Here is a 105,588-nt window from a genome sequence, read left to right as displayed (position 1 = left end):
GAGCCCGCCCCCGGCCGGGAGTGTGAGCTCGCCCCGCAGCACCACTGGGCTGCATCCCCGGTGAGCGGCCCGAATCCCCCGGAGCCGTTGCCGGTCTCTGAAGCTGGGGCGGCTCTGGGAGGTCCTGGCTCTCCCAGGTGGCTGTTCCAACCGAGAGGTTGGAAATATTTCTGTGAAGCTGTACTGGACCGTGCAGAACTCATTTCCCAGCTGACAAATTCCAACAGAAGCTATGACATTGGGGGAAAAAAAAAAAAAGAAAAACAACGACTAAACAAAAAACAGGAGAGGGAAAGGGGGCCTGTTCTGTAAAGGGTACCATGTTCCAGATGTGTATTCCCTATTCCTCCAGCTGCACCAACCCCTCGCCACCCTTACCTTGCTGTGCTCCTCAGGGCTTGCAGGGTCTTGCTGCCCTCCAAAGCTGGGAGCTGGGTACCTGGAGGCCGTGGGGCTGCCCAGGTCCAGCACAGGTGAGCAGTCCCGTGGGGCAGAGCAGGGTGGCCCTTGGTGCAGGCCAGCCAGGAGAAGATATCTTGGTCCTTGTGCACAACATCTGGCCATTGAGCAGCTCTGCCTCTGTGCCTAGAGTGCACTGAACTCTCTCCTCAGGAATCCTCCAAAGCTCCCTTTCCTGCTGCTGCTTTTCTCTCAAACAACTTGTGCTACTTAAAACAGGAACTACACCTCATTGAGAGGTAAATGGAAGAGGTTCTGCAGCCTGGGAGCCTGAAAGAGCCACTTTCACCTGAGGGCCAGCATAACAGAGCAGCCAGTTAGCACCACTAATGAAGTGAAGAATTTAGCGGTAAACAAGGGACCCGGAGCAAAAGACGCAGCTGGATGGAGCAGGCCCTCTCCTGCTACTTGGGCTCAGGAAATGATGGCAAAGCGCTGATCACTGCTTGTACCAAGAAGCAGCTGCAAAATGGACTTCTCATTCCTTGAGAAATTCTAACAGTATAAAATCTGCTTTTACCAAAACTAGTTTAGAAACACTGAATCATCTCATTTTGAGAATTTAGAAAATAGTGTTGTGTCCTAGGAAACAAGTGTAATATGGAACTGATCTGCTGAAAGATTTATTCAGGCATCCTGATTTGCACCCAGATGTTACATCCATGGGCACAAGTGTCTGGTTGGGAACCAAACTGTGCCTCCTCATTTTCCATGGCAAGATCATAGGAAAGCCTCAGAACCTCTCTATTTGCAGAGCAGCAATAGGTGTGTTTGACTTTGGCAGTGCTATGATCCTTCTGTTCCACAATGGGGCATGGAATAGGAATATCACAGACAGGCAGGTAAGGTGAGGTCTTGGGAAACTCCTTGTTCCAAAGTTGGAGAGCTTTCCAAAGGCAACAGCAGTAACTCTGCAGCAAAAACTCTACAGTCAGGGTTACAGTTATCTGCAGGTCAGCAATTATCACATGGCACCAGGTAAATGTCCCATCAAAGTACCCCAGGGATATGTATCCTGGAGCATCCCACACTGATTATCGGGTTTCACTGCAGCCCTGACACACTGAACAGTAGCTGCTGAGCCTGCCACAGTTCACAGCTCTTGATCCAAGCAGTTCAGCATGCCTTGGCTGCTAAATCTGACCACATGCATGGTCTGGACAGTTCCTGAACTTGGCTCAGGGAAGGTTTTTGCTGGCTCCCTTCTCTCTTCTGTGGCTGACATCCACATTCATGACAACAGCGCCTGAATGGGAAATCACGAGTAAATTTAAACTGAAATACAATTGACCAGCAAATACAATTTCTGGCAAACCATTTTTTATTTAAAAAGTATAAGAAACCATGGAGAAGGAGGAAAAAACCTAAACCAAATGAAAAATGCCAACTCTAGTCTAGGCCACTAAATTGCTTAATACATGATATAAGACCTCTTAGAAAGCAGCTGCCCAAGAAGGGCTGCTCTTCCAACAGACCTCTTCCAGACTGCACATGAACTTTTCTGAGTGAAGCCTGTGCAGCTATTTCCCTTCATAATTATGTAGCCCACTGCTTCTTAAATCTCTGCCTTGTCTCTAATGTCATAGCCATTTATTGCTGCCTTTCCCACAGGGGCTAACATTTTCTTATTGAATAATGAGACGCTTTGCACCACACACCATTCTGGCTGTCCCAAGACCTCTCCTGCCCTGTGAAAAGCCCAGCCCAATTAACCGTGCCTATATCTGGCTCCATTGTTCATCCCAGCAGCCTGCAGGACCAGGCTCTCTGCCCTCATCTGCAGCTCGGCATCGCACTCTGCTCCATGTCCACCTGCGGTGTGTGCTCAGTGGTGACAGGGCAGGTGGCAGGTGACATGTCCCCGTGCTGCTGGCAGCGGTGTTCTCCCACCTGTCCCATCCTCCCTGCCCACACTGGGCACACTCTACCCTGGCCACCTGGTGCTGGAATGTGCCTTTCCCTACATGCTGCCCTGGGGAAACAGGCAGGCACGGGATAATAGAATATATTAGCCCTGAGTCCATTCAGGCCCTGGCTCTTTATGAACAAAGCCTGCTAACTGAGCTGATTTTTGCCAAATGACTGGCTTTCGTGCACGAGCAGCAAAGTGGAGCCCCCAGAGACTCTCATGCAACAAGCGCTATTGCCCAGGGCTCATTGTTTTACGCCTGCACTTGAGGGCATGGAGGAGTCATGGCCTTGCCTGCCCTGGCATTTCTTCTCCAGTTTCCCACCACTGCATTAGCCCCATCTCTGCCCCAGCAGAAGCAGCAGTGATGGAGGAGATAAGACAAACTCAGGGACAGGGACACGAATCCCGGCAGTCCCTATCCCAGGGCTCACACTGTCCCTTGGTGCCCATGCACCCTCTCTGGGGTCAGATGGGATGCACCAGCAGAGGCAGCCCACCTACAACGTCCCTGCATGGAGAGTCCACCATGCCACTCCTGCAGCAGGACAGCTCCTGGACACCCCCAGGCAATATTTGTTTTAGGTTCGACCCCTGACCCCCCCAGCCCACCGAGAGCTGATAGCCCCCGGCAGGGTCAGTCCCCGAGGAAGATGTTGGATGTGCCATGTTTGTTTTCTAGTTTTCTCAGCAGATTGTTCCAAGACTCCAGTAACACTGATGCAGCCAGGAACACTCTCTCGCCCCATGATAAGGGAATCTGCACAGGGAGGTTTTGCAGCTGTGGGGACCCAGTCTGATGCCTCAGCCCAGTGCCCCTGGGGCTGCAGGAGACACCTTCACCAAAAGCTGGCCAGCAGCAGGGCCAGGATCAAGGTACACAACAATTCCAGTCAATGTCTTCTGTTTGTGTGAAATTAGCACCAATAAATGCAGTAACTATACATGACCAACAACAGATTTACTAGTTAACATATAAAGGACTACAAGAGCTAATGCCTTCAGCACTGGTGAAACTCTTGACCGTCTGCCCCTAGTCCCAGGAGGGAACTGATGGCAAATGTTTACAGAGGCTTATAAATATTTATCCTGTAATAACTTGCTGCATTACAGCACATTCTTCTCCACAAGGCTCAGCTTTGCCCTGGACCAGGTGCAGGCTGCTGAGAGGGTCTGTGGTACATATAAAGTTTACCTGAATAACATACAGCAAGTGCTGGTGTTCAATAAAACAGCAGCAGCCAAGCTGCATGCGTGAAAGACACCACAAGTCATTCCTTACCCAACAAAAGAAAAATGTGGCTGGGGACACAGGTGTGCAGGCACATTGGTGTGGGTGCAAACCCCTCCGGGTTGTCAGAGTAACCTGGGGAAGTGGTGCAAGTCACTTGGGAGGTATAAATCACACTGCTGGGCTGACCTGACAGAAGTCTCAGCCCAAGAATGGCCCTGTGCTGCCTGAGAACATGGGGACCCTCGGCTGCTTTTGTGAAGACCCCAAAGGAGGGGAACAAGAGACTAGCCCACCATGAGGAAACATCTCATGCTTCTTGCTCTTCAGCAATCCTATCTGCCCTCTTCCCTCTAAAAAGTTTTGAGCCATCTGTCCACTTATTTATTTATGCTTATGATGCTAAATGATTTGCAAGAGCATAAGATACCTGTGGTTTGGAAACCATGTGATAGTCTCCAAGCTGGACCAGAGATGGAGTTCAGAACTACTTTCTAACAGGAGTAAATAAGCAGATTGGAAAGGCTCCATTGTGTATATTCTGGGTTGCTATTTTCTTAACCCTGTCTCATTAAGATGGATGGAGTTTCTGCTTATTAGTAATTTGGCAAGTTCCTCTTTGTGTACACTCTGCACTTCTCACTAATGATGCTGTGCTTCAGTGATTAACAAAAGAGACTTCCAGCATAGTCAGTGAAAACACAGCCATGCACTTGTGGCACTGGGATGGAAACCCAACATTCTGGAGATGCCCTCTGTGGAAGACTGCAGGGAACCCAGCAAAGGAGAAGCTGCTGGCCATGAAACCTTTCATGTCACTCAAATAATTTTGACCTGAGGACATTGCTTCTTTGATTTACATATATAATTGCAGAGCTGACAGACCCTGCAAAAAAGTGACTCAGAGCCTTCCTCTGCTGTTCTTAAGACGCATCTGCTGGAGATGAAGCTGGCACTGCTACTACCAGTAGATTTACAGCTGGCCATTAAAGTATGTTTACAAGTCTTTAGTACAGTGTACACATCTGGTAAATCATTGATTGAACAAATAGCTCCTCCTGCCATGCTCTCTCTCTCAGCTTTTCCTACTACTCTGGTACCCAGCCCAGAGCCTGCGTCCAGTGGTGGTGGCAAGCCAACAGCAGGTGTACATGTGGTACCCAAGCAGGCAGACACACGTGCCTGCACCTGCAATGCAGCACTGACATCTAGAAGCTGTTGGACACACACCTACAGAAGAAGCCCCATGCAGATCCTCAGCATGAAGCTCAGCTGATCTGACCTTACCTACATGCAGTGAAAGATATTCTTGCTAGCATTCTTGCTAGCATGTATTCAAATCCCCTAGTGCTCTTGGTCACGTTGCTCTTGAACCTGGCCAGACCAATCACCTGCACAGGGCAGAGTCCCAGGTGGGTACACAATGAGCAAGAGAGGCAGCTGTTCCCTCCTGGGACACTCATGAGAGAAGAGAAGGAAATCGGGGGCCTTTGCCAACCTGCCAGCTGCCCTCCAGTGGGTCAGCACCAATGGGGGAAAGCCAGGGCTGGCAGGGCTTGGGTTTGCTGCACAGGTACAATGAAAGAAAAGCAGAATGGAAACAGGGCACAGGTTCAAGTACACGAAAAACTACATCCCTTTTCCCTGGCACCAGGAAGCATTGAACACAGCCCACACAACAGACTGCACTGGAGCCTTCCCAGCAGCAGGAAAAAATGCTGGCTTTGGTGTACTACTGAGCATGGCAGTGGCTGGGGCTGAGGAGCAGCAGGAGCTGCAGGCCCCCGCCATGGCTTATTGTGCCATGCACAATAAGCATCTGGGCAGCTGTGCAGTCATCTGTGGCCAGACCTTGCTCTTTGGCCACAGAGCTGGGCAAAGGCCAAAGGGTAAAGGGCAAACCATAGGAGCAGAAACAAAGCTAGATCAGCTCATTCATGCAAACCTTTTCAGGAGCTTTTGGTGGCAGGATGAGCAGCCATAGGGGTGCAGGACTTGCTGCCTGGACACACAGGCTGCCAGGTCCTATGCAGTCACTTGGCAGTGGTTGAAAAGGTACAGGATCCTGGAGGCTTAATTAGAAAGGACCCACACGGATTGTCAAAGTCCATCTCCTGCCCCTTCTCACATGCATGAGAATTTCACCCTGTGCCTGAGAGCGTTGTCCAAACACTTGAACTCTGACAGGTTTGGAGCTGTGACCACTGCTCTCGGGAGCCTGTTCAGTGCCTGACCAACTTCTGGGGGAAGAACTTGCCCCACTTCTCATTGTCACCCCCTCACCACCAGATACAGCATCCACCTGTGCTCAAATTCTACTGTAGTATCCTCAAAGTTAAGGTCTCATTTAAGTGCTTTTATGAATAAAAACTTGTTAAAAGAAATGCCTGCAAGGCAGGGCAAGTCCTGCTCTCCCTCCTCTTTTTAACAGTGAGAAAGCGAGGTGGCTTTGCCCCAAGACAGCTTTGCCTTGGGATGGAAAGAGAGGAGCCTGGGCACTCTGCTTCCATCCCCACATCCAGCTGCCAGAGCTGGCTTCTGAGGTAGTCTTTGAGATGTTGAGTTAAGGCTGATTCCCTGGGGCACAACATGCTGCCTCTCAGTTTCAGGGTTTTAATGGACTGGCAGGGTGTCTGGGAAGGAGGAGAGGGAAACAGAATTTTCCTTTCCCCAATAATAATTTTATGAAATATTTTAAAAGGGATTTAAAGAAGACTCTCTTTCCTCCCTTCCCCCTTTCTCAACTGTACTGTGCATTTTAAACTGCTTGTGGAAGGGAATTCATTAGTGCAGGCAGCAGAGCCCAAAGCTCTACAGCAGCCCGTCTTCTGCACAATGGAGATCCAATGCTTTCTCCCCTGCCTGGGAAACACATGCCCAAAATCCAAGTACATTTAGTTTTTCTAACCTAATTCATTTTGTAGATTGATGGAGAAAATCCATAGCAAATATTTATGACTTTGCAATAAATAACCCTCACAGAAGTTACAAAAGAGTTCTGGCGAGTCTCAAGGTAACTTTCAGCGAATTCCAGGGGTCAGGGCAGACTGGGATACTGAGCCCATAGTGCTTGAGCCTTTAGCTCATCTGTTTTGAATTATTGGTATTACTCAGTGTAACATTGCTCTCAATGGAGTAGCTGTGCTGTGATTCCATGCCATATTTTATTTCTGTGGCAAGAGAGAAGCTGCAATAACTATTAGTTGTACTCTGTTGTAGCCTGCAAAAAAACCAGGCCCCAGCGGGGCAGGGTTGGTCCTGCTGGTGCTTGCAGGCTGCGAAGGAGCCTGAGCCTGAGTGCCTGGGACAGGACTGGGGGCAGACGTGGTGCTTTTTCCTGCCAGGAAACGTGGACTGCTGAGGTGCTCGTAGGCATCTGGCGCTGCTCCAAAGGTGGTAGTGTCCCAACATTCTGCTGAAGGCAGCTATCAATGCTTCAGGCCCCTGGGGCCAGCGAGGGGTGGTGGGTGCTGCTGGGGCACCACACTCCCCGTCCTGAGAGCCACACTCCCATCCTGAGAGCCACACTCCCATCCTGAGAGCCACACTACTATCCCGAGAGCCACACTCCTCGTCCTGAGAGCCACACCCCTATCCTGAGAGCCACTATCCTGTCCTGAGAGCCACACTCCCGTCCTGAGAGCCACACTCCTATCCAGGGAGCCACACTCCCATCCCGAGAGCCACACTCCCATCCTGAGAGCCACAATCCCTGTCCTGAGAGCCACACTCCTATCCTGGGAGCCACACTCCAATCCTGAGAGCCACACTCCTATCCCAGGAGCCACACTCCCGTCCTGAGAGCCACGCTCCCGTCCTGAAAGCCACTATCCTGTCCTGAGAGCCACACTCCTATCCTGGGAGCCACACTCCAATCCTGAGAGCCACACTCCCGTCCTGAGAGCCACACTCCCGTCCTGAGAGCCACACTCCTTTCCTGAGAGCCACACTCTTGTCCTGGGAGCCACACTCCCGTCCTGAGAGCCACACTCCCGTCCTGAGAGCCACTATCCTGTCCTGAGAGCCACACTCCTATCCCGGGAGCCACACTCCCGTCCCGAGAGCCACACTCCTCGTCCTGAGAGCCACACTCCAATCCTGAGAGCCACACTCCAATCCTGAGAGCCACACTCTTGTCCTGGGAGCCACACTCCTGTCCTGAGAGCCACACTCCCAACCTGAGAGCCACACTTCTGTCCTGGGAGCCACACTTCTGTCCTAGAAGCCACACTCCCATCCTGAGAGCCACAATCCCCATCCTGAGAGTCACACTCTTATCCTGGGAGCCACACTCCCATCCTGAGAGCCACACTTCTGTCCTAGAAGCCACGCTCCTGTCCTGAGAGCCACACTCCTGTCCTGAGGACCACACTCCTGTCCTAGGAGCCATGACTGGGGCGAGAACGGATCCAGCTCATCCCCACTCTATCTTCGTTAGCTCTTAATCACCACAGCGGAAGGAAAAGCAGCTACAGCATCACGCTGCTCGCCCGGGCATGGGCTTCTTTCAGGGCTTTCAGAAAACAGGGTCAGACGTGTCTTCTGACCTATGACCTGTCGCTTCCCTCCTCGCCATAATTATCTAATACAGCGCTCTCCCTGCCAAGTACAATGAAACAATTTGTCACTTCAATTGTCTGTCAGTCAACACTGGGGCCTTTTCAACAGACCAACACATGTTTTTTGAGAGCTTGTCAGCAAGGGCTGTCTGGCCAGGCACATAACCATGGAAAATGGAACCTTTGTTAATTCTGGTTCTTAGAAAAGTAAATCCATTCACTTGTTTTTTTCAGGCCTTCAGTTTGGAATTTGCACAAGAAGCTGAATTGCTCCTGATCCCTAAATGATTGGTCAGAGGATTTGCATGAGGAAGCAGAAATTAATTATTCTTTTCTTTTCTTTTTATTTTCTGTAATTGTGTGTTTAGAAATGAGATTACATTCTACAGCAGCACGAGGGGCTGAGGGGGGAATTGCTTTGCATTTGTTTAGCTCCTTAGAGTTAAGATCACCTAATCGTTTCAAGCATTTCCTAAGATTCCCTCTCTCTTTTTCTGCTTTAATGACCAAACAAAGATTGTGCTACTTCCCGGGGAACTTTTCTGGCAGCTGAGCTTGGCAGTTGGGAGTGAGGGGCTTATCCCTCTGCCGAAATAGTCTTAGAATCACACAATCACTAAGGTTGGAAAAGACCTCTAGATCACTGAGTGCAACCATTAACTAACTCAATGCTGCCAAGGTCTCCTTCCTGCTTTTGGCTTGCAGGGCACAAAAGGCATTGCAGAGCTCACAGGCTTGAGTCTTGGTGGCTCCTTGTGCTGGAGGAAGGGTGCCAGGATTCCAGCCAGCCCAGGAAGGAACTGCTGGCTACCCAATTCACATGTCCAGTCAGCACAAGCTGGGGTGCCTGGGGAGCCCCATGCCAGGCAGGGTGCTGGGACATCCCAGAGGGGCCACCTGAGCTGTCAGGACATGGATCTGCTAGTTCCAGGCCCTGCAGTCATGCTCCTGTTCAGACAATAAAACAGATAACCTTGTTGATAGCACAAAAAAAAGAGAAAAAAAACCTGCATTTTTTGGTGCTACTTAGAGCTTCTTTCTGTATTTTTGGGTTTTTAAACATTTTTCTTTTGAAAGCAGCACCCTTTGAAATTCTCAGTTTGTCTGTTGATACACAGATGAAATTCTATTCCTGAATATTTAATGCAAGATAGATATCTCTATTTTCATGTATTCATCATTTTCTTTGTCATGTGGAAGCTTGTGTTCTGAAATACTTTATTTGAGAGCATTACAGAAATGCTGGATGGCCCATACTCAATTTCAAATGCCCTAAATAAAAACTTCTTCAGATCTGGCTTTCCAGAATACCCGTCCCTGCCTAATTCAAACCATACAGGGACGTCTGACTTAGACTCTTTCAAGCCCATAAAATGACACAAATTGGCTTTGCGAGTATATCTCCCACCTTTAGCTATGTCTATAAATTTGATTTGTCCTCTTGCATCTCTACTGCATTAGGTGGCCTGAAAGACTCTGTTTCAAAGTGTCTGTCTGCTCTGAGAGCCACAAGCGTCCATGCTTGGTCAGGCTGGAAAACACTGTGCCCATGAACAGCGAGGGGTCAGTGGCTGCTCAACACCTCGGATTTGCCCATGGCTCTCAGGAAGAGCAGAGTGGCACTGTGTGGCCCCATGGCACCGTCGGCACGAGCACCACAAGCACGAGCACCCCAAGCACGAGCCCCTCCTGAAGGTCGGGTCCCGGAGGATGAGCTCCAGAGGCACAGCCCCAGGACACGGCGCTCGGGGTGAGGCCGTCCCTGCGCTCTCTGCTGCCAGGTTTGCCTTGGCCCGAGGGACCGCTGCTCTCGCTGCCTCGGCAGCCCAGAGCCCTCGGGCAAAGGTTAACGGGCCGCCACCGGACCCCGCGTGCGGCAGCACAGCCAGCTGCGACAAAGCTGCGGGAGCGTCGCTCTGCGCGCAGCGGCTCCGGTTCCTACGAAAAACCATGGAACTGAGGCCCGAGCTGGGAGCGGCGGGCCCGGGACAGGGCCGGGCCCCGGGACAGCCGGCGACTGTGGGCCCGGGCGGTACCAAGTACGCCGGGGGGCCGCCGGGACAGGCGGTGTTGCCGCGGGCCCGGGCGGTACCAAGTACGGCTGGGAGGGAACGGGGGGGGTGTGTCACGTGAGCTGGCCGCGCTTGAAATCAGCCGTACGCCCAATCGGATATGGGTGCTTTTGCACATGCGCGCTCCTGCCGTTCTGCGGGCTCCGAGGCTACACCTGCGCAGTGCCGCGCCTTGTGGCGCCTGGCGGCACTTCCGCCCTCACCCGAGCCCGGCGTCGCCTCGGTGGTTTTGCGACAGCCGTAAGTGCGCGGGGCGGCCGGCGGAGCGGCGGGACCGGACGGGACCGGACGGGACCGGGGCGGCGGCGCAATGAGGCCGCAGCAGGCGCCTGTGTCGGGCAAGGTGTTCATCCAGCGCGACTACAGCGGTGGGACGCGCTGCCAGTTCCAGAGCAAGTTCCCGGCCGAGCTGGAGAACCGGGTGAGGCGGGGCGGACGGGGGCTGGCCCGGGGCTCGCGGCGAGCGCGGCGCACGGAGCCTGCACGCCGGGCGGGACCAGGCCGGGCCTTACGGGCCTGCGCCCAGGTGGCGTTCGCAGGTGCCCTGCCTCGGTCGGAGCTGGTCCCGCGGGTTCCCCGAGGGCCGGGGTAGCATCTCCTGCAGGAATCTGACCGAACCGCTCAGGCGCAGGAGCGGACGTGGTTCCTTCCTCGTGTCCCGGTCCCGGACTCTGGTCAGTCCTGGGGAAGGTGGCTGGTTTGCAGTAGAGCAGAATGTACTCGTTGTGTTTGTGCGAATAGAGTCGGGTCTGTTCTCTCAGGTGATAGCATTGTCCTCTCCCTTGAAATCCTACCCGTCCTGCCCACTCAGAAGCCTCACAAACGCTGTTTCAAGTACTTACGTTTTGGTCAGTGCTATCAGATGTGGGCTCTTAAGCTGACAGTCAAACAAACACGCCTTCCTACCCCATTTTCTTTCGCTCGCTCGGCTTTTCTCTCTTCCTTGTTCCTTTGTTGTGGGTACGTTTGGTCAGCACTGCAGCAGCACCGAGGCACTGAGGGTGTGGAGTGTCCCTCCACGCTCGCCTGTTCATTTTAACCCATCACATCCCTGGGTGTGAATTCCGGTTGTTTCACAGCTGAATTGCACATTAGCTTAGGAGTGTTGCTCTGAATGGTTTTGTGTCCACGTTGTGTTTGACTCGGACTCAGCCTGAGCACAGGAAGGTGTCTGACAAAGAGCTGCAGGTGTGTAACTCTGCGTGCTCCAGGCTGCGGCTCTGAGTGCAGTGCAGATGATCCCTGAGTGGAGGTGGATGTACAAGGCTACTGGTGAGTTCTGCAGTGTGCACCTGACAGCCCCACTTGCTTTTCTTGCAGATTGACAGGCAGCAGTTTGAGGAGACAGTCCGGACACTGAACAACCTCTATGCAGAAGCTGAAAAACTTGGGGGCCAATCTTACCTGGAAGGCTGTCTCGCCTGCCTGACTGCCTACACCATCTTCCTGTGCATGGAGACACACTATGAAAAGGTAAATGCTTGTTTCCCTTTCATCCTGCAGGCAAGAACTTGGGTCCTGGTGGGTTTCCTGTGACTTGCAATGTTCTGGTGCAGATGCTGTATGGATGTAACTCAGGCGTGCTGGTACTGGTCACTTTGGGTCCCATGGGGGGCACCCTGAATCCAGGCAAGTGCCTGCACTGTCGAGCCATCAGAGCAGTTGTGTGTCAGTTCTCACCTTGCCGTAGCTGTGATACTGTTTGAAAGGAAACAGTTGTGACTTCTGTGCTGTTTCATTGCCAGGTTCTAAAGAAAATTGCTAAGTTCATTCAGGAACAGAATGAGAAGATCTATGCTCCTCAGGGCCTTCTGCTGACAGACCCCATTGAAAGAGGATTAAGAGTTGTATCCTTCTCTGGTTTCTGACATTGTCTCCTGCCTTGTGCTCCTCGTTTGTCTCAGTGAGGCACCTCTGCTCATGCTCGATCTGTGATACAGAATGGGTGATTAATCTTGTTGCTTTTTGTTGTGTCCTGGTCCCTAGTCAGGTTTTAGTATGTTAAGGTTTGGTGCGTGCAAAGCCCATAAAGATGTGGAACCCAACCTTTGTGCCTGCCTGGAAAGAGCGCTCAGGATCCTGCCTCTATTCCAGTAATGTCCAGAAATGCTGTTTTTCTGACTGGGGAAAGAAGTGACCATGTTGGTAGGACAGAAATGGATGTGATAACATCAATTTACTTAATGTGCAACCCTCAGCTGAGGTTTTGGTGAAGATCTTGACATACAACATCACTGCAAGCCTGGCACTTGCTCTTGCTTCCAGTATGGCTTATTTCAACCCTTTTTCTTCAGCCGTTGAGCCACACTGAAGACATTTTGTGTGGTTATTGCCTGAAGTTGTAAAGACCTCTCATAGCAAATGGGGAAGTATAATGAGTAACACAGCTTTCTTTGAAAATCTTGAAACCACAGTAACTTGAAACCCAATGCCAATTGAATGTATGATGAGGCTAATTCGTTGAAGTTGGGTTTTCTGTGTCCTTGTCCATGTAGCTCAGAGCTGTCACCTACATGACTTCTTTTTTCTCAGTGTGTTTTTCCATTGTGTATACACCTTCTGGAAAGAAAAAAAAAACAACCAACATTCAATTTGAGTAAAAGCATTTTCAGTTTGGTAGGTGACTTATTAGCAGTATTAACTTTTTTTGCTCGGCGCACAGCCTTCCCCATGAGTTCCTGCGCAGGCCCTGGGCTGGGAGCCCGTGCTCTTACCTGATGAGGCATCTCACATAGGCTGTTCCTTTTGCTTTGGAGCTCTGGGACCTGCCTTTAAACAGCTCAGATATCAAAGTCCCATCATCTTAATGTTTTTCTGCCTTTTTCCGGGTATGTTTTCATAGTCTCTTTATAGTGTATTTCCTTAACAGCTTTTCTGTGCAGATTGAAATTACCATTTATGAAGACAGAGGTTTGACCAGTGGAAGATAAAACTGTGGAGTTTTAGGTACATGTTACCTGTATCTCAGATCAATCTCAACATCTTTTTGTGCTCAGAGGATTGGGTGCTGTCATGCTGGGAGTTTATCCCACCCTTGTAGTTATCAAAGACTGTTCACATAAAGCCTGTGTGGACCAGCTCTTCTTAGAAGTAAAAATATCAGTACTGGGTTGAAGAAATTGGAGTCTTGATTGTGTAAATATGCTAACTTGTACTGTATTATGTCCAAAATTCTTCTCGGGTCAGTAAAAAATGGACTCTGTCCCTGAGTGTACTTTAGCATACAGAGCCTTTTTGCTGCAGTTTTTTAGCTGGCTGCTGTTCTGGTTACCATGCTGATGTCTTTACTTGTGATGCTTTGCGGTAGGAGGGCCCAGCAGCCTTGAAAAGCTCTGCTGAGAGCTCTCAGTTCTCTTGGTGCTGTGGGGCGAGTCACAAATATCCAGTGCAGACCACGAAAATTGCTTTCTGTGACTTTGCTTTTGGACAGCTGGCATTGGCACTGGTTCCCTTGTGCTGGGTGCTCTGCAGGTATTGGGATGGGAGTGTTACATTCAGATTGTTAGCAGTATATACAGAAAAGAATGGGAAACATTTATGCCTGTTTTGCAAAAAGAAACAAATAGTAAAGGTCTTTATTTTTTGTTTGGACAAATGAAATGAGTTCTGGATTCTGCTCACCACAACACATGGTAACTCTTGCCACATTCTTGCTGCACCTGTAGAAAGGTTTGTGTAGGGTAGCTTTTGGTTTGAGTTAGGAGTTTCTAACCCTATGAAACTTCTTTTCTAGATGACAGCTCATCGGTGGACTTGCTGTACCAAGGTTCCCCTACCTCCTACTTTAGAGCATCATTCCTTTCTCTGCTGCCAGATCCACAGTGCCATCTACTACAAGGACTAACTTCCTCAAACTGCTCCCCAGGGGGTGACCTAGCTGGTCAGCATCCACTTTGCAGTAGATTTGGAAGCAACAGGATCACTTTTTAGTTTTTTGTTTTTTTTTTTTTTTTCTCAAGAAAAGGCAGAGTGGTAAAGCTGTGTTCTCTTCTGAAAGAAATGGGCTCTCAGCCCAACAGAGGTTTAGTTTTAGTCCTGTAAGTACAGTGCTGTTCATCCCTGGTTCTTAAACCCTTCTATGTATCAGTTGGGCTTTGGAAAGCTCCAGCTCAAAATTAGGAATTTCCCTCCAGTTCAGTGTAGGAGTGCAGAGATACACAGTGCCTCTTCCCAGTGAGGAGTGACTCAAGGCAACGTCTCTTGTGCTGATCCTTGTGGAAAACCAAAAGGCAGAGTGCTCCTTGAGTTAAGGTCTTGGTTATCCCTGGGGGGAGGGGGTTGTAGCCAGACTTTAGCCCTGGTGGTTTTTCTGCCCCTGTGTCTGTGGTGGTGTTGGCCCCATCAGTGCTCACCAAGAGGGGCCTGGTCAGTGATGAAACAGCAAGCACAGTAAAGTGGATGCTGAGCCAATAAAAATAATGATTCCCACCCTTCTCTGATTAATATGTGAAGTGTAAAACTGTTTCTTGATGGATTCCTTATATATAGTTTATAGGAAAACATTGATTTGATGAACTGTAAGATACTGTGTAAGATGGATTTCTTAATTCTGTCTCTGGCACACATTGAGGAGTTGAGCTGTGCATTCCTTAGCGTCCCCGTGCATTGCTCAGCAGTACCTGCACAGTCCAAGCTGAATCCTTTCTCTCACATCCTTTTCCTGTGTCAAAGCCCAGGTGTCTTGGTGTAGGGCCGAGTGTCAGTGTCCAGTTGTGGAAGGAACTCAGGAGTTCAGAAGAGACACTTAGCAGGAGTGGTGGGGCTGGGTTGGTTGTTGGTGGTGCTGCAGGTGCTAATACTGGATATGGAACTCCAGGCTCATTCCTCAGCCACTGGGGAGTTGAGATTTGATGAATATTTTCATTGTATAAATTTGTTTTTTCTAAACTGTAACAGTGTTTGCCTTTCACAGCTGTTGCAATATTGGCAGAAGTACTGATGGATCAGTAAACCTTTTCTTAAACTGTGTCCAGGTGTGTTCAGTGGCGAGGGGCACAGTGTGGCGGAGCGCGGGGCTGGGAGCGGCCAGAGCTGCAGCGCTGCGGGGATGGGCCGTGTCCGGGCCCGGGGCTCCGCCCGCAACCGGGGCAGTGGCCGCTGGGGCCGTGTCCGGGCCCGGGGCTCCGCCCGCAACCGGGGCAGTGGCCGCCAGGGCCGTGTCCGGGCCCGGGGCTCCACCCGCAGGCGGGCCGGTAGCCGCCGGGGCCCGGGCTTTGGGGCCGGGGCTGCCAAACCCCCTGAGGCCTGATTGGCTGGAACAGTTGTAGCTGATCTCTGATCGGCTGGAATGGCTGCAGCTGAGCGCTAATTGGCTGGAACAGCTGAAACGTCTCTCCGGCTATTCATTGGCCCAGAAGTTGCAGCTTGACGCTGCTCTCTGATTGGTGGAAGCCCCTCCAGCCTGATCTAAAGCCTGACTTCCAAAAAAGCTGCATCCGCTTCCTGATTGGTCGAAAAAGCTCGAAGCCAGGAGACGCATCGTGATTGGTCGAAAAAGCTCCGCTTCCGCCTCGTGGTTGGCCGCAGAAGCAGCACATTCAATCTGCATCTTGATTGGCCAAAGAAGATTGCTGTTTCAATCCGCCTCCCGATTGGCCGGAGGCGCGGCGGCCGCAGCGTGATTCCCCATGCGTGGGCCCGGGCGGCGCGCATGCGCCGTGGGCGGACCGGCGGAGCGATGGCGGGAGCGATGGCGGCAGCGGCCGGCGGCGACTCGGACGGCGACAGTGAGGAGCTGGTGCTGACCCCGGCACAGCTGATCCACAGCCTGGAGCAGGTCCCCGGGCTAGCGCGACGGGCTCGGGCCGGGGGAAAGCGGGGGTTGCCGGGCGCGCTGGAGCAGATGCCGAGCGGCGGGGCCGTGGCCGTGTTTGCTCCTCTCGCTGCGGGAGTGCAGCTGAGGTTTTGCTCGCTTTCACTGACAGCGTGCCTTCTTTCAGGCCTGGCTGAATGAGAAGTTTGCTCCAGAACTGCTGGAGAGTAAACCTGAAATCATCGAGTGCGTGGTGGAGCAGCTGGACCATATGGTGGGTTCTGGGGCTCGGGTGGTGCGGGCAGGCCCTGGTTGCCTGGCTTGGCACGAACATGCCTGACTCTCTTTGAGAGTGCCGGGCTTCCCTGGCTCCGAGGCAGATCTTCTCCGAGTTTCTTCTTTGAGCTTGCCTTGCAAAGGGCTAAAGTACGAGGAGGCAGCATGTTTTGGGTTATCAAAAGCAGCCATAGTCTGGTTTTGTGGGTTCTATATACAAAACGTGGCTTCCTCTCTTTTGTCTTGTTTGACGTTTCAACTATATAATTTCTCGTTGCTTTTTCTTGTAGGAAGCAAACCTGAAACGGGTGAAGAGAGGAGACCTGAAGGTCAGTGTTCATCACATGGAGATCGAGAGGATACGTTACGTGCTCAGCAGCTACCTGCGGTGTCGACTGGTGAAGGTAATGCTTATTGCGCAGCCCAGAGGGTAAAAAAGGTAATTTCAAGAGGGTTTTTTGCCTACACGGGGCTTCCTGCCTCAGCACAGCATTTAATTAAAGCATGTTCTCTCTCTGTTCTCTGAAATGCAACTCATATTAATTTCTTGGGCACACTTTCGTATTGTAATGAAGGAGGTCACAGCAGTGTTGATCACAATATTGTGAGTGCTGCTTGGTTCATCTAAGCCTGGGGTGGCACAGCTGAATGCTGTCCCATTCTGCCCGAGTCCTGCTGTGTGCACACATGGTTGTATAGCTTGGTGATCCCATGTGATGTCCCAGTTACCTCAGGAGCAGGGATTTGGGCAGGCCTGCTGCTGCTCCTACAGTGGAGAGCGGGGCTTTAAACACTGAACTCGTGGGAGAGATCTGTATCATTCTTTTGGATTGTGTTTCAATATTAGATAGAGAAGTTTTTTCCCCACATCCTGGAGAAGGAGAAGTCTCGAGCTGAAGGGGAGCCTTCCATTTTATCACCAGAGGAGTTTGCTTTTGCTAAAGAGTGAGTAGGTTTTCAATGTATCTTCCTCCCCTTTTATAGATTATAGAAACTTACTTTTGTGTTTTGATGACGTTCTTGAGACTGTGAGCCTTGGATAGGTTTGAAGTAAGAATCAGTGTGTCTTACCAGGAGATTTCTTTGTGGGCAAGAAAGGAACTGAAAATAACTCTGGTAACTTTGAGTCAGTTACCAGGGTCTGTCAGGGGCCTGTCTTTGGCTGTGCCCATGGGATGAGGAGCTGTCATTCTTGTTTTGAGTCAATACTCTCCCTGCAGATTTGTATTTGATTAACCAACTCAATACTTCAATGGTTTGTTTCAGGTATATGGCAAACACAGAGGCTTACCTGAAAAATGTGGCCCTAAAGCACATGCCACCTAACCTGCAGAAAGTGTCTCTCCTAAAGTCAGGTGAGTCTCTCCAGACTCCAGGGTAATCTGGAAATTGTAGAACCAGGCAGGAGTGTGGGGGAAGCTCCAGGGAGCCCCAAATGTGAGGGCTAGTCCTCTGCTTGCTGCTCAGTTGAAGCAAAGGTGATGTTGTAACATGGTTCCATGCTTCTGCCAGGGGATTGTGCTGGCCCCTGCTGTCAAGTCCTGTCTTGCACTGAGGCTGAGCACACACATCTGGTTAGAAGAGTCTGGTGTTCCCTTTGCTGGCTATAAGTTTGTTACATGTCAGACCCCTCAGTGTTCTGCAGAGGAACATAAGTGGGGGCTGAGCATGTGCTCTCAATCTGTTGTCTGCAGTTCCAAAGCCCAACCTGGACTCCTTTGTGTTTCTGAGGGTGCTGGAGCGGCAGGAGAACATACTAGTGGAGCCAGAGACTGATGAGCAGAGGTAGGTGGGCATTTCTGCACATGGCACAGGTGTCAGTCAGTGTCACTGATGGGCGTGTGCTGCAGCTCACGTTCCCCCTGTCTCTGCAGGGAATATGCCATCAACCTGGAGGAGGGCTCGCAGCACCTGATCCGCTACAGGACCGTGGCCCCTCTGGTGGCCTCAGGAGCCGTGCAGCTCATCTAGGGGAGAGGTAAGTGTGTGGTGGGAGGAGCAGCTACCACGCCATCTCCCTGCCCACCCCACAGTGGGCTGGCAGGAGCTCCCAGTGGGGCTGACTGGGCCAGATCCCCTCTGGGGCTGGGTCCCCTCCTAGGGCCAGGGCCCCACTGCCATGGCAGGCAGAGCACAGTGGCACTGCAGGTGAGCACCACAGTGTTGTACTGCAGAGGCATTCATTACCCCCACAGCTCATCCAGTTCCTGATTGCTTGTGACATGGCCAGCATACAGCCATAGAGTCCTTCCTCTGGCATTCCTGTGTGAGAGCAGGCTGTGTCACAGGGCAGTGTCGGGAAAGCTTCAGTGTGTAGCTTCTGGGATGCTTTGTTTAAGAGCAGTGGCCGGTGGCATCACTAAAATGGAACAACTGTGGTCTTGGCTCAGGAAAAAGTAGTTTCTGCTGTGTGTCATCTGAATACCCTCCATGCAGAGGGTGATGGGTTCTGGTGCAGCTTCAGGTTGCATTTTTGAGAATAGACACTGTCAGACTCCCTTCTGCAGAAGCCACTGCTAAGGGAAGTGGGACACGCAGTTCATTTTTGCTGGTCACGCAAAGCAAAAGCTCCTCTGGCTGTGCTGCCCCATGCAGGCCTCTTCTAGTTGGAGGAGAAGCCAGGATGTTGTGTGGTACCTCAGCTCAGGACCTGTCAAGTGTGTGGGCAGGCAGGGGATTGTGTTCATCAGGGCAGGGTTTCTCTTCCCTGCATGAGGGGTGTCTGGGGAGCACCTTCTCTACGAGGCTGGGGGTGACAAAGGGCATCTTGTAGTGTGAGTGGCTTTGCATGTGGGCTTTGTAGTCTTCCTAATTAATCCATTTAGGTAAGGAAGATTCTTTCAAGTATAGACATTAAGAGAGGGCTGGGTTTAATCCTTAGGAATCAGTAGCATGTTCCTCTGGACAGCCCTCCAGGAAGGGCTTGTGAACTGTGCCCTGCCCATATTTACAGCCAGACAAATTCACAGAGGTGACTGAAGCTTCCAGACAAAATCCTTGTTAATCTGCTGTTGTGGAAGCGTGCTCCACAGGATCTGCTTGAGGAGTGTGTAGGTGGCACGTCTGCATGCTTTCTCCTTGGCCCTATTCAGTTTGACTGAATGCTTGTCCAGACAGCTTGTCCCTGCCACACGGCTGCATGTCACATGGCTGCAGCAGTGTGAGCGTGAGGGGCATCTGTCCTCTTCTAGTGGCTGAACTTTAACTGACCTGATGGTCTCCAGAGTGCCTTGGGAGTAGCTCATCTCTGGAGCAGCTGGCACTTGGCTGTGTCTTCACAGGTGAGGCAGGAGTGGAGATGGCTGACATCAGTCAGGCTCCAAGTGAGAGTCAGTTGTGGCACACCTGAGAATGCTGCCTGCTTTTTTTTGTCCTTCCATGACTAAATAGGGACATCTGTGTAACTGCTAACACTGCACCTCTGTTCTGTCTGTGCTGGGGGAAGAAGTGTCCACAACTTTATTGAGAAAATGATGGTTTTGGCTTGTCCTTTTAGACAAAGGAGAGACACAGCAGTGCATCCACCTTAATCTGTGCTGCTGGGAGAGAATGGGTAGAGTAGGGGCAGCTTTTCCAGTGTCTATGGGTTCTGCTGGTAAACTTGATGTTAAATATATTCCTTGTTCTCTGCTTTCCCCTAGGTGGAAGTAGCTTGGGTTTACTTAGTGAGTAGCTCTGAACGCAGAGTAGGTGCATGATGGAAGAGGTCACAGGGAGGACATTGATGGTGAGCTGCAATTTCCCTGCCTGAGCCAGAGCTGCAGTCCTGGGGGTAGGAGAAACGTGGGACAACTGGTTTTGTTGCTAGGAAGACTTATGTTTATGTTGGCTACCCCAGGTCGCTGAATTTGGGGGCTTTGCACTGTCAGCCCGAGACGATGTGTTGAAAGCATGTTTTTGCATCGTATTTTTGCCAGCTGGGCACTGGGTTCAAGCTCACTTTGGCCATCCTTTGAGAGATGTCTTGCATTGTACTGCAGACATTCAGACATGGTGGTGATGGAGAACCATGTAGAAATATTGATAGGTCAGTCAGCTGTGTCATGAGCTGATGAAAATCTGTGCTGTCAGCAGGAACAATCAGGGCTGCTTAACATAAGTGGCTAGACAGCTCTGGGGCGATTAGCAAGGAGTACAAGGCAGGGGTGATCTGATTTAGGTGACAGTCTTTACTGTCAAGGAGTCACATGTGACCTGAACAGTGAGGGTGATTTTGATTATAGATGTTAGGGACACCACAGTGTCTCTTGCGTGCCTAGGTGTGAGCAAATTTCCTTCTCAGTGTGCACATCTAGGGTAAGAAGCTTCTCAGTTGGCAGAGAATGAGCCAGGGCTCTGGGGTTTTCTCTGCTTAGACACCCTGGAAATAACTGTCTTTGGAGAAGCATCTGAAAAGGGGTACATAAAACCAATTCAAACCTCCCCCATTAAAGACTAGGTAAGAGGAGCATGCCCCTTTTTCTCCCGGTGCTGATAGTTGCCCAGCTGCTGGTTGTCCAAGAGCACTCATGTCTTTCTGGCACCAGGACCCATTTCTGTGCTGTTCCCCCTGCCTGGCACAGCAGAAGATCACGCTGTGCCGGGTCTGGTCCCAGCGGCTGTCCTGGCGGTCTCCGGGCCGCGGCGCCGCCGGCTCCCCGGGCCCGGTGCGAGGGCGGCCCCGCGAGGGGGCGGGGCGGGGCAGCGGCGCCCCATTGGCTGCCCGGAGCGCGGCGCCGGCGCTGATTGGCTGGGCCGCGCTGTCTCGGCCGCGGGCGCTCCGCCGCTCCATTGCCCGGAGCCGCCGCGGCGGGAGCGGAGCGGAGCGGGGGCGATGAGCTGCGGCGAGTGAGCGGGGCCGGGCGCGGGTGGGGCGGGGGGCTCGCCGGGCTGGGGCCGCGCCGCCTGACCCCCGCTCTCCATCTCTAGGCTTTTCCAGGTGTGCAGCGGGCGCGCTGTCACCCCTCCCGCTATGCCCGTGGACCTGGCCGTGCGGCTCTGCCTGAGCCATTCGCCCCCCATCCGCAAGCTGCTGAACTCCTACGAGGAGTTAAGGGGCAACCGAGGCCGCAAACCCCTCCGATCCTGTCTCAACCAAAAGCTGAGCGCAGAACATGAGCCTGAGCGGCGAGACAAGGGCTCCAAGGGCCAGAAGAAGAAGCAGGTCGTGTTTGCTGATATGAAGGGGCTCTCACTGACAGCTGTTCGCTTCTTCTCAAAGTTTGAGGAGGACCTCTGTGATTTGCAGCATGCCCTGTCAGACCTTGCCTGTTTCCAACCTAAAAAAAGCCCCCTGTGGGAAGCATGCAGGTACGTACTGGACTTCCCACAGCCGTCAACAGACTATGTGGCTTTCCGCAACAGCCTGCACAGCAACTTTGTCTGCCTGGAGAGTTGTCTGATCCAGGGCCGTGCTCTGTCAGGGACAGTGAAGGTTAGAAACATTGAGTACGAGAAGAAAGTGATGGTCCGCATCACCTTTGATGGGTGGAAGAGCTTCCGGGACATCTCTTGCCAGTACATGCACAGCACATACGGCTCAGCTGACACGGACATCTTCTCTTTTGAGCTTACCCTGCCCAAGCCATCCATTTCCCATAGGGGCGCAGAGTTCTGCATCTCCTTCCAGTGTGGACAAAAGACCCACTGGGACAACAACCATGGGAAGAACTACAAGATCTGCCACTTGGGCATGATCCACCCTGTTTCCTGTGCTGTGAAGAGTACCAGCAGGGCCTGGGAGCATCTTGGCACCTCTGGGGCTGCTGCTCTAGTCCTTTCTCACCTGCAGACCTGGCGTCATTCAGACCAGGCTCCTTATTGGTAGGAAGGCAGTGTGGGAGACATTTAGGTGCCCTCCCTGTCCCAACTGGTACAAGGGTCCTTGGGGAGGGGGTCAGCTGCAGAAGATGCTGTTCATGGTTTTGTTAGCTCGCTCATGGCCTGCTGCTCTGTGAGCAGCTGCCAGTCCCTGCAGAAGCTTCTTCACTTCTTACTGCTGCTGCAGAGGCTGGAAGCTGCTGCTTGAAGTAACTCCTGCGTGTAGGTTTTCAGGGCAACACGAGAGTAGGGGAGTGACAGGGGAAGGGCTGTGGGCTGGGACTGGCGGCCAGGTCTGAGCCAGCCCGGGAGCTGCGATGGCCGGTGCTGTCAAGTGCCTTGTGTGGGGGAGCTGCTGGGGCAGGGGCACGATCCTGGCGCTGCCGGGGCTCTCCAGCTGCGGTCCCGAGAAGGGCTCACCGCGGGGTTACTGGGACCGGCGGGGTGCCTCCGGTGGTTGGTGCTGTAACGAGGAGTTAATAAAGTGACGGCGCTTCGCGACTCCGGCCTCCTCATCCGCCTCCCAGGGTGGGGCCGGGCCGGGCCGGGCGCTCCTGCAGGCGCCCTCTGGCGGCGGCGGAGGGGCGGGCGGAGCGAGCGGCGCGGCCCCGCGGGCGGCGCGCTGACGTCACGCACGCGGCGCGGGGGCGCGCACGGCGCGTGGCGGGGCGGAGCGGGGCCCGGCGGCGGCGGCGGCGGCGGCGGCAGCAGGTGAGTGACCGCCCGCACCCGCGGGGCTCCGCGCCCCCTCCCGCCCCGCTCGGGCCCGGCACGGCCGGCCCGCTCGGGCCCGGCGCCGCCGCCCTGCGCGGCGAGGCCGGGACGCCCAGAAAGGATGCGGCCCCCTCGCACGCCGTTATCCCCGGGACCGCGGCCTCCCCATGGCGGTGCGGCCGCGGCGCAGTGTCCCCCGTGCCGCCCCCGCGCACACCGAGGACGAAAGTCGTCCGGAGAGCCGGGCCTCTGCCCTGCCGTGATCCGCCGCGCTCCCGGGGAACAGAGCTGAGAGCGACCCTCGCCGCCGCCCCCGGTCTCGCCGCGGCCGCCCCGGCCTCGGGCGGGCCGTTAGCCGGTCTGCAGAGCGGGCGGGCGCTGGCAATCGCTGCAGCCCCCAAAGAGCGCTGCGGGCTGCGGTCTCTGTGCCTGCCGGGCCCGCCCGGCCGTGCCTCGGCCCCGGGGCGGGGCCGCGGCGGGCCCGGTCTGGCGGCTGCCAGCGCCGAGCCGCCGGGAGCCCGCGGGCAGGACTGCGGCACGCGTGGGCTCTGCCGTGGCCGAGCTCCTCACGGAGCGGCTGCCGACCAGTTCACCAGCACGAGTCCTGCTTCGGATGGGTGGCAGCTGTGGCATAATGGGCAGCTGCCTCTCCCAGTACCTTGGTCTGTGTAAATGCCTTTGAAGTACTAACACTATTCTTAACATTACTGGTATAGCAGTGTTTAACCAGCAGCTGGAGCATAGTGTACAGGGGAGCAAGAGGATCTTTACAGACTCTGCTTTGCCCTGTGTGCTTGTCAGGTACCTGTTAAATCCCATCCTTAGGTTGAAACTCTGTAGTCTTCCCCAAGCAGACTAATTCTTTATCATAAGCCACCCTTGGTCCTGTGGGTATGTGACCTTTGACTGGTCCCTGTGCCCCAGCAAGTTCTTCATTGACTAATCATCAGCAGTAATTCTCCCCTTAGGCTAACTTCCTGTCCTGAGCTGTTTGTAAAATCTACCCTTTGTCACTGGGGATGAGACCTACAGGAGCAGAGGAAGTGATGCCTACCCAGGAATCTGGGTACCTGGCTTCCTCAGTTCTCTTAGATGCCCCTGAAATGAGAGACATGATAAGGTCTTTGTCATGAGGAAGGGTTTTCTGTCACTCCTTTCCTGTATTTGAGACATGATTGCAGCATCCTGTGCTGTAGGTGTGGATCTGGATGAGTCTGCTCCATTTGAGGTGTGCATGGTATGAAAATGCAGGATGAATGGCAGCAGGAGGTGATTCTCAAGTCTGTGACACTGACAGGCAGTAGCTGGAGTATCTGTCTCAGTCATGCTGTCTCGGGAACTGCTCTGAATGGTGTGACCTCAGCTCAAGTACTGCCTTCCAGGTTTCAGAGCCCACTGTCTCTGGCCTCCAGCCACGCTCTCTGTGTTGACATCGCTCCGATCTGCTGACTTCAGTTGCTCTCCTCCACTGCTGCTGGTGGCATGTGAGTGCCACATCTGCCAAGAAGCCAACTTGCTGTTTGAAAGCTTTCCAGGAGCACAAGCTTCATTTGTGTCTGTAATGACCCTTCAGTGTGAGTGGATGCCAGGAGCCTCCAGAACTGAGCTTGTTCCAGGCGTCATGCGAGGACCCGTGCTGGTGCGCATGCCCTCGTGGGGAGAACAATAATAGCTCCACATACGGTAGGCTCCCGTGAGTGCCAACTCCCTCGATCTCCTCCAATGCAGGCTCAGGGATGGACTCCACCTTGTCCCTCTGAAGAGACTCTGCATGCTCTCAGCAGCCAGGAGGGGATTCTGCTGCCAGATTCTCCACAAGCTGCCCCGCAGCAGGACTTGCTCAGTGGCAGCCTGGGAGGGGATCCGTTCCTGCAGTCGTGTTGCTGCTGCGCCCACCACCTTCCTATGGACAAACCAGTGTGTGTGCACCGTCTGCTCTGAGCTCTTTGGCCTGCATCATCTGAATTCAGCTGAGCTCCTGGCAGGCTGTTGGCTTGTCTTCCCAAGTGCTCTCTCTGGTCCTGTTGCATTCCCTGTCTCAGAGCCCCGACAGGATGTGAACTTTGGAATGGGGTCTCTGAACACGCTGCAGACTCAGTGCATGTGTGAGACTGTTGCTGAGTAACAGGAGGACTGGTTCATTGCTGAGAGCAGCCCTTCTGTCTGGCTGCAGGGCAACAGCCTTGCCTGGGCCCTTCACCATGTTCCTCCTGCTCCCCTTTGACAGCCTAGTAGTTAATCTCTTGGGGATTTCCATAACTGTCCTCTTCACTCTGCTTCTGGTTTTCATCATCGTGCCAGCAATTTTTGGAGTCTCATTTGGCATCCGCAAGGTTTACATGAAAACTTTACTAAAGATTTTTCAGGTAAGTCATGTTTTCAGAATGTTCTCTGTGTTAGCAGAGGTTTGTCCAGGCATAGAAGAGAGGTTTTTGCCTCAGATGGGGATTTTGGGTGACTAGAGAGGAAGATAGGGCTTTGGATGTCGTGCTGCTGCCAGTTGACTTCTTTGGCTCATCTCAGCCAAATGCCATTTATGAGACCTCTGTTTGTGGGCTGTTTTTCCCCTGTAATTAATCTAGTAAATCTTCACATAAAGCAATAGTCCAGCAAGGCTCCGCAGTCGGCAGGAGCGCAGCAGGATCCGAGGGGTAGCTTGGGGGGTTCGTGTCCCAGGCAAGGCAGGTGCTGCTGCAGCGGTGTCAGGTGTGATGGGGAGGGACCAGGCTGCAGCCAGCAGGCTGCTCCTCTCCAGAGCACATTTGGACAAAGCAAGAGCAGAGGAGGCAAGGCAGGACTTTCGTGCTGCAAGCTCTGAGTGCTCTGTGGCCAGAGCCCAGAGCTCTCAACATGCTTCTGTCCTGGACTGTCACCTACTGAGCCATGTCTGGACCTGCCACCTTGGAGGACAACCAGCAGCCCTTGCCGACCCTCTTGGCACAGAGAGGCCAAGTGGAATTTTCCAGCTTGTTGTCATGCTGTTCCCTTGCCTGCCTTTGGTGGACTAATTTTGTGGGCTGTCTCTGAGCCAACACCTCTTGAAGCAAGTTCCTGACCAGACCAGAATTTTTTATCTACTAGGAGTGGTTGGTAAAGCCTATACCACCCTACCCTGGCAGCCCAGGTGAAAGGCAGAGTGTTTGCTAGTGTCTTTAATATGAAGTTCATGCTGCTGAAGTTCATGCTAAAGGATGTATGGTATAGCTGCTGCTGCTGGAACAGGGCTGGTTGTCCCCTGAGTATCCCTGTACTGGCTGGCTTGGGAAGACAAGCTTAAGAGTGTTAAGCTCTCTAAACTCTTGAGTCCTCCCAGAAGCCTCTGAGGTATAAATGGGAAGACCCTGGGCTTTGTGAGGGGCTTCATTAACACAGATATCAGAAGACCTGAGTACAAATTTACTGACTGAAGTGGGCAGAAAAAGAGTTTTAAATTGAACTTTTTACAATGTTTTTTTTCTCCCCTCTTTCTTCACTTTGGGGACATTTACTCTTAACACCTGTATTGGTGTTTGAAACTATTTTTCTGAAAAGACAGGGAAGTCTATTCCAGCTTTTATTAAAGGATCTTAGTGGTAGGATAAAGGAGCACTCATACACAGCTGGTCACTGATTTGGTGGAAAATTCACTCATTAAGTTTGGCCATTCAGAATTGTATTTTGGAGGGCTATTATTTACTCAAAATACTTTCCCAGCACTCAAGGCCAATGGTGGGAATGCAGAGGGGCAGCACGTGGGAGTGTGGCAGAGTCTGGAAGCTTGTGAGACACAGCCCAAGCTGCAGGGCCTGGCTGGCAGCAGCACATGTGTTGGTGGGGAGGGAGGGCACCTGCCTGGTGCTCTCAGGTGGGAGGCTGGGTTTGCTGCTGCCACAGTCAGGATGGAGATGTGCTGGGCTTGCAAGCGCTGCCTTCTCCATAGGCTGCTTTGCTCCTGCGAGGTCAGAACTCCTCTCCTGACTTCTGGGATGGCAGCATCTAGGCAATCTTCTGCAATGCTGGAGTTCTGGCTGCTGACAGAGGCAGCTGCAAGGTGAGCAGGATACTCTGTATGCAGTTACCATTCTCTCATTGCTGCCTCCTGATCTGCTGCTGGTATGGACTGAGATTGGGATGCCAGAGTTGGCAGCAACTTCCCCTCTTCACAGATAAGCATGTTGTACATGAGTCCTCCTCCTTCAGAAGCTTGTCCTTCCAGACCTATATGAATTACAGGCTGTGAAGGTTATTTGGAGGGCAGGCAGGAAAACTGCACAGAAATACAGCCTGCAGTTTGTACTGGTGCCCTTGAAAATTAGCTGATAGAACAAGTAGTCCTGGCACAGGATTTGGCAACCAGCTGTCTGAGGGTGCTTGCTGCTGCTGTTTTGGGCAGATTGCTGAGCTGAGAAGCAGCAGCAGCCATAAGCTGAATCAGGGGGGAAAGGATCCCATCCCATCATCAGGCTGATGTGTCAGCAGCAGCCTGAAAACACAGTCTCTGCTTTGAATTTGGAAGAAACAAGGGCTGAAAAGTAGCACTAGTCCTGTGACCAGCTTCCTACACTGTGGTGCATACACCCCAGGAGGTTGCACAGCTCAGCCAGAAGTGTTGCAGTGGCAACCACGTGCAAGATGCAGCAGAGCTGAGAGGTCACAGAAACTGCAGAAAACCTTGCTGTCCTATCTCACCACTGAGCACTCTTCTTCCCTCTGGCACTCCCTGTTTCCCAAGCCAGTCTCTTCTTCCACCTCAGTTCAGTTGGGTTCATCACTCACTCTTTCAGTTCTGTATGGAAACCTATTTTAGCCCCATCTTCTCCCTTGCATTATGGTCCTTCCTGGAAGTCAGCTCTAAAATGGGCAGTAGTGTGGAGCTGTAGGCCTTGCCAATCTTGGTTGTCCTGTCTTGCAGTGGGCAACACTGAGAATAGAGCGTGGTGCCAAGGAGAAGAACCATCCGTTGTACAAGCCCTATGTCAATGGTGAGATCCTGCCCTGTGTGGATATATGGAGTTCAAAATTATTTTGGGGAGGTGGGGTAAATGTGATGTCTCAGAGCTGGTTAGGTTTGCTGGGAAGTCTTTTACATGGAGGAGGGAGTTCTAGAGAGCTCTGTTTCATGAGGGAGTGCAGGAAAGCACCCTGGGAGTGCTTAATTTCCAGATGGTGGGGAGGTTTATGCCTGTCTGGACTGGAGAAAGGAAGAGGACCCTGAGGAGGGCGGGTGAGGAAGGGCCTTGGCTTTTGTCTGTCTTTGAGTGGGCAAGTCACAGTTTGCTCAGAGCTGCCTACGGTGTGGTGCAGGTATCATTGCAAAGGATCCAACATCACTGGAGGAGGAGATCAAGGAGATCCGCCGGAGTGGCAGTGGCAAGGCCCTGGACGCCCCTGAGTTTGAGCTCTCAGATATCTTCTACTTCTGCCGCAAAGGCATCGAGACCATCATGGATGATGAAGTGACCAAGAGATTCTCAGCTGAAGAGCTGGAGTCCTGGAACCTGCTCAGCAGGACCAACTACAACTTCCAGTATATCAGCCTGCGCCTCACTGTGCTCTGGGGACTTGGTGTGCTCATCCGCTACTGCTTCCTGCTGCCTCTCAGGTGAGTCCTGGTGCTGGGACCTGCCTGCCAAGAAGGCGCTGGCCTGGCTTTGCTAGCATGTAGTTTCCCTCTTTCTGCAGGATAGCCCTGGCATTTACTGGCATCAGTTTGTTGGTGACTGGTACCACAGTGGTGGGATATTTGCCAAATGGAAGGTGAGTTCATCTTTGAGGGAGAAGCAGATGGGGAGCACTCCATGCAGTTTGAGACTTTATAATCCTGAAATTTCCCTACAAAGCTTTCTGTTCTACCACCTGCAGACACAGCAGGTGGTTCTGGCAGCTGTGATCTCTCACCCTGTAATTTTCAACAAAGGGCCTAGTGTGAACACTAAGCTGGTGGCAGAGGGCTCAGTCCTGGCCTCTGAAAGGAATAATAACAGAAAAGAGGAAAGGCCAAAATTTTATTTTCATGAGTTAAGAGTCAGTGGTCATAAGCTGACAGCAAAGCTCAGTACATGCTGTGTTTCTGTAGGAGAGATGTGAAGGCTTGGCTGGATTTCACAGCCTGGGGCAGCTGGGCTGAGTGGCACTCTTACAGGGGATATTGTAGGGCTGGGGAGTGATGGTCTCTGTCCTGGGCTGCAGGTGTAAGGACTTCCTGAGCAAGCATGTCCACCTGATGTGTTACCGGATCTGTGTGCGTGCCCTCACAGCCATCATCACCTACCACGACCGGTAAGGCCTCTGCTCCAGGCTGTCCCTGCCCAGGAGGGCTCCGTGCCGGGCGTTACGTAGGTCTCATGCTTCCTTCCTCTTTCTTCACCTCTGCCTTTGTTTTGCATCTAGAGAGAACAGACCCCGAAATGGAGGCATCTGTGTGGCAAATCACACCTCCCCCATTGATGTGATCATCCTGGCCAGTGATGGCTACTATGCCATGGTAAGGGACCAGCTCTGCCTGCCCAGGCCTGGCTGCCTGCATGGAGGGAGCAACAAACTTGTTCTGGGGCAGGAAGTAGGCAGCAAGAGTTCTTTGAGCATGTACAACTACTTAACCGTGCATGACTGGGGCACTGTCGGACTCTGTTGACTGTGGCATGCAAGCTCAGCCTGGAACTCAAAGCACCAGGGGTCTGTGGGCACAGCTTTGCAAGAAGAGCTTTAGGCTTTGCTGTTGCTGGAAGAGCAAAGCGCTTCCCCAGCTGGACCTCCTGCCATGGGGAAAGCACTTGGGGTTTGCTGTATCTGTCTTTCAAATCAGAGCCTGTGACTTTTCCTCTTAGCCTTTCCAGAGTAGGGGCAGGAAGATGAACCTCAGTTTGGCTGTGAAACTGGCCGCAGTCTTGACTTTCATGTGTGCCCAGGTCTTGTAACTTGTGTCTTCTTCCCCTGTTCAGGTGGGTCAGATCCATGGAGGGCTCATGGGTGTGATACAAAGAGCCATGGTGAAAGCTTGTCCCCATGTCTGGTTCGAACGTTCTGAGGTCAAAGATCGTCACCTCGTTGCCAGAAGGTGTGACAGTCGCTGGCTGCAGGGGTGGGTCTGAAGGCTGGGGGAGGTAGAGGGCTGTTCACCTCCCTTGGATGAGGACACTGCATAGCCTCATAAGTGCTGGGAGATTGTGCTCCTGTTGCTGGCATCCTGATAGTCCCTGATGACTGCAGGGTATGGATTTTATGCTGTGTGGATTGCTGCTGAGGGTGTCTATCCCTTCTGCTAATTTTTGACACTCTTCTGTTTAGGCTCACAGAACATGTCCAGGACAAAAGCAAACTGCCCATTCTTATTTTTCCAGAAGGTGAGTGCAACAAGGCTGGAGAAGCACCAGGTGGAGAAGGCACCTTGAGATAGCACATTATCTCTGTTCCTTTCCTTCTTACATAGGCAAGGGCTTGAGACCCTCCACTGAGACAAAAGGAACATTGTGTCTTTAGAGCTGAGTGAGCCCAGAATGCAGGAGTCACACATGATGTCCCAGTGACCCATTCTGTGCACACAGAGAGCAGGGCTTGGACGGAAGTTAGGGGACAGTTGCTGGGTTCCTGTTGCCCTGCCCTTAGGCCTGTAGCTTAGACTTCTGAACTGACTTGCAGAGAAAAATTAAGATTGTGCTTGCCTCTTACAGGAACATGCATCAACAACACATCTGTGATGATGTTCAAAAAGGGGAGCTTTGAAATTGGAGCTACAGTTTACCCTGTAGCCATCAAGGTATGACAAGGCAACGTTCTTGGGGTACAAGTGTGTCTGCCCCTCTCTCTGTCTTGGCAGCCCAGTCCAGCCTGGTCTGAGGGCACAGGGAAGCTGAGGTCACTCCATGTAGTGCTCTGGGAGAGCTGACCTTTAGCTCAGTTTGGGGTGGAAGTTGGAGCCTCAGAGAGGGTGCAGCCCCTGCCTGACTTCCATGAACTCTTCTGCCTTTGTAGTATGACCCACAGTTTGGAGATGCCTTTTGGAACAGCAGCAAATACGGCATGGTGACCTACCTCCTCAGGATGATGACCAGCTGGGCTATCGTCTGCAGTGTCTGGTACTTGCCCCCAATGACCAGGCAGGTAAGGTGAACCCAGCCTATCTGATGGCTTTCCTTTTGGCCCTTTGCTCCTGCTGAACAGGCTTATTTTGCCACAGCCTGAAGAGGACGCAGTGCAGTTTGCCAATCGAGTGAAGTCAGCCATTGCCAGGCAGGGAGGCCTTGTGGATCTGCTCTGGTGAGTCCAAGCAGGCTTTTCTCTTCCTGGTGCCAGAATTCCTTGTTCTGGGTCCTGGGATGTGCTCATAGGCTGTAGAGCTCCATTTGTTTCTTGCTTAGGGTAGATCAGGCCTCTGGAGGAATGTCCTTCTGTAGTAGGGACCAAAGTCTTGGTTTCTTTTGTATGCTGGTCATCAGAGCTTCATTCTGTGATTGTAGCTTGCATTGGGATGCCCTGGGTTTGACTTGTTTCTACTCAGCAAGGTGTGTTCAGCTTGGGAGCTTCCTTTCCTAGGCACTGAGGTCTCAGAGCCCAGGAGGCAGGCAGGCAGGCAGTCTCCTGTAGCCGTACTAGAGTAGCTCATGTTTCTGGCAGAGTTGGTATTTTGAGCACAGTGCAGAGCCATGGGGGCAATCCTGGCAGAACCAGGTAAGAAAGTGATGCCCTCTGGGAACAGGTGGTCTTCAGTGTGCCCTGGCAGCATGTGGTATCGGGGCAGCTGTCAGCACTCACTGGAATTCTGACTTACCCTGAACAGTCCCAGACAAAGATGGTGCCTGCCTGCAGCTTCTCTGATATGACTCTCTCCCCAGGGATGGAGGACTGAAAAGGGAGAAGGTGAAAGATGCGTTCAAGGAGGAGCAACAGAAACTCTACAGCAAAATGATTGTAGGCAGCCATGAAGACCGGAGCCGCTCCTGAGTCTGCTGCCTCCAGCACTGCCACCGGGGTTGGCCAAAGCCCCTGCCTCCAGCACCAACCAGGGCTTGTCTGGAGCAACTCTGAATCTTTGGACTTGGCTACTCCAGAGCTGCTTGGACTCGCTTTTTCATCCTCTGGCTGTTGTTTTGCGGAGTCACTGTTGCTGCCTGGAGTCCTTAGGCCTTTGGCAGCTCATGGCAAAGATGCCTTCTTGTTACTGTTACAGTGAAGCCCCTTGCAGGGGCAGTATTAAATCAAACTCTTATGGTGTCATGTGCTTCCATCTGGTGTGTCCAGCCCCAGGGAAGGACTGGTGTGATGTGCATATGTGTCAGTCACAAGTGTCCCACAACACAAAAGCTGGTGAGCTGTGCTGAAATGGGCTGCCTTGACAACCAAGGGAATCCTCATGAGCTTGTTCCCCTCATATGTGAGGCATAAACCCCTTAGGAGCAGAATGTGCTCTCAGGCCATTTTCAGATCCACTTCCAGGAAAAATCTTTTTTTTTGCTACCTTCCTGTCAGCTTGACCCATACTGTTGCTTCTACAGTGTCTGAGTAACAAGCCTCTTCACTGTTCCTGTTGTAGTAAGCATCATAGTCCTTGGAAATCTCCCTCTGTCCCCTGGGGCTGCGGGGTGCCAGGTGTCACTGGAGTGGTAGATGGGGCTCCTGAGTAAACTGTACATGTGCTATAGTGGGAGCCTAGAGTGTGTAGGAGAGCCCAAGACTTCATGGCTAGGGCAGCAAACCCCTTTTCAAATGTCTTCTGAGGGAAACAGTGGCATCTGACCTTGTCATGCACACACAGGGATAGTATCAACTTGTTGCAAGAAAACTGGTCTTTTGCTGGAGGTGGTGCCCCTTTCTGCTCTGCAAGTAAATGATTCGGTAAAATAACTTGCATTTGGGCATTTTTCCCATGTACTTTCCCATTTTCCTTACATTCCTACAAACTTGAGCACTTACACTGTGTTCGCTGCTCTTAAAAGCAAGAGCTGTTTCACTGCTACCTGCTGAAGCCTGCTTGCATTTTCTAGTGCTCTGGAGAAGGCAGTTACCTAAGTGCCTCCTTTGTACCTTGAGTGTTGTTGGGAAGGGTATCTGCTATGCCAGGTGAGGACAGCTGTAAGTAGCCTTAAATCTGAATTTTCCTGCACTTTTTTATTTACCTGATGGAACTTTGCTGCTCTGGCTGCAAGCTCAGGGGCCATTTGGATGAAGACCCCTGCACCACTCTGTGGTCTGGGGAGCCCTGGAGGGAGCCACAGTGAGTCACTGTTGCCGAGGCAGTGCCGTGCTCGCTGCGTGCTGTGGATGGCCCTTCCCCGTGTGCCAAGCTGCAGCTGGGGACACACCTGCTAGGGACATGGACATTGCTGCCTGCTGATCCCTGCTCTCCAGGCTCTCCTTCATTTTTCCCCTGTTCAGCAGCCGCTCCTGAGCCCTATGAAGGGCTGTATCCCCAGAGCTCTCCTCTCTGGGGGTGGGACAGACATTTCCTTTGGGTACTGCTGAAGGCCACAAGCCTCCTCTACCCCCTTGCTGTGTCCTCAGGAACTTGGATCCAGCTGCAGGTGCCCACAGGTCTCCTGCCTACAGTTGGGTTCCCTGTCCCTGATGCCATGGTGATCTGCAGAACCTTCCTCAGCTTTGCAGGATGTCCAGCCACCCTGCTCTGCTTGGGCACCATCCCCAGCAAGCATTCAGGATGGTCCACACAGCAAGGAGCTGGCTGGACAGGTTAGGAGGCACACATCCATCTTTCCTTGGCTCTCCCACCCCATGCCCCCAGTCAATATGTCTCTTTCCGATGAGAAAGTTAATAAATTTAGCTCTAGATTAAAAGTATCGATCATTTCATTCGTAAGCGATAAATAACCAGGGGGGAGCACTGGGCGGCCCATGGGGTAGGGGCTGCTAGCTCCAGCTGCAGCAGCCGTGCACCCCACTGGGGCCAGGAGCCCTCATATGCATTCTGCCCGGATGCTGGCATTGATTTGCTATTAGTCTCCACGCACCACCCAGTAGCACATCATTCCCAGAGCTGCTATTAATGGCCTTTTGATAAATAATCACTTGTAAGTCAATAAATTTTTATTAAACAGTGTGGCGCTTTGATTTATGAAAATCTGACGGGGTTTGTCTGGGAGAAAAGCGATGCAGAATTGAAGCGGAGCTGCCATCCATCTGCCTGCCAGGCTGGCCTGCCTGTGCTGCACCCCCGGTGCGGCTGCCTCCCAGCTCTGCCCGCACAGCCTGAGGCTGCCTGGCACCAGGCACAGGGTGGGCAGAGCTGCTGCTAACTGCTCCTATCGAGACCCCAGCGCTGATGGGGCACCACTCTGCTGCAGCACCAAGTGGTCAGTGGGAAAGTGGGAGCCATGGTGGGCAGCACATGGAGGAGAGGGGGTCAGTCCTGCCTACTGGGCTGGGGCCCTGCATAGATCAGCACTGTTTGGGGTCCTGTCTCAATGTGGGGATGCACAGGGCAGCCAGGCTGCAGCAGCCATTTGTCACTCTCCCTGCCTACAGCAGGCCCTTTGCCACCTGCTTTATTTGTCTCCCAGCCTTGACATGGCATCAGACAGGTGTTAAACTACTTAATCACTTTAAAATTGTTTTAATTTTCTGTTTTGTATTGATCGCCACAGCACCAATTAATCAGCTCACTGGACCAGGCAGTTAGTACATTAAAAATTGTCAGCCAAGCTGGGCAGCTTAGAAAATGTTAAAAAAATATCCCACCAGCAGCTCCTCACTTCTCCCACCATGTGGAACCTGCTCCTGCTGAGCGCTGGCTCTGTCCAGACAGTGATGTGTCTCTTCCGGCCCTGCCACCAGCCCCATGCACCACGCTCCCTTGGACCCTGCCATCCCCCATCCTTGCAAAGGGTCCATTGCTCTGTCCGGGCCCAGCATCTGCCCCATGGCGGCAGTGGAGGGACTGCAAGGCTGAAGGGGGAGCATTACAAGCCCCATGCTCACTGCAGAGGCTGGACAGGGTGCTATGCAGGGACAGGAGTCCCCTAAGCTCTGGAAAAGTGGCACTGAGCAGTCAGGTCTCCTTGCAAAGTGCCCATAGTCCAGTCAGAGATTGAAGAGGGCTTTAAGCCAAGCATGGGCCTTGGCAGGGTGTACAGTGATGATCTGCAGCCCCCCAAGCCTGGTGCTCAGGGCCACTGAAAGGTCCCAGTCGTTCAGGACCTTCAGCTGTCCCAAGCAGGGACTCAGCCACCAGCCCGTTGCAGGTTGCCTGCAGCCGCAGGGAGCGGCATCCCTTCACCAGCCCCATTCCCTATCCCTCCCGTGCCTGTGCCATGCTGCTAATCAGTGCCTGATGGGCCGGCAGCACCTTATCTGCTATCGATTTCCTTCCAAGACACAGCCCACGTGTTTGCTCACACCTGGCTGGCACTTAGCTGGCTCTTGGCTGAACAACTGCCAAGCTTGTCCAGACTCCAGTGCTGTTGCCTGTGCCAGCTGGAGCTCCTTTGGCATCCTAAACAGGTAAGGAGAGCTGGCCCTGAGCAGCACCCGCAGCTGGCATGCCACTGGTGAGCCACGGGGAGTCAGAACAGGGAGTGTGCAGACCCATGTGCACACACACGTCTGTGTGTGCAACCCCCATTGCACAGCGGTGCAGCACAGAGCAGGGGGGGACCCAACAGGTTGGCAGGCAAACACGCTGGGGCTATTGATGCCACATCAATCCTGCAGCCCCGACAGGTGAATGGGCTCTCACTCACATTGTTAAGATAAATGATATTTATTTGCTGCTAAGAGCTTCCAATAAGAGGCCCCAGTGAGTGACTTTTGAACCAGCAGCTCTTGCTGCTGGTACACACCCAAGCCAGAGAAAACCTTGGTAAAATCTCCAGGGCTCCCCTGCTTCTGTGGGCACATCCTGTCCCACATGCAGCACCACAGTATGGCCCCTTCCCCTGCCTGGCATGCAGACCCTACCCATACATCCTATACCCAGCCCCTCTCTAGCCCAGCCTCACAAGGCCACCCTGGACCACATGCCCACAAAACAAGTGCTGGGACTTGACTGGGACCTTTATTTCATCAATGCCAATAACATGGCTGCACCTGACACTACCCCATGTGCTGCTCCCAGCGCTGTGAGCCACGCTACCCATCCAGCTGACAGCCACCCATCCCAACAGCCGGGCACCTGCTGGGGAGGGGAGTCACCCCCGGCAGGATGCGGTGGCTGGGCCAGTCGCCCCCGGCGCAGAGGGCCCGGCCGTGCTGCTGCTCAGCCGCTGTGCGTGCCCAAGCCCAGCATTGAGAAGGCTGCACGGTGCTTCCTCAGCAGCAGCCGGATCTTCTCATCATCCGAGTCTGGGTCCAGGGGCTTGTTGTACTCGTCGTCCTCGGTCTCAGAGGCCGCCCGCTCTCCGCCAGAGCCCCCCGCCCGCTGCGAGGATGAGGAGGGCTCCAGGGCACTCTTCTTCCTCCATTTGGTCCGTCGGTTCTGGAACCAGACCTGTTGCCCCATGGGCCCAGCTCAGTTAGCAGCCAACATGCTGTGCACCCCGTGCCACACAGGAACCACTACTCACCTTCACTTGGGACTCAGTCATGCCAAGAGAATAGGCCAGCCGTGCCCTTTCCGGACCCGCCAGGTACTTGGTCTGTTCAAACGTCTTCTCCAGAGCAAAGATCTGGTGTCCTGTGAAGGTTGGGCGTGTGTGCTTCTTCTTGTGGATGCTGTCAGCCAAGTGAGAAGGGGCTACAGGAGAGGAAGACAGAAGTGGGTGAGCCCTTGGCAGCCCACGACTCTGGACATCTCTCCCTTTGTCCACACTCACCAGCCCTCAGTAACCAAAGAGTCCCTCCACACCTGCTCCTCTCCAAATTAAAACTGTATTCCTGCTTCAGGGCTTCAGCCCCATCCCAGGAGGGCTGAGCTGCCCACTGTGGAGGTCCCACAGAGCAAGAGCCAGGGCAGGCACCTCCTGATCAAGGACAGTGCTAAGTGGTTGTGCTGAGAGGGTAAGGGTTGCTATTAACACTGCTTGACCCCAGAGCCATGCAGCACTGGGAACACTGTACTCCCATGTCCCACACCTTGCAGGATGCATGACAGAAGACAGGCATAGCTGGTCATTGGCTCCTAGCTGTGTCAGGAGCAGATGGCCAAACTGCCTAACCCATTTGCTCCAAAATCATCACCTGCAAAGAGGTGAAGGGAACCAGAGCTGCAGGTTCTAAGCAGCTGCGCACAGCCTCCTGGGGCTTCCCATGGGACAGCGGATGCACCCATCCCACCTACCCTCTGGGACAGCAGCAACATGCTCTGGAATTCCCAGGACAGCTCACCACCAGGAAGGCAGTGCTGCCAGCCTGGGGCTCCGAGGCTGGCTGTCCTGCCTGTCTCTGCCATGAACTAACCAGGCACTGACCCTCAGTGAGGCTGTTTGAGAGACAGGGAGATCTTGTGAATCAGAGGGCTCTGCCTGTCCTCGCCAGCTGTGGCTGCCTGGGGGCAAAGAATTGGTATTTGTAATTAGAGCTGCCCCTGACCTTGAGCCAAAAAGTTCTGTGACCGTTTTAGGTCCAGCAGCTCCGGCACTGGGGTCCTTCCCACTGTCCTGGGCGAGCCTGCTAGCCAACCAGCTGGGCCTCGTGCAGGGCAATGGAAAAGACAGCCTGCCCCATGCCCTTGCCCTAGTGCCGATGGCTCAGGACTCAGCAAGGTGCCTGTCACCTGCGGCACCCAACCACCCAGCCAACACCCGGCCGCTCCGAGCCCACGGTACTTACGGCCGCCGCACTGCCGGCCGCCCCGCCACTCCGGGGCCGCCTCCGCCCAGCAGCTCCGTCCCCGCGGCAGGTACTCGCCACCAGCCTTGGGGAGGGCGCCCACCTGGGGCCCGTAATAGACGCCCGGGGAGCTCAGTCCGTTAAATCCGCCCGCGTGCGGGTAGCCAGGGAGGAGACTGCTGTTCGGCGTCGCCGCGGGCCGGCCAAGGATGTCCGAGATGCCGTGGGGGGTGCCAGCAGCCAGCTGGGCACCCAGTCCGGGGGGTCCCAGCTTGTAGAAGGAGCTCTGCACTGAATACTGGCAAACCGGTGCCTTGGCCTCGGGGAAGGGGCCCAGCGAGGGGCCGTTGAGCAGAAAGGTGCCTGGCAGGTTGGCATCCATGGCTCTAGCACCGAGGCGGCCCTCAGAGCCCGGAACCCCGGAGGTGCGATGGCTGGCCCATTACCGCCGGCCTGGGGGCTACAGAGCCCCAGAGTGCGCCCTGGCCCGTGGGCGCCTGGCTGGCAGCGAGATCCCAGCGGGGCCGGGGCGCGGGCAGCCCGGGAAGCGCCCGGTGACCTCGCGGCGCCTCCGGCCCCGGACCCTCAACTTGGGCTAGGGCAGCGCCAACACTTCTCTGATAAAGACGGGGATATTAGAATAACGCGCGCCCATTGGCCGGGCGGCTGCGGGCGGCGCGCCTATTGGTCAGGCCTCGGCGGCCGCGGCCGCCAGTGGCTGCGCCTCAGCGGCAGCGCGCGATTGGTCCGGCCTAGACAAATTGCGCTTTGAACACCGGCGGCGGCGGCGGCGGCGGCGGCGGCGGCGGCAGGGACGGACACGGGAATGGGTCGGGATGGAATGGGACGGAACACGGCACGGGAATGGGTCGGGATGGAATGGGACGGGACGGAACACGGCACGGGAATGGGTCGGGATGGAATGGGACGGGACGGGACGGGACGGAACACGGCACGGGAATGGGTCGGGATGGAATGGGACGGGACGGGACGGGACGGAACACAGCACGACACGGGAATGGGTCGGGATGGGATGGCATGGGAAGGGACGGGTAGGGATGGACGGGATCCAGGGTCGGAGCCCGGGGACTGCGCCGGTCGGGCCGCTGCCCTCGGCTGGGCCTCTCGGGACTCAGGAGCGCCGCTGCCCCCAGGACAGCCCCCGCAGCGGTGGGGCAGCAGCGGCACGGACGCTTCCCCTGTGGCCCACCCCGGGAGAGGCCGCCGCAGCCCCTCGGGGGTGCGCACGCTCCCGCTGCCTTTAGCTGCTCCGGGAATGGCAGAGCACACGGCCGCCCCCGCCCTCCCGGCAAGAGACTCGGCCCCGGTGCCTCCGTCTTCCACACCTTTGGAAAAGCAGAGACGAGATACTGTTTGTGTTGATTTATTTATTAATTCATAGTCTGATAGCTGGTGTACAGGGAAATGATCTATACATCAGGGCCTAAGACAGGGAGATCCAAAAGGCTTGTTTTCATAACAATTAAAAAAAGAAAATAAAAGTAATTTTTAAAACTTCTAAAAAGCTTCTAGTGTGCAGACTGCAGCATTCTCTAGGCTCAATGTTGGGTGCAGCCTCCCCCTACCAGCCCTACAAGCAATCTGAGCGCGAAGCAATGTCACTGCAGGTGCCTGGCACGGTTGCAGCACAGCACATTCCCTACGGCATACACAAGGCCAAAGCACTGGACCCACACACAACTCTAGGGTGATGCTACGGAGTCAGCTGTTGCAGTGGGTCTAGGGAGGTTATTGTACGCAGCAAGGGTGATGGATGGAGAGTCTGTGCCTCTATGGCTCAACTTTGGGGTGGGGAGGGGACTGCTTTGCTCTCCAAGGCTAAGCTGGGTCAGTTGCTTCGCTGCAGCGAGGCTTCTTCTTAGCTGCAGGGCAGCCAGGGGCTCTCCCAGCAGATGTGCAGCCACTGAAAGGTAGGGCTGCCCTGCCAAGGCCACCATCAGCCTGAAGCCACCAGCCTGAAGCTGGAGGGGCCCCTGTTCTCCAACTGGCCACAGAGAACAAACTCAGACTCTGCAAAGCAGGTCCATGGCCACTTCCAGGAGAAAGAGCAGGGGTGTCCCCACATCACTGCTACAAAGGCCAGGTCCCCACATCAGACAGGGTCAGGGAACTGGGACAAGTGCCACTACCTTCCCCCTATGCTCCTGGGGTCAAGTATCGCAATAGGTTAAATGTCCTGCACAACTCTGAGCTGCCTGGGCAGCTCTGCCCAGCATGGCTCTCCTGCCAGAGCAGCCAGGCTGAGGCTGCCCCAGCCCCCAGGGCTCAGGCTGTTGCCATAGCAGATTCCATGTGGAGAAAATGCAGCCACTGGGGCAGCAGCTCCCATGTCTCTGGGTTTGGTCCCGGGAGAGTCAGTATCCAGGGCTATTAACCCCTCTTGCAGGGAGGCCAGGGTCCCTGCAAAGCCCTTGCCTGGGGTGCGTATTGCACAGCTGCTGGCTATTGCTAGCTCCTGGCTCATCTCCTGAGCAGATATTGTGCTGAGTAGAGCTAGGCACAACCCCATGTGTGGCACAAGCACCTCCTGCCCTCTCTCACATCCTCCCTGGGCCCCAAGCACCTCAACACAGGTCTACAGCTTCAACCCAGCTGGAGCCAACACAAACTGGGGCTGGACCATGGGACTGCACTTCTAGACCCTCCCTCTTCAGGCCAGGAAGGGGCCAGGCTCAGGCAGAGGGGCACAGGACAGGGCCAGGCTGCTGGCCTCTCACTCCTATAGCCTTCCTGCTCCATTCAGCAGAGCTGCTCACATATTCCAAAGGCTTTGCCCATCCTGCAGCCTGAAGAGGTATATGAGAGCAGAGCTGTCAGTGCTTTGTACATACTGCTAGAGTGTCCCTAGGGGTTTGCATAGTATTTATTGGTTCATATACACAAGGCTGATTGCTGTACAGTTTACACTTTCAACATAAGCAATGAGCTCAGTGCTCAGCCCAGAGCTCTGCCCTGACAGGAGACTTTGCACGTGCTGGGGAGAGGAAGGACAGCCTTGCGCCAGTCCCTCTGCCCTGCAGCTGTGCTCCCTGCAGCCTCCCCTTGCACCCTCTGGCCACTGCTGTCCTCCCCAAAACCTAACACTCACAGGGAGGGATGAGAAGCAAGTCCAGCAGAGACAGCACAGGCATTTGCAGGGCGGGGGGGGGCAAGCACCTCTCCTTCCATGGTGAGCAGTGCCATGCTGTCCCAGCTTTCCTCTTGCAGCTGGAGCACAGATGTGGGGACGCATCTACACACACAATCACATGGAGGTGGAATCTCTTTCCCTCTCATTTTCTTTTACTCCAGCTCTTGCCTCCCAAAGGAGCTGAGAGCATGCCCCTGGTGTGTGGTGCTGTCTCTGGGCTCCTGGCAGCAGTGGGGCAAGGATGGAGGCCCCTCATCTGTTTTAAGTACTGTAGCTCATGCGTCTTGCAGTCAGTCAGTCATGCGGATAGGACGGTAAGTATATCTCATACAGAAATCATGCCATTAGCCTATAGGAACATGTACAGCCAGCCCTGCTCCCCTCCACTCTCTGCTCTCCTCTCTTCTCAGGTATGTGTCAGAACGTGTGTGAAGTTCAGTGGTTTGGTGTTGAGGTGTGATCCTGGAGAGACACAGAGAGACACAGAAATGGGGTTACCAGGCATTCATGGTGGCACATCCAGGATAAATGGTGAGGGCAGCCAGGTACATGGGAAGTCCCTTCTGTACACTGTGCTTGTCCTACATGCACCCATGCTGCCAGGCAACCATAAGACAAGTTTTGGGGGGTGTCGGACAGTGACAGAGCACCACTAAGTGGCAGGCCTGGAACTAGAAGCAATGACATGGATGGTACTGGTGGTGCTGCTCCATCTGCACAGAGCAGCAAGCAATGGCTGAGCTGCACCAACTGCAGCATGGCACTGGAAAGGAGCAGGGAGGGCTGCTCTAGGATCTGAGATGGAGGCCAGCCTTGAGCCCCTCACCTCAGCTAGGATGACTGACTGCACCCCACTCTCCCAGCAGTGAGGAAGACCTTCCCCAGTGCACACCCAGGATCACTTCCACACAATGGAAAACTGCAAAAGCAAAGCAACAGGAACTGTGCCCCAGAGAAAGGCAGAGTCAGGGACAGTCTGGGAAGTGGGGCAGGCAGAGTGGGACAGAGTCTGCATGAAAATGTGCCTGCAAGCATAAGCCTCTTGATTTTCATACACCCCCAGAAAGCTCACTAACAGAGTGGAGAGAGAAGGGAGAGGGAAGACAGAGTGAGTTACGCACATATAACAGAGGCCAGAGGTCCAACTGCCCCTGTTTGGCAGCCTCCTGCCAGGAGGCAGTGCCAGGCAGCTGGGGAGCACTCATGCAACACCTTCCCCCAGTGCTTCCCTGTCAGCCCAGCAGTGAGTGTGCAGAGAAAAATGATGCATCTAGGCTCAAGTGTGCTGTGCCAAGCACCCTGCTTTCAACGTGGCCTAGTCCCACCCTACAGGGAAGGCAGGGGGATCAGGGAATGCACAAGACTTAAGGGGCCATTCTGGCCTCAGTGAGGATCAATGAAGATCCTAGGTCAAAGGCAGGTGCCCTGTTATCAGCCCCTACAAGTGCCATGTTCCTGCACCTGCCACTCCTGCATCCCTACTGCCCAGACATTCCCCAGCAGCACCCTGCCAAGGCCTGCCCCCATCCTGGCTTCAGCAGACCTCAATGCTTTCCTCTACATGGCTGGAAGAGGCAGCAGCTGTATCTCCCACAACAGTGCTGTGAGCAGAGGCAGTAGGCCACAACCCCACAGAACTGGGACATCCTTCACCCGACCCACAGCTCTACCAGTGCTCAAGCTGCACATCTTGGGAAGGGGGACACCAAAGCACCAGCTCCAAGGGCTGGTCTCATCTGCCACAACACTGCACAGTTAGTGCTCATGCATGAAGGGGGTAGTTCTGCTCAGGCCCCATGCAAATGCAATCTAGTCCCTAGAGTGACTTGGACAAAGACCATCCCTCTGTCTGTAGCCCAGCATAACCTGGAGTAACAACTCTGTGACCCTGTCACTGGGGACCGTCACCCCGAGCACCCATGTGCTGTCACTGTGGCAGCAGCCCTTGGCACTGTGGCTGCAGTGGGGTGCTGTGCACACAGCTGGCTGGAGCATCATTGCAGACGAGGGCTCCCTATGTCCACAGTTCCCAGGAGCAGGTTATCAGCAGGGGAACACTTCTGCCCACCTTCAGGCTTTTGCTGTAGCACAGCAAACCCTCTCTGCAGGCCAAGAGCTGGGCACTGCCCCACCACACTTTCCCCAGGAGAATGCATGACTAGCAGCTCAGTGCAGGCAGCAGCATGGAGAGCCAGGACAGAAGGAAGAGCAAAGGTAGGGTTACCTCAAAAGAGGCCATTTGAGGGGTCACTGCTTCCCCCTTTTCAGGCTGGCTCGTTTCACTATCTGAGCCCCCATCCTGCCCCCAGAGACCTCTGGTTTTGGGACACGCACTCGCACCTCCTCCTGAGGAAGCCGAAGGGGCAGGAAGCAGGATATCACCCAGGAGAACAGACAGACATAGAGAAAAGGACAGGAAAGGGAAAGGCAGAGTCAGTTGGCAGGCAGAAAACACCAAGCAAGAAGACTGGTGCAGTCGGCAAGATTTGCCTTACAAGTCTTAGAGAGGAAACAGGAAAGGAGTGCAGGGCAGAAGAAAGGACAGAGGGTTACATTGACCCAAATCCTGAGAGCACTGCCAAAGTACTGAAAGTCCTGGGTGCTGGCCCAGGGCTGCCTGCAAGGCAGGGCTATGAGCCACAATGTACCTTGGTGCCCAGACCATCCCGGTGCAAGATGGAGTATTTCATGAAGTGGTCATCCTCTGCCTCCAGGTCTTGGGGCTCCTGTAGTGAGCCCTCCAGAATCAGCTCCTCCTGCTCCTGCCTGTCACCCATGTCACCAGGGCCCAGCTGACGCACCACCTTCCGGATGATCTGTGGAGACCCACACAGCTGGGTGTCACAGCGAGCTCCAGGGCACCATGACTCCCTCCTCACCCAGTCTGGTCCTAAACTGCACGTGGTGTGCAGTCTCTGTCCCATGAGCTGGAGAAGTGCCGTGACTGTAACCGAAGACAGCGGGACACGAATGCCCTACATGGGCCCCGGGCTACAGGGGCAGAGGGGAGAAGAGAAAGGCTGCGGCATGACCGTACCCATATCCTGCCGCTGATCACTCACCTTCTTGGTGATGATATTGCCTTGATCATCTGTGAACTGCTGCTCAGTCACCTGCTCTCCAGGGAGATGAAGGGCTTCATTCCCCTGCAGGAACAGGAGGGAGATCAGGGCACGTGAGGGCGGTGAGGGGAGTTGTTCACCAGGCAGAACAATACACCTGACATGCACCCCACAGCCTCCGTGTCCCACCCTGCCCTGACCCGTCACTGCTTTCCTCTCCGTCTGCCCTGGGGCCGGTCTCTCAGCTCGCCCGCTCGTTACCTTCAGGAGGACGCGCCGGCGGACGACTCTGGAGGAGAGAGCCTCCTCGTCATCCGACAGCCCCGGGCTCTCCCCGAGCTCCTTGTCCAGCTCACGATGGGCGTGTTTGAGCAGGAAGCGGACAGAGCCCCTGACGATGTGCATGACGTTCTGGCAGCTGACCAGGAAGAAGGCCAGAAGCACCAGCGCGATCAGCAGCTGGGCCAGGAAAGCCCACATCCTGCCTCGGCACCGCAGCTGCACGAGTGCGCGGCCCCAGCCGCGGTCAGCGCTCAGCCATGCTCCGGGCCCTGCAGCTGCCCGCGCAGAGCCCGGCTCTGGGGGAGCTGCTGTAACCTCAGCTGCCGCAGCTCTGCTGGCTCTGGGCGGCGAGAAGGGAGCGGGCAGGTGGGGCTTTGCAGTCACAGCTTCGCTCCAAGTCATGTGGCCGGGACTGGGACCGCTCCGTCCCTCTTCTCTGTCAGATTACCCAACAGCCTGTCCCCCTGACTACGGTGGGAGGGTAGCGTGCAGTCTCCGTCACAGGACAGATGAAGCCCTGGGCAAAAGCCAGGCCTTTGGAATGTCACTGGAGTCACACGTGACTCAGGTAACACACACGGCAGAGCTGAACAGCCACCTCCAAGCACGGCCGTGCTGCCGGAATGGTGGTGCTTGCCCTCACCTTGTACCTGCTGGCTCTGTGTGACCGTGGCATCAAGCCCACCACCCAGCCTGGCCCCTAGACCAACTCTATTTCTGGCTCCAGCAGGCTGTTGGGCTGGCAGCCAGGGCAGATACTCAATAAGGAACAAGTCTGGGAGGGTGACTGGGTTATAAATGGAGAGCAAGAGCTCAGGTATCAAGCACAGCAGGTTATTCTGGGCTGAGAGGCACCCCAAGGGGCATGAAGTATGCCAGGAGAGTTGAGGAGCTAGCACCTGGTCTGCCTGATGGGCCTTGCAGCAGGCTCCAGAAAAGGCTGTCCATAGGGTCGCCACTTCCTGCAGGGCTGACTCCCCTGCTCCTACCCTCACCTGCCCAAAGAAGCGGCTGTCGGCCTCCTCCTGCCAGCCGCCTGTGGGGTGCTGAGGCTGCCAGTCGCTGTCCTCTGCAGAGCTGATCCGCATCAGCTCCATGGCTGGCACCAGGACCTGCTCTTGCTCCTGGCCCTGTGCCCCAGAGGCTGTGGAGTGCGTTGGGAGCAGCCTTCGGGTGACTCCCTCCTGCCAGGAGCCCGCTGTCAGGTCCTGTAGGCAGGAGATAAAGGAGCCTTCTGCATTCCAGTCCCTCAGCCTGGGCACCAGAGAGGGACAGGGATAGGGAGAGAGAGACAGAGAGAGAGAGGCAGTCAGCTTTGCACGGAGTGCTGCACCCTGAGCGCCAGCCGAGCTCCGGCAGGCACACCAGTGCAGCCTACACCCCACAGGTGCTGGCTCCACTCCCCAGCTCATGGCACTGCTGGGCGCCTGGCAGAAGCAGCACAAAACACACAGATGCACAAAAGGCACAGGCCACCTCTATGCCATGCTCCCTGCCCATCCCACAGCCTCACAGCTTGGTGGCCAGGGTCTGAGGCAAGAGCATGCTGTGCTCTCATGGTCTAGTGTGGTCTAACTAACTCTAATGTGGTCTAATGCTGGGGAGGATTTCTGGGCGCTACCAGGGACTTCGTGGGTCCAGTGCCATTGGGAATGTGGGAGGAGGCAGCCTAGGTTAGGGTTAGCTCTCGTAAGTACAACCTACATGCAGGGCCTGGCTGACTGGGGTCTCTTCCAGGTGCTCTGCAAGGAGCCCTTCAGAGCATTGCCAGAAAGGCGCTCGGCGCTCGGCCCAACCATCGTTCTATGTACTGCAGATGCCTGGGCTCCAGAGCTAGAGACCAGCAGGGAAGCAAGCAAAGCAGGAACATTATTGCAGCTGGCCCAGCACAGGGCAGTAGCTGGCAAAGCAGTTGTGCTCCCCTACCACAGTCACCCTGGTGCCCCAGGCTGCAGTACCTGTCTGCACTCTTCTCCACATCATGGCTAAAGGTAGGTGATGTCATGATCCTGGCTTGCACCTTCTCCTGAACTGAAACAAAAGAGACTTCACTCTCCGGGTCCTGCTCCCCAGTCCCTGGTTGATGATCACCAGATGGTATCTTCCCCTCTGGCCTCTGCCCCTCCTCCTGCTCTAGAAGGTCAATCAGGCCATTCATGGCATCTGAGTCCACTGTGTCATCCTCAACCAGGTCCATAGAGCCCATATGGTCTGGGCCATGAGCATCTGCTAGAAGTTGCCCTGGGAACCGGCCTTCGCTTGTGGCATCCGAGTCCTCAGCCTTGCTGCACTCCAGAGAGGAGTCCTCAGCAGTCACCAGCGAGGGGGTGAGCCCCGAGGACCACACCTGCATGTCGGACATCTCCATCAGGGCATCCTGCTCAGTGGCAGCCATGGGGATAGCATCCATGATGGCCACCTCATTCCAGTACTGGTCGGCACGCAGCGGGGATGGCAGTGTGTAATGCAGGGAGGCAGGGGACAGCAGCTCGTCCTGCAGCGAAGCGTAACCTATATGGGCAGACAGAGGCATCATGTCCAGCAGCCACCTCTCGCACGCACAAGCACAGTAGGGCAAAAGGGAAACAGCTTCTGGGACTATGACAGCCCCAAGGACAGCAATGGTCATGCCACAGCCCCCTGTGGCCAGGCTGAGCAGGGCTGTGCTCACAGCAGCAGCTGCTTTCACATGGTCCCTGCAAATGCTGCCATGCCTCCCTTCAAATCCTGGGGCTGGTTTGGGCAGGTCCTGAGCTGCCTCCCCTCTGTGATGAGGACTGGCCTGGTATTCACATGATTCTCCATCCACAGTGCAGGACACAGTGTCCTCTTTGCTTCCCTGCTCCATCAGACCCCCTGGTCCCTGCCCACAGCCCCCATCCAGCATCAGCTGGGTGGCTGTTAGCCTGGAGTTCAAGTAGTCAAGTCTGGCAGGCACCAACTCTCAAAGCCAAACACTCTCCACAGCACAGAGGAGCGGGTTGGAAGTATCACGAGCAGAGAAGGATGGCCCCAGAACATGCCATGCAACCCCCAAGGCCCTGCAGAAGGCAGCTAGGGCAGAGAGGAGTGGGTTGGAAGTACCACGAGCAGAGAAGGATGGCCTCAGAACATGCCATGCAACCCCAAGGCCCTGCAGAAGGTGGCCAGAGCCTTACAACCCCACTGGTGTCTCCAGGGCTACAAGCCATCGTTATGTCTCATTGCCCAGGGCCATGTGCACAGCTCAGGCACATCCATATAAACTACAACCAAGCCAGGCACTCCCACCCATGCAGATGGCTTTGCTCAGCCCTTTTCAGCTTTGAGCCATTTTTTCACCCCTGGAAATCAGCAGTGAACCCATTCAGCTCCCCTAGCAGCTCGGGAATGCCAGCCACAGCCAAGGCACAGGGCACAGCTGGGACCCTTGGCACAGAAAGGGCACCTCACCCATGGGCACCCAGGTGCCTGGCCAGGAGCATGCAGTGCAGTGCCAGCGAGGGAAGGAGCATGGGACTGTGCAGGAGAAGAAGGCCTGGGATGGCTGCCTGAAAGCATGACAGCTGTAAGAGGGGCAGTCCCTGATGACATGCAGTCACTGGAGCAGGATGCAGCTCTCAGAGGGCTTAGCTGAGGTGGAGACAGTGGAGACAGGCAGTGGAAGATGAGAGGAGAGGCCAGGATGAGCTCAGAGGAGAAAGATGAAAAGAAGTGACCCACAGGAGTGCCCGCACCTGGCAGCACTAGGTGGCATGTTTGAGAAAACAGAACAAAGGGAGAGACAGAGAGGGAGAGAGCGATGAGCCAGCGCTGCAGGGCCTGAGCCACAGTGCAGGGCTGTAGCAGCAAAAAGCCCTGCCCCTGTGCTGGCTCCCAGCAGCATATCCCACAGCTGACTGTGGCTGTGTCCCCACATCCAGGCCCACTCTGCCTGGGACCCAGCCCAGGCACACCACCACAGCTGTACAGCCAGGACTCAGTGAGCTTCCTGGCCACTGATCAGCTTGCACAGCCTGAGACACCTCTCACACTGGGATAAGGAACACATATCAATCCCACCTGGAGAGTTTCTGAGAAAGCAGTATGGCAGAGCCAAGCTTTCTGCAGCATAAACCCCAGTGAAGAGGCCACATATGTCAGAAATGCCTTGTGGCCACTCAGTTCTCAGTGGGTGCAACCTAGTTCAGGCAAGACACCAGCCCCAATCTCTGCACAGACTGTGCTCCCAGGGTCCTCCTGCATTCCCTGCCCGAAGCTGGGGCTCACCATTCATCTGGGATGGTGAGAGGGAGTAGTCTCTGTCTGTGTAGCGCCAGCTTCCCTTCAGGCTGCGGCTCTGCCGACCAGAGCCCTCCAGCATGTTGACAATCTCGCTGCGGTCGATGTTCCTCAGTGCCGTGTACAGGTTCTCAACTGCAGGGGGAAGATGCTGTCAGCAAACTAGTCACCTGGGGAGACACAGCCATGCCCCAGACACCCTCCAGGTGGGCAGGGAAGGCAGATATGCATGAACCACTGTACAGCCAGCCAGTGATCCTTGAAGATGCACATACTGCTCTGCACAGCTAGCCCATAGCTAGCCCTGCCACCTCTGTACTGTCAAAGGGCATCACAACTACTCACTCTTGACATTCTTGCCCTCACGGCTGGCCCAGAGGTTGAGTAAGGCTATGCTCTGCTCCAGAAGGGAGTTGGGGTTCTCCACACGTATCCTGTTGATGTCATCCACCCCAAACTGCAGCTCACGTGCCAGCTCTGGGGAAGACACTATGTCAGTATCACACCTTCTGGTGCACCCCACAAGGCTAGCGATGCTGTGAATGGCTCAGCCAGGACCAGTAGAGAGACCCTCTGTTACAAAAAACTAAACACAGCAGAACATGTAGGAACAGGAGCTGGGGCAGGGGTTGAAGCTCCCCTGCTCAGGCTGGCTATGACTAACACAGGAGGGTCTCATGCTAAAAGTGTGGGCTCTGCCGCTGCATGTGTGGCTGCAACAAACAGCAGCAATATGAACAACCCATAACAAAGGCCTAGCCTGGTACCCATGAGTGTGAATATGTGCACAGCCACGGGAAGGTTCACTTCAGTGTCCTGGAATGCTCACAGCAGAGGTGCACTGCAAAGCAGACACTACACCTGGCAGCACACTTCCAGCCTCCCTAAGTGTCAGCTTTCCGAGGACTCTTGTGCATCCTCAGAACTGTCAGGTGTGGACTCACCGGCCCAGCTGAGACCCAGTTGCTCTGCTATGTCAACCATCTTCTGGTCTGCCTTGTCTGTGCTGCTCAGAGAGCCTGAAGGAGAAGAGGGAGTCACAGTTCAGCTGCACAGGGCCCTGCACCAGAGTGGTGAGGGGAATGGGGGGCTTGCCATGGGGGTCACACAGACCCACAGGCACAGCACTGCCCTGCAGGCAGGACCAAGGGAACCTTCAGGGAAAGGGAAGTTGCTGTGAGTGCAAGTAGGACAGGATCATCCCAGCTTTCCATTGGCTTGGGCACCCCAAGTGCAGGTAGTGAGTGGGCTGGAATGCTCCCAGCAGGCTGCATACCAAAACTGGTCTCACTTAGAATGCTGTATCGCTCCCGCAGAGACAATGGTGTTAGTGTCCTCCTTCGCTCATCACTGCCACTCCCCTGTAAAAGTGGTGACAAACCAAGAGGTCAACAGCTTGCAAAGAGGGCAGCAGCTCTGCCCTGACATGACTGCTTCTCCTTCACCTCCTGAGTGGCATGACATGGCCACATGGAGCAGGTGAAGAAAGCTGACAGCATGGGCTGTCCCCTGCATTTGGGGAAGGGATGGGCCCTCACTGCTCCCTACCAGACTGCCAAAGACCCTACACTGACCTTGGTGCAGGGTGGTATGCTGATGTTCAGGTGGCAGAGTACATGCTGGAGGTCCTCATATTTCATAGCCTTGCGCAAGAAAGACAAGGAGCCACTGGCTTCCCGGCTGCTGTCCCGGACCTGAGTGCCAGAGCCCAGTTAGGTGGCTTGGCCCAAGCCAAGGGCCCTAACTGTTTGCTCTGTCTTGTACCCTGACATTACCTTGATGGGAATGACAAGACGATTCTCCCGGAAGGACTGGAAGAGGAAGGTGCGGGGCTGAGCAGCCTTCTTGACAGGCACCAGGTTCCCTGAGAGTTCGACGTGCAAAGGCATTCCCTCTACCACCTGGCCAGGAGAAGAAGATATGCTCAGACCCTGTGCAGAGCTGCTTCTCTTGCTGCTGGACAGGGCAGGTACTCTCCTAGCCAGGCCAGGGCCAGGCCCTTCCACTGGTATCAGTCTCCCATCACTTTGTTCTCCCTCTCCCTGCTGCCCTCCACATGTGCTGCTGGGGACAAACCTCAATGTCCCTGCTGCGGGCCACCTCAGTGAAGTTCTCATGCTGCTCTAAAGTCTTGTCCACCTTGTCATCAGTCATGCAGTAGCAGCGCAGCCGGCCTTCTCGTGCATCGTTCATCTTGGCAAACACCACAAATTTGGCCATGTAGGGCACGGCTGTCAGCTCCTTGTAGAGCATGGTGGCAAAATGCACAGCCTCAGCTGTGCGTGGGCAGTCAGCCAGCCAGAACCTGCAGGAGATCTGGGTCAGGGTGCTGCTGGGCGGTGGCACCAGCCAGCTGCCCCCAGCCCCCTCAACAGCCAACTGGAAAGGAAGCCCCAAGAATTCTGGACACAGGTGCAGCCCCATCTTGGATGGGGACCCAGCCAAGTACAAATAATGGCCTCCTTCCTTCTGTACACCCAGCTGTCACAACTGTTTCCTGAAGTGTGCTCAGGCAGCATGGGGGTCTCAAAGCTAGAGGAAACCACCCTACATGTAGGAATAGGGCAGCACAGCACCAGGGGTAAGGGTCTTCTCCTGGCAAAGGCTGTAGCAAGGCCCAAGGAGCACCAGATATCCTCAGATGGGCACACTTTTGCCCAGGACTCACCTGGCAGACACATTGGTGGTAAAGTTAGCACACTCATTTTCATAGACTAGCTTTGTGGTGCCTGTTATGTCTTCCCACTGGGCTTGGGCTGTCCCTCCTGCAGCAGAAAGCATGGGTAAGCATACTGTCTTTCCATAAGCCCGGGATCTGCATCCCCTAGGCATTTGGTTTCTCCACAGCTGTGCCCTTTACTGAGCTCCTTGGAGCTGCATCCCCCTGAGGCAGCCCAGCCCATCCCCATGGAGAGCATGCCTGTAGCCTCACCGATCACACTGCAGAGCAGACGTAGGCTGGTGGTGTCACCCTCACCACTGTCTCGGGGATTGTCCTTCCAGGATGGTGGCAGTGGGATCCGGAGGCCAATGGGGCGGTGGAACTTCCTCCGTCGTGGCTCCACTGTGACAATGGGGCTGAAGGTCGCTTGATTCCCCAGCAGCTTAGTCACCAACTCATCAGGCACAGGCTGTGCCTGTGGGTAGCACAAGGATGGGCATCAGGGATGGTTTTTTCCCAGGCTGGGGCACAGGCTGGGGCACAGCCTGGGCTTGCTGCCCACCCCTGATTGCAGAAGTATGTCTGGGCCTCGGGCCAGGCTCTCTGAGGCTCACCTGCAGGGCCAGCCTCACTCTTTTGGTGACAGCAGCATCTGGGAAGGTGGCCTGTACCATGGGCACCAGTGTGCTTTTCAAACACCCTCCCTCAGGGCCAATCATATCGCAGTCCTGGCAAATCCGGGACATGACCACAAAGTAGAGAGGGAAGTCGGTGGTGATGATGCGGCAGACTCTCTTTTTATCCAGCTCCTCCTGGCTCTCCAGCTCTACAAGGGCAGCACAGCCATCAGTGCTTACACACCAAGCCTGTGGTTGTCACTCATCACCCCACCGTGCCACACAGACCACAGCATTCAGCCCCATTCCACCTCGCAGGCCAGCGCAGCCTTGCCTGCAGGGAGCTGTCTGGTGTGGAGGCCCTGCCCTCCTGGCACACCCACCCTCGTCCATGCCACTGAGCAGCTGGTCCATGTAGCTCTCCTCATAGCGGTTGCGGTGCTCCTTCCACACAGAGCCGTTCTCGCTGCGCAGGACTACCAGCTCACGGTCTCCACGTCCATATGAGGCAAAGTGTGGAATCTCCACAATGACAGGGCTGCAGATAGCAGAGGAAGGCCACTGGCACCCATAAGCTGCCACAAGGACATGCAGGCAGCAAGATGGCCCTGGGCCCTGGGGAAGATGGACTGCTGACCACCCTCTCTCTGCAAGAGAGGGCTCTGCAGCTGCTGGGACAGGGCTGCCCAGGGCTTTTCTGACACTGTTCTGTTACTCTTGAATGACCCATGCCAGAGACATGCTGCACCCAACCAGAGGTGGGATCTCTCCTCTGGCAACCTCAAGAAGCAGATATAGGCAGAAGTCTTGCCCTGTATGGTAAAGCCCTCCGGATGAATCCAGATCTGTTCTCAGTCCTGAGGGATGACCCTGGTGTGGGCAGCCCAATCTGCTCTTTTCCCAGCTGTGCTCACCTGAGGAATTGGGCACCAGCAGGCCCCAGAGCAATGATCCGACTGCCCAGACCCTCCTCCTCAGCCAGTGGTGGGGGTGCAGGTAGCTTTTGGGGCTTCACCAAGCGGCAGGTAATGCGGGTCGGTGCAGCACAGGCGCGGGGCGGGATGACCACGCGCAGACCGTGGTGCCGGCTGCCCCGCATGGAGCCACCACGAGCATCCACCATGAAGCTCACCAGGAACCTGCAGTGGACAGAGGCATGGGCATGTGGGCACCTTGCAGCCAATTCGTGAACAGAGCATGAATGTGCTGCACAGGCTGGGTACTCACCCTGTGTGCACGGGGCTGGCCACTGGGCTGATGTTATCTGAGGTCTCAGTGGCAGGGCTGCTGGGGATCAGAGAGTCCTCGTCGAACTCTTTGGAGGGCTGTGTAAGGCAGGGACGAGACCGTGTGGGCAAAGGATCCTATCTAGGGGTGTTGAGCCTTCCCACCCTTGCACAATCCTCCCTGGACAGTCCTGTACCGCCAGGTACCCATCACACACTTGAGCTCTGTGGTGATGGAGGAGCTGCCCCAGCAGGGAATGCCTGCGGGAGGCCATGGCAGGCTGTAGCTCATGCTCACCTCCTGTGGGGACACCAAGGGTGCATGCAGCAGGCTGACTTGCTCAACTTCTGTCTCCACAGGTCCTACCTGCTCAGTCTCCTCAGCTCTTGTCACCACAGTTTCAGGTGGGACGCAGGGGACCTGCAGGACAGCTGGAGACTCCACCCTGGCAGGAGAGGGTAGTGACAGCCACAGAAGCGTGAGGGTCCCTCAGCCCCTGCCCATCCCCACAGAGTCCTGGGCCACCAGACAAAGGCAAACTGAGCAGCAGTCTCATGTCTGGTGCAGGAACAGCACTGACCAGTTTTGCCTGCTAGGCCAGCCAGTGAGGGCTCAGTGATCTGTTCCTCGCCCAGAGCCTTATGTGCCCCTTGCCCAACACAAGGCTGGTCCTGTGCCCTGTACCTGGTCCCTCCCCACCATACGGTGTCTCTTACATTTGCTCCATTGTTGTTGTGGTCATGAACTCCAGTATCTCCCTTTTGCCTTCCTGGTCTCTGACATCAGGTGTCTTGGGCTTTGGTGCAATCAGCTCTTCCTCTGAAAGCAAGAGTTGGCTCAGCAAGCAGAGACGGATGGACAAAGGAACACAGATATCCAGCCCTTGGCCCACTCCTCCTCAGGGCTGGAGCCAGGGCCCAACCCTGCTCCCACTGCTGGACACACACACACTTGCCCCCTGGGTCTCAGCCAGACACAGGGAGGGCTTTGCTGTCTGCCAGAATGGGTCTGCTGGCAGGGCAGAAGCTGTGGGAGCCACTGGGAAATCTTGGCTACTCACTAACCTCTTTCTCACAGCACCAAACAGTGCAGAGACTGCAGGGGATGCCTTACACTTTGATGCCTGGAACAGGGACATAGGCACAGCTGGGGGTGCAGGAGGCTGCCCTAACACTACACCCCACAGAGGCACAGAGCTCTGCTAATGTTGACCACTGGCCCCATTAATACCTGCTAACTAGCTCATCAGAGTTTGGCTCTGGCCAGTACCCTGTGGGAGGGTGTCCAGCACTTCCTGCAGCAGACAGAGTGCCCCAGAGATGGGGAGGGGACCACAGCAGCACAGAGACCCTTGAGGTCTCAGGTTATTTCCTGCTCTGGTCAGGATGGCATGGGGCAGCTGTGGGGGGACACCAGAGATTGTCACAGTACCAGGTTCCTCCACCTGCCATGGACAGTGCCTGGGTCTGACAAGGGAGTCAGGCTCCTCCTGAGTGGAAGGATGCCCATTCATGCAGTCACACCACAGCAAGCAGCACGGACATGGATTGCCAGGGTAGGATGGCAGGGTTGGCGCTGGAGAGCACCAGGCCTGCAGCAAGGCTCAGCAGATGGATATGGCGTGCAGATGGTTAGTGGCCATGGGGTGAAATGGGCCATTGAGCTGGGGCAGGGGACACATTTCATACCCATTACTGTGACATGAACAGTGCCTGCAAAGTAAGAAGAGGCAAAAGTGAGGTATTGGTGGGAGGGTGCAGGAGCAAACCAGCTACAGCTGGGCTGGGAGCTGGTACCCTCCTTGCCTGAGGAAGGCACAGTGGGAGCTCTGCATGCCCAAGGGCTCTCTGCACAGTCCCTGGGGCATGGGATCACGGAGATGTCCAGATATATCCCTCCTGCATAGTGCAGGGAAGAACCCAAGGCAGGAGGTGCCACCTCAGGAGTCTGATGGTCTTCCCTCGTCCTCTCTGCAAGACCACACAGGGCCCACACAACTCCCCTGGCCTGGGGGTGTCCCTGTTCCACCAGGAACACCAATGCCATCCCCTTGACTGCTGCCTGCCACACTGACCTCTGGATCAGTCACAGATCTTTGGGATGGTGTGACCCAACTCCCACCCCTCACCTTCATCCTCTGATACGTCCAGAATCTCATCTACAGTCTCTGGGAAGCTCATGCGGTGCTTGTCGCCAACTGACTGTGGGAGCAGAGCAGAGCAGAGTCAGAGGAAACCAGCATTTTGCTGCACAGCTATCTGCAGCTGACTCTCACACTTGGGCTAGGCACCCAGCTGCAACTCTTTCCCAGGCTGCTCCCAGTCCCAGCCCTCCTCCACAGCATCCTGGTCCTAGTACCCAGGGGCTCACCGGGATGTCGGTTTCCTCTGTGACAATCTTGAGCACGTCTGTGACAGAAATGTAGCCAAGCCGCTTTGCGATGGCCAGGGGAGTGGTGCCATTCTGTGCACAGAAGAAAGACTGGGTCAGCAGCAGCCACAGAACAGCTCAGGCAGCTACCTGAGCTTGCCACAGAGTGGAGAGATGCAGGGAAGCCACAGAGCAGAGAGGTGCAGGGAAGCCACAGAGCAGAGAGGTGCAGGGAAGCATTGTACTCACTGTACTGATCTCATTGGGAGATGCGCCGTGCTTCAGCAGCAGTGTCACCACATCTGTGTGGCCCTGCTGTGCCGCTTGGTGCAGGGGGGTGTAGCCCAGCTGCAGGGGAGGACAGAGGATGCTGCAATCAGTTCTGGAAGTCTGCTGTCCCAGAAATGCCCCCAGGCCTCACACATGCCTGGAGCATGAGGACAGCTCCACTTCCCCATCAACCTGCATGCTGTTGTCCATGGCAGAAGGGTCCTGGGAGCAGAGGACACCTCTGTACCTTAGTTTTGGCATTGACGTCTGCTTGGTGCTGCAGCAAAAACTTCACCAGCTTGATGTTCCCATAATGGCTGGCCACATGCAGTGGGGTATAGCCCATCTGAAAGACAAGATCAGGTCTCAGTCTACCCTAACCACTGCTTACTGCCCTTCTGGCTTGGATATGCTCATCCCACAGGCAAGCCCCCATGCGCAAAAGATGAGGCACATATGTGGGGGCTTCCCAAAAGCCCAAGACCAAAGCACAGGGCTTCAAACCATGCTGTACCTATGGGTACAGAGGTGAGCTATAGGAGCAGGCAAGAATCACCCCTCCAGAGAGGTGGAGGGAAGAGGAGGAAAAGTCCCCAGGACACAGGCAAAATGGTAAGGATGCCTGCTAGAAGGGAGTCTCTAGCACAAAGAAAAATAAAAGAAATGCTTTTCCTTCCCTGAGCAGGCCTAGAGGTAGTTCCCCCATGTTTTTCACCAAAGCCTTGTCAATGCACTACTTTACCCTGGTTATTGCATCCACTGTGACTCCATGTTTCACTAGAACATCAGCAACCAGCACATGCCCCTCTTGGGCCACAAGATGGAGAGGAGTCAGGCCACTCTGCAATGAGAGGAGGTCTCAGCACAGTGGCACTGCCATCACTGCAGGTCCAGCAGCAGAGACTCTGTTGGCTCTCCAGCCTGGCAGACTGACTGACAGTGTCCTGCTGATCAAAGGCAGGGAGGCACAAGGGCCTGGACCACCATCCAGACTGCTGTTCTCTTCTGGCTTGTTTGCATCCAGCCTGGCAGGATGTGCTGGGACAACTTACCTTGTTGCCTAGGTTGCCATTGGCTTGTTTGGAGAAAAGCAGTGCCACCATGTCTGCATGCCCCTCCTGGGAAGCCAGGTGCAGGGGAGTGACTCCCTGCAAAGACTCAGCATTTGCAGAAGCCCCATACTGCAGCAGGCTGCTGGCCACTTCCATCTGGTTCTGCTTGGCAGCGATGTGCAGGGGGGTGTACCCATTCTGCAGGGAGAGAGGCTCATTGCAGTGCTTGGCCCTGCCAAGCAGACCAGAAGGGGCAGGAGGTGCCACCCTACCTATATAGGCCAGGCCTGCCCTTCCTAGCTGCCTCCAGAGCACAGGGATGCCCCCCACACCATCTCTCTGACATCAACCAGCCCTGACACTGACGCCAAATACCACTCACTCTTCAAGCCAAGTCAGCACGGGGGTTTCAAAGACCACCTGCTTCAGGTTCAACTGGTATAGGCTGTGCTGGAGTTTTCTACACATGAATCTCTGCAGCAGTATGCAGCCTCTGGGAGCTGCAAAAAGCTGGAGCAGACACAGCTCCTGGAATGTGCCTGGCTGAGGTGTGGAGCTAAACTCCCAATACACAGCATTAGTATTCAGGCAGAGACTGCAGGAGTCCTGCCTCTGCTGCCACACTGCAGGAGCAGAGCAGCTGGCAGACACCCGCTGCCCAGGCTGACGTGCAGGCTGTTGGTGACGCAGACCAGCGGGGGGCTGGCACCGGTACCCGCTGCTCCCGGTGCCTGCCCAGCATGTCTGCTGGCAGCCTGCACAGGGGAGAGGAAAGTGCCAGATGGGGAGGGCTGGCACCACCAGCCACTTGGCTGTTTTGAGGATGCAGCTTTTGCAAACAACATGGGAAGCAAGGCGCCTGCTGGTGTGCTCTGTGGGGAGATGCTCCCCATGCTCAGGCAGAGCCGAGTGACTCTCACAAGGCAAGCTTGTGGGTTTTCTGACTCACTGCTTCATGGCTGCATGCAAACATTTGCCTGTGGTTTCCCAAACTGCCAGACTGCAGCGCTGCTCTGCAGGACTTGCCATGGAAACACGTTCCCCACGCAGCAACCACCGTGCTGCTAGCAGGACCATCCCTGACACAGCCTATCTGCTGGAACAGGACCACTGCCTGGCACCCTGCCTGCTCCATGTGGTGTGAGGACAGGTAGGCATGAGCAGCAGACATGGAGAGAGCCTGGTGGTGATCAGTCCCTTGTACATTCCCCGAGTCCCAGGCTTGAGGGGCAGTGCTGGCCCCAGACTGGCAGGCATTGGACACACATCACATTCCCAGAGAAGCCCAGCCCAGACTTACCCAGGCTGAGTTGTGTGGGGAGCTCCCCTTGGGGAGCAGCAGCTTGACAATCTCCAGGTTGTTGTGGTGCACAGCCACATGCAGTGGAGTCAGACCATTCTGTAGTGGGGGAGAGTACAGACAGGTGAGACAGAGCCTCTTCCCATACTAGACCATTCCTCCCACAGAATCAACTCTCACCTTCCCTGCTGCATTGGGGTGAGCGTCATGTGCCAACAGCAACTCTGCCACATCCACCTTTCCATACTTGGCTGCAACGTGGAGAGGGGTAAATCCTTTCTGAGGAGAAAGGCAGCCCACCACAGGGTGGCAGAGATGAAGAGAGTGCTGGAGCCTGCTGCAACACAGGAGGAGGCTGCCCCTCCTGCGACAGGGACACTGTGCCACCAGCCTGCCCAGCCTTGCCCCAGCTGGGCGATGCCTTCTGCAGCAGTGGACTCAGCAGCCTACCTTGGTCATGCAGGTCTGTGAGGCTCCCTTCTCCAGCAGGGCCAGGGCTGTGTCCATGTGCCCCTCTCTGGCAGTGATGTGCAGGGGCGTGTGCCCTGCTGTGGTGGCCAGGTTTGGGTTGGCATTGTTCTCCAAAAGGAGTTTGACCATGCCAGTGTGGCCGATGCGTGCAGCACAGTGCAGAGGAGTCTGGTCGTCCTGTGAGATTGGCAAAGAAGCTGTCTGGGTAGACCTGGACCAGTCCCTTCTTGCGATGCCAAAGGGATCCCAGCCCTGCTCCCACTCTTGCACAGTCCCTGGTAGGCAGTGCTCTGGGCACATGACAGCAAAGAAACCCAGCACCAGCTGGTCCCAGAGCTGCTTACCACACAGGTCCTCTGTACGTACCTTGGCCTTAGCATTGGCTTTGGCTTTGTTCTGCAGCAGGTACTTTGCCACATCTGTGTGCCCAGCTCTGGCTGCCATGTGTAGAGGAGTCTCTACTTTCTGCACCAAAAACAGGATAAAGTGGTAAGGCAAAGGAGGGAAAATGCCTTCCTGCAGTCATTCCTCTGCTCTGAACACAGGAGAGCAGTGTCTGCAGCCCCTACTGGTTCCTCGTGCCAGCACAAAGCAGAGGGCACCAGGGACTGCTCAGGCGAGCAGAAGGTGCAGGACCTGGATATCCTGCTGAGCCCAAATAAGCTGAGCTCCCAAAGCCCCAGCCAGGGTGGAACTCACCACGTTGGACACATTAGGAGAGGCTCCACGCTGCAGCAGAGTCTTGACGATGGGTAGGTGTCCCATGAAGGCAGCCACATGCAGAGGGGTCAGGCCAGACTGTGAAGAGAAAGGGGCCAGAAACCCAGATAGGACTTATGGCCTTGGCAATATCTCTTACTGTCCCCTCCTCCTTCTCCCCAGGGCAGGTCTCAGCACAGGCAAAATCTGAGTCCCCAGTCTGCTCCAGGAGCCTGGCAGGTGAATGCAGAGGAAACACAGGGAGCTGATGTCTCCCCTGCATCTCTTTGCCCTTCAGAAAGACACTGCCAGACTAAATAGGTTCTAAGCTGCAAAGAGCACCAACAAAGGTCCCAGGGGTATGGCAGAAGCAACAGGGACATCACATCCTGCCATGTTGACCACAGTGCAGATATAGAAGCAAGAGAGCTGAGGGTGGGCTCAGCCCACCTACCTCTGTGACAGCATCAATGGAGGCACCTGTCTTCAGCAGCAGCTCCATCACACGGATGTGGTTTTTCTTGCAGGCAATATGGAGGGGTGTGAAGCCATTCTGCAGACAGACAGATGGACAGTCATTTGCAGGAATACTCCCTCTCCCCTGGTCCAGCCCACCCACCCTTCCTCACCAGGGCTCGGGAGTTGGGCTTGGCCCCCTTCTCCACCAGCAGCTTGGCCACACGGTGGTGTCCACAGTGTGCAGCCACATGCAGTGGCGTTAGGTGGTCCAGGGTGATGTCGTCGATCTCTGCACTGTACTGCAGCAGCAGGCGTACGCAGTCCAGGTGGTCACCCTGGGCTGCCATGTGGATCGGCGACAAGCCGTTCTGCAACCGTGGAGCAGAGTCTCAGGGCTGGGCCAGGAGGGGGTCCAGGCATCCCACCCAGCCCTGCCTTGCATCCCCAGACACTACTCTAAGGCAGATGAGACAGCTTGTTCCCCAGGGTGCTACCAGAGAGAAGCATCAAAATCCCCCCCTGAGACTTACAGAGGAGCAATGTCGAGTGGAGGGAAGGGCCTGAAGAGCTGCTTCCACGGGGCAGACTGTACCCAGGCCATCCCCTTCTCAGGGTCCCTTTGAAAGATGGAGCCCTCAGGCAAAAGACTCCAGCTAGGGCCAAGCAGGGCAGGAAGCTTCTTACCCCAGGTCAGGCCAAAAAAAGCCCCAAACCAGTCATGGGTGCCATCCAGCACCTGCATAGCTTGGTACCCCACTGTGCTGCCCGGGGACCTGGCATCAATCACAGCCCCACCAAGTTGCCTGGGTACCTTGGTTTTGGCTTGAATGGGAGCCCCATGGTCCAGGAGGATCTCTGCAATTCTCACATGTCCATTGCGTGCTGCACAGTGGAGAGGGGTCAGCTCATCCTGGGAAGAAAGGAGGGTTCAAGGGCTCAGTATGGCATGAAGGGCAGGTAGAGGACTAATGGTACTCTGGACTTGTCTGCAAAATAAGGCAAAACTGAGCCTGGCCTCAGCTCCCAGGGCACAGCTTTGTAGCCATGCAGCCTTCTCTCACCTCTACATGCATCAGCAAAAAACCTGGTCCATCCCCTTAGTGCACCAGAGACCTTCTCTCACATTCCCAGCAAGATGTTTTGCAGGGTAGGCACTGGGCACAAGGAGGTCAGGGAGGGAGGTGGCCTGTGTCAAGATGGGCTGTGTTCAGAAGTGCTCTCACCTTGGTCCTTGTCTCTATCTGGGCCCCACGGTCCAGCAGCAGTCGCACCATGATGATGTTGCCCCGGCGGGAAGCTATGTGCAGGGGAGTGATCCCATTCTGCCAGGAGGAATGACAGCCTGTCAGAAGGAGCAGCCCCTTCTCTTTCAAAAAGGCAAGAGACAAACAAAGGAGAGAGGGCAGGGAGAGCTACATCTCTGCCCAGGAACAACACTGGGGAGAAGCTTGTCTAACAGGGCATTGCTGCTACAGGCTGCAGACAGAAGCTACACAGAGCTTGTAGGAAAGCACCAGCTCATGGATTGGGCTTCACGTTTGGGTCTGGAACAGGCATCCTAACTGCAGGTTCTATGAGCTCTGCCCTGCAGCAACAGCACCAGCTTTCTCTCAGCCTGGAGACAAGGTCCCCAAAAGCTTTCAGGGATGCATGGCTGCTTCTAACAGCAGGGAGACACAACAGAAAAGGCCCATGTCATTATTAATTGCAACTCCCTGTAACACCTACCCCTGGCTACCAGGCTAGCCCAGATCTGGGAGACCTTGGGGGGAAGTGTTCCAGGAGCATGGCAAAGATTCCAAAAGAGACTCCAACCCCTGATGAGGTCCAAGATGTTTATTCCATAGCAGGAAGAGGGAAAGAGAGTAAACCAGGAAGGGAAAGAGCCTTATCTAGGTTCAGTACTGGAGGGGCTACTTGGCTCCCAGCCAGTTGTGTCAGGAAAGGAAGGAAGGGTCAAACTAACATGATCACAGCTATAGGGGTCTCTGGGGAGGGAAAAACCATTCCCTAGAGCAATACAACAATTCCCCATGCATCTGTGCTCCTTTCTGCATAGTTCCACCTCACCAGCATACCCTGGCAGCTGCTGCTGCACCCTACATGGATAGGAGGCACCTCCTCTGGTGCTGGAGCAGCACAGGCCCCAGTAACTCCCCACTCTGCACTCACCTGGGGTGTGAAGTTGACACTGGCTCCACGGTTCAGCAGTAATTGGGCCACACTGAGATTTTCATAGTGGGCTGCAATGTGCAAAGGGGTGAATCCAGTCTAGGGAAAGAAGTAGGGATCAGCCAGCCAGACACATGCTCCCTGATGAGACTACAGATAAATACAGCATACCAAGCTGCTGTTTTCCCTGGGGATGTGGGGAAGCTCCCAGAGACAGCATAGGAAAACCACACACCTTGGAGAGGACATCAGCATTGGGGTCATTCTGCAGCAGCACAGCAGCTGTGCGAGTGTCGTCATTGCGGGCTGCAATGTGCAGGGCAGGCAGACGGACCTTACCCTTTGTCCCATAGTTGATAAGGTGAGCAACCACATTCTCATGTCCTTGCTGGAGAGCCACAGCTAGTGGAGTGAAGCCATCCTGCCAAGGAGAGGGAGAGAATCAAGGAGCCATGGTAGGACCTGGCACATCCCTCAGTAGCTTACACAAGCAGGGCCATAGGCTCCTCCCCAAGGATCTTACCTCTGTGGCTACATTCTGGTTGGCTCCATTTTCCAGCAAGAACTTCACAACTTCCAGGTGGTTCTCCTGTGCTGCCATGTAGAGAGGTGTGAAGCCTTTCTGCAAACACAAGGCCATGAACATCAACACAACTCTACCTTGTGTATCTTGAGTTCTTTGAAGACCTATACTCCCATCAACATCCATACTCCCAGGTCCGTGAACAGGGGCAGAAGCATCCATTGTGGGTGTGAAAAAGAAAAAAAAACCAACCCTGGCAACAGTGGAACAATCACAGAGAGATGGAGCCCAAGGCTCCACATATCCAGAAAAAAAAACAGTGCTTTTTAAGAGTCAACTTACAATAGACACTGCCTTCTGCTCACTGCCAATATTGTCCCTAGCTTCAGGGGCAATTCTCCCATCAGGCAAAATCTGAAGAGCTTTCAGCCCTACCAGGCCCAAGGAAGAGAGAACGAAGGAAGCACAGTATGTTTAACTGCAGGGATTGCTGGAGATCTCAAAGCTTTGCCAGGGAGGCATCAGCCATGAATCCTCCCAGGATAAGTTCAGCATGCTTGTATGTGTTGAGAGGGACTCCCTCAACAAAGATCACAATGGTGTCCCCATGTGCCTTAAGGCTCCCTCCACACCATTTGCACACTTGTCTCTTTTCAGGAGTCTGGCAGAGCAGTCCTTGCTCCTGAACAAGACTAGAGGGAAATTGCAAAGGGCCGCTGAAATACCGTGCTGGGCATAGTTCCCACCATGAGGACACCACCATCACACAGGATTTGGTGCCTTCCTGTTTCAGACCAGGTCACCCTACCTGGGACTGTGCATTGACGTTGGCCCCATAGTTCACCAGCTCCCGGACCACGTCCTGCTGTCCAGCCAAGGCAGCAATGTGCAGGGCTGTGTTTCCCTTCTGAAAGACACCACAGAACAGTCCTCAGTGGCTGAAGCAACCCAGGATGCCAGGGAAACATGGGCCTGATATGCTAACAGGCATGCAACCAGAGCTGTTGGCCAGGAAAACCTTTAGAAGGCCCCGCAGCTCTCACTCCATGTTCCATCCCTGCTGTAAGCCAACCCTTCCCATTTCCTGGCCAGGGAAGAGAGTGATTTCATCTCTCCCATGAAGTTACTGGCAGCAGAAGCTGTATGCACTGTCAGGTGCTGTGCATCTTCAGCACTGAGAGATGAAGAGAGGGGGGAGGATGGGGGAGCTGAGCTGGCAGTCTTCAGGCAAAACTACAGCATGCACCCTGGTAGCCAAGGCATCCCAGCAGATATAAAGGATGATGAGCAGGCTGGAAAATGCACACACAGGCTCTTCCAACTTGTGTCTTTGGGTGGTGTGGCAGAATGCCAGAATATGCTCTGTGTCCAGAACCCTGCGAGAGCACCAGGGAGGTGTTCTCACAGCCCTTCAGCTTGTGTTGGAGGCTGCTCATTTGTCAGCCCTGTGTGCTTGTGCTGTTGTCTTGCTTGTCATCAAGGGAAAACCACACCTGCTGTGGTGATGCATGAGAGAACAATATGCTATTTACAGAGCACCAGAGCTTTCTAGGCTTGTGACAATGGTATCGAGGCCATCTCAGTGCTGGAACATGTAGGGGCTGCCCTGGGGCAGCAGCCCATGCTGCAAGGAGATGCTAGAAAGACAGGACTAGCACATGCTGTAGTTTATGTTACTCCCCTCTGAAGTCCACAATGGCCCCTACAGGAGAGAGGCACATCCCACCCACCAAGAGATGCCAAGCCTGTGCTAAAACCAGAGCCTGGTCCTAGGGCCCAGCCCAGCAGCTCTGCCATTGGCACAGTCTCTCTGGGGGCTGACAGCAAACAGCATGATCACTGCTCAGCTACTGCTGATTTGTCTGGCAGCAAAGGCAGCGTGCAGAGCTGTGACCAGTGTGGCCAGACTTCCTTGTCCTTACCTTGGTTGTTGTCTCCAAAACGATCTCCTTGTGCAGCAGCTCCACCACCATTTTCACATGGCCCTCCTTGGAGGCCAGGTGCAAGGCGTTCAGCCCATTCTGGAGGAAGCAAAGGTGGGAAAGGGGAATTAGTCATCACCTGGGGATGGAGCTCTCTGGGGAGCACCCTACTTTGAACTCCTGTGCAGACATGACCATGGGCACTTGGCCCATGCTGGATAAAGTCCAGGCTGGTGGAGGCAGGAGGGATTGCCCTGTCCTTGAGCTCTGCACTGACATCCAGCACACCAGCCATGGTGCCACAAACAGCTCGATGCTGCCAGGAAAATTTCACACAACTGAATGCTGAGTTGCTGACTAATGCTGGAGGTTTCTCCATGAGCAAAACATGCAGCCCACATAGGCAATTTCCTATGGATGAGTGGTACCACAGCTCAGTGTTTATGTGCTTGAGGCACAGGAACTGCTTCAGTCCTCTCTGCTCATGGCACATCCCTTGTGTCAACTCCTGTCTTTGCTCAAATTATTTTCCACAGGGTGTCCCTCCTCACAGTCAGGCTTTTCACACCTAAAGCACAGAGCTGAGCTTTGTGCACAATCCAGAGCAAGGATCCACCAAAAATGCTGTGTAAGTGCACATGCAAACCTTAAACTTTAACACTTACACAGACAGATGTGCAGTGAGAAGCCCTGCTTTGGACAATGATTTTATCAAGCAGCAGCCAAATTTAATTCACAGTAGTTTGTGAGCCTCCAGGCCAGAAGCTGGCTTCTCCCTGGCTTTCAGACAGCCCAGCAGTACCTTGTCCTGCAGCCCATGGTGGGCTTTGTTCCCCCAGAGTTCAGCTGCAGCAGAGTGCAGAGAAGGTGTTGGCTATGTCACTGTTAAGTTCTATCAGTTCCAGGAAGTTCCAAAAGAGCTAAAGTGACTTCTCAGGAACATCTCTGTGTGTGCCCCAGTTTAGCTTTCCTTCTTCCTACACGTGGAACCTGAAGAGCAGAGCACTGGCCAATTCCCCTTCAGCATCCCCAGGTTGTCAGAAGGAATGGTGCCAGGTCAGACAGCATCCTCAAGGCTACTAAGACAGCTTCTGCTCTGTTATTTTTGACATCCACTTCCCAGATGTGAACAAAAGGGCTGGGATATTTGCTGGAAAAGAAGTTAAATACCTGCAGGCATTTTCAGATGCCACTTTTCCTCCTTGTCCCTCACTTCTCCCAGGTGGATATGCTAGGTTTACTCACCCCTACAAAGTGTTGTTGCATGGCAGAGGGGACACCTGCTTCTGCCCACGGACTCCACCTTCCAATCAGGTGTTTCAACTCCTGACTGGAAGGTCACTTCACAGAAATGCTTCATCCCCACCTAAATATTGGTAGGGGAGCAGAAAATTTCCAGGGAGGCCCAGTTCCAGCCCTCAACACTCCAGTTAAACTCAGAACTGCTTCAAGAGTGTTGTCAGACTGCACTCTTTCTCACTCAAAACACTAGTTGCCCAGGATCATAACTGAAGACTCACAGATTATTTTGCTCAACTCTGATTACAGCATAAAGAGCAAAAATCTAAAAACCTACAGGTTTCCTCACCAACTCAAGAGTTCTAACAAGCCTCAAGCACAAAAGGTCTGCTTCCAAGGGGAAATGAAGTGGGAGTGCTGTAATACCCACAGAACAGTGCCACTGAAAGGAAGTGCTCCCTAGCCATGTCTGGATACTCTTGAGTCCATCTTCTCTGGCCAAGCCCTGTTTCTTTGACGGAGACACACTTACACAACCCCATACAGATAATCACTGACACCCTTACACAGACGTGTAAGCTTTTTCTCAGCTACACTCATGTAACCAACAAATGGAGAGCAAGATCACAGATGCTCAGCTGCTCCCCTCAGACCATAAGCCCTTTTGCACAAAGGATTCATAAATAACCATTTGAATGCTATAAACATGTGACAAATCATTAACCTGTAACAAATAGCTGTGCAACAAACACAGAAGATTGTTTCCATTGATGGGTCATTGGTATTTCTGCTCTGGGAACAATACAGGCTGTTTTGCGCGTTTTCTTTGGCTTGACAGCTCATCCCACCTGAAACTGCCACACTGGTGCGGTGTGTTTTGCTTTGAATTCATGTTTGCCCCCTGTTCTCCTCCCTAATCCCCTCCCTTTCCCAGTTGCCAATTTTTTGAAGCCTTACCCTAACCTCCTCCCTTCCAAGTTGTCAATCCTCCCTATCCCTACCCCTTTCTCCAGAGAGTTCTGTGTCTGTCTTGTTGCCCTTGTCACCCCATTTGTTACTTTGTGTTATTTCCCCCTCTCCCCGTTTTCCCTGATAGGCTTATAAGCTATTTGCCCCACCTTTATCCATATCCTCATTAATTCACTTTCCTATACCCCTCCTCCTGAGCTGCTGTATAAAAACTTCTGTTCACCTATCCCCCAGCTTTGGGAGCCCAGGAATAAATCCGTATTGTTCCGCCTCAAGACCTGTATCATCACTGTCTGTCCCTGCCGATAACTGGGATTGCAGAGCTCACAGGGGGACGGTCGCGCTCCTGCTGCAGCCGCCCCGCACAGCGTGCTGCAACCAATGGTAGCAGAGATGGTTCCCTCCTTCATCTTTTAAAATAAATGGGACAATCTGTGGGGGCGCCCGCCTCACTGCAGAAGAAGGCGAAAGAACATCTACGATGAAGAACATCAGCGAGCTCTGTCTTGGACTCCAAGAGGAGCCGAGCGGAAGATCTGAGACTCCAGGACTCTCTCATCCTCGCCAGTGCTCTCTACCCCAGGCTACCAGGTGCCCTGAGGGGGTGGACTTATCCCAGGAGGAGGAGAGAGGCTTGTTGAATGGCTCACCTTAGGCTGAGCTAAGGGTCCTCAACAGGAGGCCAGATAACATCAGAATCCCTGCAGGGAACACCCAGGTCCCTGGAAGTGACCAGCCAAGGAAGATAAAAGTCCCCATTTTATCGTGATTCCACCAAAGAAGTTGGCTCCTGAACTGCCTATGGAGAACCACTCCGGGGCTGGCGGGTGCCTCCTGATAAGCTGATCCGAGGGGATCACCACTGTCACTCCCTTGGATCCCCAAGGCGAATGGCCAGAAATGCCTCCACCTGTGCTCTGGGGATAAGTGAGCCAAAGCAGGGTATTTTCCCAGCGGGTGGGTTTAGTCTCCACAAGCTGGTGGCCAAGCTTGCAGAGACCACAGGGCACCCTCCTGATCTGAGGGGATCTTCACTATCACTCCCTTGGATCCTCACTCTTCCCCAAAAGGTTGGGGCATCCCCTGAGGGTACCCTCCACTTATCAGGAAGGTGCTTTTCTATTCTCTCTCTTACCCAAAGCTGGGCTGTCCCCCTAAGGCTGAGGCATCTCATGAGGGCTGAGAGGGTAGGAAAGACAAGAATAGGGCAGAAATTTTTCATCAAATGATGGCACGTTTATAAGAATAGGGGAGAATCTAATATTATACAAGAAACCCCTGACATCCATGCACCTTGTCGAAATGTAACTGCGTCAGGCTCCTCCCCTGTAAGTTCCCCTGTGGCTTCTGTGAAGCTCCCTGTACCCTCTGTCCCTCGGACTTCCCAAAGCCCTACCCTGTCCTCCCTTGGGGATGGTGTTGTCCACAGCACCCCAAGCGCCCCGCCGGACACTGTTCAGAGCTCTCGAGGGAACTGCAGTGCACCCGGCACTCCTTTCCAATGTGGCGCTGGCCACACCACTTGGAACCCACTTTCCTGCCTTGACCTTTCTTCTCCGGCCCCAAGCTTCCCACCAGCCCCACCCCTTCCGCAGAGGCCCCTGCAGGAATTGCCTGTGGGGGCCAGTGCCCTTTGTTGGAAGGTGGGGTTGGACCATCCCCATTCCTTATTCCGGCTCCTCCTCTGGGGGGAGGATCGCCTATGGGGCCTCCCGTCAGGGGACCCTCCTTCTTGGGAGATCACCCTCTTTTATGGAGGGACCTCCTTCGGAGGAAGGTGGAGCTGGAAACCCGCACCTGGAATCCTCCATTTTGTCTCTCCCTAGGATGGCGGCGCCCAGGTCCGTCCCCTTACCAATACCCCATAACACTTGTGGCAGTCACCAAAGTAATCATATTTCTTCTTATGAACTGAATCAATTACTAATTCAATTGGCATTTAATTTTTGGAAGAATCTCCCCAAAGCCCTTGACCCTTTGAAGCCTTTGCAGAAACTGTTCCAGATAATTAACCTACAAGCTTCCACAGTTGAGATAAATGAAAAAAGGAACCAAAAAGAACAATTTAAAAGTATAGAAAAAAGAGACATGAGGCAAGTGTTTGCCCATCCAAGTCAAAAATTTGTTTCACCTGTAAAAAGAAAGGTCACATAGGAAATAACTGTCCAAAGTAAAAAAAACTACTATCATCCAAATAAAAATAAACAATTGAATGAATATAAGAATAAAATTATTCAAGAGTGACTGCCCAAGTTCCCCATCCATCTCCTTAATTATACCCTCCCAAGTGTTCTTTTTAATTTCCATATTATTTTAAAGTTTTCACAGTATGCTTTGGAAAAAGAGCTCATTAATTTACGTTTAGACCTTATTTAAACTTCATGATCTTTGTTGATTTTTTTTAACCATTTTCCCATGTTTCCAACTAAATTTATTGACTAAAAAATTGTTCTGTATATTCTTGATACTTTAAAAATAATTTGCTTGTTAAGTTATATATTATAGAGAGAGGAGTCACTCTGTCCAGTTAATAACCACTGTTACATAAAATAAAATGAGCAAGACCACATCTCCATTTGCTGATCACATCCTACAGGAGGAGTGACCTCCAAAATCGCTTTGAAACCCCAGAAAGCCAGATCCTCCAGATTCTTCGGTGATTCATGCTTCAAGCCCAGTCTTACTTCAAGATAATTCTGCTGCAATTCCTACTCCTGACCCTGATTCCGTATATAATAACTTTGTACATTTTATATTAAGTTTCTTATGTGAAGAAGATCCTTACCCCATGCTTTATGGTCATGAGTAGTTAATTTTTTCCTAATAATTTTTGAATTCTTTTCTGTTGCTGTAATAATTTATCATATGCTAAAATTTGTTATATGATAGATTATGTATATGATATGTTATATAATAGATTCAGTAATTTGTTTTGAACCCCAGAACTCTCCTTTCCTTTGTAAAAAGAAACAGGGAGATGTTGTGGTGTGTTTTGCTTTGATTTCATGTTTGCCCCCTGTTCTCCCCCCTAATCCACTCCCTTTCCCAGTTGCCAATTTTCCCAAGCCTTTCCCTAACTCCTCCCTTCCAAGCTATCAATTCTCCCTATCTCGACCCCTTTCTCCAGAGAGTTCTGTGTCTGTCTTGATGCCCTTGTCACCCCATTCATTACTTTGTATTATTCCCCTGCCCCATATTCCCTGATAGGCTCATAAACTATTTGCCCCACCTTATATTCCTCCCTTTCCATATCCTCACTGGTTCACTTTCCTACACCCCTCCTCCTGAGCTGCTGTATAAAAACTTCTGTTCACCCTGCCCCAGTCTTGTCGGGGAGCCCAGGAATAAAACCATCTTGTCCCACCCCAAGACCCGTGTCATCGCTGTCTGTCCCTGCGCCGGACCTGCGGATAACTGGGAATTGCAGAGCTCGCAGGCGGACGGTCGCGCCCCTGCCGCAGCCGCCCAGCACATCCCGCACAGCACGCTGCAACACCACATCATTTGAAAGGTGCTGTATTCTCCTCACTAAATGTTGCAAATAATTCCCAGAAATCCCAGTCAGTAGCTATCAATGTGACAAATGCAGCCCTACAGAATAACACAGAGACTTCACACTTAGCCTATCCCAAAGCAGGGACCTGCTCTGGACTGCCCATCAGGACTGGCCACCTCAACAAAGACCATCTCCTGAGCACCCATGTGCCATCACGATGCCGTTCCCTGTTGGTGGAAGTCCTGGCAGCAATGTACACTCATCCTCAGTCCTTCAGCTCCTTGTGGATGAGATGGGACCATGTCAGAATTTGAAACACAAAAGGTGCATGATGAAGACACTGATGCAGCAATGAAGGAGGTGAAATCGGCGGGATGAAGATCAGATGGCATGTCAAGGTCTCTGAACTTGAGTAAGAATACAGGACTTGTGGGATAGGTCTGACCACATATATCCCTCTTTATTCCTTACAGGACATGTGAGGTTGGACCTTTCCCACAGGTCTGATATTCCTCAGAAGGAAACCCCAAAGTGCCATCTAACCTCAGGGAGATGGCAGGAACCAGTGCAAAGACATCACTGAGAGAAGAACCTCATACTGCTGTAGCCATTGTCTTTCCATCAAAATGTTAAATGCCTTCCCCAGCACCAGAAATCTGTTTGGAAACAGGACTTGAAACTAATCAGTGGAGATAGCTGATGACAGACCATCTCTTTTGTGAAGAAGTTCAAAGCCATCATCTTTAGCTGGTGGATGAGTCACCTTGTTGTAATTCTTTACAGATCCCTCTCCAGAACCCCACACCCCTCTGGGCTTAGTTACAGGACCAGTGGATGTAGAAATTCTCCTTCTCCACTTAAGCTTGCTATGGGAGATGACTGAACATCCATGGTGCATTCTGCCTGCCCTGTGGGAAGCTGTCCCCAGTAGCTGCACTGGCTGTGGCAGCGCACGAATCAGCTCTGAACTTCACTTGATTTGGGGACTTGACACTGAAACAGATGAGTGTGCCTTTGTGCTACCTGCTGAGTCAGCCTCCCCAGCAACACCATTGCTCCAGAAAGAAGTGACAGCACAGAGCCTGTCTGTTCCCCTTGCTCAGCCTAAGCCCCCTAAATCTGTCCCTACAGCATCTGCCCCAATTCAGGCTCAGCCAGGTGCATTTGGCAGCTACACAGATACAAAATGTTCTGATGATGATGTGCAAACAATTCCTCAGCTCCTGCAGCTCTTTGCTCCTGTACAAACCTGTTTCTGTGCAGGAGGAGGAGGGCTCCTCCTGCCCAACACCTCCCAAACCACCACAAGTGGTATTTTGCAAACATTCACTGCTTGTGATAAACTGCAACTTCTAGGAATCCAAAAGCCTCCGACTGCAGCACTGCAGGCAAGGGGAATAACCCCTATGAGCCATTTTTGTGATGTTCCAGTCACTCTACTACTCTTCACAGCTTGCTGCTCTGCCCTCTGAGAAGAAGCTGAGCTTCTTCCAATTGTCCCATTTGCTTTTCACGCAAAAGGAGCCCTCTCTGCTTACCTTTTAATGTCCTTTGCTATGCTCCAGCCAGTATATCCAGGCTCCCCAGATCTTTATATCTATTGCTGCCCTCCTGGCCCCAAAGATAACTGATCCAAGTCTGCTCTCTGGTCAGCCACATTTTCAATGAACTAGAGATAGTACCAGAAGCTCTGTTTCACCTACCTGGTTACAGGTGTTAATATCTACCCCATTCCTGAGATGATCCAAGGCTTTGTCCAGATTCCCAGATCTTGCAGCTCTCAAGAAACTGGTTGCAGCATCAGCCTTGGGGACAAAAAGAAAAAGCATGAAACTCTGAGCGCCTTTGTTCTCCCCCACCAGCAGCAATGGGTCAACTCTTCACTCAGCTGCAGAGAACATAAATACACAGGCCAGGCAGAAAAGGCAGAGGCCAGGAAAGTCACAACTGCTGGGACAGGCTGAGGTGCCCCACCCAAATCAGACAGGAAAAAGAAGGTCTGGGACCTGCACTTAAAATGAAAAGCATCCAGATAATGGGGCAGAAAGTCTGCAGCTCGTCCCATCACACTATGGGGACAGTAGGGAGGGAGCTCCTGCCACCATGACAGCTCCCTTGGCCCAGAAAACCCCTCCGTGCCTGGGCTGAGGAACTACACTGATGGAGCTGTAGTGAGCTCACCCCTACACTTCTCCAGAAGCCACTGAGTAGCAATAGCGATGAGCTTGGGTACTAGCACCAGGGACAATGGCCCCAGCTGAGCACCTCACAGCTGTCAAAGTAGCAAGTCTCTCTTTTGGCAGTGCATCCCTGCTACACCACAGCCAGCCCAGGCAAAGCACAGCAAAACTTTTAGCAACACTACTTAGCAGAGTGAGGCAGCAAATGGAGACAATGGCATGGCTCACTAGAAGCTGGAGAACAGGGTGGAAATGCAGTGATGTTGATCTGTGAGTCTGGGAACTTGAACTGGTAACTGGAGGTGGTATATGCCTGCTTGGGCCAGCCCAAAGGGCTGTCTGCAGCCAAGAGCCACAAACATCCATGGCATGACATACTTCTCTGTCTTCAGCTCCAAGGGAAAGTCAGAGCCCTTCATGTACCACTCACATCAGGACTGACCAAGGGACCTCCTGTTCTAGGAAAGCTTCTGTTCTGCCACCCCAAGCCATCCTGTATTGCCCACAGCCTGATTGCAGAGGAACATCCAGGATTAGGAAGCTCCTGGACAGGAGCTGGAAGCAACACAGCCAGAGACAAAAGCACTGGAGGCATATTAGGGAGGATGATGCACCACACAGGTTCAGGGCTCCTCTCTTTCCCTTCTCTTTGCAGTCTCAGACGTTTGAACTGGGACTTTGGAGCAGCACAACTCAGATGCCTTCTGGTCTCCTCCATCTGCCTCTCCCAGCTCATCCTTTCGGCCTGCCAGTCCTACCACAGAGAAAGGCAGGCATGCCCTGGGCCCATTAGGACCCTGTTCCCCACTGCAGAGGTGAGGCCCACAGACTGGGTGACCTGGCCCTGCTGGGCCAGGCACAGAGCTCAGGCCAGGCTACCACCATGGTGGCAAGGTGCCATGGTTCCTCCAGGCAGCCCATGGATCAGAAGGACAGGTGGTGGAGGGCAGCACCACTGTGCCCCAGCACGGTGCGCAGCCTCCGCGTGCAGGGGAAACACGTGCTGATCTCATCACCTCCTGCGCCAGCTGGCTCTGCTTGCTTCCAGCTCAGAGGAGAGCCCCATCTCTCAGGAAAGAGCCCCCAGGTTCACAGCAGAGCTGTGGTTTGGAAGGCTGCGAATGCAGAGGAGACACAGCACCTCAGTGCCCTGCCCACGCAGAAGGATCAACTGCAAGAGGCAGAAGGCAACACCAGCGCTGTGCTTAGAAGTGCACATTCACGCTCTGAGCTCTGCATGCTGTCTGGGGTCCAGTGAGGAAATGCTGACAGCTTCAAGCAACAGGCTGAATGCAAAGAGCTTTTCCAACTCCAGACACTGCTAGAAGCCTCTGCTTCTCAGGTCAGGATTGATGACAAGGCAGCAAACCCTTGGAAATTCAAAGCACAGCTCAACCAGGATCTGTCATCCATGGGACACACATGGAGCTCTGAAGATTAAATAGTAAAACTCTACATGGCCCTGCAGCAAAGAAGCTCTCAAAGCCCTAGCACACCCAGCAGCAGAGACTACAAGCAGAAAGCAAGCAGAAAAGCAAAGCAGAGGTCTCGGTGGGCATGAAGGAGAAGCGTGTTGAATACTCACAGCCACGTCTGGACCGGACCTGCCCTTTCGTGCTGCCATAGTCCGGCACTTCGGCTGAAACCTGAGCCTGGTGTCCCCTCTCTCCCTCCTTGGTTATCTACTCCCCAGCTTTGAGAGAGCCAGTAAGTTACATTGCATTCTATCTAAAAATACAGGCTCTGTCCTCTCTCCAATGCAGACCCTGCAGGGATCGCCAACTGCTAATGGAATTTGTTCATTTTCTCTCCATTATTGTGTCAGACGGGATATTTAAAACCAAGCCACCTCCGGAAAGCAAATGACTACTGCCAAGCACAGGGAGGGGGTCAGAGCTGCAGGTACCACCTCAGGAACAGCAGAGGAAAAGCAGCCCCATACATATGCCCAGGAGCCTGGAAACTCACAGGTAGCTCCTGCCACAGAGGAGAGGGATATGGGTTCCCTCCTGACCCCCTGGATGCTGGGGCCCAGGCCTTGGAAAATATGCCAAGGCTGGAGTGTTTCAGAGGTGCTGCCCTTTTGCTCCCCATGCTCAGCATGTACCTTCCAGAGATGCACAGAGAGATACAGGGCATCAGACACCAGCAATCTGACCACACATTCCACCAGAGAAGATGGAATATCTTGGCTCAAATGATAAAAGCAGATCCACAGTCATATTGTCCTTCTGATGTCAGGCTACACAATGAGACTGCCTACCTGCTGCTCAGGGCAATTTGCTCCCCAGAAAATGGAAGCACAGGCTGGGTCATTGCCATTTCCCGAATTTCAGCAAAAGGGAGCACTGACAGCAAGAAGAGCAGAGAGACCATGAACACAAGTAGATGTGCACATGGAGAGGATACACACACATATCCCAGTCAGCACCATCTCAACTCACCCAGCCTCAGACACACACATTGCACAGTTATCAGCACCCACCAACAAGCACAAAGCGCTGCACAACCATGCCTCACACACACAGAGCCACTCGCTGTGTGCCCCAGGACATAGAGCAACTGTTTCCAGATTCAAAAACTGCCTCTGCTGATTTTCCTTTATTTGGAGTTTGCAGAGTTTCTTTCCCTTCTCCTTTGCCTTCCTAGCAACTTTTCAAGAAGGAGATATTCCAGGGGAGAAAATAAGCTGCCTCACTTGCTGTTGTATACCTCTTGTACTCTTAGGTGGCTGCTAAATCCTATACACAGGCATCATGCTCTACAGATTTGCAGACATCCAATGTCAGGAGGCTGCTGCCAGCAATTCTGCAAGAGAGAACCCTAAGATCAGGACTTTGTTAAGTGTTCCAAGATCTTCTGAAGTCGAAAACTTAGCACAGCACAGCAGACTTTGCTTTTACTCTCCTTCCTTTTCTTTTCCTTCAGGAAAAATCTCCCCTTGTCTGCTGACAATCTAAATTTTCCCTTTTTCTCTGTCCTGGTTTCAGAATCAATCGATTCTCATGACACCCTCTTCTGGCTCTGAGGAGAGGCTTCTTCTGTTCCTTTTCTCAGGTGTCCTCCTTCTCTCACAGCAGTAGTGCCATTAGCCTGGAACCACATGAACCTATTGCACTGTAGCCATGGCCAAAGCTACAAAGCAAAGGGGAAGTCAAACCAGAGGCTCAGGATGTATTTCAAGGGCTGCAGTCACAGGTTTCTAAGCCTGCTGTGTCTCTGGCCACAGTCAGTGTCCTGCTCTAATCTCTTCTGGCAGTGCCTGCTCTCGTTCACAGCCAGGGAGGAGCTCCCACAAGCTCCTGCTGCTCATCACTGATAACAAAAGGGAGGGTCTCAGCATTACCTCCTCCTGTTAAAGGTGGCCACACTTGGCAGGAGCCCACACTGTATGAGCTGCTAAATGCTGCAAGCAGATGATTTCCAAGTACAAATGAGTTCAGGGACTCATTCTAATCTCACAGTGTTTTCTGGGACACAAAGACAGTCAAGAAGCAACTCCCCACACTACTCCAGCCTGGCACACACACATGCTGCATTGCCCTCTTTACCCTGTCTGCCCATTTGTCTCTTCAGCCAAGCTGACACAGGCTCACTGAGCAGCAGACAGGAGGTCCAGCAAGGAAACACCAGAAGGCTGTGCAGCACACAGTCACCCCAACAGCCAAAGAACCCCAGGACTGGCAGTGAGATGCAAACCCTAATCCTGGCACCAAGCCATGTATTACTATGGGCATCCTGTCTAGATGCTGTGGAAAGATCCAACTCAAATCTCAGAGGTCATCCAGTTACTTCCAGCTTCTAGTGCCAGTGTCCTGGAACCTAAAGTCAGCGCTGCCAGCTGAGGATGTGTGATAAACCCTTGCCAAGGGCAACAGGCCTTGCCATTTGCTTGGACATTTCCTTGCTCATGTGGGCTTGTGTCCAACAGTGGGCATGATCCTCACCTTTGGGGCATTATTTCCAGCAGAAACAGCAAAACCTCACATCAATGTAGTGGTTTACTTTTAAGTAACTGTCCAACCTAGGAATGTGTCTGGAGCCAATGCTCATTTGGAACTCTCTGCCTTGCAGACATCAACTAAATAGTTCTGCAGGTGATAACCTCAATCCTTTCTCATCAGATGAGAAGAATTTGTCAGTCCTCAAAACACACTAAAAGAGCTGCTAAGATTAAGAGCAATTAGGGATAACACGTAGGGACCCCATAGGATAATCAGGGAAGATAGGAGATTCAACTTAAAGCGCTAAGAAACAGAATCCATACTGTCTTACAGGAATTTTCTCTCCTATCTATATTAGCAGAAACTGGATGCTCTCAATGGGCGCTGCAGCAAAAACAAAACCTACTGGCAGGTTTCTGCCTTCTGAGTAGAAGGCAGCATTCAGCAGAATACAGCATCTCCAGAGAGGCCACAGTAGCAAAGCCTCAGGCAGTCAGCCAGCAGAACACAGAGAACAGGAAGAGACTGCAAACCCAGAAGAAAGAGAAAAGCAAAAGCATTGGGAAAATTAATCTGATGAAAGGATAAACCCAAATGCTTAAATTCTATTCTTTCATCATCCTCACTCCTATCCACATGATTCATGACAGATAAATCCATATGTCCAAGTTACATTCTCCCATCATCCTCACCTCTGCCCACATGATTTAGCAAAGGTCCGCAGATCTTAATAGCAGCCATGATGAGAGTCAAGACACAAGAAATCATCTCTGGAAGGCATCTGCCAAGTGAGTCTTTTCTCATTTCATGCACCAGCCTGAGTAAACCCTTTGTCCATGCTCTTTTCTGCTTAGTGTAGATTCTACAGCAGCCCCAAAGCACGTACCACAGAATCTGATGGCTTCTACACCCAGCAGAGATCCCCAGAGCAGGATGCAGGGGGGAGCTCCATCATCTTGTAGCAGGTGAATCAGAGCATGCAGGAAGTGAAAGATCTGTTTATGTTCCCGTGCAAAGGATAGAGCTGGAGAAGAACTTGACACAACTGGCAAAGGAGAAATCCCAAAGCAGAAGAAGGAGGGAAGGAAGGCCTCTGGCAGGTTTGGGGGAAGGGAAGCAACCTGTCAATTAGCATTTTTTCAGTGCTGAAGAGAGGACAAGCTCTCCAGTGCCAGCATCAGACTGGCTTCTCCACCATGCACAATCCTCCACCATTATATAATCATGAGTAATGAGTTTTTGGAAAGCTCATTTTTGTGCACTCTTAACAGGAGAGGTAGTTCTGGACTGTCACTGGTGGTACACATCAGGGTAAAGGTTAACTGATGCCCTGCTGAGCATTTTCAGATACGGATATCTGCATTGCCATTTGACTCCTTCCTTCCCTGCTCATGGATCCCCTTTGCTGGCTGCTTCAGCTGGAACAGGTTCAGCACTGTGAGGAGGGCAGATATCACAAACAGCTTAATCTGCACAGAGCAAGACAGCAAGGAGATGCCCCTACACAGCAGACTGATCTTTCTGATAAGGATCCCCTGGAGGGCTACAGCCTGCAGCTCTGTGAAAGCCTGCTGTACCTGCCCGCTGCCTAATGGATTTTCTAAGTAATATGTTCAAGATCTTGAATTGTTATTTGCAAACTATCACTTTCCCTTTGAAGTACAGTGCTAGGTCTCCAGCAGCAGTGGAGAGTGGAGAGTGAAATAGAGGCTGGTCCAGAGACCTAAACAGGAAAAGGAGACCAGAACATCTTTTCTTTCATACAAAGTGAAAGCGAGGCAAGAATTAACACAGCTACTGCTCCTGCCAGCTGAGGCCACGCACACCCAGGGGAAAGCTGTCACTCTCCTTTGATGTTAGCAGGAGCCTCTGCTCTCTGCATATCCTGAAAAAGAAAAGCTATTTTTACCTCATCAAAAAATACATAGACTGTGACTGAAGACAATACATGAGAGCTCTTTGCTCAGGCACTACATCTCTTCTAATAACATAACAACATTTACAGCTGCCGAGATGGATGCAGCAGCAGAGCAATGGCTTTCTATCTTCTGCTTTCCTGATGCACTACCTTTTTTGAACCATGACATGGTTCAGGCAGGTCTGTGCAATAAACACTGGGGAGATGAGAGGGTTCTAGCATGCTGGCAGTGCCGGGGGGAATCAGAGACATGCTCTGAGCCTGCCTGATGTCAGCCTGGGACTCAGACATAGCTTCTAGACCAGCCTCAACCTGACCTGAGCTCTGTCAGTGCCCTCATGCTTAGGTGAGGTGCTGGAGTCAGGTCATACCATCAGAATCTGCCCTTCTGCCCTATGAAGAAGCTTCTTTTTAGTGATGCTTATAAACTGCTCCTGATTTCTGCAGTCTGTTCTGACTCATTCCCTACCTCTCCTCCAGCAGGACTAGTACACACCTGCTTTGCCTGCATGAACAAAAGTGCTTAGAAGGGGTTTTCTGCTAGGATCTGCATGCTGGATGGTATCACAGTACAGTCCTCGTGCTGTGGTTACCATAGATTTACTCTCTTGAGCCTTAAGCCAGGCTTGCCTGGCCAGTGGTTGGGGTGCAACCTCTGGAAGCCATGCAGGGAAGAAAGCATTGACAGAAAAGCACCAGAAGCACAGGCCTAGTAATATATCTCTGCCAGCAGATCCCTGATGAGGACATGCAAGCAAAGCCACCTGCTCCACAGCAGAGCTAGCGCAGCACTGTGCTGAGAGAGAAACATCATCCTGTGCACCTGTCCCAGGGCAGAAAGATGACAACATGGGAATCAACATTTGGCATCACAATACTGCAAAAAAAACAACACCTGAGGCACCTCCCTTCTCCCAGTAAAGCAGTGGTGAGAAGGACAAGGCAAATGCAGCAGCAAGGGACCTGGTTTTAATGCCAGGCACTGTCACTGGCTCCAAGGATGATCTTAGGCAAGTTACCAATGACCTAAGAAGTGCAGAAAACTCTTCCTGCTAGTCTGAGGTCCATTTAGCAGCAACTGTTTGGGGAGAAGAGGCCTTATCTTTGGTCTGAAGATTATATTACCAGCCAGAATATACCTAAACTCCCTCATCCAAACCAGCTGACTTGATTCCTCTCCTCTTTTGCTGCCCAACAAACCCTTGGACATGTCCAAGTACTCACCCTCAGGTAATGTATGCATGTCATCACTGCAGGAGAAGGTCAGCTCACCCTGGACAGCCAGGGTCTGCAGCTCTGATCAACCCACTTATGCTGAATGCTGCAGCCAAACCAAGCATGAGCGGGCTGGAAGAGGTTTATCAGCAGTCAGACTGCACCCTATCTCCACTCACACACCTTACTGCAAGCCAACACAACAAGGAAGCTCCTGTCTGGAGTTTGGAGATTATGGGTCATCCTACGTCAGGAACTTGGGGAGAGTTGCCAGGCTGGGCACAGTGTTTAGCGAATATCATGCCTGAGCCACACTTTATAAACATGTCTGTGAGCTGTTTACAAGGAGGAGCCCATGTGCATGAACCTACTCTTCAAATAGTTCAAAGGAAGATGAAACTTCAGCAATATAAAGCAAAATTAAACAGCTCTGTGGCCAGAACCACACTGTCTCTTGGTCTGTGCCACACAAAGCAGGCTGGGCTGGAGACAGTGAGCAGAACTGAGGTTTTTCACAGGTCCCTGCAGACCTTGGCTGGGCACAGTCCCAAATGGAGGACACCGAGATGGAACTGAAGTGGCAAATGAGGTCTAGTGACAGCACTCCAGGCTCTTTGTAGGGCCTAGAGCCCACTACAATTACAATGAACGCGCCCCTTCCCCCCTTCTACCTGCACAGCAGACTCCTGCTCCAGCATCCCTTCAGGAGATCCTTGCTTGCAGCAAGAAGGCAAGGGGTCCACAGTGGTTGGTGCATGCCCTCTCTGAAAGACACGCAAGGGAGTCACACCAATTGTCCAAAGGAACAGAGCTCCTGGAGACCGCTCCCGTCCCACCCTTTCCTTGTGCTCCAGCCTAGGGTGACCCTGCAGAGGAATGATTGCCTGGCTGGCAGGAGTCATCCCTCTTGTGAGTGCTTTGCTCCAAATGCTCCATCTTGGCTCCAGATGCTAAACAGGGGCCAGCCTGGCAAAGGACTTGGGGCGCTGCAGGGGAGCCATACAGCTTGGTTTCTATTTCCAGCCACTATTACCTGGCCCTTCAGCCAGTTACAGGGTCAAGAAGGCCAAGGTGTTCCCAGCCAGGTACTGGGGCCAAACCAGTGAATGCACAGCCATGAGATGATCACACCTGGAAAGGCCTGGGAAATATAGGGATAAATACAGCTTGTAGCATCTGCAGCTTTGAGAAAGAAACAACTGCTTTACCAGCTGTAACTCTCTACAGCATTCCTATAAAACAGCCCAGGCCACTATCAGAAAATCTTATATGAGATGTGAGGCAGGAAAAGTAGATCAACAGAACATGTTAGGATGGCAAAATGCTTTGCATTAATAGAAATTGAGGTTTTTATACTGACAAAAGACCAAGTTTAGCATTAGAGCAAAGCAGAATCCTTACCTCAGTCTAGGGAAAGCACCTTCCATTTGTCCAGAGCCATTCAGCACTTCATTGACAGTCTAGATTCTCTCTGATATTTGAAATAGAACAGACTCCACCTTCAGCTCAGGTAGAGTTCAAATGTTTGTTGCTAAAAGGATGGACACTGCAACTGCTGGCTTCCTGGCACACTATATTTGCTCTAAAAAGTGCTGCTTCTCCGAACCTACAGAGTCAGTGTCTATCAGTGCCTCATATCCTGCTTCCAGCCCCTCCAGCTCCATAGCTGCATGTCATGAATGCAAACACAAGTCTACACTCTGACACAGGCCATTACCAGCCAGAGCTCATGAACCAATTCAAAGTTTCTCCCTCAGCGCAATGCAAACTTCCTCCAGATCCTCCATCCACCAGGAGAGTGCATACACTTGACAAAGCCCTAATCTGTGCCCTACAATCTAACTGGATTTACCCCCTAGCACACCTCATGGTAAAAGGAGCCCATGAGATTGCCTCTCTCACCCATTTTGAGATTTGGTTTGGCTTTGCTTTGTGCAACCTCTGGCACTGGTGACTTTCACAAACAGAACAGGAAAAACCAAGCATGGGACAATCCCCAGGGCAGCAAATCTTTTAGCCAGTCTCAAACTGGCTCAGTCCTACAGATTTCTGGCAATCCAGTGAAGCCTTATATCCTCCACAAGGATGGAGAGGGGCCAGGTAAGCCCTGTACAATGCTGGAGGGAACGCGGGGCTCACCTTTGCCTGTGGCACAGGACTGTCCTAGGGCACACCCTTTGCCCACAGCCACAGCAGGTGCAGGGAAGGAAGGCCTGTGACTGTGTGCAGGGTAGGAAGCAGCTGTGGTGATTGTGCAGTCTGGAATGGTGACCACAGGGTGCTATGGCAGACACAATAAAATGGAATTGCCCCAGGTCCCCACCACTGAGGCAGAACCTTTTTACCATGGTGAGGAATGAGAAAAGCACCTAAATACAACATGTATGTAGATCAGAGTTCCTCTGACAGAATATTACATATAGGTATGGTCCTGGCAAGTTTGGCCAAGCCACAAAGTCTCTGTTTCCTCACTCAGACCTGGAGTTTTGCCTGCAAACAGCCCTCACCAACTTCCTCAGAGCTCAGGGCACTGAGGTATCCTTGGCTGTTGGTGACATCCACATGGGTTGGCAGGTCACGGGCTGCAGCAGACCCATGGATCTTGAGGCAACTGTATGGAGTTCACAGCATTAATATTACTATCAATCACGTATCTATAGCTCTAGAAGTAAAGGTGATTTTGGGAGCATGAGTGAAGAGGATCCCATGAGGTAGGAGGTACCTGACTGTTTTCTCCCTTCCCTGAAGATGGGGGAGAACAGAACACTTTGCCTTGAGTATGCAACACATTAAAAACCATTTCTTTCCCAGGCTGTGAAGCTGGTGCAGGCTCCATTTATAAGAAAACTGGTCTCACTGCTTCATTAATTGCTGTCCCTTGTTAATTGTAATTTCCTAAACTTCCCATTGGTGCCTCTAATAGGTATCATTCACTCATTACTACCTCACCTGAGGCATCTCCAAAAGTTCCCCCTAAATGTAGACAGGTGAGTTGCATATATCAATGCTAAAACTCATACCTCAGAGCAACTCACTTTACTAGCAGTTTGTAATTGTTATCTTACCTGTATCTAACAGGAACATCTTGGCAGTTTTGGAGAAACCAACACTATGGGCACAACCCTGTCTGAGAAATCAGAGCCTGTCAGAGCTTGAAAAATAATAAATACAACTCCAATAAATGAACAGTTTTTAATTCCAAGAGCTCTTTCCATTTTCATGAAAACATCTCAAAAAAATAAGGCCTCAGGCAGTTCCTTAACACTTACCCATTTCCAGATGCTGAAATGAGATTGTCTGGGTTGCTCATTTCCCAAAATTTTATTCTGTCTCCTCTCCTTTGTGACATCTGAGCATATGATTGCTACCATAAAGGCTTCAGAGACAACTGAAGGTAGACTCAGTGTCATGTTGTACTCACAAAAGCTAACACAGAATTAAACTGGGGCTCTGCAAAGGGACATTATTTACACTAGAGAAAACAGGAATGTTGTCTAAAAAAGAGCAAATTCACACAGAGAAAAAGTGACCAAGAATTACAGTGAAAATACCAAATAATAACCTCTGGGCACCCTGGTGGGCTTTTAGGATTTTTTGCAAGCCAGGGTTCCAGTATTCTGTTAAGTGCTGTTCCCTGGATGCTGTAATACTTATCCACACAAAAACTGATTTCTCCTTCTGCTATCCTGAGACAGCTCCTGGAACAAGGCTCAGCATCCCTGGTGCCTCAGTGCCATTGCATTCCGGGTTCACACCTGAGATGAAAACGTTGAACTCCAGCAGCAACTGCAGACAGAGTCAGGGGTGAAGAGAAGCTCTATCAGAAATTTAGAAGGCAGAGGTTTCTGAAGAGAACTAGTCCTTCAGCTACAAAGAGCCTTTTTTTTTCAAGATACAAAGTTCTGCCTCTGACCTTTGGAGAAACTCTTCAGCTGTGTGATGATGTAGCTGTGAAGGAATGCAAGGCTCCTTCCTCGGTTTTGGTATCCACCATGTAACTAGAGAAGTGACTGCCCAGAATCAGGCACTTGCTGGCTGCTGCCAGTCTGTACTCAGCTGTTCTTGCTTTCATTTAAGGGAATGAGGAGTGTAATGTGTGCAGCAGAGAACCCTAAAGACATCACCTTCGAGAAAAGTAAATAGCATAAAAACAGGCTTTAATATTTTGAGGAAGCTGTATGTGCCTTTGTCCAGGAAAAGAAGCACAACCCCTCCTGAACTCAGACACTTGAGAAATGAGGCTAGGATAAGTCCAGGGCTGCAGCCACTGAAGGGAGCTGCTCCCTCCTGAGCACTTGCAGTACTCTCCTGGTGCAAGGTCATGGATACACACAGGTTCACCTTACTCCAGCATGTCCCCTCTCTCCTTAGAGAGGCAAACACTCCCTGTGCTCCTGTCGCCTGCTGAGGCTCCCAGGACCAGCCAAGCTCCCAGGTTCCAGTCAGCAAGCTATTATCTCAGGAAATGTCAATGTAGTTTTAAAGCTGAGTCAACAACAGAAGATGAATAATTTAAATGTTTAGCAATTCTGCTACTGTTGCCCAGCCATGGATAACAGCAGGTACACAGAAAAACAGTGGCGCTGTCAGGCCACTTCCTCCTGTTGGAAGAGAGGATTGATGCAGGCATAAATAAGTGGATAAGGATGCTCTGCAGAGCAGAGATAAATGCTGCAGCTCAGAGCAGGCAGCCCTCAGAACATCACACAGCTGAGGCTTTGCTGTCCTGTGGTGGTTGTGGCTTCTGGCATGGTGATTTGTGACTTCACAGGAAGTCCATAGGTGCCACTGGTGCTCAGCTTCCAAAGTGCTGGAATCATCAGCCATGAGCAACACAGGAAGCATGTGAGGGATCCACACCGACATCTGCTCTTCACCTTTCCATCCAAGGAGGAGTTGTGCAATGTGATGTGGTGGGAGGGAGACAAAGATTTGCTGTACACAAATATGCCAGCCTTTGCTCTCTAGCTGCCTCTCCACCTCCTTTGTTGTTGGGGGGATGATGGGGAAGCCAAATCTCTCCAAATCAGTCTAAAAACAGGCATGCAGAAGCACAGAACAAATGAAAAGAAACCAAATGGGTTTACAAAGGGACTGGGTCTACAAAGCTCAGCACCTATTAGAAATAACAAATCTCTTCCTGTCATAGTCCTGATGTAAGAAACCATTTAATCTGAGATTCCCAAAGGGAATTCAGAAATACAAATTGAATAGATCTTCTTAAGGTTGTGTTCCTTGAACTGTGTACTGTTGCCTCCTAAGGCATGACTTTGGAGATGAATCAGGCTGCTCTCTTACTCCAAGAGATATCTGCCTTGTACCAGCACAACCACAATTTAGTTCTTGGAGAGGAAGCAGTCTGAGCCCCAAACCAAGATGTTTCAGCAGCCTTTTGCCCCTCCCTGCACACATACTGAGCAGACAGCTTCATAGCATGTGCCTCTCTGGCATCTTACCATGACTTATCAAGTGCTCTTTTTGTTCATCATTTGGGCAAGCCAGGCAACACAATTGAAAATGTCATCACACTGATTTACCTTATTTATACTTATTCAAGCATAAAAACTCAGAAACTCAGATTCTCAGGGTGAAGACATGAAAGAACTGCAAAGCCCCCAAAGGAAAGGAATATTTATGTCCCATTTTTTATGCTACAGCTTAGTACTATGCTATTCTGGCTGCAAAAAAGATAATTGCACAGATAAAGTTGTTCAGCAACCTCTGCATCTAGCTCTGTTATCCAGTGGACCAGAACACACCTCACCCACAGGATTAGCACTCACTGTTTGACCCCTCTTAGAGACAAGGCAGTTCTGAGAGCAAAAAGCATCACCTAACCCTGCCTGAATCTGAAAATTCCCAGTTCTGGGAACTCAGAATTTGGCATTATGCCCACAATATGGGCCAAGGGCAAATCACTTCTTAATTACTGCTCAAGGTGCAAATTTCAACTTTCATTCAGACAGGCACAATCTGAAAGATGTAACAAGACCGTTCTCAGGCTGCAGTTAATCCACCCCAGCTATTGACCCTGTTGAATCCACTGGTCCTGCTGTAACTGCAAGTCTACCGATAACTAAGAAATGTCTAAATGTTATGCCTCTTTGGGAATCTCGAGACAAAGAGATTTCCATCATTTGGCTGCAGTGCATGCCTGGAGGCAGCAGAGACTGACCTCCTGTGAGAAAAGATGAATGTATAGTCCCCACCTGGCAGGCTGCACTCTGCTCCTCTTGGAAAGAAATCTGCTCTGCACCTGAGCCTCAAGCCAGAGAGCAAGAGCTCAGATCTTGCCCTACAATTTCAGTGTACCTTTATTCTCAGCCACCCAGTCTCTGAGGTCTGCACTATACCTAAATACCACAGCCTGTGCCAAAATGATCTTGCCCTGTCATGTTCAGGCAGTTTGACAAAATATTTTCTGCTTTAGTATGCGGTGGCCAGCAGCACTGAGATCACAAGTCTGAGTGTTGTCTATTGCTGTGACAGCACAAGGAATAGGCAGGGTGCTCAGAATTACCTGCTTTCCTGCATCAAACCACCCATCTGTCTCAAGTGCCTATCTGCACACACACAGCACCCCCCCAACTCCTCCCACCCCCCGAAGGACATCTGCTACATGCACGTCCAAATAAGTCACACATATGCCTGTCCCCTCAGCAGATATTGGCCGGAGATGCTGGAGTCTTCCAAATGAGTAATGTTCACAGAACAGCAATGAATTCCCAGAGGCCATTTTACAGCACACAAGGAGGAGGATGGGCCATTTTGCCCAGGACACACAGCTTGACAGAGTCACAGTGAGGATCGACAGCAGCCCCTTGACTGTGCTGCTGTAGCACGCTACCCAGACAGATCAATATCAGATTTTCACAGTATTCACCTTTAGGTTCACTCCTGAAAATCTACTGTATCCAGCATACTTGGAGCTGCAGTGGGGTAGAAGAGGCACCTGAAGCAAACATCCCAAGGCTAGGGTCACTGAAGCAGTTTTGGGCTCCTACAGAGTCAGCACTTCTAGCAAGGCTCAATGCTTAGCTCCCTTGAGAGTCAACAGAGAGAAATGAGCATATCTAAGGGTATAATTCAGCTGACCTACTTCCACATGTGGCATAGCATGGGAGGGGCTCCCTCCTCCTCTCCCAGACTGGAGGGAGCTGAGGTGAGCAGCTCAGACACAGAGGTCTACACCACAGTACTCCTAGGCTGGGCCAGACCATCCCCTCACACAGCACGATGCCCACAATGGCACTGATGTGAGAAGAGCAGCCCCACTCTGCCCAACACACCCAGCAGCAAAATCTCATCCCAGAAACATCCAAATCCTCTCAGCTGCTGTTGCCATGGTAACACCAGAGCCAGGATCCACCAGCCTTTGATGTTCAGATCTGCTCAAAGCATGCAAAATGTTTAAAGTATGAAAAATGCCATTTGGAAGCTGGAAAAATGCCATTGGAGATGTGTGCAAGAGCACCTGGCTGCCCTGAGGATGGAAGACCCTCCAGGGAGAAAGTATTAATGCTGTCCAGCACCACTTCATCTTCCACCACAGCCCATCACTACCAGCACACTGCTGCTGCTGTGCCCCAGCTCACCCACTTAAGGGAGTTTAATATTTAACATCAGACAAGTGCCATTTCACAGGGTAATTTGGGTTATTAATAAAAAAATCCCCCTTCCCCCAAGTGATAAAAAACAGGATGCTGGTACTCCATTTTATTGGTGCTGGGAGCTGAGCTCCATAAGAGTGCTGGCCCCAGAGCCATTAACAAGGAATCTGGGAAAGGATGAACAGCCAGAACAGCCAGCAGAGCCAAGGAAGATGCAGCACAACATAGTCCCTGTCTTCCATTGCATCACAGCAGAGAGAACGAAGTAATTCCACATGACACAAAAGTTGTGCCAACCACAGGAGGAGCTGGTGGTCTGATCCCCTCTCCAGGAGCGCACAGAGATCCCCTGCATGGCAAGGACACCTCCGAGCTTATGACTGCACTATTGCTGACCTGATAGAATTAACACTCTTGTAGCATTCAGCACTATGATTCCCCAAGGATTTGCAAAAAAAGTGCTGCCAGTGCCAGGAAATGCTTTATTGGCCCTGCATCTACCTACCTTACTGAGTTGCCAGGTCAGAATGGTTCAGTACAAGCCAAGAAGCTCTGATGTGTAGGGGCAGAGATAAAGATTTGAAACATCGGAGGGATTTTTATGCCAGACTTCTGACAGAATTTGCTTTACAATATGAAACAAAGAAACCTGAAGTAGTTTCCTACTTCAGAGAGTAGTCTCTCTTCTACATAGACAACATGTGTCCTGCACTTTGTCATTCCCACCACTTTCATTTTAAGATTCAGCCTACTCTGCAGCTGCAAAGTTTCCTTGTAGTCTTTCACCCTCTTGCTAAAGTAGTGATCCCATACATGGACTGAGAGGAGACAGCCTCCAGCAGCCCTAGGAGCTGGGGAAAGAAGTGGCTTAAAAAAGCAGAATGCTAAGAAAGATTTCTGCTGAACAGAAGAGTCAGTCCATGCACACAAACACTTTATTGTGAAAAGTATCATAGCATCTTTGACAGCACTATAGAGGATGCTGGATATCAGGCTCACAAAAGCCGTTCAATGGGAACTTTAGAATTCCTCCTCTTAACTTATTGAGGGAGCCTAAGTATCTGCTTTACAGGGACTACTAAGGCTGTGCTTGTTTATGAATGGAATTAAACAGTAAAGAAAACCTATTATTTCCTCTTTTGACTTCTTCAAGGACTTTTCAACAGAAAAGACGAGCCATTTTCACCTGCCAGCAGGCAGAGGCTGAGAAACCATTTTAGCCAGGATGTCCACTGTGGCAGATGTGTGAGAGTACCAATTCTATTACAGCTGCTTTGCTGAGTTACCTACTGACCATGGTTTGGAACATGGGCCTTCTGGAAGCCTCCAGCATTTTACTCTGTCCTCCTACTTTATTGCAACCCTTAGTGCCTCTTCAGAGGCATAACATCCTCCAAACATGTTTATTCATGTTGATCTTTAAAAACATAGACAAAATTATGTCCTTGTTTTCATGGTTGGGCACTTAGAGAGATTTCTTGAATCTTTGCTGTTTCTTGGCACTTCCCAATCTGGCATGTCATATACCTCTTTTAATGTAAATGCAAAAATTATATATATATGTTTTCCAGGCACTTTTTGTTATTAAAAAAGTCTAATATAATCCCAGCAACCTGCTGGCAAAGCTTGACAGTAAACAGCAGACAGCTTGAGGGTGGGGAGCTGACTGCAGCAGCTGCAGCTCCAGAAAGAGGACAAAAATCATGTTACGTACTTCATTTGTGGTGTTTGTTTTTTTCCCCAGAAATCTCCAAAGAACAAAAAAGGAAACTCTGAAGCTTCTTCCTTTTCTGATATCTCTTTTTTTTTCTCCTCAGTGTTTTACAATAGGTTTTTACTGTCAAGAAAAAACTACAGGTTCATATCTTAATATGGTGCACCTTCTCCAGGCAAAATGCTGCATTTATTCCTAACAAAACAGACAAAACCCACACCACCTCTGCAAAGAAAAAGTCTGGTCAGACTAAAGCTCTCAATATGCATGCCCCTTCTCAGTGATGAACCTTATCTCCCAGTTTCATAAGGAAGTTGCATCATCATTACAGCTGTGAGCAGAGCCTCTCAATCAGCTGCTCCAAGAGTCTTCACAGCTTTCTTAGCTCCAAGGCATGACTTTAAAGCAAAGTGAATTAGTGAAAGATGTCAGCTCCTCTTCCCAAATATCTTCAATTAGAGAATTACAGCCACAGCGTCTGGCTATACAGGAAAGGTAGAATGAATGTCCCTCATTGACCCTGTGCAGAAAATGATGGTGGTGCCACAAAACATACTGAGGAGCCCTGCAGGCAAGTGCTGCTGATCCCTGTGAAATGTTGTCAGGATACACAAATGCTGCTGCCTCACCTTTTGAATGGAGAGAAGGTGGTTTTGCTATGCATTTTTGAAATGCTGCTGGCCTTGGAGGACTTCCCTGACAGGTCTGAGAAGCACATCTCACCACTGGCAGGGACAAGTTTACAAGTTTTGAAAGGCAGTTTTGCTGATACAGTACTGGTGGGCAACAGATATTTTATACTTTTGCCCTGTGATACTGCAGCTCCTCTTACTGCAGTCTCAGCTCCACAGCCATTTGACAGCAGGCTGACAGGAAGCATTTTCCCCAGTCCTCACAGAAAGGGGGTCAGCCTGCTGACCATCGTGCTGCTCTTTAACAGGAGCACATTGCTATGCATCAGTGCAGTGGCACGTCCAAGCTGCGTGTAAAGAGAGCTGCCATGCCATGCTCCGCTGAGCAATTCTTGCTTGGACCAAACCTACTGTCACTGTGAGCTAAGATGATTCTGCCAGGCAAAGAGCTGAAGAATGAAAAAGCATAGAAAATTAAAGCCTTCAGGACAAATACTGATCCCCTCCCGGCATCTCCTAGCACCGAACCCTCTCCCCCTCCCCAAGCCAAACCAGTGTTCCACAGACACAACTTCTCTCTCAGCATTAAAGATGGGAACAACTATAACACTCCCCACTGCAGTAAAGACAACTCTTAACATCAAAAGTCAATTCAGTAAGATTTAACCTTCCTTAGAACTCTCTAGTACACCACCACCTCCTTGTAGTCCACTGCCTCTTCCCACTGTCAGTCGGAATACTTTCATTCACCACAAGGAAAATGGAGAGGGGAAATAAATAAAAAATCACTCTAAAATAAGATAAACTCCATTTAGAGATTCACAAGTCAAGAAAATTGGATTATTGAAGTTTAGCATCTTATTTAAGAACACAATGGTTACTACTATAATCAAATCCATGGAAAGCATTTGCAGTAGAATCTTACTGATTCAAACAGCAGTGTGAGAATCTACAAGATTATGTTTATTGTTACAGCACACAGTAAAAGCTCACACTTCAGGCATCAGCAAGGTAGAGCTGATTTCCAGGCAGACCAAAGAAAGACCTTTTATTCTTCCCCTCCATATTCAGATCATTGTAATAAAGAGCTTGCTACACAGGCAAGTATATTGTTAAAGCTGAACCTGTATTTCACTCACCCCACACCTGTCTGTCACACCCACCAAACAGCACATTCTCATAGTATTTATCTTATTCTTTGGTGTTGTAATCAGCAAGTCCTGGGAAAGACATGATGCTCCTCATTCCATGCGTGGCATCATGAATGGACGCAATACACTGCATTTCCTGCAGAGTATCTGGACACCTTAGTTTGCTGGAGACATGACACTGTAAGAAGGTGACAATATTTATTTTTCCTTTGCAGAGACTATCACACTGGTTAAAAATCAAACATAGTTTATATTCTGCAAAGGGTTTCAGTGTGCTGTTCTCTGCATTTCCCATTTAAAAGTTCCAACATAGGCACATGAAAGCACCCTACAAAGTTTGCAAAGTCCTGTCACCACAGTGTAGTGACAGACCATAGCCTTCACTTCTGCTTGCTATCTTGCTGGAGTATGTTTTCTCTCAAACAGGAATCGTCCTGGTGGCCTGGCCAAACAGGCACAAACACGCACGCAGCACAATCTCTCCTTCCTTCTTCATCTCTGTATAAATATAGAAACCTTGTCTATTTTCTAAATGCTCTCCTGCTGCTCTCCTCCTCCCAAGGCACTTCAGTGAATACCTGCTGCTTTGTCTCTGCTGTAGATTTTTCACTGAGGATGCAATATTTTGAAGCCATAGATTTAGCACAGTCCCCTAAACTTGCAATCTCTACACAAAGATGTATAGCTCTGGCTTAAAGTTTCACCCAGTCAGCAAAATCTAGTTTGCAAATAGGAAGGGAGCTTGAATTTTTGCTGCTACTTGCAGAGTTGAGGCTCAAAACATGACATAATCATATGTGAAAGAAAATGTGAATTTTCAGATGGTTCTGTCATGCTGAGAAGAGCCCTTAGAGAGAGAAGGTGTCAGGAACTTCCCTCCACCTAGGAAGCTGCCCTCTACTCATTGAAAGTTTTAACAAGGGTGGTCTATTCAATCCAGAGCTAAGGCTTTCAGAAACTACCCTCATGACATTTTGAGAGCTGGAGGTGAGAACTGCAAGAAAGTAAGTAGGCCAGGGAACCCAGAAATCTCTACTACCCTCGATCCATCCTACCATCATACCACCAGTGATGCTACACCTTTCCAGACCATTACAGAGAGGTTACATTTCTGAACAATCCTGACACACTTAGACAATTAAAAAAAAATTAGCATAATTCAGACTAAACTTCTAATTTTAGCACTCCATAAATCTGCTTTGCTTTGAGCTCAGATCTAGCTTGCTGTGCCTCAGGTTCACCACACTGCAGGCAGCTTCCTATGGTGGATAGGCTAAGCCCACCAGGCTGCCACATGCAGGACTTTTATGAAGGCACGGTCTTTTGCACTCACCCTCTTGCAAGCATTTGCTCCAGGCAAGGTTCATCCCTGCATTCAGCCAGTGCCCTCCTGGAGCAGACATCCTGGTCGAGGTGCCAGGCACAGAGGACAGGGCGCAGCTTGAAAGAACCTTCTCCTGAAACAAATTTCTGAATGCTGCAAGGTTTCAGATACTGCCCACCTCATTTCAGCACAGTGGGCTCACCAAGCACATACAGATGCTGTTATTACCTGAATAATTTAAGAGCCTGCAGAGCAGCAGTGCAGAATAGCACCAACATTCCCCTGGTGCTTTCTCCCACCAGTGAATACCTGCAGCAGTGGATTCTGCTCCTACCCATCATCCCTCACATCCAGATGTCCATATTCCACTCCTGTTCACCCCCCTCCCCCACCCCCCCTCTGCCCATCATGGGGAAAGGAGACAAAGCAGAGCTAAGAGCTTGTGCTCTAAGACTCTGCAGGCAGCATGGTCCTTTCTCCTGCTACTGAGCTCCAGTTTGCAGGTAAGATACCAGCATACCTCCCAGCAGCTCCTGAAGACCCAGGTGGCTGACAGCCAGCCATGTCACATCTCTGGCAGGATGTACTGCCAATGAATACAAGAATATCAGTAGCCTAATCCAGTGGTGGTACAGTGGCCAGATATCCATGGGAGCAGGACACAGTGGAGCTCAGAAGTCCAGTTATCATTGGGATGTTCTGAGACATCTGAAGCTGGGTCTGCTGAAATCCTTCGCTCTCCTTCTGTCCATCACTCTTTTCTCTGCATCCTCTCTAAACCCAGTGCAAGCTGGGTTTAAGAAACAGCCATTTGAAAGGATGCAGGCAAGCAGAGAGAACAAACCCAGTGGCTGCTCCTTGGCAGCACTCCAGCAGCGATTTCTCACCCCAGTTTCTCATGTGCTTATTGCATAATTCTGACAGAGGTGTCTTGATTTTCTATCTCAGAATCCTAAGCTCAGACCACCCTGATACACCCTATCAGTGAACAATCATTGAGTGACTGTGACCTCTTTTGCTTGTCACACAACAAGCACAAGCACAGTCACCCTATACAAATGTGTGACTGTCCTTCTGGGGAATCATCTGTAATTACTCCTCTGTCTGATTGAATTTGTGGATCTCATTCCAAACCCTTCCCCACCTGTTCTAGTTACCACATTTCCCTAGCTTCCAAAGGATGGAAAAATTAATCCATGTAAAAGCATTCTCATCAGCATCCTCCACGTCCCCACAATTACCTCAGTGCTGCCTCTACCCAGTCACCTCACGCACCTCAGCTTGAAGTTTCTTCTGACAGTCATTATCAGCCTTTTAATTGCCCACATTTATCCCTTATCCATGCCTGAATACAGGAAGGGGATCACTTGATCCTCTCTCCTCCCTTAGCTCTTTCCCACCATTTCACTCCAGCTAGAGAAAGAGCTCTCTCTCTGCCAAATGGAAGAGCTCCAGCCAAACGGAAACACCTTGCTCTTGCTTTCCCACAAAATTCAAACCCACTCTCAAAAATTTCTTGTCTCCCTTCTCCAAAGCACCCTCCCAGCTTCTCCTGGCAGGACGTATTTCAGTGTGTAATCTTGAGCACTAAAACATTTCCTGCTGCAGCATGCAGGAACAATACGGCACTAAGGATGGGTGCCAGACTGTAATGTGGAGATCCATGAGCCCTTAGGCTGATCTGCATGCTGTTTTCAGGAAACTATCAACTAGAAAAAAGCCAATGAGTTTTATGCAGGGAGTTTCTTATTAGGAATCACTTACTATTCAAGAATGTATTGTGGGAGATGCTCTACAAATCCATAACAAGAGACTGTCTTACCCTTGAACACTTACAAGACAAAGAAAGTAGACAGAAGCAGAAAGAGAAAAGAGGTTTGTTCCTCATTGTACCTTCCCTGCCCCCTGTGCCAGAAAAAAAAAAAAGTGAAAAAAAAAAAAAAGTTAAAAAAAAAAAGGTAAATTCAGGCAGCCTTGTTCCCAAGCAAAGTTTGCTCTGAATGTACTGAGAGGATGAATCACATCTTTCATACTAATAATTTAAATGATGATAGGAATCATCACAAGAATTTCCCTTCAAGCTTTTGGTTAGATTGCTATTTAATACTGTAGCCCCTGTTATGCTGCACACAGGCTGAGTATGCTCTTACATATGCACTTGATGAGTTCTTTGGACAATGTTGGCACTGCTGCTGTTACTGAAGTCCTCCTGCTATTTGCTGCATAGCACTCTTGTCATAGACATTTTAGAGGTTCCAGCCTCCTCCTCCATGAGTCCTGTATGTCCACTGAGAAGTGCAGCTGGAATCTGCATCTTTGTAGAGAGGCAGATGAAGGCATCTGCCCCTGTTTATACTTAAATAAATATTAGGCTGAATTTAGTACCAGGATTAGTACACTTCAATAGGAAGAAAGATTTTCATAGAAGTACTAACTTTTATTTATTAGTCTTAGTCAAAGTATGTCAGGTTACAATGCCACTAGCCATCGATTGTGGACCACCTGGTACAGCTGCAAGTTGCTTGTATATGCATGTTTGAGACCAAGGGCAAGCCAAGTGCTCTGGGCCCCAGTCTGGGGGTTGGACAGTTTGGACCATTTCTAACAACCCATTTGGTGAACTCTGCCAGTGCTTCCAGAATACCTGGCAAGGGATTTGGTCCATTTTCTATCTTTAATACATAATTACAATAGTCACATGCAACTCAAAAAGGACTCACTAACTGTGTTCACACAACAAGCTACAGAGCTGCCTTATAAACAGCATCAGAAAACCACTTTTCCAATGTGTTTTGGTGCTGCCCACTGACCCTGGCAAAGACAGAACTGTCTTTGAAGTGATCTGCATGAATTCCCAGTGAGGGCTTCTTGCCAAGGTAGCCTTACCACATCTGCAGGGAAAGGAAGGAAATGTTCTTGTCCATGACTACCTCTCAAAACCGCAAAAAAAAGAGACATATAGCTGCATCCAAAGCACAGATATCATTCCTGTCAATCACTGCTTCCCTGTCAGTGCAGATAGCCACATCAGAAACTCCACATGCAGCCCTGCAGCAATGACAGAATGGCTCTGGTTCCCTATAAACTGCCCCTCTAAGGAAAACACACATAGATATGAAGCTATGATCCTGCAGCAGGACAGAAGAAGCCAACCCAGATGATGCTTGGCACATTCTCTAATAGCAGCAAACTTCTGTTAATTCACACTCTCTTTTGCTCACATCTGCTCTCTATCACACTTTCCTGTCTGCAAGTCATCATCAGAAGTCACTGACACATCATGCCACAGCCCTAGTAAGTCCTCAGAGTTCAGCAGTTGCATTAAATGTGGGAACACACAAGACTATTGAACACTTGGTCTCTGGGGTCATCCTAAGATTGAGACAACCTCCAGCCATTCTTCAGAGCACACAGAACAGAGCAGAACACTTCAGGACATGCCTGGCTGTTTCATGTGGCAGGTCTGCCCAAAGCAGAAGTATGCCTGTGCTGGACAGGGGGCATGGATGAGTGACAAGGTACTATTCCTTAAATCCTTGATGCAGCCCCTGTCAAATGAAAGCTGAATTGTCATCATCTTGAGTTACAAAGGTTGGGTGCGGGGAATCTTGGAGGAGCTACAAGGTTATACATCTGGACTGTCATTATGCCAAGAGACAAACAAGGTAGAGAACACAAAAATGAACAGTAGAAGGTCAACCAGGTTATTGTTACATGCACTTAATACAAAATCCAAGAAATTGCTCTGGAAACTGGAAAGCAACAAATACAATTATGGTCCAAGGAGAAGGTTATTGGGCAACACAGCATTAAATAACAGAACTCACTGCCTCCAAGTATCACAGAATACAAGGTTCTTTCAGGACACAACCGTGCAGTTCATGGGACACATACAACCACACAAAAATTCCAGGAAATGCTAATGGATACTAAACTAAAGACATAACAGCTCATAACAGCAGCTCACATGGAATTGGATGAGAATATATTTCTTCTGAGGCCATCATCTCCTTCCCTCTGGCCATCTTCTCTGCTTTGTGTCATGCTAAGACTTCCCTGGATCATAGGGAAGTCTTTCATATATATTTTCACTATACTTGGTGGGCTCAACCAGATAACAAGACACTGATACTCTGCACTGTACAAACATCAAGTGAATGAACAGCCTCTGCCCCAAAGAGCCTTTGTCTGTGTATAAAGCAAGATACAGCTGGCAGGCACTGGCAGAGGAACAGAAGGAGTCAGTGACACCACAGTGGTTTCAGTACATTCCCACAGACAGTGCAAGGGCCTTTGGCATGGACATGACACGAGTCCCATGCAGGCTCACAGGGCACTAACAGACACTGACCTAACCCAAATCAAACCCCCACAACTGCTGCAGCAAAACAGGATAAGAGATTTCAAAAGCTCCTGGTAGGCATCCGCTTGGCCCCAAGGAGACTTGCACGGGAAAAACACTGTCACTAGAGACACTGAGGCTTGGGGACAGGGGCTAACAAGAGACAGCTGGCCCAAGAGAAAAATGTCCTGTTATGGTTGTTCTTCACATCAGATCCCCTTTAAAACCCTCTGCCAATGTGAGACACAAGCTGCTCCATCAGCTTTCAGTACAAGAGGCCCTGCAGGGAACAGCCATGGTCCTGCAAGCACCAAACAATTATCATCACTGGAGAAGGAGGCATCTGACATGACTGTGGCAGCTGAATGACCCCCACATTCAACTCCCCAGCTGCTGCCTGTAGACCCCACATCTGTTCTGATGTGTCCACTCATCTCCCCCTGACAACCTACTCTCTGTGAACACAGACCTCTCCAGTCTGTCCTGGCCCAGCTTTAAGAAAAGCAAGACTCTCCTCAGTACTCTCAGGGCCCAGGTACCAGGATGTTTGAAAAGCAGAGCTCTGCTGTGAGGCTCCTGCTCACAGGGGCACATGGAAGTCTCCAACACTTTGGCTAAAGGCAGAGGAGAAGCCCACCTAAGAATTCCTGTATCAAAACCTCCTATCAGATATATCCTTGATTATCCTTGGTTTCACCTTTCTCCTTGCTGCCTTTCTGCACTGGTGCATAGTACATATACCCTCAGACCATGTTGTGATAAGAACACTCAGATTCAAGAGGTCTTCAAGGGGCAGGAAAGCTATCTTAGCAACATGCCCACTCGTGCAGGAAGCTGGCAGCAAGAAAATCTGCCAGTGACTTTTTAGAGAGGGGCTAGAGCTCAAAACAGCTGGAAGACCCCAGGAACCAGCATGCTGGAATTAGCATAAGAGACAGACATCTCTTCGTTGTCCCTGATTCCTCTCACCTGCTGCCAGCAGGAAAGGATGACCACGTCCCATGCACAAATATAGCCTACCCCCAGGAGCATCAGAACCCACAGATGAAAATGCCTTCTCTGTTAGGAGTCTGCTCCTGCTGTGCCCTGGTTTCAATATTCTGGGGCAGATTAAGCAAGGGATGGAGTGGACAATAAAATTAGTTCCTTCACTAGACAAAGGGATTGGGGGGTCTCTTCCTCCTAAGCTCTGAACACAAAAAGCGATTGTGGGAAACTGAAAGAAGCTAGAAAACAGCATTTTTATCTTAGAGATCGAATCTGTTACTGGGTTGAATGAGTCTATTAAGCTGCCTTGATAAACCCCTCACTTCCCTTACCCCTTCATTAGGTTTTTTTATATCCATGCTCCCTCCCTCCCCCCACTCCCCACAAGCTGTCAGGGTAAACAGCAGATTTCTGGTCCCAAAAGTTGTCCTCTGTTTGACAGACTGTTTCTTGTGCTGACTGCACACAGGTTTGTACAGGGACCAGGCTGCCCCTCTGTCATTTTCTCCCCTTCCCCCAAACACAAACAGCTCTCAATGTCACAACCACAGGCACCTGGATAGGGCTGCTCGCCCCAATGCCACTGACCTTTTTCTTCCGGTCCCGAGAACGGTTCCTGCGCTTGCGATTGGATTCTTCCTTCTCCTTCTGCTCCTGCAGAGCCTGAGCCTCAATATCTTTGATTTTCTTCAGCTGCTTAGCTGCTTGAGCCATGGCTGGTCAGACTGCAGTCCTCTCCAGAGCTCACACCTGCACTTTCTGTGCAGCACCCTCCAATTCCTGGCCAAGGAAGTACGTTCCCCTCACTCAAATGCTGTCGACCGAGATGAGTGTGGAAGCAGTAATGAGAGGAAAATTGAAAGCAGTCACTAAGCCCCAAAGGACAGCCAATGTCTCCAGGTAGTTGCTAGATGCAATCTGAGAACGCTTTATAAACCATTAATAATTCCAAATCCAGGTGTTCCAGAGGTTTTATGCACCATTGCACCAGCCCTTGACTGCGCTGGCACATCACGCAGAAGCCTTCTTGTGGGACAGGACACTGGATTGGTGTTGTGCTCTCTCCCTCACTGTTTCTCCTGCAGTAGGAAAAGAGATGCAGGCAGTCAGCCACAGGAAGAAAAATAACACCCAGCAATTAATGCATGATGACAATAGAGAAGCAGTGAAAAAGGAGGCCAATGCATTTCATCCGACTCCTGAGTCCTCTGTAGCAATGCCTAAAGAACCGTAACCTGCATTTATTCAGTCAGGAGCTTTACCACTGCAGTGCTGCTGAGGCAGGCACATATTCCAGTCTCTCCAATTTTCTTCCTCACAGTCAGTTTCTGTGCAGCAGCCGCATCATTCACTCACTCTCTCGGTTACGATTCCATCTTCTTGCAAAGGGAGCAATAGGGAATGGCTGCATCGGTTAGCAGGCAGGCAGCATCTCTGCTCAGAAAACAGCCGATACTGCAAAGGATGTGCCAAGTACTGGAGCAAAGTGCAGCTTAGCAGCATCCTTTCCTCTTCGCATCTCTCTGCTGACTGAGCAGCAAGAGGAGGGGAGGGATCTTAGCAGTGAACAGGAGACAGGAATGAAGGGTTCAGTCTGCTCTTTACACAGCAGCAGCAAAGTAAACCCAAGCTCCTGCCTACCTAGGCATCACCAGAGCTCATATCCTCTCTGAGGGTACCTAGGCAAGACTCGCAGAGTCAGCCATCCCTTCTCTACACACAGCCCTACATTTCACCTGCTGGTGTCTTCCAAAAGCACAAACAATTCCATGTAGGAACCCAGGGGTGAGGCCTGGAGGAGTGACTTTGGTTCCTGCACATGGCACCAATGTGTAAGAGGGCCAGGATAAAACCAGGATGGGGTTTGTGGGGTGGGCTCTTCATTTGGACCACACCATCATCTGCAGCAAAGTGTGCTTATCTGTTCAGGTACTTCTGAGCAGCCCTGCCTTTATCAGCTCAGTTCTTGTCCCTTGGAAAAGACACTGCCTAGGTGCAAACCCATAGACAAAGCACCCAAGGGAAAACTATACTGCACAGGAAGTTCTGCAAGTGTCGCACTTTTCTGGAACCAGCTCCCCAAATTTTAGGCAGTCTTGGTCCCTTTGCAATAAAAGATGGCAAAGCAGGGATTAATGTCAATTCCTCAACAGCTACTTGACAGTCAGAGATTGTTTAGACACTGGTGAGAAGCTGCAATGCAAACTTAATTGTACAGACACTGTAGGTCACTTTTTTTGCTTGAGTAAGTTTTCTTGCATTTTTTTTTCTCCTTTGTTTATTTTCCCTTTGAAGTTCCCCGAGTTCTGTTGCTTTACCCATAGACCAAGGAGTGTGCTAAAATCAGGAAAAAAGACTGGCACATCATAATTTTTTTAAATAATATGATGACTGATAATATATAGAAGGTCCTAATAAAATATGAAGAACAGGAAATTATAAAATTTTACAGTGTGCTTTCTAATACAGCTTTAGTTCTGTGTATTTTAACCACATCGATAAATAATACACTCAAGTCTAGATACAGCTGCACATCTTTTTATAACAATGTTCTCTCAATGCCCATGAAAAAAAAAAAAAAACAACACAAAATTAAATAGAAGCTGCAGAGTTAAAATGCTCCACAGACAGAAGGCAGCTGAGAGCTCCTATCAGTAGGACTATCACCCTAATTGATCCTCCCCCACACGAGTCCTTTGCAGGCCATATGAGGCTGAGGAAACATTACCTTTGTTCAATAAGAGGCGCACACAGAGCAGTTGTAAATTAACCGTCACACACTGGGAGCGCCTCACTTCTAGATGCTGGACTTTGCATTCTAAATCAGTTCTCTGCTAGTTTGCATTTCTTTCTGTGGAATTTCCTAATTTTCCAAAACAGGGAACTCGGGAATGACACCAAGTTCTGCTATGTGCAACAGCCTCGTTTCTCACCGGACGCACTCAACCAGTCCGGGCATCAAAAGCTCAGAGCCAGGAGCCGCCTGAGCGCCCTGCACCACCTAGCAAGGCTGACTCCCGCCTGCCAGGTTCCAAGATTTAAGTAGGGTCAGACTTCAGAATCCAGGGCCTGCACACTGACACCCAAGGGATGGCTGCGCTGCGCGCCAGGCTTTGGCACAAGCGTTCCCTTTCTCCCCGGTTCGAGAACCGCGCTGCAGACAGCCGGCGCGGCAGCAGCCGGCGGCAGCGCCCTGCCTCCGCCCGGCTGCGGCAGGACGCAGCCTCCTCCCACGGACACATCCCGCTCTTAACCCCTCAGAAGCCAGGCCAGAGTGCGCACAGGGCAGAAGCAGGCAAATAACTGGAAAGGATCAAGAAGATGCTGAGGCTAGACAGGCTTTTTATGCTCACAGCTTTGGAGGACACTGTGGGCATGCAGCTGAGATGTCTCAGCTGCTAAAAAGCAAAATTCCTAGTTTTTGCTCCAGGAATAAGAAGCAAAGCCCTCCAGCTCTGGGCACTTCAACCACTTTGTTGAACCTAGGAGTCTCCTGGAAAGCTTTTTATTTTGTCACTGCTGCTTTTAACCTGCTAACCTATGCTGGCTTATGCATCAGGCACTGTGTTCTTTCTTTTTCTGAACAGTGAGAAGCATGTGAAGGGGAATGTGTGAGACCTCAGTTATCTATTCCTCTTTTCCTGTTCCAGGCAGCCTTATGCGGTGTTACCAGATGCTCCAAAAAAAAAGGGCTCGAATAAAAAGCAGCTGCATTAAAGAATAGGGGCACTTAATGAACTCAGAGGGTAGAGTTTTAAAGCCATCTAAGAAAGATGTTGTTATAAATTGTGACACGGCAATTTGAAGTGTCTTAATCCAATAAAGCAATTTTATTGAAAATAGCAAGCGAGTAAGGCAGGCAAAGCACAGCGCTGGGAGGTCGGGGAGTCTCCTGCTCCACCAACAGCGCGCAAAAATGTTCTGTCCCAACCTTCCTTTTATCCCCCCCCTTCTCCTTGCAGGCGTGACTCTCCAGATGTAGTCTGAGTCTGGTCGTTGTGATAGCTTCTAAGTCTCTTCTTTTGAGATACAGCAAGCAGACCAGATACACACACCCAGGATTCTAATCTCAACCTCCTTATCACCTTGTAAGCAAATAAGCATTTCAAAGACACACCAGTACATTCTTATGCAAACCAAGGTAATCGAGCATATCACAGTGAACAAATGATCTTCCACTTATCTCAATTCCCCCCTTTTTCTTGTTCATCTTTATTTTGTTCACTGAATCTTTGTAACTCTTGGTGACTTAGTATTAGGGTCTCATCTACATCGTGTATGGGTTCATATTTTGCCCTAATGAGCATTAAATGTGCTGCCTCTAAGCGTCCCTTCACTATTTTTATTGCCTTATTGAAGATGCATGGCCCAAAGGTCAGTCCCAATATTATCAGTATCAGAGGTCCTGCAAGGGTGGATAACAAGGTAGTTAACCAAGGAGATTGAGTGAACCATGATTCATACCAACTTTGCTGTGCCTCTCTTTCCCTCTTTCTCTGCTCTAATCTTCTCCTTAATTCTGCCATGGTGTCTGTAACAACTCCAGTATGATCAGCGTATGCACAGCATTCCTCCTTCAGGGCTACACACAATCCCCCTTGTTGTAATAATAGCAAGTCTAAACCCCTTCTGTTCTGCAACACCACCTCAGATAGGGACCTTAATGATTTTACCAATCCATCGATGGCCTGCTCAATTTTACTCAGATCTTCATCTACTGAAATTCTTAATGCTTTAAATTCCTTTTGTTGATTTACTAGGGATGCCACCCCAGTTCCAGCTCCTTATAACTGGTGAATCCTCCCATCTTCCTAAAGTCCACTTGAAAGGTTCATGAGTTGTTACTTACGCAGTATTACAAGATATACAAAGGAAAATCACAAGCAGTAAGCAAATGGCATGTGGGGTCTGGTTTCTCACACTGCAACAATTATACCCTTGTGACTTCTTTCCCTCTATTAGCTGGTTATCACCAAAATACCCTTGAGCCCAAAAACTATTTCTGCCTTTGTTACTCCCAGTCCCGGGGTAGTTCCGCAAATATTGCTTGCGTATTCCATCCTGAGGGCTCCTTCCTCCACAGCTGTTTACTCCTCTGCCTCGCCCGTCGACTCGGGTGCTTCGAGCCACAGGGTGTACCATCTTCTCGGCAGCAAGAGTATTCTTCAGGAGGGGATTTATGCCCTCTAGTGCCTTGCTGCATGCAATAAGAATGCCAATTTTGATCTTTTACCTCCGGTGCGGTACAACTGACCCCTTTTAGGTCTTTCCTACAAAGGCCTTCTATAATCTCTGCCACAAATGGGCTCGGCTCGTTTGTATGGTAGCAGTAATAGTCTGGGTGAATGCCCTTTGAGAAAATTTCCCACCACTCTTTAGATTCCAATCGGATTTCCCCTCTAGTCACTTTACAGGTCAGTACCCAAGCTGTAATCTCTCTTTGTACGTTCCAACAGGAATTGCAAGTTCCTCGTGGAGGATACCCTCTGTTGCAATGTGACCACCACCGTTCCCCACACACCTTACAGATATAGCATACAAAAGGATAGCAATTACAATTTTGATTTTTACACTTTAACACTTGAATTACTAATTAGTCCACTATCTAAGTAATATAAGTCTGATGTGTATTCAATCTGATAAGAGTCCATTAGTTTCTCTGTAACTTCAATTTCAGGTTCCCGGGAGGACTGGTTACTTGCCACACAGTGTTGTTAACTGGTCCTTTTACTCGACTGGCATGTGTCCATCCTCTTTCTGCAGTCCGAATTGCAGTTTCTGTAGTGAGTAACACAAGATAAGGACCTTCCCATTGTGGGGTTAGTGTAGATTCTTTCCAGGATTTTATTAACACATAGTCTCCTGGGTATATTTTATGTATTTTTAAATCTAAAGGGGGTCTTTGCGTAATGATTCCTTTTTCCCAAAGTTCATTGCGGCGTTTCATTAAGGCAATAATATATGAGGTTATTTTATAGTCCTTCAACTGGGGGTGGTCTCGGGGTTCCTCCAAATCATATGGCATGTGGGGTCCCCTATCAGAATCTATTGTTTTTACTATCCCATATCTAGGGATTATTTCTTCTAATAATATTCTGACCACTGTCTGAGCAGTAGTCCGAGTAGTGGGGTAAGCCTCTACAAAATGGGTGAGATGATCTACTATTACTAACAAATATTTATATCTACCCACTTTAGGCAATTCAGTGAAGTCTATTTTTATTTTGGCGAAAGGCCTGTGAGCTAATTCCCTTCCTCCCATGGGCCTTTCCCTAAGATGTTTTCTGTTTACTTTTTGACAGATCAGACAATCTCCCACTACTCTTTTAGCCAAATCATAGATTCCAATACTCATATATTTAGTGGCAAATTGATCTACTAATGCCTGAGTTCCCGAATGCATCTGGTCATGCAATCTTTGCAAAATTTCTGAGGCCTTGCTTTTAGGTAAAACAGTTCTCCCATCTGGGAGCTTCCATTGCCCTTCAGACCCCTCCTCAATTCCCATCTTTTGTAATTTTTCCTTTTCTTGAGTGGTAAAACTATATATTTGCCATTTTTCTTTGGGGGAGTCCACAGATACAGTGTCGCTCTGCCCCATGTCCCCCCGAGTTCGTAGGGCTGCTTTCTTAGCTTCTTGGTCAGCTAAATTATTTCCCCTGTTTCTAAAGTCCAATCCTTTCTGGTGTCCCCTTAAGTGGACCACAGCAATTTGAGCCGGGCCCCTTAAGGCATTTAAAACTTGGACAATTAGCTCTTGATGAATTAGATCTTTTCCCTGTGAGTTTATAAGTCCCCTCTCTTCCCAAATTTTCCAAATGTGTGCACTATCCCATATGCATATTTAGAGTCTGTGTATATTGTTCCAATTTTTCCTTTTAATAACCTTAAAGCCCTGAGTACTGCATATAATTCACAAGCTTGTGCAGACCAGGAGTTACTTAGTGGTCCGGATTCAATTACCTTTAAATCTTTTTATGGATTTGCAACTACTGGAAACCAGGCCAAAGTCCTCTTATTTATTTCTCTTAAATCGTGCACCAATCTGTAGGACCCATCTGACTTCTTTACAGGCAGGATGGGAGTATTGAAGGGAGACATACAGGGCTCTAAAAGCCCTTTTTCCAATAACCTATCTATTTCAGGTTTTAGTCTTAATTTTTCCTCCCTAGGGATAGGGTATTGTTTTATTCTTACGGGTTTGCCAGGATTACTTATTTCCACTGAGAAAGGCTTAATCTGCAATTTCCCCACCGTTTCTGGGGTATACCACACCTCAGGATTAATTTTCTTTTCATCCTCCACCCTTAAAGGGCAGAGCTTTATCTGTAATTCTTTATTTACAACTTCTAAATTAATACCCAATTCTATTATCAGATCTCTCCCTAATAAACTGTAATCTGCTTCAGGTACCAGTAGTAAAGAACCTATACCAAATTTGGAATCAGTTTCTACCATCACATCCTTGATAACAGATACCTCAAAGGGCTCTCCTTTTGCCCCAATTACATGTACAGTGTCAGATGACTTTTTACATCCAAGCGGCAAGGCTTGCACCGTGGATCTTTCAGCCCCGGTATCCACTAAAAATTCCATCTCTTGTTGTTGGGGTCCCACTTTAAGCTTTACCAAGGGCTCCTTATGATGTTTCTTCCCCAACAAATAGAGCCCTTGACACCCCTAATCTTCCTTAAAGGCCTTCTCATCCGCTATCGTTGTCTGCATCCCCTCTTCATATGTCCCTTCTTTCCACAGTAGAAGCAGACAATTTCACGACCTCTTTATTTTCCTTCCCTAGAAATATAACTCTGCTCCCGATTCTCCCTTTGTTCTACATTCCTTGCACGGAAATTAGGGTTAGGCCCTTCCCGCACAACTACAGCCATCTCATCCTCCCTTCTCACAAAAACCTTCTGCGCTTCCCTCAAGAGCTCCTCTAATCCTCTAGTCTGCCATCCGTCCAACTTTTCTAGTTTCCTCCTAATATCTACCCATGCATTTGCCACAAACTGCATTTTCAACACCGCCTCTCCCTCCTGGGTATCAGGGTCTATCCCAGAATACAAGCGGAAGGCTTTCCTTAAGCGCTCTAACCATTCCGTGGGATCCTCATCTTTTTTTTTTGTTGTAATCCAAAAGCCTTCTTCACATTCTGCCCCCGCGGAACTGATTGTTTTATTCCCTGAATGATGATGTTTCGCAAATCACCCATGTGAGTGCGATGCAAGGGATCCTGGTTATTCCACTGGGGATTTTGTAGGGGCCACTTTATATCTGCTAAGGGTCCTTGGTGGTGTTCATCATCCCATATCCTCATACCCGTTTCCCTTATCATCCTCCTTTCCTCTGCCGTGAACAAAATCCTTAGTATTGACTGTAACTCCTCCCATGTGTACACATTGGGCCCCAAAAATTGGTCCAACCGTTCTGCCACTTCTAGAGGATCGTCCAACAAATGTCCCATTTCCTTCTTAAAGTCCCTGACTTGCCCAGAGTCTAAAGGCACAGTTACATAGGCAACCCCTGCTATTTGGGGTGGCTGACCTTCCTGTCCCGCTTGGGGATTCGGGATCATACCAATGCTTTGTTCTCTTAGGGGAAACATCCCTAATTCCTGTTCCTTTTTCCTAGTCTTACTTCTAGTTACCCTACGATTGTTTTCCCTTGTTCCTCCACTCTCTGCCTCATCATCAGAGTCTGAAGGAGCCGTGGGGACCCCGGGGCCAACCGGGTCCGCAGGCAGCTGGGGATATATATTTTGACTAGCAGGAGGTGGGAGTGGAGGAATATATGGAGGAGGAACGTAGGGGGGCATATTATCTTCCTCCTTGTTTTTCTTGTTCTTTTCCCTGGCTGATAAGGCAAATAGTTTTGTCCTTGTCTCCCCAACTGTCCACAGGGAA

General features: G+C 51.6%; 6 protein-coding genes across 18 annotated transcripts; 4 read left to right on the top strand and 2 right to left on the bottom strand.

The window, feature by feature from the left end:
- Positions 1-10,463: 10,463 nt before the first annotated feature.
- Positions 10,464-15,198, top strand: GOLGA7 (golgin A7). 2 transcript variants are annotated; one of them, XM_021535864.3, is made up of 5 exons: positions 10,464-10,651; positions 11,551-11,703; positions 11,976-12,077; positions 13,113-13,176; positions 13,964-15,198. In XM_021535864.3, exons 1-4 carry the CDS (start codon positions 10,541-10,543, stop codon positions 13,158-13,160), a joined length of 414 nt encoding a protein of 137 aa, XP_021391539.1. In that variant the 5' UTR covers positions 10,464-10,540; the 3' UTR covers positions 13,161-13,176; positions 13,964-15,198. The 2 variants fall into 2 exon arrangements, with proteins under 2 accessions (XP_021391539.1, XP_085415245.1); XM_085559119.1 differs by lacking the exons at positions 11,976-12,077; positions 13,113-13,176.
- A 678-nt stretch (positions 15,199-15,876) lies between these two features.
- GINS4 (GINS complex subunit 4) lies at positions 15,877-22,558 on the top strand. The gene is made up of 8 exons (XM_021535866.4): positions 15,877-16,006; positions 16,170-16,256; positions 16,549-16,662; positions 17,106-17,203; positions 17,525-17,613; positions 17,953-18,043; positions 18,133-18,236; positions 21,167-22,558. Exons 1-7 carry the CDS (start codon positions 15,881-15,883, stop codon positions 18,227-18,229), a joined length of 702 nt encoding a protein of 233 aa, XP_021391541.1. The 5' UTR covers positions 15,877-15,880; the 3' UTR covers positions 18,230-18,236; positions 21,167-22,558.
- Positions 21,210-22,558, top strand: LOC110473382 (protein phosphatase 1 regulatory subunit 3C-B). The gene has a single exon (XM_021535865.2). The coding sequence runs from the start codon at positions 21,210-21,212 to the stop codon at positions 22,062-22,064; it is 855 nt and encodes a 284-aa protein (XP_021391540.1). The 3' UTR covers positions 22,065-22,558.
- Positions 22,559-22,641: 83 nt separating this feature from the next.
- On the top strand, positions 22,642-31,961 carry GPAT4 (glycerol-3-phosphate acyltransferase 4). The gene is made up of 13 exons (XM_021535895.3): positions 22,642-22,768; positions 24,154-25,137; positions 27,663-27,732; positions 28,055-28,352; positions 28,433-28,507; positions 28,940-29,029; positions 29,141-29,234; positions 29,692-29,807; positions 30,038-30,093; positions 30,421-30,506; positions 30,722-30,850; positions 30,927-31,006; positions 31,582-31,961. Exons 2-13 carry the CDS (start codon positions 24,973-24,975, stop codon positions 31,688-31,690), a joined length of 1,368 nt encoding a protein of 455 aa, XP_021391570.1. The 5' UTR covers positions 22,642-22,768; positions 24,154-24,972; the 3' UTR covers positions 31,691-31,961.
- Positions 31,962-35,733: 3,772 nt separating this feature from the next.
- On the bottom strand, positions 35,734-38,078 carry NKX6-3 (NK6 homeobox 3). Its single transcript, XM_021535874.4, has 3 exons — positions 37,466-38,078; positions 36,262-36,431; positions 35,734-36,185 (listed from the first exon to the last, which is right to left on the bottom strand). Exons 1-3 carry the CDS (start codon positions 37,845-37,847, stop codon positions 35,955-35,957), a joined length of 783 nt encoding a protein of 260 aa, XP_021391549.1. The 5' UTR covers positions 37,848-38,078; the 3' UTR covers positions 35,734-35,954.
- Positions 38,079-38,838: 760 nt separating this feature from the next.
- ANK1 (ankyrin 1) lies at positions 38,839-97,520 on the bottom strand. 12 transcript variants are annotated; one of them, XM_021535901.4, is made up of 45 exons: positions 97,274-97,520; positions 79,597-79,689; positions 71,372-71,473; positions 63,965-64,063; positions 62,851-62,949; positions 62,043-62,141; positions 61,755-61,940; positions 61,520-61,618; positions 60,571-60,669; positions 60,159-60,257; positions 59,518-59,715; positions 59,343-59,441; positions 58,889-58,987; positions 58,556-58,654; positions 58,169-58,366; positions 57,899-57,997; positions 57,719-57,817; positions 56,419-56,616; positions 56,109-56,207; positions 55,614-55,712; positions 55,346-55,444; positions 55,097-55,189; positions 54,855-54,927; positions 54,415-54,438; positions 53,443-53,545; positions 53,024-53,171; positions 52,727-52,824; positions 52,414-52,638; positions 51,883-52,037; positions 51,497-51,708; positions 51,153-51,357; positions 50,889-50,985; positions 50,297-50,525; positions 49,996-50,121; positions 49,795-49,914; positions 49,497-49,581; positions 49,165-49,239; positions 48,566-48,697; positions 48,209-48,355; positions 45,919-46,471; positions 44,956-45,214; positions 43,679-43,762; positions 43,265-43,432; positions 42,841-42,962; positions 40,940-41,078 (listed from the first exon to the last, which is right to left on the bottom strand). In XM_021535901.4, the coding sequence occupies exons 1-44, from the start codon at positions 97,397-97,399 to the stop codon at positions 42,864-42,866; spliced, it is 5,997 nt and encodes a 1,998-aa protein (XP_021391576.1). In that variant the 5' UTR covers positions 97,400-97,520; the 3' UTR covers positions 40,940-41,078; positions 42,841-42,863. The 12 variants fall into 12 exon arrangements, 9 of the variants coding, with proteins under 9 accessions (XP_077645394.1, XP_085415236.1, XP_021391576.1 ...); XM_077789266.2 differs by having other exon boundaries at positions 58,892-58,987; XR_014949834.1 differs by lacking the exon at positions 42,841-42,962 and having other exon boundaries at positions 38,839-41,078; positions 44,956-45,168; positions 97,274-97,519.
- Between the last annotated feature and the right edge of the window lie 8,068 nt (positions 97,521-105,588).

Source organism: Lonchura striata, chromosome 22 (genome assembly GCF_050655825.1).
Source record: "Lonchura striata isolate lonStrDom1 chromosome 22, ASM5065582v1, whole genome shotgun sequence".
Lineage (NCBI taxonomy): Eukaryota > Metazoa > Chordata > Aves > Passeriformes > Estrildidae > Lonchura > Lonchura striata.
This window is presented reverse-complemented; position numbering and strand designations above follow the sequence as displayed.

What these genes read in the sequence shown, in the direction of transcription:
- GOLGA7 (XM_021535864.3), top strand. Translation starts at nt 10,541, where the DNA reads ATGAGGCCGCAGCAGGCGCCTGTGTCGGGCAAGGTGTTCATCCAGCGC. An exon ending in CGGCCGAGCTGGAGAACCGG is followed by an intron (nt 10,652 to 11,550) that starts GTGAGGCGGGGC and finishes CTTTTCTTGCAG; the next exon opens with ATTGACAGGCAGCAGTTTGA. An exon ending in TGGAGACACACTATGAAAAG is followed by an intron (nt 11,704 to 11,975) that starts GTAAATGCTTGT and finishes TTTCATTGCCAG; the next exon opens with GTTCTAAAGAAAATTGCTAA.
- GINS4 (XM_021535866.4), top strand. Translation starts at nt 15,881, where the DNA reads ATGCGCCGTGGGCGGACCGGCGGAGCGATGGCGGGAGCGATGGCGGCA. An exon ending in TGATCCACAGCCTGGAGCAG is followed by an intron (nt 16,007 to 16,169) that starts GTCCCCGGGCTA and finishes GCCTTCTTTCAG; the next exon opens with GCCTGGCTGAATGAGAAGTT. An exon ending in TGGAGCAGCTGGACCATATG is followed by an intron (nt 16,257 to 16,548) that starts GTGGGTTCTGGG and finishes TTTTTCTTGTAG; the next exon opens with GAAGCAAACCTGAAACGGGT.
- LOC110473382 (XM_021535865.2), top strand. Translation starts at nt 21,210, where the DNA reads ATGCCCGTGGACCTGGCCGTGCGGCTCTGCCTGAGCCATTCGCCCCCC.
- GPAT4 (XM_021535895.3), top strand. Translation starts at nt 24,973, where the DNA reads ATGTTCCTCCTGCTCCCCTTTGACAGCCTAGTAGTTAATCTCTTGGGG. An exon ending in GGATATTTGCCAAATGGAAG is followed by an intron (nt 28,508 to 28,939) that starts GTGAGTTCATCT and finishes CCTGGGCTGCAG; the next exon opens with GTGTAAGGACTTCCTGAGCA. An exon ending in ATCATCACCTACCACGACCG is followed by an intron (nt 29,030 to 29,140) that starts GTAAGGCCTCTG and finishes TTTTGCATCTAG; the next exon opens with AGAGAACAGACCCCGAAATG.
- NKX6-3 (XM_021535874.4), bottom strand. Translation starts at nt 37,847, where the DNA reads ATGGATGCCAACCTGCCAGGCACCTTTCTGCTCAACGGCCCCTCGCTG. An exon ending in CGGCCGGCAGTGCGGCGGCC is followed by an intron (nt 36,432 to 37,465) that starts GTAAGTACCGTG and finishes CCTCTCCTGTAG; the next exon opens with CCCCTTCTCACTTGGCTGAC. An exon ending in TGACTGAGTCCCAAGTGAAG is followed by an intron (nt 36,186 to 36,261) that starts GTGAGTAGTGGT and finishes ATGGGGCAACAG; the next exon opens with GTCTGGTTCCAGAACCGACG.
- ANK1 (XM_021535901.4), bottom strand. Translation starts at nt 97,399, where the DNA reads ATGGCTCAAGCAGCTAAGCAGCTGAAGAAAATCAAAGATATTGAGGCT. An exon ending in ATGGCAACCTAGGCAACAAG is followed by an intron (nt 56,208 to 56,418) that starts GTAAGTTGTCCC and finishes CTCTCATTGCAG; the next exon opens with AGTGGCCTGACTCCTCTCCA. An exon ending in GTGGAGAAGAGTGCAGACAG is followed by an intron (nt 45,215 to 45,918) that starts GTACTGCAGCCT and finishes TCTGGTGCCCAG; the next exon opens with GCTGAGGGACTGGAATGCAG.